The sequence below is a fragment of the Tiliqua scincoides genome, chromosome 1 (assembly GCF_035046505.1).
Source record: "Tiliqua scincoides isolate rTilSci1 chromosome 1, rTilSci1.hap2, whole genome shotgun sequence".
Lineage (NCBI taxonomy): Eukaryota > Metazoa > Chordata > Lepidosauria > Squamata > Scincidae > Tiliqua > Tiliqua scincoides.
This window is the reverse complement of record NC_089821.1, coordinates 5,456,736-5,600,914: the sequence shown is the minus strand read 5'-3', so window position 1 is coordinate 5,600,914 and position 144,179 is coordinate 5,456,736. Positions and strand designations below refer to the sequence as shown.

Below are 144,179 nucleotides of genomic sequence, written 5' to 3'. Positions count from 1 at the left end.
ATTTTTAGAAAGACAATTTAGAATTTCTGTCTCGCACATTGAACTTTCAGATGACGCAAAAGCTCAAGGACCTTTTTTTCTCCCACTGTTTCTCTTCACCCCACCCATCTTAGCAAGGTTTTAATTGGGGCATATGTAAATAAGAAATAGACAAAACAGAGACCTAAAATCATTTAGATCTTTCCACTGCCGCTTTCAGCGGTCACACACTTAGATTTCAACTCCTACACTGAGAGACAAGAAAGCTGAGGAAGCGGTGTGCAAGAGGTCTCTTAAAAAAGAATGGAAAGCATCAGGAAAGTTTAAATATTATCCTCCAAGTTATGGCTATCAGGTGTTAGGGTGTTCAACTTGTCCATCAGCACTTCTCAAGCTCTTTCAGTGACTGGCTTGAATAGTTTCTGATGATGAAAGATGCTGACATGTTTAAGTAAATAAGCTGCTTTATCTGTGACTTATTTACGTAGACGTTTTAGTGGCTGACTGCCTTCTGCTGGGATTTGAAGCTTACTCGAACGCAGCCTTCTTGAGTCATGTTTCAGACCATTTGGACTCACTCACACTCTCAGCTGCTCTTACGATGCTTGAGTCTTTCACACACATCTATGGAAAAAAGACATTGAAATGTAGTGCACATGGCCATGAGTATTTTGTATAATTCCTACTCAACAGTTGAGACACTAACAGCCCAGTCCTATCTAAATCCCCCCAATGCTACAGCCACATCACTAAAGCATGCATTGGAGGGGTGGGGGTGGTCCCAGAAGTCTTCTCTGGGGTAAGGGAAGATTTGTTCCCTTGCCCAGAGCAAGACTGCCCTACCCTACCTGGTCTACTCAGATCTGTACCAGCCACTTTACAGATGTGGACTTGGGAAGGCGGATCGAGGCTGGGAAGTGGGATAGGATAGCAGCGATACTGGCCCTCCCCAGTGGAGTAGGTAGAGGGGGTGCAAGGCACCAGGTTTTGCAGGGAGCCTCACCATGGCGTGCATGCGGCCCCTCCCCCTTCCCTTCAGAGCCATTCTGGGCAGTGGGCACAAAACAGAGGCATATGCCTCCGTTTTTTTGCCCATGGCCCGGAATGACTCTGAAGAGGAGGGGCCGCTTGCATGGCGCGTTCAGGTGCCTGCAAAATTTAGTACATTGCACTGCTTCTAGCTCCAGCTGCATCTCTGTTTGGGTCCAAGGAATCTTAACAACAACAATTAAGAGTACATTTCAAACTTGCAGCCAGAGACGAAAGCACGCCCCAGATTGTCCTTGCCAAGCGTTGGAGCAAGTTAGACGCTTCCTCGGGGTTTTGGCAGCCAAAGCTCTAAATTATGGACGTTCAACAGCCTAGTTTGAAGATGCCTGTTTCTGCCGCTCCCTTTTGGCATCGCCTCAGCTCTGAAGTGGATCATAAAACTGCAGACGAAATCTCTGAACACATTCATAGTTTGTGGACACCTCTATGGAGAACAGAATCCAGACAGGACACGCCAGGGGCAACAAGAGCTGCAAACTGAAAACCTTCAGGGACAAAAGTAGCTGCTTTGGATTGTGTTGACTGTGTGGAAGATACTATCGCCACTTGAGGCAGGTCAAACATAAGGCCTGGAAATTCTTTATCCAGACCACATGATCATTGGTCTCTCCCAGAGTTGCCCTTTCAGCAGCACAGAAAGAGTAGGATGGAAAGAGGAGAGATGGAAGGAGACCTTAAAAGGCAAGGAACGCCAAGGGGGCAATCAGGTTGCAGACCAAGAGGGTGGAGAAAGGGAGACGCTGTCAAGATGCTGGGAGAGCCCAATTATCACAGGGGCCGCCACTTCTGACGAGGTGTCACTTTGCAGGCCACCTCTCAGTTGCCGAGCTGCAAAGTGACGCTAGGGTAAAAGTAGCACTGCTGAAAGGGCAGTCCATGTGATTATTGGCTCTCCCATATTTTGAAAACATAATCAAAATTTTATCTTTGTCATTTGCAGCTAACGAGTTTCTGAGTGAGAACAAATTTCTGGCCGTCATCTGCTTAATGACATCACTTCTGACCCTCAGCAGTGCTGTTTGGCCCACGATCTGAAATATGTGTGACACCCCTGACTTGAGGGATTTAACTCTGACCAGGAAGAAAGTTCAGGCTATTGAAATTGCACCAATCAATCAGTTAAAGTTGCACGACACCCAGAGGCGTAGCGAGGTCATTTGACACCCGGAGCCCATAAATTTTTGTCGCCCCGCACGACATAATTAATTAATTATTTAATTATGCCATTATTTATTATTAATTATATTATTAATTGATTGATTGATTCACATTTTTATACCACCCTTCCTCTAAGCAGCTCAGGGTGGTGCACATGGTTTCTCCCCTTATTTTGTCTTCACAACAACCCTGTGAGGTAGGTGAGACTGATAGTAATAGTCATGACACGAAATGAATAGTAATAATGGCCAGAAAATAAATGCAATGAATATTTCCCCATAAGCAATGGATGAAATTCTACATCAAATGGTATATAACATGATGGTATCATTCCTAAATGCCATGATTACCAGAACTTTGGTCACTAGGGCAGTGGTTCTCACACATTTAGCACTGGGACCCACTTTTTAGAATGAGAAACTGTCAGGACCCACCAGAAGTGATGTCATGATCAGAAGTGACAGCATAAAGCAGGAAATTTTTAACAATCCTAGGCTGCAATCCTACTTACACTTACCCAAGGGTAAATCCCATTTACTATTATTGTTAAAAGAATATACATAGTAGCTTGTTAAAAGTACAGGTCTGAAACATTTCCCCAAATGCAGTCACGTACCATGGTAGCATCAAGTCTAATATAGTAAAAATAAAATATTGAAATGGATGGGAACCCACCTGACATTGGCTCGCAGCCCATCTAGTGGGTCCCGACCCACAGTTTGAGAAACACTGCACTAGGGTGTCACCCCCCCCCTCCAATGTCTCATTGGCCTGGTTTGAATTAAGGCAGTGGTTCTCAAACTTTTAACACTGGGACTCACTTTTTAGAATGACAATTTGTCCAGGAGCCACCAGAAGTGATGTCATGGCTGGAAGTAACATGATCAAGCAAAATAAAATAGTTATAAATAATTAAGTTAAAGAAAAACAGATAATAAGGGGAAGCCAGCCCTGTTTCACCAAGTGAATTTTGTCTGTAGCCTGCCTGCAAGAACACCCCCCCCCCCCAAAAAAAAAAATCTGTGAGATTTTCAGCCCTCCCCAATGTCCACCTTACCAGCTCAAGCCTCTGTTTTATTCTTTGGGGGGGGGGGAGTGCTGGCTTCTGGAGCATTTGTTGAGCTCCACTTTCATCAGATGGGGACCATGCAGCTAGCCTTGCATTCCTCTTTGCCTGACCTGACCAGGAGCCAATGCATGTTTGCTTACTCACGAGTAAACGCTTACTTACTTACATGGCTTACTTTCGCTTTCCATAGGGCTCAATACTCGGAGGGAGGGACTTCCTTCTTGGGTGTTTTTGGGGGCAGCTTTCATTGGATAGGAACCATTCTGATGTCCTTGGATTCCTCCCAGCCTACCCTTTCCAACAGACTATGATACGCTCACCTACTCACGAGTAAACACACGATATGGCTCGGTTTCACTTTCCATAGGGCTCCATGCATTTTTGGGTTTCCGGTTTTGGGGCCATAACTTTTGAAGGAAAGTAGATATTTTACCCTGGTTTTTTTGCATTGCATTCTGCAGGAAATTTCACATCCAACGGTATATAGCATGATGGGGTTACTCATAACCTCTGCGATGCTGGCTCATTTTGTGGTGTCACCCCCCCAAGGCTGGTACCTGGGGCTGACTGCCCCACCCCACCCCTTGCTAGCTACGCCACTGACTACACCTTCTAGGAATGATGAACTACCTGGAGGAAATTTATTCCTAACCAGTCAACAAAAGTATCTCCCTTAAGAACATTTCTGGAAAATCAAAAGAAATGCTGTTGGGGCCTATAGCGCAAGTTGCAACTTACTCAGGAGATAGTACTTAAATATAATTTTTTCTTATTACCATTTATTGCTACTTTTATTTGTTTTGTGCTGCTACATTTTTATACTCACAATTACTGCTGTTGCTTTGTTCTGAGGCCTCTGGATTTGGGAAGTTTAATTGCTCCATTGTTTTATATCATTTTAAATAATAATTGTTTTATAATAATAATGTCTGATTTTATGCAAGCCTCCGTAGGCACCCACAGCAGTGGAAGAAAGGCAGGTGTAAAAAAAAAAATGTATTAAATAAATATATTAAATAAATTATAGCCCAGGTAGGTCCATCAAGATCTCAGCTTGGTCATGATTCCATCATGGTCTAAATTAGGAGCAGAAATTCTTCTGAAAGTGCCCTTGACCACTGCTGGCAACCGCTGGTTCATGCATCGACGTCAACAAGTGACAAACAGCAAATGCGCAAATTGAGAAACAGTTTGCTTGTGAATGCTTTCATCAATATATCTATAGCCTGAGTGCTCAAGTAGAAGCAGACCACAAGCTTCTCACCGTGCTCTCTTAGCACCCTGCCAAATGACTATAGTTAAGGACTCAAAGAATGGCGATCAAACTACAAAACTGTTATTCAAATGGCACAAAGTGGAACTTTAGCTTTTGAGTCTTGGGGTGGGAAGGGGTCCTGGGGCAAGAGGCCTGCAAGGGTCTCCCAAAGACAGATTTTGCTCCTCCCCCCTCCAGTGCCTTGGAATAAGAATATAAGAACATAAGGATCAGGCCCCACTGGATCAGGCCACAGGCCCATCTAGTCCAGCTTCCTGTATCTCACAGCGGCCCACCAAATGCCCAGGGAGCACACCAGATAACAAGAGACCTGCAAGGCTTTCTGGGAATTGTAGTTAAGAACATAAGAACAGCCCCACTGGATCAGGCCATAGGCCCATCTAGTCCAACTTCCTGTATCTCACAGCGGCCCACCAAATGCCCCAGGAAGCGCACCAGATAACAAGAGACCTGCAAGGCCTCCTGGGAATTGTAGTTAAGAACATAAGAACAGCCCCACTGGATCAGGCCACAGGCCCATCTAGTCCAGCTTCCTGTATCTCACAGCGGCCCACCAAATGCCCCAGGAAGCGCACCAGATAACAAGAGACCTGCAAGGCCTCCTGGGAATTGTAGTTAAGAACATAAGAACAGCCCCACTGGATCAGGCCACAGGCCCATCTAGTCCAGCTTCCTGTATCTCACAGCGGCCCACCAAATGCCCCAGGGAGCACACCAGATAACAAGAGACCTGCAAGGCCTCCTGGGAATTGTAGTTAAGAACATAAGAACAGCCCCACTGGATCAGGCCATAGGCCCATCTAGTCCAGCTTCCTGTATCTCACAGCAGCCCACCAAATGCCCCAGGGAGCACACCAGATAACAAGAGACCTGCAAGGCTTCCTGGGAATTGTAGTTAAGAACGTAAGAACAGCCCCACTGGATCAGGCCAGAGGCCCGTCTAGTCCAGCTTCCTGTATCTCACAGTGGCCCACCAAATGCCCCAGGAGCACACCAGATAACAAGAGACCTGCATCCTGGTGCCCTCCCTTGCATCTGGCCTTCTGACACAGCCCATTTCTAAAATCAGGAGGTTGCGCATACACATCATGGCTTGTAACCCGGAATGGATTTTTCCTCCAGAAACTTGTCCAATCCCCTTTTAAAGGCATCCAGGCCAGATGCCGTCACCACATTCTGCAGCAAGGAGTTCCACAGACCGACCACACGCTGAGTAAAGAAATATTTTCTTTTGTCACCGTGGAAGGAAGCGCCTTCATGTTGGGCGGACGGCCCAGGGTGGAGGCTCAGGATTTGGTGGAGTGAAGCTGCACTGGTCCTGCCTCCATCCCGCCCTGCTCCCTCCCCCAGAATGCCTCCTCTCCAACCTCTCCCCGCCCTCCCTCCACTTCTCCCCACCCCAGAACACCTCCTCCCCCAATGCCCCCTCCTACCTCTCTGCTGCCTGGCGGTCCGCGCAACTGTCAAGCAGTGGCACTCCAGTGTTCCACTGGTGCTAGCCAGTGGAGCACTCTCTACCAGCACTGAGGGCTGTGAATGTGCCAGCGGTGAGCCAGCACACACCACGTAGGATTGGGCCCTTAGTCACTGAAAAGGCTGGATGTTCTTTGTCTCTTCCAGCCAGTTTTTAGAGTGGCTGTTTGTTTGGAAACATTCGGGGGAACCAAGGTTCGTTCTGAAAAGCTTCATGACTACAAGTTTAGTTTTATTGAACTTTAAACAGAATCATCATACGATTTTTTTAATGATAAAATATATCCTTGAAAAAAAACTGATGGTATGCCTTGGCACGTTTAGTGCCCTGCCAGTGTGCCAGAGGATTTAAAAGGTTGAAAATGGCTGCCTTAGGTGCACAATGGAGAGAAGGGACATTCCTGCTTCTCCACCACATGAAGACTGTCACTTTTAATCAGGTGTCTGAACCGGGCTGTAAGCATTCTGCCCTCTCCAGTTTTATTTATTTTGTCCACCAGACTCTCAGATCGGAGCCTATGGAAAGCAACGTTGGAGGATGCCTCACCAGATATGGACAACAGATTATCACTGTTCTGTGCTCACCCCTTGGGTTTGCTGGGGAGGGGGGAAAGTTGTTAAATGCATTGCTAGATGTTTTTAATTAATGGTGTTTCCTTGTTATTTTCCCCTGCTTGCTAACTCGCTTGGAAGCCGTTTTGTGAGCTCTGCAAATATCCACTGATCTTTCGAAAGGCAAGTCCATTTCCCAGAATAACCTTGTTTGGTTAAAAACCAATTATAAGATACACCACAAATAATTAAATCACTAATTGGTCCACAATGATTGACATGGTAGTGCTTGACTGCCTAGGTCTGCAGCGTACTGGCTGGTACTCAATAATTACCAGATGGGTTTGTTGTTTTTTTTAAAGAAAGCTTTGATGAGTGACAGAGCAAAGTATTGTTACTTTCTAAAAGCCTCCCTGATATTACTTCAGCAGCATAGTAGTTGGTACAAATGGCTTCTCGCTGTGCTGTTTGGTAGTTTTTGAAAGTACACCGTCACTCGTGAAGAGTTCGCTGTGGCTCCATTCCAGATCAGTGTCACTTCTCCCAGAACATGGAGCCAGCGGGGTAGCTACAGGGGAGATAATGTTTTATGTGGTGCTGGGCCCCTGGATGCAAACTACAGCTGGACCTAGGTATGGCAGTCACCTTCGGGAGAAGGAGCTTCCCCATTGCCTTGGCCATGAGGTTGGCTTGTCCAGACCACTGGCCCATCTGCTGCCATATTACTGGCATTGACTCAGAGTGGCTCTCCAGGATGGCAGGCAGGGTCTTTCCCAGCCCTATCTGAAGATACTACCAGGGGACTTCTGCATACAAAGGACCTGCTGGACCATCAAACAACCTTCCCAGTGCAGTTCTGGATGTCATCTTGGGTTCCAGGGTGTGGTCTGAGGGCAGAGGGTCTTGGTAATGTGTGGAACCTAAGCAGGTCTGGGAAGTGCCTGGATGGGTGTCTGCCTGGGAACCCCACATGTGACACCTTGAGCTTAGTCGTGGAAGAAAAGTGAGATAGACATGTCACGCCAGCAAGTACACATGCCCCCTTTGCAGCACAGCTGCCATCACAAAGCTGCTCTCCTGGGACTTGCTCTTGGTAAAGCACAGGCATTTTGCTCTCAAGGTAGCTCTGATCAGGCAGGTAGTTCCTAGTCTTGTGCACTCCAGTCCCCTTGGCTGACGAGGGCGTGAATGGTGTGCATGAGATCCAATCTGCCCACATAATCTGAATGCGCAGACCAGTAATGTACGGGGGGGGGGGGCAGTGCAGTAAGTATTGCAGGCACCACAAGGTGCCGTGTAAGTGACCCCCTCCCTCTCACTGTCAGAGCCAGGGCAGCGATGGCAACACATAGGATGTCCATTGCTGCCCAGAATGGCTCAGGTGGTAAGTAGGAGGGGCCACTTATACAGCACATTGCAGCACCTGCAGTACTTACTGCACCGCCCCCTGTACCTGCTTCACTGCCTGGACAATGTTGCCCAAGTAAAGGAGCCTGCAAGGGCCAAGATGATGTCTGGAGAACCCACAGCCTCAACTCCTCCCTGATGTCCCCAGATAGCCAAGCTTCCGAGCAACACAGGATGGTGATCCCACTGCAACAGCTCTTACGCTGCTGAAGGTACCTTTAAAAGATCTGAGTGGCCTTCATTTGCCAAATAACAAGTCCAGTTCTTTAAGCCAGTCACCTTTTGGGTTCTGTCTGAACCAGGAGCCATATGATCAAACTGTGTGTTACATCAGGCACATGATTGGGCTGTTTTTTAGCCACACCCCCTGCATAGATTGGGACGGTGTCATGGGGAGAGTGGGGATTTAGCTGCCTTCCTCTATCATAGTTCCAGTTGGATGAGGCCAAGGCACTGCAGCTATTTGCCCTGGTAAAAGACATTCCATTGGCAGTTAGAAGCAGAATGTGATAAACCACTCCCCCTTTATGGCAGTCATAGAATCATAGTGTTGGAAGGGACCTTCAAGGCCACCTAGTCCAGCCTACTGCTGGAAGAAGGAAAATCCTCTCTACAGCATCTCCAAAACGTGTGTTCAGCTTCTGTTTGAAGACCTCCAATGAGGGAGAACCCACCACTTCTCTCAGTAATCAGTTCCAGTGACCAACCAACATCCAGTCCCACGTTCCCCACTCCAGCTGCTTTTAACTGCACATAAAACAAGCATTGTAACCAGAATCGCTTAAAGCTAACAGTCTAGTTGGAACCTCAGAAGCAGGGAGGGTTGATTCTTATAGAACAGTGGTCCCCAAACCACAGGAGCACTGAGCACTGAAAAACCTGTCCCCATCGTGAACATAATAAGAAACCAATAGGATCAGGCCAAAGGTCCATCTAGTCCTGCTTCCTGTATCTCACAGTGGTCCACCAGGTGTCTCAGGAAGCACACAAGACAACAACCTGCATCCTGGTGCCTTCCATTGCATCTGGCATTTTGAGGTAGCCTCCTCCTAGATTCAGGAGGTTGCACATACACATCATGGCTCTGATCTCTCCAGAACCTCGCCTTGGCCTAGATATTTGGCCTCAGTGCCTGCAGGGGTGATGAGCGGCAGAAGTTGCTGCCTGGCAAGGGGCTTGGGAAAGATTGGAGAGGAAGGTATGTGGCTACTCCACAAAACAGGAAGCTCTGTTCACAACAGAGACAGATTTTTCAGTGCACCTGATCTGGCCCACAGGTCATCATGGGCCGTATAACACAGTTATAGAAGACCAATATAGCTCCGATTCCTACATTGCCCTGGGACTTTCACGTAGTTTAAGAACAGCATCGCCTCATCCTCTCTGCCATGTAGATTGCAAAATGAATGACCTGGGACTTTTATGGGAACGTCTGATCACACATTCCTCATTTGTGAGTTATCTTCTCTCTTTACTAGAGACAAATCACATAAGCAAGTTCTCTCTGCAACCAGGCAGGCACATGGATAAGTGAACTCATATGATAGACAATGCCTTTTTTGTCTCAATAGCCAATTTTTGTTTTTGTTTTTTGGTTTTGAATTATTTTGTTTCTTTTTGAAGTATACTGTTTTGTTGTTTGAAGTTTCCTGATACTTGTAGCTGCCTTGAGGCAGTGCTGTCACTATAGGGGTGCGGGGGATGCAGGTCACACTGGGTGACACTCATGGGGGGGTGACACCACTACTGGCCAAAATTTTTAAAATCTTGGTATTTTCAAATATTAACAACATTTTCGATATCATTCAATGATTAATTTCTTGAAGAATGTTGGCAACCTTCAGTCTCGAAAGACTCTGGTATCGCGCTCTGAATGGTGGTTCTGGAACAGCGTCTACTGTGGCTGAAAAGGCCGATTCGGGAGTGACAATCCCTTCCACACTGGGAGCAAGTGCAGTCTGTCCCTGGTCTGTCTCCCTGGCTGTGGGCCTTCCTTCTTTGCCTCTTAGCCTCAGACTGTTGGCCAAGTGTCTCTTCAAACTGGGAAAGGCCATGCTGCACAGCCTGCCTCCAAGCGGGATGCTCAGAGGGCAAGGTTTCCCTCCTGTTGAGGTCCATTCCTAAGGCCTTTAGATCCCTCTTGCACATGTCTTTGTATTGCAGCTGTGGTCTACCTGTAGGATGCTTTCCCTGCACGAGTTCTCCATAGAGGAGATCCTTTGGGATCCGGCCATCATCCATTCTCACAACATGACCGAGCCAACGCAGGCGTCTCTGTTTCAGCAGTACGTACATGATGAAATAAACCGCATTGATATCTCTATTCTAGCAAAACGTTATAGCCATAAAACCAGGGTGATGGTACATCACCATGCCGATCGCTTGGGATGTTGCCACACCCACTGCGTGGGAGGACGTCCATGGGAAGAGGTCCGGGGGGGGTGACACACTGGCCTTCTGTACCAGGTGACACAAGCTCTAGCAACCACACTGCCTTGAGGAGTATGCAAAAAAACCAGAAATCCTAAATAAATAAACGAATGGCTGGGAGGGGGGTATAGCCTGGAGATTTTATTAAAGTCTGAGGTTACATCCTGTAAGATGAGCCTACCTGACCTCCCAAGAGTCTTACTAGTTCGTGATACAACTGCATTGGACTGGGCTTTCAATTACTCTGGAATACTAGCTAGGATCTAATTAACACTACAGGCTTTGTGCGTTTATTTCTCAGCAATCATTTATTCCAGGGAGTATTTGATTACTTTATCACACTTTCACATCCCCTGTTCTATTTCAGGTTCCTTTCCCTCCACCCACCTTTCCCCCTCACCTGTTTATAATAAGCAGGACTCCAACATTGACCATAAAGAAAGCCTGGAAGAAGGGGTGGCAGAGGCTGGTCTAAGGATGGGGTGAGAGGAATGGAAGCTGCATCCCTGCAGTCTCTATATTTTTCAAGGAACCGTTTCCTTTGTTCTGGTTGGGTTTAATGAACCGAACAAATAAGAATCAGGAAGGCACTATTTTAATAAAAAGAAAAAAAGGGGGGGGGGGCTTCTCCACTACAGTCAGCTGCTTGGCAAGTTTGCAGGGCTAGATCTGCTGCCACCAAAGATGGAAATTTAAGGTTCCACCTCTCTCCTTTCCTCATAGAAACATAAGAAGAGCCCCACTGGATCAGGCCAAAGGCCCATCTAGTAGAGCTTCCTGTGTCTCACAGTGGCCCACTGGAGGCCTCAGGAAGCACACAAGACATCAAGACATTAACAATTTTCCTGCTTAATGATGCCACTTCCGGTCATGACATCACTTCCGGTGGGTCCTGACAGATTCTCATTCTGAAAAGTTGGTCCCAGTGCTAAACATGTGAGAACCACTGTTATAGGCAATTCAGGATTCCTTCTGCTCCCTCTTTCTAGATGCAGTAGTTCAGTGGTTCTCACACATTTCGCGCTGGGACCCACTTTTAGAATGAGAATCTGACAGGACCCACCAGAGTGGAAGTGGTCATAACTTCCGGTCATAACCAGAAGTGACATCATCAAGCAGGAAAAATTTTTATAATCCTAGGCTGCAATCCTACCCACACTTACCCAGGAGTCAGAACCATTGACTATCATTGTTAAAAGACTAGACATAGCGGCTTGTTAAAAGTACAGATCTGTAACATTTTCCCAAATGCAGTCACATACATGGTAGCATCAAGTCTAATGTATTAAAACTAAAATAGTGAAATGAATGGGGCTCACCTGAAATTGACTCACAACCCACAGTTTGAGAAACACCACAGTAGGACATGAGAAATTCTCTCTCAAGTATGCATAGACTCACATAAACACACATCCCTCTCTTACAGTTTCTCAGTGGAATAATCTGGTTAGAAAGGTTATCAACGCTTATTTGATGTTTTCAAGAATACATTGCTTAGTAGTTATTTGGAAGGGATGAGCAGGAGAACTGAAACTGCCAACCCCAGAATTCTCATTAGCAACAGAGGCATGTCCAGAAGCCCTTATTGCAGACAGTCTGGAACCATGAGAATTTCAGGATACACCTCGTCTTTTACCAATCCTCTTGGCTGGCCTTTTCCCCTCTCCTTTCAACTTGGTGCAGTTGGGGAAAAAGGGAAGGGTGAAAGAGGCAGACCAGAGAGTTGGCATCATGCTATTATAAGTTGAGCCAAAATTCAGAGGTGGGGTTGGGCTTGGTTCATAATGGTTTGGGGGATAACAAGCTGGGAGAATTTAATTTCCGAAATCAATCCTTTCCAGACTTTGCCATGATGTACTCTGATTATACCAGCAATTTTCAACCACTGTGTTGTGGCACACTGGTGTGCCATGGATGGTTCACAGGTGTGCCATGGGACTTTGAGGAGAATCATTAGGGCAATTGGGGGATTTTTGTCCCCTAACAGCCGCATGGTATGCCTTGTCTGTGCTAAAAAACTGATGGTGTGCCTTGACTATTTTAGCGCCTTGTCAGTGTGCTGTGAGATGAAAAAGGTTGAAAATGGCTGGATTGTACCGACATTAAGCACACTGTATTCTCCTTAGGACAAGGATGCGTCCGCACCTAGGTTTCTTGCATGTCTGGATCTAGCCCCCCCCCCCCCCCCCGAAGCAGGTTCCACTTTGTCTACAGTTTTGTCCAAGATCTTTCCCCGCTCTTCTCTGGCTTCTCTTTCTAACTCAAAATGATCTGGGTCTATAGAGCTCTTCCAAATTGGACAATACAATACCTAGAATCAAGCACTTATTAAGGAAATGCCAAATGGCAACTTGTACGTCTTCATTATGCCACCGTTCTGAATGCACCGCACACAAAAAGCTCTGATGGCTGCAAAGCAAAATCAGCATTTGCAAGGCCGCAGAACTAGGCAGACAGATTTCCCCTTTCGGCACAAAACAGCTGAGGCTTTCTCTGCTGAGCCCATTGTGGGTACTGGAAGCAGCTCTCAACAGAGCCGTGTAAATTCCGAAAACAGCCACGAGGTGGCGAGGTACACAAATACACCACTGCAGGTTTTTTTCCCCTTTCTATTTCAAGAAAAGATAATTCAACAGAATTGTGGAGGAGAGCTTGGACTTGCCAGCAATAACTAGAATCCAGGCATTTTACCCCCCTGGATTCTGATTGATAGTAAGGGTTCAAGACTCTTTAGATATATGGGGGGAGGGAAAATATTTTTTTTTTAACTATGCAGATAGAAAGTAGAGTCTCTGAATCTTAACTTTTAAGCCAGGGGTTCTCACACATTTAGCACTGCGACGCACTGTTTAGAATGAGAATCCATCAGGACCCACTGGAACTGATATTGACCAGAAGTGACATCATCAAGCAGGGAAATTTTTAACAATCCTAGGCTGCAATCCCACCCACACTTACGCAGGAGTAAGTCCCATTTACTTACATTGTTAAAAGCATATACAGAGTACCCTGTTAAAAGTACAAACCTGTAACATTTTCCCCCAGTGTACTCACATACCAGTCTAAGATATGAAAAATAAAATATTGAAATGAATGGGGACCCACTTGAAATTGGCTCGTGACCCACCTAGTGGGTCCCGACCCACAGTTTGAGAAACACTCTTTAAGCAAAATATTAAGCACTCTTTAAGCAGAAAATTTAAGCAGAATATCTCAAGCCAGTGTTTCTCAAACTGTGAGTCGGGACCCTCCAGGAGTCGCAAGCCAATTTCAGGTGGGTCCCCATTCATTTCAATATTTTACTCACATACTGGGTCCCTTTCAGGGAGAAGGGTGGGATACAAATAAAGTTTATTATTATTATAAAAGTATTATTATTATTATTATTATTATTATTATTATTATTATTATTATTATTATTATTGGTATTGGTATTGGCAACCTTCAGTCTCGAAAGACTATGGTATCGCGCTCTGAAAGGTGGTTCTGGCACAGCGTCTAGTGTGGCTGAAAAGGCCAATCCGGGAGTGACAATCCCTTCCACAGCAGGAGCAAGTGCAGTCTGTCCCTGGTCTGTCTCCCTGGCTATGGGCCTTCCTTCTTTGCCTCTTAGCCTCAGACTGTTGGCAAAGTGTCTCTTCAAACTGGGAAAGGCCATGCTGCACAGCCTGCCTCCAAGCAGGCCACTCAGAGGCCAGGGTTTCCCACTTGTTGAGGTCCATCCTAAGGCCTTCAGATCCCTCTTGCAGATGTCCTTGTATCGCAGCTGTGGTCTACCTGTAGGGCGCTTTCCTTGCACGAGTTCTCCATAGAGGAGATCCTTTGGGATCCGGCCATCATCCATTCTCACGACATGACCGAGCCAACGCAGGCGTCTCTGTTTCAGCAGTGAATACATGCTAGGGATTCCAGCACGTTCCAGGACTGTGTTGTTTGGAACTTTGTCCTGCCAGGTGATGCCGAGGATGCGTCGGAGGCAGCGCATGTGGAAAGCGCTCAGTTTCCTCTCCTGTTGTGAGCGAGGAGTCCATGACTCGCTGCAGTACAGAAGTGTACTCAGGACGCAAGCTCTGTAGACCTGGATCTTGGTATGTTCCGTCAGCTTCTTGTTGGACCAGACTCTCTTTGTGAGTCTGGAAAACGTGGTAGCTGCTTTACCGATGCGCTTGTTTAGCTCGGTATCGAGAGAATGAGTGTCGGAGATCGTTGAGCCAAGGTACACAAAGTCATGGACAACCTCCAGTTCATGCTCAGAGATTGTAATGCAGGGAGGTGAGTCCACATCCTGAACCATGACCTGTGTTTTCTTCAGGCTGATTGTCAGTCCAAAATCTTGGCAGGCCTTGCTAAAACGATCCATGAGCTGCTGGAGATCTTTGGCAGAGTGGGTAGTGACAGCTGCATCGTCGGCAAAGAGGAAGTCACGCAGACATTTCAGCTGGACTTTGGATTTTGCTCTCAGTCTGGACTTCCTATTATTATGACTTCCTATTATTATTCTTCATATGACTTCATATTATTATGCTCTCAGTCTGGACTTCCTCAGTCTGGACTTCCTATTATTATGACTTCCTATTATTATTATAATAAAAGTATTATTATTATTATTATTATTATTATTATTATTATTATTATTATTATTTTATGTTTCATATATTTGACTTGGATGTTACTATGGTATGCGGATTCCGAGCCAACAGGTCCACCACTGATATGGTGTTCTCCTTTAGACAACTGCAGGAGAAATGCAGGGAACAGCGACAGCCACTCTTTATAGCCTTCATAGATCTCACAAAGGCTTTCGACCTGGTCAGCAGGGACGGCCTCTTCAAGATTCTCCCCAAGATCGGATGTCCACCCAGGCTCCTCAGCATCATCAGATCTTTCCACAAGGACATGAAGGGCACTGTTGTCTTCGATGGCTCCACATCAGACCCCTTTGACATCCGAAGCAGCGTGAAGCAGGGCTGTGTTCTTGCACCAACCTTGTTTGGGATTTTCTTTGCTGTCCTGCTGAAGCAGGCCTTTGGAACTGCAACAGAAGGCATCTATCTCCGGACCAGATCTGACAGAAAGCTCTTCAACCTCTCCAGACTGAGAGCAAAGTCCAAAGTCCAGCTGAAATGTCTGCGTGACTTCCTCTTTGCCAACGATGCAGCTGTCACTACCCACTCTGCCAAAGATCTCCAGCAGCTCATGGATTGATTTAGCAAGGCCTGCCAAGATTTTGGACTGACGATCAGCCTAAAGAAAACACAGGTCATGGTTCAGGATGTGGACTCACCTCCCTGCATTACAATCTCTGCGCATGAACTGGAAGTTGTCCATGACTTTGTGTACCTTGGCTCAACGATCTCCGACACTCATTCTAAAAAGGGGGTCCCAGTGCCAAAAGTTTAAGAACCACTGTCTCAAGCTATAAATTTAAAATCCTCTGGCTATGGCAATGGGTAGAGGTGGGAGATAACAGTGATAATGAAATGAAAATACACAACACTGCTTTCTGCCCTTCTCACTGTAAAAAAACTTAAAAAATAAAAGTTTTATTTATTATTTAATGTGGGGTGCATGGGCAACAACTGTGGTTCCATCTGCTGACACAATACCACCTATATCACCTACGTAGCACTCTTTTAAAGAGATGATGATTTATAATTGTAATGTAAATTTTCAATAAAGACGCATAACAGCTTTCTGCACTTTGGAAAACACTGAAATCAGTGGGGAAAAATGGAACTGTTTTCTCCCATTTCTAGCAATGGGGCAGTAGCTGAGCACAAAAGCTCTCAGGTTCAATCCTGGCAACATATCCAGGTAGGTCTGGGAAGCCAGCGCCAGTCAACACATACAGCACACTGCTGTGAGGTTCCCTGCAAAACTTAGTGCTTTGTGCCCCCCTTTAGCTACACCACTGCATCTCCTTCCTGTAGGACAGTTGTTCTCAAACCTTTAGTACCAGGACCCACTTTTTAGAATGAGAATCTGTCAGGACCCACCAGAAGTGATGTCATGACTGGAAGTGACATCATCAAGCAGGACAATTTTTAACAATCTTAGGCTCCAATCCTACCCATACTTACCCAGGAGTAAGTCCCATTTGCTGTCATTTTTAAAAGAATATACATAGTAGCTTGTTCTGTTAATAATAATAATAATAATAATAATAATAATAATAATAATAATAATAATAAATACAGGCCTGTAACATTTCCCCAAATGCAGTCACATACCATGGTAGCTTCAAGCCTGATATATTAAAAATAAGTGTCCTGCAAAATATTCAATATAAAAATGTTGAAATGAATGGGGACCCACCTGAAATTGTCTTGCGACCCACCTAGTCGGTTCTGACCCACGGTTTGAGAAACACTGCTGTTGGACAAACAAGACCTCTAGGCATATCAAGTAGCCAAACAGCTTTATTCACAAGCACTGACAATGTGGTGGAGCGTCTCGTCAATGGGAGGGGCATGCAGAAAGGGAGTCTTACCCGTGTGGTGGTCCCCTTTCCAGAACCTACTGGTTGGTGGCTGCCATTTTTATTTCCTAGAAGTCTCCAGGGAATTATCACTGGGAAATTTCTGGGAACTAAAAATCAGGCTTTCATCTCAGCCTCCTTGTAACTGACAACAGCAAAGAGAGTAGAAGTTTTCCCGTGACATGGTTGGCAACCTTCAGTCTCGAAAGACTATGGTATAAGCCTTCAGCACCCGGTATTCCCAGGTGGTCTCCCATCCAAGTTCTAACCAGGCCTGACCCTGCTTAGCTTCCCAGATCAGACAAGATCAGGAGATAGTGTTCAGTATAGGGAGATGGTTGGCAACCTTCAGTCTCGAAAGACTATGGTATAAGCCTACAGCACCCGGTATTCCCAGGCGGTCTCCCATCCAAGTACTAACCAGGCCTGACCCTGCTGAGCTTCCAAGATCAGACAAGATCAGGCATGTGCAGGGTCACAGTTGCTGTCATTCTAGGGTTTTATTTGCAAGGGATTTTTCTTTTACATGGAGAAACGTTGTCACTCCCTACCCACAATCTGGAGTGGCTCATTCCATTCCCATGCCCTGCCCTGACATTCTGCTTCTTCATTCCATGGCATTACCTGCTTTGGTGGGCCTCCCGATGTCCACCGGCTTGCTTGGGAAGGCTGCAGCTCTTTGGTGCTTGCACTGTGGCAAAGTGCTTTATGGCTGCTTTGTGGCAGCCTGTGCGGGCGGAATGAGCATGTATTCTGCTGGCGTTGCAGTGAGATAGGATTGGGCTGTCATTTCCCTGCTCTTTTCCTACAGCGAGTCTGGCAGGCTTCGGGCGCTCTCAAGAATTCCTGTGTGTGCCTGGCAGATTGATTTGCAAACAGTTCAGATTTCACAGCATAACCTTTTTGGACAGCAGCTGGAAGGAGGAAATGGAATTCCTTATTTTGATTAAGAATGACACATTCTCAGAAAGACACCAACAAATGTCTGGTCTAGAGGGTAGAGCCTCCGTTAGCCCGAGATAACATCAGAAGGTCACCAGTTTGAGGCCACCAGCAGCTCCCTGAAGGGCTGAGAATGGTGAGTCCTTGAAGCAGCTGACAAGCCCAGCTGAGTGATTCCACCTGCTCTTGGTGTGAGCAAGAAGCGTCTTGGCTGCCCTCCACGTGAGAGATGGAGCTGCTTGCCAGCCTGCGTGGGAGAACTGGAGGCCAGAAGTGAGACCAAGCCAGGAAGATCCATTCTGAAATGTTGTTGGTTCTTGAAAGAGAGAATCTCCAATCAGGAGGTTGCGCATACACATCATGGCTTGTACCCCATAATGGATTTTTCCTCCAGAAACTTGTCCAATCCCCTAGACACCTTTAAAAGGGGATTGGACAAGTTTCTAGAGGAAAAATCCATTATGGGGTACATGCCATGATGTGTATGCGCAACCTCCTGATTTTAGAAATGGGTTATGCCAGATGCAAGGGAGGGCACCAGGATGAGGTCTCTTGTTATCTGGTGTGCTCCCTGGGGCATTTGGTGAGCCGCTGTGAGATACAGGAAGCTGGACTAGATGGGCCTATGGCCTGATCCAGTGGGGCTGTTCTTATGTTCTTATGATTGTAAAAATCCCCTTGAGGGGTTTAGAAACGCCTGCCTATGTAAACCGCCTTGAATAAAGTCAGAGGAGTGATCCGATTACCAGAAAGGCAGTATATAAATACCTAGCTATTTATTTATTTATATTTGCACAAGAAGTTCTCCCTCTCTTTGGCATTAGCTCAAAAGAGGAGGCTTAAAGGGTGTGTATGCAGAGGCACTTGTACTGTGGAACAAAAATCCAGTGCTATAATAATTCAGTGGCATAGCTTACAGGGCGTGCAAAGTGCTAAGTTTTGCAGGATACTTTGGGCTGCTTGCACGAAGCAGTGAGGCACCTTGCAGAACTTAACACTTTGCACCCCCTCTAGCTACGCCACTGCAATAGTTCAATGAATGTGAAATAAATGTTTTTTTTGGGGACGACGACTATATGTCTAGCTGTGATTCAGTTCTCTTTCTAATTTATATGTGAGAAATAATACACTTCAGATCTATCACTTGCACCTTGCCAACTTAAGAAATTGGTCCCACTTTTCAACACTTTATAACTTCAGCTAGGCTGGTGCTATTTATAATTAAGTGTAGTTGACCACATTTTAAGGACTTACTCAAATATTGTTGAAAGCAAAGATTGTGCCATTTTACCTTCTACCTTTCAAACCCTGGGCTATAACTTCGATGGGGAATGGTCACCTATCTAATTTGGGCCTTCTTGCACATTATGTTGGTCTTGTTCTAAGCGTTTGGGTAATAAAATGATATGTTCCATGCTAGATTATTACAGAGAAGAGGAGTGGAGCATTATTTCTATGTGTTTTCCTGATTTTCTGTCTTCATAGAGCAGCGTTATGGTGAGAACGCAGGGAAATGAAAGGTGAGTTTGCTTTTAAAAACATCTCTTTATGGAAAGGAAGGGTAAGGTCGGTGGTTTCCAAAATCTCACATTATACAAGTTGGCGGTGCCCAGATCTCATGAGATTTTGTGTAATTCAAGATGGCAGTCCCCAAATCTCATGAGATCTGACGAGATCCAAGATGACGGAACTCGGGACAACCAGAAGGCAGGGCCACCAGGGACGTCCTGCTGCATCGTTATGAGTGTGCCATAGTGCACAGTTTGGAAACCATTGGGCAAGAGGGTTGCAGGACCAACCCTAAAGTGAGGAAACCTCAGGTGGCTCATGTGGTGGGGGTGAGGCAGCTTGTGAAAAGACCCCATCACTGCCCAGCCCTCGGTGGCCACCATCTAACTTGATAGCAACATGCAATGAACAGCTCCAGGCTTCCTCAGTACACAGAAGAGGAAAAAGAGGAAGATAAAGGCAGTGAGGTGGAGGAGGACAACCTGTGAGCCATAATACCAGAACCAGGGGACATCCACTAAAATTGAGTGTTGGGCGGGTTAGGACAGACAAAAGAAAATATTTCTTTACTCAGCGCGTGGTCGGTCTGTGGAACTCCTTGCCACAGGATGTGGTGACGGCATCTGGCCTGGACGCCTTTAAAAGGGGATTGGACAAGTTTCTGCAGGAAAAATCAATTACGGGTTAAAAGCCATGATGTGTATGCGCAACCTCCTGATTTTAGAAATGGGCTATGTCAGAATGCCAGATGCAAGGGAGGGCACCAGGATGAGGTCTCTTGTTATCTGGTGTGCTCCTGGGGCATTTGGTGGGCCGCTGTGAGATACAGGAAGCTGGACTAGATGGGCCTATGGCCTGATCCAGTGGGGCTGTTCTTATGTTCTTATGAGCCAGTAATGGACAAGGAGGGGCATTTGATGCCCCACTTTAGGTGCTCAAAGATCTTGGGCTGCTGCCATTAATGGATTGTTAAAAGCAAGGGTGGGGGGGGGGGTAGAGCTCTGCAGCTTGTCAAGTAAAGGAGGTTGAGGATTGGGAAGCAAAGTGGGGCCAGGCACCAGTAGCAAGGTGGTAACGGAACGGGATGTCTCCCATAAGCAGTAAGCATCATGCTAGCAAGCAGAAAGAAAGGATAGCTGGAGAAAAGAGGGGTTTGGGAGTGAGCGTTCGCTATGGAGAAGGCCTGGAGTGAAGGGTGGAAGGGCGCAAAAAGCTAGCAGGTCTACGTATGATAAAAACCTTACATGGGGCCAGAAGGTAGGAAGAACTGTAGGTAACTAGATCTGGATCACTGTAGCCCAAGGATCAAAACAGATAGCAAGAGTGTATGTCTGGTAGCCCAGATTTGAACCAAATGGTTGGCAACCTTCAGTCTCGAAAGACTATGGTATAAGCCTACAGCACCTGGTATTCCCAGGCGGTCTCCCATCCAAGTACTAACCAGGCCTGACCCTGCTTAGCTTCTGAGATCATGGTATAAGCCTACAGCACCCGTTATTCCCAGGCGGTCTCCCATCCAAGTACTAACCAGGCCTGACCCTGCTTAGCTTCCAAGATCAGATGAGATTGGGCATGTGCAGCTGTAGAACTCAAGCTTCATTTTCTAAGCTGTGCTCCCCCTTTATGCCCCCCAAGAAAAATCAGACTTGGAATTCAAATCCATGATGTAAATGTCTTACATGCTGGTACTGTGGCTGCCTCACTTCCACTCCCCTCGCCAGCTCATTCCGCTGCGCTTCCAAGGGTGCAATTCAAAGCAGGCCAGGGGCATGAAATATCATCCCAGTTTTCTAAGTTGGAAGGCAAACGTCTCATTCAAAGCCCAGCCTTTTGAGAGATTATACTAATTTGCAGCCTCTTTTGTGCAGCGTTTTAATCTCTAGGTGTAACTTTCACCAATAAGCAGGTTTGTAAAGTTTTAGAACACAATAAAAGTTAGCGTACTTTTGCCGATTTTATGTATTGCATTATTGGCAGAGAGCGTTTAACTTAATTATAATAATTGTGCAAAATTAGCCATACAAAAGCCACGTTTGTGTTCTTCCCGTGCATGAGTCTCCAATTTTGACGAGGCTTCAAAAAACCAGCTACCCGATGTTTGGCATTATGGGGGGGGGGGGAAGATTCAGTTGGCATTCAATAGATTTTTTTCTCTTTCTTTCTTTCTTACTGTGTTTTTTTTTTTTTTAAGGAAAACAAATACAATAGAAGATAAAGAGTCTATTTGTGCTAGAGCCAAGGAAGAAGTTGGTTCTCATGTGGCTTTATGGCTCCTTTATGTGCCACATCATTTAGAAACGGCAAATAATGGCTTGTTTGTTTTGGAAATATTTGCAGGACAATTGTACACGTAGCGTTTGCTTCACCTGGCTGTCTTCAACTTAAACAGACATTCTGGGTGTGATGGAAAGTCAGGCCCGATCAGTGGCATAGATGGGGGGGTACATTGCCCCGGGCACTTGGAGGAGGTGCCAATCTGCACGCCCTACATCAAATCCGGAGGTGGGCAGGGAGGTGCATCTGGGAAGAGTTCTGAGGTGTGGAGAGGCTACATGCAGTCTCCCTGCAGCTCAGAATGCCTTAGAAGGCCTCCTGGAGGCCTTCCAAGGCAGAGGGAGGCTGTGTGTAGTTTTTCGATATCTCAGACCATCTCTCTGATGCTCCTGGGGTGTGTTCTTGGCATTTAACCCTAGTGGTTGTTAAAAAATTTTGTGCCCCCAGATGCCAGACCCCTTCGCTACACCACTAGGCCAGATAAGTTTTTCAACAAGGATTCCATGGAACACTTGCACATTTCACAAGCGTTCCGCAGCGGTCTGTGAAATTTGTCAACCTCGCATTACAAATCAATGGTAAGGCCACACCTGGAGTATTGCGTCCACTTCTGGTGGCCACACCTCAGAAGGGATATAGTGGAGATGGAAAAGGTGCAAAAGAGAGTAACTAAGATGATTACTGGGCTGGGGCACCTTCCCTATAAGGAAAGGCTACAGTGTTTGGGCCTCTTCAGTCTAGAAAAGAGGCGCCTGAGGGGGGACATGATTGAGACTTACAAAATCATGCAGTGGATGGACAGAGTGGATAGAGAGACGCTCTTTTCCCTCTCACATAACACCAGAACCACGGGAAATTCACGAAAGTTGTTGGGAGAGTTAGGACACTTGTTGGGAGAGTTAAAACAGACAGAAGAAAATATTTCTGTACCCAGCGTTTAATTAGTTTGTGGAACTCTTTGCCACAAGAAGTAGTGATGGCATCTTGCCTCGATGCCTTTAAGAGGGGATTGGACACATTTCTGAAGGAAAAGTTCATTACGGGTTACAATCTCATAGTAGGTATGTGCAAGCTCTTGGTTTGAGAGGCAAGCTGCCTGTGATTGCCAGATGCAGGGGAGGGCACCGGGACGCAGGTTGTGTCTGTTGTCTTGTGTGTTCCCTGAAGCATTTGGTGGGCCACTGTGAGATCCAGGAAGCTGGACTAGATGGGCCTTTGGCTTGATCCAGCAGGGCTCTTCTTATGTTCTTATCCATATTTATTAAGGCTTTCCTGGCCAAAATCCATAATTAAACAAACATTTATTGAGGTAAAATCCAAGGTCTGTTAAAAACAAGTGCTACTTTCACATTTTGCGCACTGTCTGTGGAAGGCATTACTCAGTGGATTTATGTTGGCTTCTGAAGAAGCCCGCCACTTAGAAAAGGGAAAGTAAAAAGGTAGCACTCCTTCTTAATTGACCTGGGCTTTTAACTTGAGCACCATTGATTTAATAATGTTCCATCCACGTTATAATTAAGCTAGCACAAATTTTTGTCTCTGAATTCCATAATTGATAGACGCATTATTTATTAGCTATTTCTTCGATATTTTACTTTGTGCATGGGGGCAGAGACGGATTTGGGGGTTATATTAGGACATGTTGCAGGGGTTTCATCAGTCAGAGAAATGCTGAGAGGCCGGATCCCAAAGGATCTCCTCTATGGAGAACTCGTGCAAGGAAAGTGCCCTACAGGTAGACCACAGCTGCGATACAAGGACATCTGCAAGAGGGATCTGAAGGCCTTGGGAGTGGACCTCAACAAGTGGGAAACCCTGGCCTCTGAGTGGCCCGCTTGGAGGCAGGCTGTGCAGCATGGCCTTTCCCAGTTTGAAGAGACACTTGGCCAACAGTCTGAGGCAAAGAGGCAAAGAAGGAAGGCCCATAGCCAGGGAGACAGACCACGGACAGACTGCACTTGCTGCCGGTGTGGAAGGGATTGTCACTCCTGAATCGGTCTTTTCAGCCACACTAGACGCTGTGCCAGAACCACCATCCAGAGCGCGATACCATAGTCTTCCGAGACTGAAGGTTGCCAACATGTACTTATCTAGATTTGTGTTTTGGAGAAAATGAGGCAGGGGAAGAAGAAGGATTTGTAACAATGAAGTTTAGAGCTGGTCTAAATGGTCCTTCCATCTGAGCTGCCTCATTGTGGGTGCTGGGTCTTTCCCTGGAGTAAGGGAATGAAAATTTCCTGCAGGATGCAGCATTAGCTGCACTGCTGCTGTTGTGTCATTGGGGGGGGCACTCAAGATTACAGCTGAAAACAATCAATTAGGGTGCTTGCCTGATGGAGCTCCCTTCGGCAATGTGCATCTACTACAGATCTTTTCCATACATGCAAATTGTCCACATTTATGAATTCAAAATAGAGAGGTTTAAAACACAGCGCACAATTGCAACTGCTTAAAAAAAAGGAAGAAAAAGAAAGAAGATCATTGCTAAAAATTGCTGTGATTGAATTCCCTGCAGTTTCTCCTTCGAAGCAGAGGCCCAAGTTTGCCATGGAGTTTGCACTCCACGGGGGGCTGCAATCAATCACAGCTCCGTGATGAGCGTACCTGTTTGATGCCTGTGTTTGCAACGATGTGTTTGTCACTTTCACGCTCCGTAGGTGTAAACTTAAAAGATCTCCGAGGTCTACATAAAAAAAGAGTGATGTGAGAAATATTTTTAGCATATCTGTTCTGAATTCGGTAACCTGAGCCTCTTGTTTGTGTTGGTAGATAACGCCCCTCTTTCGATTGATTGCTCAACATTTCTTTTCCATTGCAAACCATTCGCTCTCTATCTAGTCCCATCTCTCAGTCTTGCCAACATTTCCTGGCTATCTCACCTGCAGCAAGCTAGAGACAGTCTCCTCGTATATCTATCCAAGCCCTGTTCCCTCCAGCACTTCTCTAAGCCAATCTCTTCCAGGCATGCAATTTTGGGCACCGTCCCCAATTCTTCCCGCCCATCACCATCCAGTCTGTTGTGAAGTCTAACACAGCTGCATCTGCTTCCTTAACACATCACAAAACATTTGTTGCTTCCACTGTTGCAAACTGCCCGTTGGCAGCCTTGCCCTTCCCCCTCCAGGGCCTGGTGAAGCAATTCTGCTAAGATTCTCTCTCTTCCTAAGTCTCTGCACGAGCTCTCCATTGCTTTTCTCAATGCCCTCACACCCTGCTGGTTTCCCAAGGGCTGTGATACTAACACCTGCATGAGAAAAATGGAAAGAGGGCTTCCTCCCATCACCAGAATTCCAGGGAAGGAGAAAGTCACACATCTCTGCCCACCAGCGCCTTGACAGCTGCACTGCCACGACAATGTCCTTGAGAACTGAGGTCCCCTGCAAACAACTCCCCCATTAATACAGTCACACATTTCTTGATCATACAAAACCTCTAAAGAAATCAATTTTTAGAATTGCATAGTGCCCACTGAGAACATCTCCTTCTTGTTCTGTCTTTGTGTACATGTAATTAATGAAAGCATGCTCTTGAACACTTTTTATTTAGGTATACCTAGGCTTTCAGCCCCCACATATCCAAATTATTCACTTAAGATAGTGTTATTCAAACTGTGCAGCGCGGCTCTTTAGGGAGGCGCCAGGAACTCAAAGGGGAGGTGCGGGATGTCCTCTCGCAGCGATACAGTCACACCCCTGGGCAGAATACGAGCCCGTCTCCTGCCCGTCGTCTGCGCTTTTTTTTTAAAGCAGAAGAAATGGGCGTTACCCAGCTGCGAGAGTGGCTGCTGCCACCCCGCCCTCTTCTCCCCCCACTCCAAGGCTGCCGCCTTCGCTGTATGTTGTTTCCAAAGCTCTTGGACTCCAACCCCCATCTGGCAAGTACCAAGCATGCTCAGCTTGCAGTCCTTAACCCTCACTGATCCTTGGCTGGTTGGTTCCTAGTTCCCAGCCTGGGATCGCTTCTCATCAAAGTGAAATCTCTCTTTTCAACCCCCTCCCTCTTCTACTCCCCCCTTTCGAGCTCCAAACCTTCCCGCTTTCCTCCCCCTCCCCAAATAAAACACTTCCCATTTTACCAGTCACCAGGGGTCTTAAAGTAGCTTCCATGCAGTTGGCAAAGGGGGGGACGGGACACAGAGACAAGCACACACTTTACTTGGCCAGGAGCAGAAAAAGGGTCCTGTTTTTAAAGTGATTTATTAATCTTGTTGTTTGACTGAAGAGGAAAGGCTGTATTTTTAAAGTGATGAATCTTGCTATTTGAAGGGAATACTTATCAGCCATTGATGAAGTGATTGCCAGCCCAATCCTATCCACACTTTCCTGGGAGTAAGCCCCATTGACTCTAATGGGACTTACTTCTGAGTAGACATGCATAGGCTTGAGCTGTGCATCTCCTAGTAGAGGAGACAAATCAGCTTCCTAACCAAACCCTTATCAGCTCTGATATATTTTCATGGTCTATTTTTGTTTTCCCCACCGGCTGCTGGAAAAATTCAATTTCATTAAATTAATAAAGGGTTCAATCCTATCCAAGGAGAATGGGAGAAATGACTAGTTGGATTGGGGTCCACAGGGGTGTGTGTGTGTAATGTTGGTCAGACTGGTTGTTCACAACATTCATTTCATAAAACAATTGGTATGCTTACAAAGTTAAAAAAATGAGTCTTCCTGGACCAGCCAAAATCTACCTACTCCAGCATCCTGTCTCCAACAGTGATCAGCAGCTGATCATTTATAAAGCATGTATATTGCTGTGTATTAATAATATCTTTTTAAGATCTGCATTTAATTAATGATATGATTAATATAGTTAATATATATTTAATATAGTTAATATTTCTGGCCACTTCCTGTTTAATGATGTCACTTCCAGCCCTCAGGAACATGATGGGGAGTCATGGCCAACACCCACGGGGGTCGAGGGAGCCACTGACCGGAAAAGTTTGAGTACCACTGACCTAAGGGATCAGGATGGGGCATACTGGAAGTGAAATATGATCTGTGAAAGATCAGAAAGGTCCAAGATATTTAGGGCCTCAGAGGTCAAAACCAGCACTGTGAATCTCACCCAGACTACATACACATTCACCTACATAAGAACACAAGGAGAGCCCCACTGGATCAGGCAAAACACCCAACCACTCCAGCTTCCTGTATCTCACAGTGGCTCACCAGATATCTCAAGGAGCACACAAGGCAAGACACCTGCAGAGGTGCTTGGCTTATCTCCCTATATTTGATGGTTAGCAGCTCAGTTTGTGAACCAAATCTACTGAAAAATATGGTGTCATCACCTGAACATCACCTGAACATACAGCCATCACCTGAACATTCTAGCTGTAGTATTAACCCATTTCTGCCCAGCCCACAGGTGTACGCATTTGATCCCTGTTGTGCATATGCAATGCTGGACCGAACTGGCTTAAACCTGTGATGGCTGTAAATGCAAGCCATTACTTGAAGTTGCAGTAAATGTCCCTTTGTGAAGCAACTCTTTAGAAAGCTTGAGCAGATCCTGGATCCCTGGTGAAACATGCTCCTTTTGATCTTGTGGAACAGTAGGCTCCCACGTCCTGCATAAAACTGAAGCCATGAAGAGCTATTCCATGTTGAGTACATGACAATCACAGAGCCTTGACGTCACAGTCATGATCTTAGCTTGGAATCAGCCAGAAAAGTATTGAAATCTCCACTCAGCTTGAACATATTTGGTGGCCTTGGATGCGTCATCATTGGCAATATTTACCCAATAAGAAAGTCCAATGGACTTTACATGTTAGTAGTTGCAATCAATATTAGAAATATTTTTGGAAGAAAACTCCATTGATGTCAACAGGACTTACTTCTAAGTAAGTGCAAGAAGGACTGCATTCTAATTCTAAAAGGCAGTTAATCTGTGATCCTGAAATTGTCGTCCCCCCCTTATTCAGATGTTAAATGGCAAGGGGACTACTGCTACCTACACTTACTGCTCAATCCTATTGAACTAACTGCTGCTGAAATGCCATAAAGCAGGGGTGCTCAATAGGTGGATCGCGATCTACCGGTAGATCGCGAGGCAAAATGAGTAGATCGCGGAGCCCTGTCTCTCCAAACTGTTAATATGTCAGTTTCGTCTAGTGACTAGACGAAACTGACATATTTAGCTGACACTAAACTGACACTGAAACTGACACTTTAGCTGCTCTTCAGGCATGCAGCAACAAAACTGACGAAACTGACTAGACTCCAGCAGGGGCTCCATACATTAAAGGGGGTGTCTGTCAGACGCTTCCTTCCCCCCGGTAGATCTCCGGGCCTTGCTGGGTTTCAAAGTAGTTCTCTAGCCAAAAAAGTGTGAGCACCCCTGCCATAAAGCATATTCTGGTAGCACTCTCAGTAGTGCACTGCTTGGATTCCTGCGGGAAGGCTAGTGCCTTCCTATCCATGTCATCGGCTGTCCTGCCACCCGCCAGAGCAGGTAAGTTAATGGGAGGGGGGAGGGGAGGGGCAAAACTGGGTGGGAAGAGGGTGTAATGGGGCTGCTGCTGAAGGGGTGAATCTGACTGTGCTGGCACGGGCTGGATCCTATTCTCCTTTCCTGTAACCCCCCTACCCCCTTCCTGTCCTTGAAATTGTGCTAGAAAAATCACTACTGCAGGTCTCAGAAGACCCTTTGCAGATCTAAATCTCCTTTTGTCTCTGAATCCTCCCAGTCCACCCCCTCCCACTGGATACTGTTTTTGGCACAACTGTACCAGCCTGTGAGTGGGGGGGGGGAGAGCGAAGGATAGGACTGAATTGTTAGATTCACAGCATTGTATTGCTTTGAAAAGGATCAATGATTATTATTTGACCAAAGCTCCTGGTTCAAGCATGGCAAAGTAACTGAACACCAAACAACGTATTCTCAATAGCATTTTATTCAAAACTTACATAAAGGCAACATGTTCAAGCTTCTAAACGTACATGTTATAGCAGAATGTTATCAGAAATAAGCTGCCAATATATACTGCAATTTACATTACTTAGGGCCCAGTCCTATGCACATCTATCCAGAAGTAAGCCCCTGTGAGTTTAACGGGACTTATTCCCAGGCAAATGTGAATAGGATTGTAGCCTAAGGCATTTAGGCATAAAGACACGTTGCGCCATGCCTGGGCATGTGCATTTATATAAACGCACATACAGATGTGGGGAGTCTGGCCTGAAGCTGCACATTGCTGTGCATTGTTTTGTCCTTTTTTTCTTGCATCAGTACCTCCGTACAACAAAATAAAACAAAGCAAAAACAGAAACCCCCAACATTATCCAAAGTGTTAAAAGTTGTTCATAGAACAGCAGTAGTAATACACTCTTCAAGAGTTTGCAAACCATAATGATACGACTGGGACCCACAAAACCAGAGGTGCACCTGGATTTGTCCCCTCTTATGCAGTGGCATAGCTAGTAGGGGTGCAAAGCAAAAAGCTCCCCTTTGGAGCCTTTCCAGGCAGCTAGAGCAAAACGGAGGTTCCGAAGGGGAGGGGAAGGGACCGCTTGCACACTGTGGTGAGGCTCCCTGCAAATCTTATTGCTTTGCACCCCTCTGGCTATGCCACTGGTCCTATACAGTGAGACTCAAGGAAGAGAAACTCTTGCCTGAAAGAAAGAGAGACTCTTGTCTGGAAAGGCACAGTGGAAACAGGTTTGAATGCTCAGAACTACAAGAGGATAATAATCCACCACAACAGGTTGAGTGTTACGGAGAACTTTTTGTTAATATAACACAGTTGCTCACACAAAATAAAAAATGCTTCTGTTGATTTGTCTTGGCAACTCCAATACATCAATGGTGGTAACAGTATAACAGCTTTGTTCCCATCTGACAGAAAATAATGGCAGTTCTGCAAAGCAAATGTTAAACATGACCGTATGTATTTATTAGTTCCACAGTGTTTTGACAGATTACGCGGGCTGCAATTTAAAGGATGCTGACACGCTCACTGAGGGCTTTCATCTCTGCTTCCTCTGGCTTGGGATTTTCACTGTGGTTCGCACTGGAGCTGATAAGGTGCGCTGGGTACTGTAAGCCATTTTCTCCCGCGTACTGTTCCCACCGCGAATCATCACTCTCGTGAGTAATGTACCGCTCTCCTATTTTACATTCAAGCTCTCGTAAATCGAGCCAGATTTGATAATCCTGATGGAGGAGAATAATCCTATTGTTATTCTTTTTTTGAAGATAAACAGTACAGACAATACCATGAAGGCTTATAATAAGACCAAGGGATGCATCAAAACTTACTTTTAAAAACCCCAAACACACTCCTACAGGTAAATGTCTGACATTCATACAAATATGATATAACTAGAAGAGACGTTCTAGAAAAATAAACTAACTGGCTTGGTATCAAACCAGCTCTGCAGTTTATGGGTCTTTTCTTCCATATCTACTATTTATTCAAAAAACACGTTTCTACCTTATTTTCTGATCAAAAGCCTCCACAATGGCTTAAAATCAAAACAATAAATCTCTACAAGCAAAGCAAAGCAAAGCAAAACAAAGCAATATAGAAAGCAAGAAAGCAAGAAAAGATCTGAATCTGCACGGTATCCACTTGGTCAAGATGAATTGAGGGGGATGGGACACTGTTAATTATATCCTGGACATCTTGGCAGCTTTCTGTACCATTAACCACAGCATCCTTCTGGAAAGGCTTTTCAGGTTTGGGAATTAGGGGTACATTTTTTTTGCCTACCCAGAGAAAACCTACTCCACACTCACAAAAAATGACAAAATACCAAGATCTGGCCATTGAAATCACTTAACTATGGACAAAATATACCAAAGTGGTTGTATTGGAATTGCGGAAGATATTACCGAGGAGATAGGGTGTGGTGTCCACAGTGCCCCTTGCTCTGAGTAAATGCAGGATTAAAGCTCAGGTGGTAGCTGGAGGTGTGCTGCACAGCTGCAGCCACTAGAGCATAAGGAGATCCCTCAGGTATATAGGGAGCACCTGAGGCAGAAAGGGTTTGGTGGGTGATAGAAGGAGTGCATGTTGGAGAGGAGACTAACTTGGCTTATTGAATTGGGAATCAGACTGTGGATTGCGACTGGACTTTGGATTTGGACTTTGATTTGGATACCCTGACGGATTGGACTGACCTACCTGGAACCTGACTTTGGACTGTAACTTGGCTTATTGGCAACTCTGATTGATTGGACTGGTTTACAAGGCCCAGTGGATTGGGATTTGGCAAAACAATGGTCCCCACTGTCACTGGGACACTTGGAACAATCTCAAAAAAAATTGCGAATTACGTTAAACTGCAGCTTACTAAAATAACACCATCAGATCGGCAAAAAAGGCACTTTTAGGAATACTGTACATACTGTGTTGATACCTACTTGATAATTAGGCTGAGACTTGTATCAGTTGCTAACCCCCAGTTAACAACTGTGTTTCATGTAGTTTGGAATAATTAATAATGATTGGAGTCCTATGCTTCTGAAGTTGCTAGAGACATCGCCTATAATATGTATGTGTAGATATTTGCTAGACTCTCCATAGGAATGGAGTCCAAAGTCTGCTCTCCCAAACCTTTACAGTCATTCCAGAGTAGCCAGAAGGCTGAACTAGAGAGCAAGATGTGCAGTTAGGGAATTCCAAGCCAGATGGCTGAAACTGGGTTCACATGTGATCTACAGCATGCCAGTTACTAGAGAAAATCATAAAATGTGGCATTTTAATTTGGGGTATGACAATTACCTCATACCAGCTAACAATTTTCTTCTGCAAACCAGGCAAGGGTTCCCCCCCCATGTTTATAAACTTTTTACACCCACCCAAAATTGGTATGTGACCCATTGGTGGGTCCAGACCCACTGATCTACATTTTAATATAAAATGGCATACATGTACAAGTAAATAAACTTGTGGATGCAAGAGAGGGCACCAGGATGCAGGTCTCTTGTTATCTGGTGTGCTCCCTGGAGCATTTGGTGGACTGCTGTGAGATACAGGAAGCTGGACTAGATGGGCCTATGGCCTGATCCAGTGGGGCTGTTCTTATGTTCTTAAACAAAATGTGGAGATTACCATTGAAAAGGAAATAGTTACAAAACCACTTGTTTCAGTGCTTGTGAAATGATTTAGTAAAAATATTTTTATGTGTTTTTTTTAACCCTAGCGCAGGGCCCACTTAGAAGTTGGGTCCAATTGGCAGTGATTGGTAAAATTGGCTTAAAGGTGGCTCTGCTTCTGGGACTTCCACCATGTGAACACTTGTTTTTTTTTTATGGAGAACAGCCCTTTGCCATGCTGAATGTTCAGGAACTGTGCTTAGGATTGGAGTACCAGGGCCTAATCCTATCCAACTTTCCAGCACTGTTGCAACCATTCCAATGGGGTGAGCGCAACAGCCTGCGGTTGGAGAACAATCATGGAGGCCTCTTCAAGGTAAGGGGATGTTTGTTCCCATACCTCAGGGCTGCATTGCAGCTGCACCAGCGCTGGAAAGTCGGATAGGATAGGATTCGGCCCCCAGTTATGTAAAAGGTTGCCTGTCTTTGGCATCCAACTACCAACACACAGAAAGTGAAAGGTGTGAAATTTTCACCATTACCTGTAGCCAAGGGTGGCTTAACGTCTTGTCGACACTGTAGCGCTTCCTCATTTTCACTTGCAGCAAATTATTTATGAGATCAATTGCTGGAGAAAAACATAATTGCAGAAGACGTCACTCTAAGAGACCAGCTGGAACGTCCAAGTGGAAGCAGGGCAGATGCCGTCAGAAACAAAATGGCCTCAAAGAACTCATGACACCCATTGGTTCTGTGACACCCATGACACAAGATACAGCAAAATTTCTTTTTTAAAAAAAATATAGTTTGTAACAAATCATTAAATATAAACACATAATAGAAAGAATAAGGTAATATATAACTGAAGAGAAAACTCTTGAGAAAACTCAATGACATGTGGATGAACGCCTCCTTCCCCCCACACATACACACCCATTTCAATACTATTCTACCATCTGAGATCAACAACATGGTCAGAAGCCATATGTACTGCAGAAAAGAACCAGATATGTGGCAACGGGAATTTTGCTGGGATGGGGCCGCTTGCATGCCGTGGTGAGGCTCCCTGCAAAAATATTTAGTGCTTTTCACCCTCTCTAGCTATGCCACTGTCATGGTGTAGCTACAAGTGGGACAGCATTGCAAGTACTACAGGTGCATCCAACTCACCATTGAAGCCATTCCTTGCAGCAATGATCTGATTGGCTCCGATGGCAAGGGGGAGGGGCTGCTTACACAGGACGCTGTGGCATTTGCAGTACTTACCGCGCTGCCCCACCCGTAGCTACACCACAGCAAGATGAAGAAGAGCCTGCAAGATGAAATGCAGGTTCTGTTACTTGTGTGGTTTTCTGCTATGTATCCATCTTTCGATATTCGATCACTGTATAAAGTAGGATTTTGAGGTTGCCTTGCGTTCCAGTGGAGACAGGCATATAGAACGCAATGCTGTGAACCATATCCACACACGTTGTTGGGTTTTTATCAAGGTATTTCATTCCCCCTCCGCCAACAGTTCACACTTCCCAAACTCTCAGACCCAATTTCAATCCATCAAGTTGCAGGAGTAGTTGACTGGAAATCCGTGAACCGTTCCAAATTGGCAAGCTCTCCATCAGGGGAATGTGAATTCCTCGACAATCTTACACTCCCAAGGAGAACCTATTACCCTTCTGCAGAACCGTCTCTCTGAAAAGCCCATCAGCTTGAAACATATTGAGACCTTGCCTAATTTCCTTGTAAATGTCTCTGTGAATTTTTTGTTGTTCATTTTCTATAACTGTGCTGCTCCCTTCCCTGGTTCCCTGATAATTTCAATATGCAGCAGAGCAGTAGATGGGAAGGGGGAATGCAGCTGGTTTCCCAATAAACTCTAGCATGGACTTATTTATTGCTTGCCTGCCCACCCAGAGCCTTTTTGATCCCTGAGAGCTTGGGAACTGCTGCTTTAATTGGAGATGTTAAGGACTGAACTTTCTGCATGTAAACCATGTGCACTATGAGGCCTCCCCTTCATGCATGCTGCTAGTTTTAGGAAGGTTGTGGCCTGAGTTGTTTCTAGTTTCTAGGCAAAAAATCAAAACTTTAGATATAGGCTGATGGGTTCTGAGCTGTCTGTGACAGATCAGGAGAGAGATCTTGGGGTGGTGGTGGACAGGTCGATGAAAGTGTCGACCCAATGTGCGGCGGCAGTGAAGAAGGCCAATTCTATGCTTGGGATCATTAGGAAAGGTATTGAGAACAAAACGGCTAATATTATAATGCCGTTGTACAAATCGATGGTAAGGCCACACCTGGAGTATCGTGTCCAGTTCTGGTCACCACATCTCAAAAAAGACATAGTGGAAATGGAAAAGGTGCAAAAGAGAGCGGCTAAGATGATTACGGGGCTGGGGCACCTTCCTTATGAGGAAAGGCTACGGCGTTTGGGCCTCTTCAGCCTAGAAAAGAGACGCCTGAGGGGGGACATGATTGAGACATACAAAATTATGCATGGGAAGGATAAAGTGGATAGAAAGATGCTCTTTACACTCTCACATAACATCAGAACCAGGGGACATCCACTAAAATTGAGCGTTGGGAGAGTTAGGACAGACAAAAGAAAATGTTTCTTTACTCAGCGTGTGGTTGGTCTGTGGAACTCCTTGCCACAGGATGTGGTGACGGCATCTGGCCTGGATGCCTTTGAAAGGGGATTGGACAAGTTTCTGGAGGAAAAATCCATTATGGGTTACAAGCCATGATGTGTATGTGCAACCTCCTGATTTAAAAATGGGCTATGTCAGATGCAAGGGAGGGCACCAGGATGCAGGTCTCCCGTTATCTGGTGTGCTCCCTGGGGCATTTGGTGGGCCGCTGTGAGATACAGGAAGCTGGACTAGATGGGCCTATGGCCTGATCCAGTGGGGCTGTTCTTATGTTCTTAACTACAATTCCCAGGAAGCCTTGCAGGTCTCTTGTTATCTGGTGTGCTCCCTGGGGCATTTGGTGGGCCGCTGTGAGATGCAGGAAGCTGGACTAGATGGGCCTATGGTCTGATCCAGTGGGGCTGTTCTTATGTTCTTAACTACAATTCCCAGGAAGCCTTGCAGGTCTCTTGTTATCTGGTGTGCTCCCTGGGGCATTTGGTGGGCCGCTGTGAGATGCAGGAAGCTGGACTAGATGGGCCTATGGTCTGATCCAGTGGGGCTGTTCTTATGTTCTTAACTACAATTCCCAGGAAGCCTTGCAGGTCTCTTGTTATCTGGTGTGCTCCCTGGGGCATTTGGTGGGCCGCTGTGAGATGCAGGAAGCTGGACTAGATGGGCCTATGGTCTGATCCAATGGGACTGTTCTTATGTTCTTAGTTTACTCGGAAAAACATACCCTAACACAATAAAGAAAGGAGACCTATACAAACTCTCCAAGTCCTTGAATTCCACAGAAAAGCATAAGGCACAGCTTGCTAACATTGACACAGCTGCACAAAAATATAATTCACATGCGGAAAGCTAACATTTTTCTGTTGCTCTTGGTTTTTTTTATTTTGTTGCTTGTTTATTTTGTTTTATATTCAAACTCATTTTACAGAAAACAGCTATTCTGTCCAAGAATGCATATAGAGAAAAAAAAAAGAGGGGGAAAAATACCCAACAAGCACCAGGCTGGACACGCGCAAAGAACATGTAATGTCATAGGTTTGTACACATGTAATGGCAGACTTTGGAATAACTCGCCTCGAGTGTCAACCAATTTACTTGCTAGATACATCTGATGGACTAGAACAGCCTTGGAAGAGTATATTGCTTTTTCCGCATAATGAGGGCAAGCTAAAGCCTTGACACCGATATGCAATTCATTCTATTGGCAATCAGACATTCTGTTTTCCACATTATAATATTGCCAGACATTATGGGGGTGAAAGAGAAGGTCTTGCTATGAAAAGCAAGGAGGCAAGCAAATGAATAGATCTCTGTGCTAATATTCAAAAGCTCTCTTTCAAGCAATTATAAATACATTTCATATTTATTTTTCGAACACCGGTATCGCGATTAGCTGCACCGTTAAGCTTTTTTCTCTCTAACGGTCCAGGAACGGAGAAATTGCAGGGTCACAGAAATAAGTACGTTTATGTGCAGACACGCGTATTTACAAATGCTTAGATTTAAATCCGTATTTGTTATGGACATGCTTCTGTGCTCTGTTGTGAGGGTTGGCCAGCAGTGTAACCGGAGGGGGCGGTGGCATGTGTAAGCGGCTCCTCCCATTTGTCATCGGAGCCATTCGGGGCAGTGACGGCAACACACAGGTGCTTGCTGAGTTACTGCATGTTGCCGTCTCTTCCCCTAATGCAGGGCTTTTCAAACTGGGGCATCGCGATGCCCCAGCCTGTGGGCCCTGGCCTCTGCCTCCTTAAGGGGCGGAGTCAGCCAGAAGGCAGGGAGGAGGCAGCGGCGCGATCCCCAGGAGGAGAGCTCAGGGGTTTGCAGGGGCTTGGGTGCACTTACCAGAGCCTCCTGCAGCCTCCCGGGGGCGCCGGGAGCCCTGTGCAACCGTCTGCAGGACTCCCTGATGCTTTAGAAGTGAAAGTGGAGCGATTGCGCTCCACTTCCGTTAAACCGGTACTGGAGAGCGATTGTCCACTTTCACTTTTGCAGCTTTGGGGAGCCTTGCAGACAGTCACACAGGGCTCTCCGCATACCGGGAGGCTGCAGGGGGCTCTGGTAAGTGCACCCAAACCCCTGCAGCACCCTGAGCTCTCCTCCTGGGGATCGCACCGCCGCCTTCCCCCCGCCCCCGCTGCCTCCCCCCGCAAGGACTTGCGGCGGTTTTCAAACTCACAGAGAGTTTGAAAACCGCTGCCCTAACAGCTCTGTCAGTGACCAGGAAGAGCTGCTTACATGGGGGAGTCATGGCATCTGCTGTACTTACCACGCCGCTACCCCTCTGGTTACACTACTGGAGCCAGGGTTGCAAAGTAGGACTCCTTGTACAATCATTGTTGCACTTCAGACAGAAAGCTCTGTTTGTGCTTCAATGGTGTGGGGCAAAAAGTGAGTTAGCATCGCGGCAGCTCAGTCTGCAAGTTAGTTGGGACAAAGATTTTATGCCTGAATCCAACTGGATGCAATAACATGAACAGAATAGTCAGCAGATGTAAAAACAATTTAAAAGTCACTTTTTGTCCAGCTGGGTACACATCGGTAGGCATGCGGTCCAATGCGAAAATGGTTGGCTCAGATGTATGGCCATTTTAGGGCATATTTGGCTGCTATTACTAATATTAAACTATGGGGCTGCAATCCCGTACACACTTACTTGGGAGAAAGTCCCAATACATTCAATGGCACTTGCATCTTAGCATACATGTATAGGATTGCACTGTATAGCACTGACTCAAATTAATCATAAATGTTTCAGATGATGGCCATGATCAATAGATGCGCATGCATTTCTAGGTATTTTTTTGCTTTAAGTTTCCTTAAAACTTTTGTTTCAAGTTTAAGTTGTTTTAAGTTTCCCCTTCCCCTATCCACACTGAATTACCCTTCCCAAGGAAATGTTCGGTAAAAGGGCATCCTGAAAGCAACTTGGGATATAGCCAGAGAACTACTGAAGATGACATACAAGGATTAACCTCTGTGAATCACAGCCATAATTTCTGGGAAAACCGACGGCAAGCTGATGGCAGTATAACTTGAGAAAAGGAGTCTTATTTATTCTGATGTGTGGTGCTCTTTGTCCAGGTGAGCACGTACCTGCCCTAGTTGCCAGAGTTCAGAGCCTCCCCACAGAGTGTCTTTTGGTTCCCAGTACAGATTTGGAGGTGGAGCCAGGAAATTACCAGCCACTGAATGCCACCTGGTTGGCCAAGGCGATGTCCACAGAAGAACCTCTCCTTGGGCTGGTGACTATGGCACTTTCTGGGGTATGGCTTATGCCTCAATAGGCCTGCCCCCTGGCACCACCCCACTTCTGCTGATCTATACTATGAAGTTACCCAAGTTAAGTATATATCAATCCATTTTAATTTGTTGTGAGTATGGGTGTGCTGGAATGAAAAAAACTAATACCTTCATGAGAGATTTCCTTCCAGGGGTTGGGTGGGTACATAAAAGCAGCATTCTGGATTTGATCATGAATGTCCTCATCTTCATTGAACGGAAACGTCCCACTAAGGCTCACATAAATGATGACACCAACAGACCACATGTCCAAGGATCTATTGTAGCCTTTGTTTCTCAGCACTTCAGGAGCAAGGTAGGCTGGGGTACCCACGACAGAGCGCCGGAATGATTTCTCTCCAATGATACGAGCAAAACCAAAATCACAGAGTTTCACCTGTTTGGCACAAAAATCGAGGAGACACACCCTTTACAGATAGATACAAATGTATGCTTGTTTTGTGGTGATGGTTTCAAGAACTTGTAAAGATGCAAACAAACTATTCAGCATTTGGACGTGCAACGAAAGCTTTGCGCTACTGTAACAGCCACAGTGGGTGCTCATAAAAGTAGGGGAAAGGCAGGGCCAATGATAGATTTGCAAATTGATGGGCCAGGGTATCTCAGAGATCGCCTACTTCCGTACAATCCGGCTCATCCTCTTAGGTCATCAGAGAAGGCCTTTTTACAAGTGCCGCCGCCTAAGGAGGTACGTGGGGTGGCGGCAAGAAATAGGGCCTTCTCAGTAGTGGCACCAATGCTATGGAACTCCCTTCCCCTTGACTTAAGAATGGCTCCCTCTCTTGAGACTTTACGGCGAGGCCTGAAGACCTTTTTGTTTAAACAAGCCTTCTGAGTTCATGGCCTTTTTTAACATCTTTTCTATATCTTTCAGTATTTTTACAGGCCTGATTCCTCTATGATTTGCTGCGTTTTGCTCTTTTTATCTGACTTTTTATCTGAGTACTGTTTTTATGGGTATCTGTTAATGTGTTTTAATATGTTTTTATTTGCAGTTAAATTATGTTTTTAATCTGTTTTTAATATGTTGTAAGCCGTCCTGGGTCCCTTCAGGGAGAAGGGCGGGATATAAATAAAGTTTAGTTTATTAATTATTAATTATTAATTATTAATTATTATTATTATTATTATTGAAACACTGATCCAAGTTGACTGTCTTGCCTCTTCTCACCATTTTCTCTATTTCATTTTTTTTAAAGCAGAGTGTGTACGTTTGCGCTCTTCAATGTTTACTTATTTGCTTATTCACTTTTTTAACACACACCACCTGATTCCATTTTGGAAAGTTAAAAAAAATTGGAGAGGGTGGAGGAAGTGATGTCACAGGAAGTGAGTCAATCAGCATTATGATACTCTGTTTAGGAACTCATTTCCTCTGAGCTTGAGTCTTATTGCATGCCTGGCTAGAACATGGTCAATAAGGTTTCAAAGTAGGCTTCAAATTATGGACATCTGTATGCATCCAGAGACTTTGCTGTGGTTAAGGAGATGAATCCCATTCTAATTTAAGACCATAAGAAAAGCCTGGCTAGATCAGGCCAAAAGCCCATCTAGTCCAGCCTCCTGTATCTCACAGTGGCCCACCAAATGCTTCAGGGAGCACACAAGGCAACAGGAGGCCTGCATATTGGTGCCGTCCCTCGCATCTGCCCTCCCTTGCAATTTAATATGGCGATGGGGGTGGGAATGCCTCTACAATGACGTTCTGAAGAAAAATTGGGAGGCTATTGGAAAGAAGAACTGATGTGAATGGTACTTTTCTCTACCTGACTAATCCAGGTGAGAGAGATATGAATATCTCTCTGAATATTTCATCTCTTTCAGATGAATCAGTACCCACAGAAAATCTAATGTGCCATTTGGAAAAAATGGATCTCACATGTGGTTTGGTTTACAGCAGGGTTGCCCAAACCCCGGCCCTGGGGCCACTTGCAGCCCTCGAGGTCTCTCAATGCGGCCCTCAGGGAGCCCCCAGTCTCCAATGAGCCTCTGGCCCTCTGGAGATTTGTTGGAGCCTCCCGATGCAATTGCTCTCAGCATGAGGGCGACTGTTTGACCTCTCGCATGAGCTGTGGGATGAGGGCTCCCTCCACTGCTTGCTGTTTCATGTCTGTGATGCAGCAGCGGCAGCAAAGGAAAGACTGGCCTTGCTTTGTGCAAGGCCTTTTATAGACCTGAGCTATTGCAAGACCTTCATTCGTTCATATAAGTTCATCTTTAATATATTCATTTATGTAAACATATGTAAATTTGTAATATGTAAACATATTAAACATATGAATGGCCTTCATTCATTCATATAAGTTCATCTTTAATATATTCATTTATGTAAACATATGTAAATTTATGTAAACATATGTAAATTACCTTGAGCATATGTAAATTTATTCACATTTGAAATGTAAATTAATTCTTTTTTCCCCCAGCCCCCGACACAGTGTCAGGGCGATGATGTGGCCCTCCTGCCAAAAACTTTGGGCACCCTGGTCTACAGTTTAGACTAGAGGCAAAACCCATGTTTGCACATTAACATCTGTAGACCATGCAGAGTGCAAGTGACTCCTTTAACGCAGCTAGGCGGCACATGCTAATGGGAATAAGCCCATGGAAAGGAATTTGGAGAGACAAGTCAGTGTTAGAGGAGCTCAGCTTCAGATGTACCAAAGGGATACAAGTTCAATGAACTGTTTGAAAATCCATTTTTAACACACATAAAAAGCTACCAAAGCACCCAATGTCACAAACCACTTTTGGCCGTTGTGACTTGCCTTGCAAAATGGCTAAATTTACCTCCTGAGGGCTAAAGTATAACTGAATTATTTCTACTTGCCTGTGGGAAAGGATCAGCCGAGGCCAGCAATACATTTTCTGGCTTGAGATCACAGTGCACAATGTTTTTAAAGTGAAGATGTCTCAAGGCAACAAGGATCTAAAAAGAAAGAAACCAGCTAGTCTGTATCAGAGAGCTTGCGGACTATCTACTTCTACTTTAATGTGTCTCCTGGAAATGAGACAGAACAGCAGCAAGTACAAATAAAGCAATTTAATTCAAGTGATTAGTACACTTGAGGACACCTATCATCTATAGAAGTAAATATCACAGGCAAAGAAACATAACATCTGATACCCCTTAATGGGCTTTCTTACCTGCGTAATTAAGAACTTGGTTATTCGCTCTGGCAACCTTCCCTTCTCACTTGACAAGATCATCTCCAGCATGTCTCCATGGAGCTTCTCCATCACAACAAACACTCTTTCTGGTGTCTCGAACATGCATTCCAGATTTACTACTCCCAAGTGATGTAGATTCTGTTATTAAAAATAAACACTAGCTGAATGAGCCCCATTTGTTTAGATCCAATGACAAGGTTCATGAAACCATTGGGCTATTATGCAGCCATTCATTCTTCAAGACATTTTTCAACAGCACAACTAGCCTGGACAATGCCAGCAATCATTTGTCACGCAACATTAAGCAGCCAAGATGGTCCAAAGTTCCAGAACTAGGACTTGTGTGAGAGGTTGTTGCCAACAACAATTAAGGTTCTATACCGCTCAAAGCAGGCCCTTTTCCTAATTGCTTCATGCAGGGCTGGCCTTAGGAGCTGCAACAAGTGGCTACATTTTTTGCGGGGGCCCCAGGTTTGCTGCAGAATCTTAGAGATGCACGTAGAATTTATTATAGGCTTTATAACTCTATGATAGAATGGAAAGCAATCAAAATGCGTAGATTACCTTTGAAAAGTAAACAGAAAATCACTTGCTTTAGTGGCTGTGAAATGATTTTGTAAAAATATTAATTTTACTTTTTGATTAGAAAAAAAATCCAAAATCCAAAATTACCCCTGCTAATTGGGTAAGAGGCACTTTTTCAAGTAGGTGCTCCTTTTTTTAGCAGGGGGAGAGTAACTGGCCCACCTCACCCCAGCACTGTCTGTTCTGGTGGCTGTCTGCTGGTATTCATTGGCATCTTTTTAGATTGTGAGCCCTTTTGGGACAGGGAGCCATTTAGTTATTTGAATTTTCTCTGTAAACTGCTTTGTGAACTTTTAGTTGAAAAGCGGTATATAAATACTGTTAATAATAATAATGTCCACTGCAATGTGTTGAAGTGTGTGTTTGACAAGAGTAGATTTCCTTAGCGCAGCGCCCCCTTGGGGTGGGACCCAATTGGGTGAGCAATTGGTCCAATTGGGTTAAAGCCAGCTCTGGTGTTATTCCAAGGCTGCTACTCATTCACTGCCCTTGGATCTAAAAATCATACCTTGCGTATTTTAAGAGAAGATTTCGCAGTGTTTAGTGTTCAATGTCAAAACTACAGGTAGCAATTTGTCGGGTGTTTTTGTCAGTGGGGAATGCCCTCTGCAAACAGAAACCCCATCCATGAAGAAAAGGACTGCTTGACTTGTGCAAGGACCCCTTGCATGAGCAGAATACCCCTTATGTTCATTTAGGAAACTTTTAACAGTGGAAATGCTAGTCAGGATGCTACCCTATGAATCCGTTCCTCATTCAGTTCATAGTTTAAAGCAGCTGTTTCCAAAATTACCTGGGCCATGACACCCCTGGATCAGCTGGGTGCCACCATCTTGGATCTTGTGAAATCTTGTGAGATCCAATATGGCACTGATATTCAAACTTCCCAGGAGTAAATCTCCTGCGATAAAGTCTTTGCAGGGGGTGGGTGGGAAGATACTGACATGATCCCCAGGATCGTGCTGCTGCGGGGAAAGAGTGGGCTATTTCTAGACTTATGTGCTGCAAGGGTCTGGGGTGTGGGGAGCCCTGTGGAGGACTCTGCAGGGCTCCCCGTGGCTTGTGAAAGTGAAAGTTGCGATCGCGACAACACCATTAGCTTTCACTTTTTACAAGCCACTAGGAGCCTTGCAGAACGCTCTGCGGGGCTCCCCAAACCCCTGGACCCTGTCAGCATACAAGTTAAGTCTAAAAATAGCCCCCCTTTCCCTGCAGTGGCACAATTCTGAATATTATGTTGCTGCTTTTCCCCTGCCCCCCCATAAAGGGACATGGACAGTGTTACATGGGCTGGTGGGTCATGACCCATCAGTTTGGGGACCACTGCAATATGGTGTATCCAAAACTGGTGAAGTTTTGCAAGATCCAAGATGGTGGCACCCGGAAAAACAGAAAAGAGGAACCAATGGGGACATCCCAAGGCACCCCTGAAAGTGTGCGGTGACGCCCTAAGGCATCAAGGCATACACTTGGGAACCCCTGGTTTAAAGAAAGGAAGCTTCACATTGCCTTACTGCTCTACATGTAGGGAAAGCAAGCGGATATCTACTGATTAGCCATCAAACAGAATAATAATGGTGTTAGTTTTTTCCTAAGTCCATTTCATTTCTCCTACTTCTGATTATTCTGCTTAGCAAGCTACAAATGCTGCACTTTAAAAGTTCTTGCACTTCAAGCAGGTGATAAATTATTTCAGAGACATCACTTGAGAACTTGAGCTTTGGATTCAATGCATAATTAGTCTCCTAGATTTCTACAGTCGAAACCTGTTCTCCGGGAGTTTTATTGCCCTGCTCTAAATTAAATACATACAGGATATAATTGGTAATTAAATAAAAGATACCTGTAAAATTGCAACCTCATTACGAAGTTGGCTTTCTTGCTTAGTTGGAAATCTCAGTTTGTCAATGATTTTAATTGCTACATCTCTTCCTGTTTTGCGATGTTTTCCTGTTTGATGAAAAATATGCCAATTAACGTGATCAGCTCTGAGAAGCATCGCCTTTCTAGAACTCAAGTTTGTTGTTCTATACAAAACCTAACTGTCAAGGTCTTAACTGAGACAAGAACACCATAAGATATTCAAGGTCTTCCCCCCCCCCCTTTGGAATTCGTTACATTTTCAAACACATTTTGAAGCAAAAAGGAACCTGTATCTTTTCAGTTATGGGACAAAAAGCAAAATGGAAAAGAGGAGACCCTTGCTTTAGTTTAACCCAAGGGCCTTCAAAACCTGGCATGCAGGGCCGCTTGCCACACCAGGATTAGCGTTCCGGACACGGTGCAGGTGAAGCGTTACCATTCCGCACTGCCAGCCACCAATTTCCACAGCTGATCTCTGCACAAACTTGCACCAGCCAGCCACTCCCCCCCCCACACACACACAAATCGGGGTGCACAGGCAACAGAAGCCCAGTGCAATTTGTGCCAAGTTCTGCTACAAAAACAGGAGGCTCCGACAACGAATGGTAAGATGTCATTCATGCTGTGCTACACCTGGAAGGCTAATCGGCGAAAAATTGTGAAGAGTTTCACAGGCACACAAGCCCAAACTAAAGCAAGGCACAGGAAAATAAACAAGCCTCACAATGAAGAGAAAACAGAATAAGCCCTGATATTGCAAATGTATTACCCAAATCCATGGAACAGGCAAGTTGCACCTTCCAACCTAACATAAGAACAGCCCCACTGGATCAGGCCAGAGGCCCATCTAGTCCAGCTTCCTGTATCTCACAGCGGCCCACCAAATGCCCCAGGGAGCACACCATATAACAAGAGACCTCATCCTGGTGCCCTTCCTTGCATCTGGCATTCTGACATAGCCCATTTCTAAAATCAGGAGGTTGCGCATACACATCATGGCTTGTACCCCATAATGGATTTTTCCTCCAGAAACTTGTCCAATCCCCTTTTAAAGGCGTCTAGGCTAGATTTCCTCACCACATCCTGTGGCAAGGAGTTCCACAGACCGACCACACGCTGAGTAAAGAAATATTTTCTTTTGTCTGTCCTAACCCGCCCAACACTCAATTTTAGTGGATGTCCCCTGGTTCTGGTATTATGTGAGAGTGTAAAGAGCATCTCCCTATCCACTCTGTCCATCCCCTGCATAATTTTGTATGTCTCAATCATGTCCCCCCACAGGCGTCTCTTTTCTAGGCTGAAGAGGCCCAAACGCCGTAGCCTTTCCTCATAAGGAAGGTGCCTCAGCCCCGTGATCATCTCAGTCGCTCTCTTTTGCACCTTTTCCATTTCCACTATGTCTTTTTTGAGATGCAGCGACCAGAACTGGACACAATACTCCAGGTGTGGCCTTACCATCGATTTGTACAACGGCATTATAATACTAGCCGTTTTGTTCTCAATACCCTTTCTGTCTCTCTGTCTATGTGTGAATTATATATCCCAGTAGGAATGGTTAAGAAATGGACTATGTCTCTGACAACAGATTTTGCCCCAGATGCAGTTTTGTATGTGGACTAGCCCATGAGTGGGTCTGTTGCAAAGAGCCAGGGAAGAGTCCATCCATTAACAAACAGGTGTCAGAAAAGTGCAATCACAGATGAGATCAACGACTGGATAGGGGAGAATCAAAGAGGGGAAATGCATACTTACCTCTGGGTTTACCCCAAAATTAACATGTGATGGAAAAATACAGCAGGGCAAAGGCTTGGTTTACGAAACCCCTGTGCCAAAATGTATTTCCTTAAAACAGGCAATTAGTCTGTCTCCTGTTCTCTCATTCTGCTATAAAACATTCTGCTTTCTGTATGATTGCCAGAGGGAAAAATATCCTTGTCTTATCAAGGCATGCACTGCGAATGCCTAAGAGTTGCTATATCTCTGCCACATTTTCCTATCTATGCTCCATGTGCAAAGTCTTACCTCCATAAACAATGCCAAACTGCCCCGATCCCAGCACCTCATCTGGAAATATTTGGTAGACTGTGCTGATGTCCTGTTGGTACACATATATTACAAGCTCAGTACCAAAAGTATGGAAACTGTCTGGATTGTTTTCAGGAAGCTAAAGCATTGTCAAGTATTAAAGCATAATATAAGCTGATACTTTCAAGAAAGGGCCATTTAGGGACAGAGTGTGTGTTCCTTTCAGACACAACTTCTGACTGTGTTAGTGTTCTCCTTTGGGAGTCTATCCATCCTGGGTTTTGGTTCATTTCAAAATCTCTCTGGTATGCTGTGGTCCTTGGTTTGATGCACACAGAGACATGGAATGTTTCTGCATGTTTCTGATGCACTCAAAGCCAGAGCTGTAACTAGGGTGGAGTCTGAGGGGTGCCTGCCCTAGACACACCAAGTGGGGGGCACATGAGTGCCCAAGGGGCCATCCTAGTTATGGAGGACGCACTGGTGACTTCACACACACACCGTTCCTTCTCCTGGGAGTCTCCACAGAACAAACGGGGTGCGTGAAGCTGCTGTAGCAAGTGCTTCCCTCCTCCAGTGAGAACCTGGAAGTGAGTGCCTAGTCACTTCCAGGTTTTCCCCAGAGAAGGTAGCACTGGCTATTTTGCATACCCTGTTCCTTCTCTTATGGAGGTTCCACAGGAGAAGGAGTGGGGAATGTGAACCAGTTATATGATCACCCCCTCCTCTAAGGAGAACCCAGAAATGACATCCCAACATCTGCTCAAAGCCATCAATGGAACCATAGTTTACATTGCCAAGAGCAATCTCAAACACTCCTCACAGGTTCAGTGGCATTTGAGGACTGTGTGCAGCCTGGACTTGCTCCCTGGACCTAGACAGCTCCATGAACTTGGACGGGAGGCCCAATTCTGTGTGATAAACATTGCAGCTCTTGCAGAAACCTCAAGACTCCAGCATACTCCAAAGACTTCATCAGCTATGCTGGGTCTAGAAATATCTTCAAAAGCCCTAACAAAGGCCTCAACTTACCGAAAGGAATGCCAGAACCAGGTATTCCAAACAGACAGATGACACTGCAACCAAATTTGTTTTATTGAGCCATTTTCTCAAACGGAACCATGTGGTTTCACAAATTACTTAAACTACTTTAGGCCTTCAAAAGAGAAGTGGATTGTATATTGTTCCTAAGACTATTATGTTTTCTGTCTAAAGGAAAAGGAAAAGCACTCTGAAAATTATTCTCCTCAATGGCTAATTGCTTTTCATCCTTCCGTCAAAGAAAACGCACAGTGAGACATCTTCTCAAAGTGTTTCATATCATATCAAATGGATATTTCAAAGCAGGGCTCAAACAGATCTTTGACTTTGCAGGCTGTGCTCCCTGAAATCTCGCACAAACACTCAGAACACTCACCACGTTTTCTTGGACCTCACAATTTGATACTGAAATGCTGATGGATATATCCCCTAGAAAGAAAAAGTGCGGTAATTACAGTTTGTATCTCTACATGCCTACAGGCAAGAACTGCTAAGTAAAAGATATACTAAATTAAGGTGAACTTAGATAATTGCTTTTCTCTACAATTAAGTGATTACACAATTATCTTATGGTGAAATCTATGGGATAGATGGTTTTGTGACCAGATCCAAATATAGAGGTTGGAGATAACTTGGGCCACTTTATTAACTTTTTACACAAAAAACAAGAGGGCACTAACTACCACTGTGTGGGGACCTAAATTGGGGGAAAACGGTGCTCACAGTCTACCTCTCCTGAGATGTTAATGGGTGTATCATCTGGCTCCAGGCTCCATTCAATCATATCCTCACTAACTCCTGAGGGTCGAGGAAGCTGGATGGCTCAGCTGGCAGGAAAGTTCCAATGCTCGCTTTGCCTATTCCAGTCAAGGAGCTTGCCAGCCAGCCTCTTTGAGCCACCATGGGAGCAGTACTGGCTCACCCCTTAACTTTGCTTACTTCAGATGACACTGAAGCCTAAGGACTATCAACTCTCCCCCTCGCAGAACTCCTGCCAAATGACCAATACACCTAACACTGCTTTGCCTCACTTCAGTCCAGGTAGGCAAAAAAAAAACCCTCAACCTTCAGCCAACCTGGTTGAGGGCCAAAAATTCCTACCAGGTCCTATCACAGCGACTAGCTAATCTTGGACAAAAGAGGGTGGGAGGACAGGCAGAAGATGCCAACAGGGACCCAACTGAGCTAGCTGAAACCCTTGTGGCTTGGCTAGCCCCTCGGTTCCCACCCCCAAGGCTCAGGCTGTCCAATGGGGCAACGCACCTGTGTCTGGCTTGGAATGATATCTACTCTTGAATTGATCTGATAACAATTAATCTATATAAAAATCAAGATATCCCGATACTAGGGCAAGCACTAGATTTTTTGGAATTCTCCTGTTCGATAATAACAACGTAAGTGACAACAATATTATCTAGGAATGTAAATTTAAGTGCACAGGTAGAAACATAAAATTTAATTCCACTGCCTGCAACAGACAAGTCTACTCTACATGGTTTTAGCCACATGCATAGTTTAAAACAACTCCTTAACTTACTGTGCAGGCTTGGTCCAGAACCCGTGGATGCTCCTTTAGGGATAACAGGCATGAGGGCATGTTGGATGGCCATTTCCCACATCCTGGCCACATCTGGGCCACAACCACTTGTGAGAACACCGCTATTAACGGGAGGACTTGGCGGGTTTTCAACATTTTCCCCGACATAGTAGACAACATTTGCTGTGGTTATTTCAAAGCAATGGGGATTCGCTTCCTGTGGCAATAGACTGAAGTTTTTTGCAGGTTCCAGGGATAAAATTTCAGACAGGGGAATTTCCTGGGTAGAATGGGAATGACACTGATTAATTTATTTGCCTTTCCATATTCAAGCACTTTAATTGCCTTCTAACTTAATATCTTGTGCTAAATTTCAAAGAACCACTTCTTAAAAGGTCTCAATTAGGGTTCAATCCTATCCATAGGATCAGGCCCTTAGTCCAGTTATCAGAGGAAATACAGTACAGAAGCCAAGGATTTTTCCATAGAAAAACCAAGTGGTTTAAGTGGAATTGGTCACAGTTTCACTAGAGAAGACTTAAGGTTTCTGTTAACACTGCTCTTAAGCAGAGTTGCGAAATGATCATCAGCACAATGCAGTTAAATACAAACAAACAGAATGCACCTTTAGCCATTGTGATCTTCCTCACTACAACATATATAATGTGAAAGCATCTTTACCTTGTAGTATTTGCTTCCAGTATCGTTTTGAAACAAAGTGATACATTTGCTGTCCAGTCTCCAGTAGTGTCGCTTTCTCTGTATTGAGATTACAAAACAAGTGAAATGCTAGTAAAGGATGTCGCCACAATGAGATGAAATTAAATGAGATAATGAAACTTGATGAAGAATGGAATTAATTATAAAGCATAAATATTTCATACAGAATTTCATTATAGCATTGTTTTAAAATTACTAAACAGTAAGGAACGAGCTGGAATCCCCAGCAAGTATGCACTGCTGAGACAGAGAAGCCTGCGTTGGCTTGCTCGTGTCGTGAGAATGAACGATGGCCGGATCCCAAAGGATCTCCTCTATGGAGAACTTGTGCAGGGAAAGCGCCCTGCGGGTAGACCACAGCTGTGATACAAGGACATCTGCAAGAGGGATCTGAAGGCCTTAGGAGTGGACCTCAACAGGTGGGAAACCCTGGCTTCTGAGCAGCCCGCTTGGAGGTAGGCTGTGCAGCATGGCCTTTCCCAGTTTGAAGAGACACTTGGCCAACAGTCTGAGGCAAAGAGGCAAAGAAGGAAGGCCCATAGCCAGGGAGACAGATCAGGGACAGACTGCACTTGCTCCCGGTGTGGAAGGGATTGTCACTCCCGAATCAGCCTTTTCAGCCACACTAGACGCTGTTCCAGAACCACCATTCAGAGCGTGATACCATAGTCCAGGGGTCTCCAAACCCCAGCCCGGAGGCCAGATGTGGCCCACGGCAAGCCTCTACCCAGCCCGCAATCAGCCTCTTGCTCCTTGAGAGTCTCTGGCCCACTCAACTGAACACAACTGGAGCTGTGCTCTGGTTGTGTCTGGAGGGTGTTCTGAGAGCCAGAGAGGTTGAATGAATGAGCCCATTCGTTCATTTATTCACTCATCTAAGTTCCATCTCTTATTTATTCATAAATAATTTATAATTCCATCTCTAATTTATAAATTATAGAGATTAGAGATTTAAATTTTTTTTCCGGTCCTCAACACTTCGCCAGATATTTGATGCGGCCCTCTGGCCAAAAAGTTTGGAGACCCCTGCCATAGTATTTCGAGACTGAAGGTTGCAAAGCATCCATTTATTTCTGAAGGCTGTATTTACTGATGAGTAGGTATAATCAGAGTCGGATTATATTGATATCTGACATGACCTAGCGTTTAGTATTGCTTACCGGAAAGTTACTACTAACAGCAATTAACATTCAACAGTAATTGACTATATTCCAGACTCTATCTGACATGCACCATCCTGAGTCATCATTAAGATTATAGAGACAAGTCTTTCCCAGACAGTAATGTAGGGTATGCCGTCTTGCATTCTTGGAAAATGGGCAATTATGTTCTAACCAGAAAAAAAGGAAAAGTTGTGGGGTGGGAGGGAGAGAGAGAGAGATCTGTATATATAAGTAAACCTTAAAGAGCTCTTTAAGAGATTTTGCGAGATCCAAGACGGTACACTGTGAGTGTGCCATGGTCTAAGGTGTCCTGGTGCACACTTTGGTAACCCTGGACTAGGTGCAATGCATAAGGGAAGAGTGCACCTGGACAGAGTCTAGGTGTGCCTTTCACATTCACACACAATAGCTAATCTACATTTAGAGCAACACAAGACCCTTTCTGACATCGGTTGAATAGTATACAGTCTCTGATCCTCCTAAATTGTGGAAGATCGAGGCTATATTGATTGTGCCCAGCAACTCGGGTATGGTTGCAGTTGGCACACCAGTTGAAGCTGCGCAAATGCTCCCCTGGCTATAGCTGCCACCTGCTCTCCTTTCAGCAAGGGGAGTGCAACCCATTTAGCGTGGGCAGATGACCTGTTGAGGATTCCCCAACTAGGAAGACCTCTCAGTACTTGCAACAGTATCAATAGCCCTCCTCATTCTAGGGATCAACCAAGGACTCAGTAGTATTGTACATAGCAGCAGCAGGAAAGACCCCTAGCGCCATCAGGAATCCATCCAGATTCATATACCTCTGGGGATGGGCTTTCAAAATAGGCCCCCATGTTTTTGGAAGAAAGGAGCATTGATTGAGGTTTCTGTGGAGCATTTTTATGAACCACAGGACCCGTGGCCTTGTAAGTTGCAACACACCTTTGGGAACTCTGCTTTATGCTCCACATCACACAAAACAGAACTAACCTCCAGTTTCAAGAGATATGAAAGAAACCAGCCAAGTTCACCTCTCCTATTTCTATGAGTCCCACACTACACCTCTGATCCCACACAACCTCATAATTCTAAATGTGCTTAAGGAATGCTCTGAGTTCCCTTTTTATCTAACCAAAAAACAACCATCAGCTGTTTTCCAAACACCTCTGATAACAGTGACACATTTTGATTTGGTTTTCTCGGAAATATTTCACATTCCATGGTTTGTCAATAATAAATCTAACTCTTTGGAGATTGGGTTTGGACTCTAATCTAGTAAAGCTAGATAAAGACGGTCAAAGCTAGTAAATCTTGCTGAGTCGTAAGAGGTGTTCATATTGAATTTTTCAACTTCAAAGACAGAAGCAGCAAGTGTACATGAGTAACTTTTTTTTTTCTTTAAAGAAAGCCATTTCTAGTCTTGTGAACAAGGCTACGTAAACAAGCAAATCCACCCAGTATGATATTCAGCAGCTACACACTCCTTCTCTGCAAGGCCTTTGGTGCATATACTGCATTCTCTGACCATCAAGAGTACAAGGGAGTCCCTTGATCAGAATGCTGGTTAGCGAAGTTCAGAGATTTCTTTGCTGGACTTCTTTCTTACCAAAGTGTCTTTGCTCGTGTAATGAACCATCCATCCCTCTTTCATGACTGTGCTACTTCTCCTTTTTGTATGCTTGACCGATTGCACCACTCTCATTAATGGAATATTGTTGCTTGCTGAAGGACTTTTAAAAAAAGAAAAGAAAAATAAAGTACAAGAGTATTTGCATCTTGGATCAAATATGTCCCGGTCATTGGTGTCCCTGAACATTCATGTCTGGGTTTTTGTTTTTTTTTGCATTTTGGTCATTTGCATCCCACCATAACTTGCCACCAAACCTCATGTTAGAGAGGTGACCCGTGATACTTGTGGATTCAGAATCCATGGATTTGATCATTTGTGGGTTCTGAAAAAGGTGCGTCCAACCTGTTTCCTCCAAAGGAAATGTGAGCTGTACTCCGGACACCTCCAGAGGACCTTCTAAAGGCTGGGGATGCCTCCTTGGCCTTCAGAAGGTCTTCTGAGGCCTCCAGAAGGCCAACAACTAAAACATCCAGTTTTTGATCAAAAGTCAGATGTGGTTATTTTTAACCTTCTGGAGGCCTCAGAAGGCCTCCTGGGGGCTGGGGAGGCATCCCTGGCCCTCGGAAGGTCCTCTGGACATGGCTGGAGTACTTGGGTTCAGGGGTCGGAACTCCACAGATTCGATCATTCACAGACTTTGGTAACCATGGAAGAATGGAACCCCTGTGCATACCGAGGGCTGCCCTGTATCTTAAGCCTCTTATCCTAGCCCTAACCCTACCATTAAAAATAAAAAATGTATATCTAATATAAATATGCGTATATTGGGACACAAATGTCCAGGATGCAAAAAGAACAGAAATGTCCAATTTTACTAGACACAGTTGATCAGGGCACAGTTGTCCAGGACTCAATGGTCCCATCACTAAAAAATGAATCAGTAAATTGAAGCAATCAAATATTTTAATGCAATACAAAATACAGCCTTCCTGATGCAAGACAAACCAAGTTGTTACTTGTTTCATTCATATACTACTGAACTATTGTTTGCAATGGGTGTTCTCTGTGGCCCTCACTCTCTCTCTCTCTCTCTTTCAAGAGAAATGGGAAAAGTCATCTCATCAGAGTTATAACGATTTGCCACCAAAAAGCTGTGAGAAGTGAATCAATAAAGTATATCAGGCCTTATAAGTTGATCTCACAGCAGCACAGAAATCTAAAATCGGATGCGTCAACAAACGAGCACATACAATGAGAGCACAACCTAAGAAACACCCTGCCGTGTTGCACCAAATTCCCATCTAACAGAGTATTCAGCTGCCAACAGCTGCTGACCTGATGCATTTGGGAAGCTTCTAAACAGGGGATGATGTAGCATAATTTGTCTGCATTGCAGATTCAATCCGTGGTATATGCAGTTAAATAATCAGGTAGCAAGCATTAAGATCAATCTCAGTTGGAGAGCTGGGAGAGCCTCTATCAGCCAGAGTAGATGGTAGATGTCTAGACAGACCAACGGTCTGCCTCCGAAAAGGTAGCTTTATATGTTTAAATGTAACCATCCTCCCCTGTTGCTTGCCCCCAGGATCTCATGACAAACTGATGAGGTTCAACGTCTGTGTGCTAATAGCTAGAGATGTCTGAAAACATTGCTAGTTACTTTATTCAGAAGTAAGCCCACTGTGTTCAGTAAGACTTAGGCCGTAATCCTATCTTACTTACAAGAAGCAAACACCTCTATTGGCAGTGCTGGCATCAGATTACTGGAGGCCCAGGGGGAAAGGCCATGAACTGAGTCTTCCATTATGCCTCTGCCTCCCCATGAGGACACACTGGGTACCACCACCAGTGGTGTAGCTAAGGGGGGGCAAGGAGGTTACTTTGTCCCAGGTTACTTCAGGGGGTGCCAACCCACATCCCTCGAGAGTGGACCCAAGGTGGAAAAAGTGGTCTTCTGAGGCCCAGGGACAATTTCTGGGACAGGATGTGTGTGTGTGTGTGTGTGTGTGTGTGTGTGTGTGTGTGTGTGTGTGTGTGTGTGTGTGTTTAAAAATTGTGTACCCCCTGATGCCCCTAAGGTAGTACCTGACCCTGATTATACCCTGGTCATTGAAAGACCTATAATCCATGAATTTGTTACAAACTGTGGCATTAACTTAGCACCAAAGAAATGCTATGATGATGTGCAAGTCTCTGATCTGGGCTGTTTACCTATATGACCTGTATGAGAATGTTATGATATTCTTTAAAGAAACCCTGTAAGTTTTAAGTTAAAGTTTTTGTGTCTCTTGAAACATATGCTAAGTTTCAAAAGAGTGGAATTTTTAGAGATGCACCAACCTTTCTCTGGATGGCGCTGACAGTCAAGGCACACAGGCCAAGAGGCTGCACACGAGGCGCAAGCTCACCTGATCATTCTGTTACTCTCATCGTGGTCAAGATCGGCGTCCTGCATTTCTCCATTGTCACTCTGGTTCAGGATGGCCATCTCAGCATCCTGGGCCATAGACTCTTCCATTTCATCTAAGAGGCTGCTGTTTCTCTCGCTGTCGTTGTCATCGCTTCCCTCTTCCATGACCACATCAGACTCGGCACCAGGGCTAAGCAAATCTGGAGGTTTCGAAAACCACATTAATATGAATGGCTCCAACCGAGATCCTGGGAGGTGTGCGTCAGAAAACGGGTTATGCGTACTTACATCACAAGCCTAGTGAATATAGGGCTGCAACGTTACAGCCCGATTCTATGCTGGCTAGCACAACAGAATGTGCACACATGTGCTTGCAAACATGCTAAAGCACACTGCAGATGCAGGGAGGCCAGTGCCGCCAGCAGAGAGGCCTTTGTGAACCACTTGTGAAACACCAGGCAGTGGGGAAGTAGGGAGAGGATGGAATGGGGCCAGGGAGGAGGTGTAAGTGGGTGGGGGGGAGGGTGGCTTGGGGGCAGTTGAGGTAGTGGGACGGGAATGGCAGTAGAGGCTGCCACTGGATCCTACCCTCCTCCCAGGCCTCAAAGCTCTATATGGCTCTCCTCAGTTCTGTAAGAGCTAAATAGCTGGCACAGATCCAAGTAGACCCATAGGGGCTGCTTGGCCCTGACACAGGGTAAGGGAACCAACATTCCCTTACCCCGAGAAGACCTCCAGCTGCCTCCTTGGCCCCACAGGATACAGTGGTAGCCATTTGAGTGCCAGTGTACTATGGGGTGGTAGCCTCCATAGAATTGGGTTGCCCATCTCCATTTCAGATAAGAATATAAGAAGAGCCCCACTGGATCAGGCCAAAAGCCCATCTAAGTCCAGCTTCCTGTGTCTCACAGTGGCCCACCAAACGCCTCAGGGAGCACACAACAGGAGACCTGCATCCTGGTACCCTCCCTTGCATCTGGCATTCTGAGGCATCCTAGGATGGAGATGAGGGATTAACAGCCCAATCCTATCCACACTTTCCTGGGAGTAAGCCCCATTGACTCAAATGGGACTTACTTCTGAGTAGACATGCATAGGATTGGGCTGTAAAGCTAGTGGCTTCAGAGAGGAACAAGATTTCTCGTAGCTAGGAAAGAGAGATTAGTATTGGCAACCTTCAGTCTCAAAGGAATATGGTATCGCGCTCTGAAAGGTGGTTCTGGCACAGCGTCTAGTGTGGCTGAAAAGGCCAATCCGGGAGTGACAATCCCTTCCACACCGGGAGCAAGTGCAGTCTGTCCCTGGTCTGTCTCCCTGGCTATGGGCCTTCCTTCTTTGCCTCTTAGCCTCAGACTGTTGGCAAAGTGTCTCTTCAAACTGGGAAAGGCACAGCCTGCCTCCAAGCGGGCCGCTCAGAGGCCAGGGTTTCCCACTTGTTGAGGTCCATCCCTAAGGCCTTCAGATCCCTCTTGCAGATGTCCTTGTATCGCAGCTGTGGTCTACCTGTAGGGCGCTTTCCTTGCACGAGTTCTCCATAGAGGAGATCCTTTGGGATCCGGCCATCATTCTTTCAACATATTCAGAATATGTCAGCATATTCAGGAAGAGTTCGTAGAAGTGTTCATCTTCTGATGGGTCAGTGTTGTTGACAAGAACAGACCTTTCAGCAGTCAAGTGTTGTGTTGGAGAACCAAAAGGTTCTCCATATATTCTGGAGGTCTTCTCGGGGTAAGGGAATGTTGCCCCTTACCCTGTGTCAGGGCCAAACAGCCCCTATGGGTCTACTTGGATCTGTGCCAGCTATTTAGCTCTTACAGAACTGAGGAGAGCCATATAGAGCTTTGACGCCTGGGAGGAGGATAGGCCTCCTCCAGAAAGACAAGAATATATGAGAAATGGGGGCAGAGAGATGGAGGAGGCAAAGCTATGGATTGTTTTGAGAACATACATAAAACTTAAAAAAAAATATCCAAAGAATTAAGGTGTCATAGAGGAAAAAGTTTAAAAGGAAGCACTGAATTAATGGCAGCATATAATACTTGTGAGAGAACTCTGAAAGACTTTCTCCACAACCGTCTTGCAAACATAATTTTAATTCCACATTTGGAGTGGATCTAAAACCACATGACAGTTGAGTGTGTCACTGTATTTTCTTTCACAGCAATAACATCATTTTGGGGTAGGAAGGGCCAATTTTGTTAAAGTCTTATTTCAATCAGCTGATGCAAGCTCTGGGCCAAGAGGAAATTACTGAGCCTTTCCCCTAATGATCCTTACTTGTAATCTCATTTCCCTCCTTTGGAAGGAACTTGTCAGAAGCATTTCAAGGATCCTTAAATGGCTGTTGAGGTGAAAGAACACACACACACACACACACACACACACACACACGTGTGGTTTCCTGAGAGGGATTTCCCCCAAAGCAGGGATCTATCTGGCAGTCACAAAGACCACTAATGGGAAAGAAAAGTGGTTTTGCGTGCAACACAGACCCAACTGAACTGTGTGAGACGGCTTTCACAGAAAGGCCTGTTTGCACAATGACAGTGACGGGTCTGGGAAATATTCACAAAATTGAACAGTGCCATCTATGAAGTGATTGCCAGCCCAATCCTATCCACACTTTCCTGGGAGTAAGCCCCATTGACTCTAATAGGACTTATTTCTGAGTAGGCATGCGTAGGCTTGAGCTCTGCATCTCCTAGTAGAGGAGACAAATCAGCTTCCTAACCAAACCCTTATCAGCTCTGATATATTTTCAAGGTCTATTTTTGTTTTCCCCACCAGCTGCTAAAAAAATTCAATTTCATTAAATTAATAAAGGGTTCAATCCTATCCAAGGAGAATGGGAGAAATGACTAGTTGGATTGGGGTCCACAGCGGTGTGTGTGTGTGTGATGTTGGTCAGACTTGGTTGTTCACAAAGTTCATTTGATAAAACAATTCTGTTGGTATGCTTACGAAGTTAAAAAAAAATGAGTCTTCCTGGACCAGACAAAATCTACCTACTCCAGCATCCTGTCTCCTGCAGTGATCAGCAGCTGATCATTTATGGAGCATGTATATTGCTGTGTATTAATAATATCTTTTTAAGATCTGCATTTAATTAATATGATGAATATAATTAATATTAATATAGTTAATATATATTTAATATTATATTATAATAAATATATTATTATAATATTATATTTAATATAGTTAATATTTCTGGCCACTTCTTGTTTAATGATGTCACTTCCATCCCTCAGGAACATGATGGGGAGTCATGGCCAACAGCCACGGGGGTCAAAGGAGCCACTGGCCGGAAAAGTTTGAGTACCACTGGGCTAAAGTGATTTTTTAAAAATCAAAACATAGTATTGCTAATTCATAATTAGGGATGTTGCCAAAATTCAGGTTTCCTAAATTACCTAGCTCAGTGTTTCTCAAACTGTGGGTCAGGCCATTCACCTGGTGGGTCATGAGCCAATTTCTGGTGGGCCCCGCAAAGCCTCCAATGAAAACATGGGCGATGGAAAGAAGGGAAAGATGGGAAAGATCAGAAAACTAATAGCCTCAAGCCCTGAGGTTATTCAAAAATCAGAGAGCTGCTAACTGCCCTGCAAAGAGTTCAGCTTTTGGGATTTGCAAGAAGCTGTGCCTGCTGCAGTTTGCAAGTCTGTGTAAATATAAGGACAAAAATGTTTGAGCGTCTTTTTCCAATGACAGGAAGTGGGGCAGGTGAAGGCTGGGTCACGTTACTAAGGGCCTGATCCTATGCAATGTGCACTGGCCCAGCACCAGTATGCACTGTTGCAAACATGCTGTAAGGCACTGCGACAGTCTTGGCTGGTCCAGTCCCAGAGCAGGCTCAGTGCAAGCTTGTGTGGAGTCAGCACCAGTCAGTGAATAGGGGGCCACCTCCTGGAGCTCTGGGTGAGGGCCATGTGGCGCACAGGTGAGTGGGGACATGGGGGAGGGCAGGGGGGTGGCATGGCGGGCGGAGCATGGCAGGACGGGAGGGGGTGGGCTCCGCTGGAGAGATCCGCTGAGCTCCACTGATCCATAGCCCCGCATCAGGTCTCCCAGCCCAACAGGGGGCTGCTTTATTCTGCCCCTTCCCCCGGAATGATGTCAGGAGCTGCTGGCAGCTGTGTGGCATCCACAGCATGCCACAGCAGACATTTTGGCGCCACTGCAGTCCTGGGCACTGGGAAGCTCATGATTGGGCTGTAAGCCCCTCAAGCCTTGAGGCTATTCATTAGGGCTGCTACATTACGATAAATGGGTCATGTTTTTGGCAAATAAATAAATAGATAAATAAATATTTCTTGATCACCTTTTTTTAAAAGCTAGGTGGGACCCTATAGGGTGTCATTTTAAAAAAGTGGTCCCAGTGGGACTAAAGTTAAAAAATTAAAAAAAATTTAGTGCCAGAACTAAAATGTTAGAGAACCACTGACCTTCTAGCTGCTCATCATGCTTCCTTGAAACAAAAGACAAGTGTTCTGGTAACCCTAGTCTGGTGTGGATTTGAATCCAAGCCAGAGAAGAACTTGGATCTCAGTCTCTCTCCCTGCTTGCCTTTCCCACACACACTTGACTTTCTTGCTGCCAGATGACAGGAACACTGGGGTGTGTTTATTTAAAATAAATGCTCTGCTGTTCCAGACTTCGATGCACATTTGTTTTCCATCTTTTATTACTTAGGAGGGTAGAATGATGTTGCTTCCTTAGTCACATAATAAAGTATCGGCAGCTCATGCTCAATTAATATTTCAGTGTTCAAGTCAAGGGTTATCGGAGAAGGCAATGTGTATACCATTACATGGTTTCCTCTTACCTTCCATATAACCTGCGAATTTTTGTTTCTTTTCAAAGGCCCTTCTCAGCCACTACTAAGTGTTTGCTCTTTCTGCACAAGGCGTTCAGAAGCAAGACTGTTGCAGCCTTCGAGGAAACTCACCTCCATTAATGGCCACTTCCCCAAGGCAATTATTGGGCACTCTTGGAGCACAGCGTTTATGACAGTTGAACTTGCAATCTAGTTGAAGAGAAGATACAGAAATTTTTTCCCCAATGACATATTACAGCATGACATTGACAAGTATGATTAACTGTTGGCCTCTGGGTATAACTACACCTGGGGCCAACTCAGGTGTTAGCTCAGTTCAGACGCCCACACACCAAATCATGGGCTGGCAGACATTAAATAAGCCTAGAAGGAGCCTCTGGTTTCCACACTCCCTTCTTGCAAACAGTTCCTTCCTTCCCTTCTGTTACATCCCAATCTGCAAACTGTGATTTATTCTTGCTTAGAAATCAGGCCTATCAACCATATTTCATCCCAGTTTGCAAAGTAAACACAGGCTTTGCTAGTTCTGAAATAATAGCAAACTATGGTTTGCCTGAACCAGAAAGTGACTCGCAACATGCAGATATATATACATCTGAGACTCATTTTAGGGTCATTCATCTGGCCAGTAGCACAGCTACATGGGGTAAAGAACTAAGTTTTGCGGGTGCTTGAACGCTGTATGCAAGGGTCCCCTGCCCTCCCCTTTAGAGCCATTTCCAGCTGCGAGAGCAAAAGGAGATGAACTCCTCTGTTTTGCTCTCACCGCCGAGAATGGCTTCGAAGGGAAGGGGAGGGGCCCTTTGCACAGAACATTAAAGCACCTGCAAAACTTAGTGCTTTGCACCCCTCTAGCTACACTACCACACATGGCAGCAACCCATGGTTTATCATTACATTTGAATCATGTCAGTACGCAGTACACCTCATCACATCGACTTTTAGACAAAATTAAAATTCTAAAAGAAGGATTTTGTGATCTGAATAAATTAATGCAAACTTTCTCTGCATAACTTTCCTTATTTTACATAATATATTCTGCAATATTTACTATTTTCCATGGTTTAAGTGCCATCCTACACATGCTAATTCAGAAGCAAATTCCACTGCGGTCAATGGGATTTGCTGTCTGGTAGAATTATAGCATTGCCTCGTTCTAGTTTTGCAAGTCAGTCATAAGAACATAAGAAGACCTCCTCTGGATCAGGCCAAAGGGGGCCCATCTAGTCCAGCTTCCTGTGTCTCACAGTGGTCCACCACATTCCTCAGGAAGTGCACAGGACAACAAGGACCAGCATTCTGGTGTCCTTCCTTGCACCTGGCATTCTGAGGTAGCCAACGTGCTACCCAACGTTGTATTTCTTTACCCAACGTGCCATTAGTCTGTGGAACTCCTTGCCACAGGATGCAGTGATGGCATCTGGCCTAGTCATGGACAGTGCAAATAGCTATGCTCCATAGTTTTCTACCCCTTCACTGGAAATCTTATCTAGACACCCCACTGAGTTTCAGAAGCTTCAAAGAGGCAAACAAAACACTTTTTTAAAAAATCAGATTGAAAATAAATGGATTATTAAGTTCTTACATGCACAGAATGGAGCTCACTTAGGCACCGCTTACCTTTACATTGTAAACCCTGTCTAAAAAGTCCCTTGAGTAGCTTCTTACAATACTGACAAACGGTTGGCCGTGTATAGGAATGGATCACAAAACTATGAGGCACTTTAACCTTGGAAAGCAAAATCTTGTCAAGCTGAATGGGCCGCCCAATATAGGACTGCGAATTAGACCTCTTCTCTCTCCCAGTAAATGGCTCTGGAGGTGATTTCTGCTAAAATAAATAAACATGGAGATAGGATACAGTCATCTGAGTGAACACTATCTTTCATTGGCTAGTCTGTACCCTCCCACGGCAACTTTTGTATTGAAAATTCACCCCCCCCCCCCAAAAAAAAAACACTCTTACAATTTGGCAAATCTCTGCACCTGGTTATTACTAGACATTCTTTTCAGTCTAGAAAAAAGGTGTCTCAGAGGAGACATGATTGAGGCATACAAAATTATGCAGGGGATGGACAGAGTGGAGAGAGAGATGCTCTTTTCCATCTCACACAAAACCAGAACCAGGGGACACCCACTCAAATTGAGTGTCGGGAGAGTTAGGACAAACAAAAGAGAATATTCCTTTTCCCAGCGTGCCATTAGTCTGTGGAACTCCTTGCCACAGGATGCAGTGATGGCATCTGGCCTAGATGCCTTTGAAAGGGGAATTGGACAAACATCTGGAGGAAATCAAAATGCTATGTTCAAAATGTTTTTCCAGCACTATGGGGTTTCAGACCAATATTTTCTGAATGATGTCAGCCACCTTGGGAGCCTCTTTGGAGTTACAAAGGTGGGCTATACATATCCGTATGGCTGGACAGGCAGGCAGACAGGCACATACCTATTTATGTAAACTTGACTGATTAATCAAGTATTTACAACTTATTCAATCAATCTAAAATTTCTTTAATTGGATGATAGTCATCAAATTGTGTCTTGTTTTAGATACTACTTCTACAAATATTTATATTCTGCTTTTGAACAAGAGCGATTTATGTAGTAAAATGGTAAATATCATAGTAAAATAATCATGGAAATATGCAGGAAAGAGAATCTAAAGTTTTCTGCAGTAAATTCAATAAATTAAGATGGTATTGTGCATGGAAATGCCTGCAAAAACTAAAATTTGATAGTCTTGGTAAAATTTGATAGTTTCGCACTGGGCTCAAACTTCTTCATTCAATGTGCTGGTGGTTAGTTAAACAGAGATGCGAATTATTTTTTTTCCTGGTAGCCAGCCAGATTCCTGACTCTGAAAGCTTGGATACTTACCAGGAAACAATTGCTTAACTAGATTACACTATGGAAATTACAGAAGCCAGCAATCATTCAGGCACTAAAGCAAACCAGCACAATGATTTCTCAACAAGTATATCACTCTTAACTGGACAAATTACTGCATTTCATGCACCTCTCACAAGTGCTAAGAAGGTTGCACATGTCTGCAGTGCTGCCAAGCTGTTTGCAGTAACCAACGCCAGCAAAATCATTATTAGATGGTCCATGCACTTTTGGGACTGAAAACAACAATGCACCACTCTTTCCAATACAGTTCAATAGCTATTTTTAATGTGAAATGCTTCAGCGTTGTCTGAAGAATCAGAGTTTCCAATATTGACTTCCAATGTTAAAACTTTAATGTACAGCAAGTGCGCCCATCAAGCTTAACTGAAGCTATAAGAAATGTCTGAGTAAGGCAGTGGCATAGCTAGAGGGAGTACAAAGCACTAAATTTTGCAGGGAGTCTCACCACAGTGGGCAAGTGGCCCCTTCCTCTCCTGTTTGGGAAATCTTGCTCCCCCCATCCGGAATGGTTCTGAAGAGGAGGGGCTGGGGCCACTTGCATGCTATGGTGAGGCTCCCTGCAAAACGTAGTGCTTTGCACCCCTTCAAGTTATGCCACTGGAGTAAAGGTAAATGTTTACACTTGACATTGACAGTATCTCGCATCCATGCTGAATAATTAATAATAAAGGAAAGAAATTACAGAGAGGTATCTTAAAAGTTCATGGCATTGCCATATGTGCTCTGTCGGCACAGGTAGCACCTCCCAGACAGAAGTGCCTTCTCCTGGCACAGGTTTTCATAGGACCTACAAAACTGGGACGTGGAAGCTAGGAAGTAGAATTCTGTGCCTTCTGTAAACCGTTCTTGTACAAATGCACTGACTTGTTTAGTCTAGTGGTGGTGCTGGGGGATGCCTGTTCGACACCCCGGCCCTTGAGATGCGGGGTGCCACAGGGCTCAATTCTGTCCCCCATGCTATTTAACATCTATATGAAACCGCTGGGAGAGGTCATCCGGGGCTTTGGAGTGGGGTGTCATCAATATGCCGATGACACCCAGCTCTATCTCTCCTTTTCTCCAGACTCCAGGGTGGCGGTTGAGGGCCTGGAGCGCTGTCTGGAGGCAGTGAGGATCTTGATGGGGGCTAACAAGCTGAAATTAAATCCGGATAAGACAGAGGCTCTCCTGGTTTGGAAATCCTCGATGCAGGTGCTGGACTATCGGCTTGCGCTGAATGGGGTTGCACTCCCTCTGAAGGAGCAGGTCCGCAGCTTGGGGGTCCACCTGGACTCGCAGCTGCTCCTGGATTCCCAGGTGGTGGCTGTGGCTAGGGGAGCCTTCGCTCAGCTTCGGCTGGTGCGCCAGCTGCGGCTGTACTTGGATCATGCAGACCTGGCCACGGTGATCCTTGCATCGGTGACATCGAGATTAGATTACTGTAACACACTTTATGTGGGGCTGCCCTTGAAGACGGTTCGGAAACTGCAACTAGTGCAGAATGTGGCGGCCCGTGTGGTCACTGGAGGTAGGCGGTTTGACTCTGTCAGTCTGCTTCTCCAGTGGCTGCATTGGCTGCCCATTCGTTTCCGGGCCCAATTCAAGGTGCTGGTATTGACCTTTAAAGCCCTATACTGCTCTGGGCCAGGGTATCTTAGAGATCGCCTACTCCCGTACAATCCGGCTCATCCTCTTAGGTCATCAGAGAAGGCCTTTTTACAAGTGCCACCGCCTAGGGAGGTACGTGGGGCGGCTGCAAGAAATAGGGCCTTCTCAGTAGTGGCACCAACGCTATGGAAATCCCTTCCCCTTGACTTAAGAATGGCTCCCTCTCTTGAGACCTTTCAGCGAGGCCTGAAGACCCTTCTGTTTAAACAAGCCTTCTGAGTTCTCGGCCTTTTTAACATCTTTTTAACATCTTTTAATATTTCTTACAGGCCTGATTCTTTTATGACTTGCTGCTGCTCTATGCTCTTTTTTACCTATTTTTTATTCTGACTGCTGTTTTTTATGATGTTTTTTATGATGTGTTAATATATTTTTATTTGTTTTTAAATTATGTTTTTAATCTGTTGTAAGCCGCCTTGAGTCCATTCGGGGAGAAAGGCGGGGTAAAAATAAAGTTATTATTATTATTATTATTATTGCCTGATTGGCAGCAACATACCAGTCTCTCCATCAAAGTCCCAATTATACAGCCGAAGATCTCTTTAACCAGAGATGCAAGGATCGTTATGACCTTACATATACAAAGAAGTGATCTACCACTGTACTACAAGTGCTCCAACCCACTGGGATGGGACCATGGGTTCAGAGGGTTTTGTTGTTGTTAAGAGACAAGCACCTAATTCTACACATGCAAACCTTTAACATTTGAAATAGCACATGCATAAAATAGCCCCCCCCCCATATCCATAAGTATCCACAGTTCAGTTATCCATGGATCAAAAATGTGTTGTTTTTTTTAATTCCAGAAATATTTCTTTGCCCAGCAGGTAATTAGCCTGTGGAACCCCTTGCCACAGAAAGTGGTGATGGCATCTGGCCGAGATGCCTTTAAAAGGGGATTGGACGAGTTTTTGGAGGAAAAGTCCATCACTGGTTACAAGCCATGATGTGCATGTGCAACCTCCTGATTTGAGAAATGGGCTATGTCAGATGCAAGGGAGGGCACCAGGATGAGGTCTCTTGTTATCAGGTGTGCTCCCTGGGGCATTTGGTGGGCTGCTGTGAGATACAGGAAGCTGGGCTAGATGGGCCTATGGCCTGATCCAGTGGGGCTGTTCTTATGTTCTTAACTACAATTCCCAGGAAGCCTTGCAGGTCTCTTGTTATCTGGTGTGCTCCCTGGGGCATTTGGTGGGCCGCTGTGAGATACAGGAAGCTGGGCTAGATGGGCCTATGGCCTGATCCAGTGGGGCTGTTCTTATGTTCTTAACTACAATTCCCAGGAAGCCTTGCAGGTCTTCTTGTTACCTGGTGTGCTCCCTGGGGCATTTGGTGGGCTGCTGTGAGATACAGGAAGCTGGACTAGATGGGCCTATGGCCTGATCCAGCGTGGCTGTTCTTATGTTCTTAACTACAATTCCCAGGAGGCCTTGCAGGTCTCTTGTTATCTGGTGTGCTCCCTGGGGCATTTGGTGGGCGGCTGTGAGATACAGGAAGCTGGACTAGATGGGCCTATGGCCTGATCCAGTGGGGCTCTTCTTATGTTCTTAACTACAATTCCCAGAAAGCCTTGCAGGTCCCTTGTTGTCTTGTGTGCTCCCTGGGGCATTTGGTGGGCGGCTGTGAGATACAGGAAGCTGGACTAGATGGGCCTTTGGCCTGAGCCAATGGGGCTGTTCTTATGTTCTTAACTACAATTCCCAGGAAGCCTTGCAGGTCCCTTGTTGTCTTGTGTGCTCCCTGGGGCATTTGGTGGGCGGCTGTGAGATACAGGAAGCTGGACTAGATGGGCCTTTGGCCTGAGCCAATGGGGCTGTTCTTATGTTCTTAACTACAATTCCCAGAAAGCCTTGCAGGTCCCTTGTTGTCTTGTGTGCTCCCTGGGGCATTTGGTGGGCGGCTGTGAGATACAGGAAGCTGGACTAGATGGGCCTTTGGCCTGAGCCAATGGGGCTGTTCTTATGTTCTTAACTACAATTCCCAGGAAGCCTTGCAGGTCCCTTGTTGTCTTGTGTGCTCCCTGGGGCATTTGGTGGGTGGCTGTGAGATACAGGAAGCTAGACTAGATGGGTCCATGGCCTGATCCAGCGGGGTTCTTCTTATGTTCTTAACTACAATTCCCAGAAAGCCTTGCAGGTCCCTTGTTGTCTTGTGTGCTCCCTGGGGCATTTGGTGGGCGGCTATGAGATACAGGAAGCTGGACTAGATGGGTCCATGGCCTGATCCAGCGGGGCTGTTCTTATGTTCTTACAGAAAGTTCTTCCTTCCTTCCTTCCTTCCTCCTCAAAAGTAGATTGCAGCCCCTCAGCCAATGGCTCCCTCTAGTCCAGAGAAGCTTTGGCAGCTGTAAACACGGAAGCAGACAACCAGCCCATCACTCAGGCAGGACGCCACTTAAAGGGTCTTAAAGCCCGCCATCTACAAATACAGTAGTGTATATAGGGTTTGCTACTATCTGCTGTTTTGGCCGCCTGCAGTAGGTCTTGGATTGTATCCCCCACGGGGGGGGGGGGAGTACTATATTTTGTTTTAAAGTATGCTTACCAGGGTACATAGATGAAGTTTTGTTTCCCACATCCCACTATGGATAAGCTGAAGTGATACATGAATTCTGACTATCAACACACTGTTATCCACAATCCATTTGCCTTATGAACCCAGGATACGGTTGCTTCTGCCACATATACTGCTCTTTTTTGCCAAAAGTGACTAACGGATTGCTGCTTGAGCAACATAGGCCCTAAACATTCTAGACCTAGGGCTGAAGCTCTCCTTTTTAAGGTAGTATACATTTCTAGCCAGTGGCATAGCTAGAGGGGGTGCAAAGCACTAAGTTTTGCAGACAGCCTCACCACGGTGTGCAAGTGGCCCCGTCCTCCCCTTCGGAGCCATCCTGGGCTGCAAGAGCACAATGGATGTGTTGTCTCCATTTTGCTCTTGCAGCCCAGAATGACTCCAAAGGAGGGGGAGGGCTGCTTGCATGCTGCGGTAAGGCTCCCTGAAAAACTTAGTGCTTTGAACCCCCCTCTAGCTAAGCCACTGTTTCTTGTTCTTTTCTCTGTACCTCTTCTTTCCAGAAGATTTTGCTTCCCTTCTTTCCAGGGCAGACATTTCCTGTTGGTTTTTCTGCTGCAAGAATATTGTGTTTTTTAAAATAAATAAATAAATAAATAAATAAACAAACAAACAAATAAATAAATAAATAAATAAGGCAGGAGGTCTGGTCTAGAGGGTAGAGCCTCCGTCTGCCTGAAGATAACATCCACGAGGTCGCCAGTTCGAGGCCACCGGCACCGTGCGACCTTGAAGCAGCTGACAAGCTGAAGCCGAGCTATTCCATCTGCTCTGAGCGTGGGAGGATGGAGGCCAGAATGTGAAGCCAGATCAGAATGAAACACCTGAATGTAGTGGTTCTTGAAAGAAAGAACCTTCTCTCAATTGTAAAAATCCCTATTTAATAAGGGATTTAGATATGCCTGCCTATGTAAACCGCCTTGAATAAAGTCTTAAATAAAGAGCAAGAAAGGCGGTATATAAATACCTGTTGTTATTGTTATTGTTGTTGTTGTTGTTGTTGTTGTAAATAAATCATGGCTATTTCTGAGCTCTCCTCTAAGAAGGCGGAAAACAGAATGCATTGTGTATTGGCTGTGCCAAAAAAGATATCAATACTGCATAGATATCTGTGTCACAGATATCATTCTAAGCACTTATTTGCTGACATAGCAAGTGTCAGAATAGGAAGCATACTAAACCAATGGTGTTCACCCCAGCTGAACCACTGCACAATTATGGCCTTGTGCTGAATTTCTGAAGTAATGCCATTTGCTACAAGGAAAATTATGAGTCTCAATTTGAAGACGAAAACACATTTTCAGATCAAAGGGTAGGTCCAGTTCTTCAGATTTTTTTTTTTTAAAGGAACGCAAGACGTCTCTTAGAAATTAGAAAGGCTGAATCTCCAATATCTTTAGGCAAGATGCTGCAATAAAGAGCCACATAAATTACCTACCTCAAAGCTAGGGCTTCCAGGAATCTAGGTGAAGACAAGCACCGGCGGGAGACGCAAACGGAACAAGAAAAGAAAACATAAGGTCATATTACTTGGGGAAGCAAGTTAAGTACTTGCTTTAAGTCTCAATAATTGCATACAAAATTACTCAGTGCCATTAATGGGCACATACTTCTGTTATACAAATTGACATTCTTCTGTAAGAAATACTCATCACTGCAGTTAATATGTTTGGTTACGGGGAGTCGGATTCGAGAGAATTCCCTGTCTTGGACCTTCTGCTACAAAATGAATTTTGCAACCTAAAGACATCAATAAGGTCGAAAGGAGCATTGATTTTTTTAAAAAAAGAGGAAATGATTCATATTCGGAACAGGGATGTTAATATTTAATTATTTTGTATTGCCTTGATGGGATTTCAAGAAAAGCATTTATAATTGGAGCTCAATATTTACAGGGTATCTGTTCCTGCAGGTACCAAAACCTGTGGATATGCAAATCTGTGGGTTGGTTCTAATAGGACCTCTGGACACGTCAGGAGATGTTCTGCAGTCATATCCAGAGGTGTTCTGAGGCCCAGAGAGGATGGCCTCTCCGAACCTCAGAAAGCCTTTTGAACATGGACAGAGAACATCTCCAGTTGCGTGCAGGAGATCAGGGGAGGCCCTCCACTGAGGGTCTGAAACCCACAGTGAGTCAAATCCACAGTTTCGGAACCTGTGGGTAAAGAGGGTAGACCAGTATTTCCCTTCAAGCTATGGTCCTCTTCATCTTCATATTAATTCTTTGGAATAACATCATTACTATTCCTTCTTTCGTCTAACTGGAGAAAGATAGTGACATACCAAATCAACACATTGTAGCTATGTAGGAGATTTGGACCCAGGTCTGCGCTCAAGCCTCTACTCACTAATAGGCTTTCAGAAAGCATTGTGCAGTAGGATTCTGGCAACAACTCTATGATAAACTGTTTATTGAAGCTTAAGCCCTCTCTCTAGCCACCAGGTTGCTACAGCAGTTGGTATATCTGTAGCTAAGTAGTAAGTTACTATTTGCACAGCAATTAAAACCACAGAAGCTACTTCGAAGAGGTTTTTTCCCCCCTTGTATTCTTCAGATTTATTGCTAGGACAGTGGGGTATTCATAATTCTTCCTGAGGCTTTTTAGTGCTGACATATTACAAACAGACTCAGTTTAATGGACATTACAGCCCATATCTGGAATGCAACTCAAAAAAACAAAATGGCTTAAAAAGTTACATTTGGTAAAACACAAGCATTAAAAATATGCATGGGAGATAAATGCTCCTGCAAGAGCATTTTGGGATCTTGAAGCAATTGCTTTTCCAAACGCCTGAAAGTTTAACAGAAATGTTTATATTTGAATTTCTTAAAAAGCACACACCTGTCATTGTTATTAATGTAACATCTCAAGCTATATGTGTTTGACGTCTTACGTGATACATGTGGCTAACACTAAGGGCGCAATCTTAACCAACTTTCCAGCACTGGCATAGCTGTGCCAGTGGGGCATGTGCTGCATCCCGCAGTAGGGGGGACAGTTATGGAGCCCTCCTCAAGGTATGGCAATATTTGTTCCTTTACCTCAAAGTTGCATTGCCCCTATGTCAATGCAGGAAAATGGGTTAGGATTGCGCCCTAAGTAAGGTAAAGTTAGGGGGTAACTCTTGTTCACTGTGGCAACCAGTTTATTACAGCATAAACACATTTTCATACTTAAATTTTAAAACGGGTTAAAATTTTAAATAAAATTAAATAAAATTAAAATTAAAATTTTAATACTTAAAACGGGTAGATGGGACTCGTCAGCCTAGGAAGGCAGCTCATCTAAGAGAAGGAAACTCTGACCTCAAACCTCCACTGCCTTGTGGCTACATCCAGTTCTGGAAAAGGCTTCAGGAGTCAACCTCGAGGCAAAATCAGGAGCCGGAGTCCCTTAGGCAGTTCATGGCTGAACACAGTCACGTTCTGGCAACTCCTGCGACGCCGCTGGAACCAACCGTATTGGCTTCTGCCTTTCCATTGGACCATTCCAGCGACGTGGAGAGGGGGGATTTGCTGCATGGGTAACAGCCTATCCTCCATACCTTCTTTACCCAGGCTTCGCGCACTGGAGAGGACACTCCAACTTCGCCGTACGGCGTCGGCACAACACGGGAAGCAGCAGTTTACCGGTTATAAGTCTTTGCTCGATTGGCGTAGAGCATGACGCCAGGGGCTGCTTCCGACGGTGGGAGAGATCATTGCATCTCATTGGGCAGCTACCGCCCGCCTTAAGCTGGGCAGTCCCCAGCCAGTAAGGTGTTGCCTCGCCACGGTCCGTTAACCTCATGGGGTGCATGGGGTTTAGGGTGAAAACCGACAAGCGGATCGACAACTCTGCACCATGCAACAGAAAACAGAAAACTACTGCCCTAAAGCTGGGCACCTGGAACGTTAGGACAATGACACCTGGCTTCTCTGATGACCTGCAAGAAATAGACGACGCACGCAAAACAGCTGTCATTGACATGTTGCTGAGCAGACTGCAGATGGACATCGTCGCCCTTCAAGAGACTAGGCTGCCAGATTCCGGATCTGTCAAGGAGAGAAATTTCTCATTTTTCTGGCAGGGAAAACCACCAAACGAAACCAGGGAACATGGCGTTGGCTTTGCGGTCAGAAATACCCTGCTGAAATCCATCATCCCACCTACTGTGGGAAGTGAAAGAATTTTGTCCCTGCAGCTCCAGTCATCAGCAGGACCTATCACTCTCATCAGTGCTTATGCACCGACTCTGTCGTCTCCAGCAGAAGCCAAAGACAAATTCTATGATGACCTGGCCACCACTGTCAAGAAAATCCCTGTAAAAGAGCCATTGTTCATCCTCGGCGATTTCAATGCTAGAGTTGGTGCTGATAACAGTTCATGGCCCACTTGCTTAGGTCAGTTTGGCACTGGGAGGATGAACGAAAATGGCCAACGCCTGCTAGAGTTTTGCTGTCATCACGGTCTCTGTGTCAGCAACACGTTCTTCAACACAAAGCCCCAACATAGAGTCTCTTGGAGACATCCAAGATCAAAGCACTGGCACCAGCTCGACCTGATCCTCACCAGACGCTCCAGCCTTCCAGCATCAAGATCACACGCAGTTATCATGGTGCTGCCTGCGACACTGACCACTCCCTGGTGTGCAGCAGAGTGAAACTGCAAACAAAGCGACTGTATCACACGAAAAAGGAAGGAAGACCTCGCATTGATACCAGCAAGACGCCGGGATCAGAGAAAAGTGGAGGAATTTGCACAAGCGCTTGAGGAATCTCTTCCAGGCCCGGCCGACGCAAACGCATCCAACAGATGGGAACATTTCAAGAATACCGTTTACAACACCGCCTTGTCCATATTCGGCAAGAAGACCAACAAGGCGGCAGACTGGTTTGAAGCCCACTCTGAGGAGTTGACACCAGTCATTGAGGAAAAGAGGAGAGCTCAAGCAGCATACAAGGCCTGTCCCAGTGAGCGCAACCTGCAGGTCCTCCGAACTGCTCGCAGCAAAGTCCAACAGACTGCCAGGAGATGTGCTAACGACTACTGGCTCCAGCTCTGTTCCAAGATACAGATAGCAGCTGACACGGGCAACATCAAGGGGATGTATGATGGTATCAAGCAGGCCCTAGGTCCAACACAGAAGAAAATTGCCCCTCTGAAGTCTGCCACAGGCGAGGTCATCCAGGATCGGGTGCAGCAGATGGAACGCTGGGTGCAGCACTACTCTGAGCTATATTCCAGAGAAAATGTAGTCACCGAAGAAGCACTGAACAACATTGAGTGCCTGCCTGTGCTGGAAGAGCTTGACAGTGAACCAACCCTAGAAGAACTTCACGTGGCCCTGGACTCCCTTGCCTTTGGCAAGGCACCTGGAAAAGACAGCATCCCTGCTGAAGTCCTAAAATGCTGCAAAGAGATCATCGTCACTGAGCTGCATGAAATCCTCTGTCTCTGCTGGAGAGAAGGTGGAGTACCTCAAGACATGAGGGATGCAAACATCATCACGCTGTACAAGAACAAAGGTGACAGGGGTGACTGCAACAACTACCGCGGCATCTCTCTCCTTAGCGTTGTAGGAAAGCTGTTTGCCCGAGTTGTACTAAAGAGGCTCCAGGTACTTGCAGAGAGCGTCTATCCAGAATCGCAGTGTGGATTCCGAGCCAACAGGTCCACCACTGATATGGTATTCTCCCTTAGACAACTGCAGGAGAAATGCAGAGAACAACGACAGCCACTCTTTATAGCCTTCATAGATCTCACAAAGGCTTTCGACCTGGTCAGCAGAGATGGCCTCTTCAAGATTCTCCCCAAGATTGGATGTCCACCCAGGCTCCTCAGCATCATCAGATCTTTCCACAAGGACATGAAGGGCACTGTTGTCTTCGATGGCTCCACATCAGACCCTTTTGACATCCGAAGCAGAGTGAAGCAGGGCTGTGTTCTTGCACCAACCTTGTTTGGGATTTTCTTCACTGTCCTGCTGAAGCAGGCCTTTGGAACTGCAACAGAAGGCATCTATCTCCGGACCAGATCAGACGGAAAGCTCTTCAACCTCTCCAGACTGAGAGCAAAATCCAAAGTCCAGCTGAAATGTCTGCGTGACTTCCTCTTTGCCGACGATGCAGCTGTCACTACCCACTCTGCCAAAGATCTCCAGCAGCTCATGGATCGTTTTAGCAAGGCCTGCCAAGATTTTGGACTGACAATCAGCCTGAAGAAAACACAGGTCATGGTTCAGGATGTGGACTCACCTCCCTGCATTACAATCTCTGAGCATGAACTGGAGGTTGTCCATGACTTTGTGTACCTTGGCTCAACGATCTCCGACACTCATTCTCTCGATACCGAGCTAAACAAGCGCATCGGTAAAGCAGCTACCACGTTTTCCAGACTCACAAAGAGAGTCTGGTCCAACAAGAAGCTGACGGAACATACCAAGATCCAGGTCTACAGAGCTTGCGTCCTGAGTACACTTCTGTACTGCAGCGAGTCATGGACTCTTCGCTCACAACAGGAGAGGAAACTGAGCGCTTTCCACATGCGCTGCCTCCGACGCATCCTTGGCATCACCTGGCAGGACAAAGTTCCAAACAACACAGTCCTGGAACGTGCTGGAATCCCTAGCATGTATTCACTGCTGAAACAGAGACGCCTGCGTTGGCTTGGTCATGTCGTGAGAATGGATGATGGCCGGATCCCAAAGGATCTCCTCTATGGAGAACTCGTGCAAGGAAAGCGCCCTACAGGCAGACCACAGCTGCGATACAAGGACATCTGCAAGAGGGATCTGAAGGCCTTAAGGGATGGACCTCAACAAGTGGGAAACCCTGGCCTCTGAGCGGCCCGCTTGGAGGCAGGCTGTGCAGCATGGCCTTTCCCAGTTTGAAGAGACACTTGGCCAACAGTCTGAGGCTAAGAGGCAAAGAAGGAAGGCCCATAGCCAGGGAGACAGACCAGGGACAGACTGCACTTGCTCCCGGTGTGGAAGGGATTGTCACTCCCGGATTGGCCTTTTCAGCCACACTAGACGCTGTGCCAGAACCACCTTTCAGAGCGCGATACCATAGTCTTTCGAGACTGAAGGTTGCCAATACAATACAATAATACTTAAATTTTACTGAATGGGGGGGGGGGGGAAGCAGGGAGATGTACCTACATATCTTCAAGTGCTTTTATTCAACCCAAAGCATCATACGTATTTTATGTGCGCACAGAACAGGCTTTGCTATTCATTTCAGCGAAGACAGTGGCTCTTTCCTATATCTGGAGCTCTATATACCATGATCTAAACACAAGATTATGGCCCAAATCCTAACCCACTTTCCAGCACTGACATAGCTGTGTCAATGGGACATGTGCTGCATCCTGCAGTTGGGGAACACTCACGGAGGCCTCCTCAAAGTAAGGGGATGTTTGTTCCCTTACCTCGGAGCTGCATTGCCCTTACCACAGTGCTGGAAAATTGGTCAGGATTGCACCCTATGCTATATAATTAAGTGAATGGGTTAGAACCACTTGCATGCATGACAGCTCCATGCGCAACCTGGAGTTCCCCTAGACGTAACAAATTGTAGGTTAGGATGTATGTCTGGCTCTGAAGGGGAGGAGAAACAGCGCCTTGCACTCTGTGGTGAGGCTCCCAGCAAAACTTAGTGTTTTGCACCCCCTCTGGCTATGCCACTGTTCACCACCACCAAAGTTGCTTGTGTAAAGCATTTATAATTGGAAATAAGTACAGTATAGATGGGCCTACCATGTAAAAACCTGTTTGATGACATACTACTCCATGAGCACCAGAAAGATTTGAATGTATATGTGGTTGAAAGTTAAGAATAACAGGGAAGTTACATGTGCAAAGATACCCTCAGACCAGACAAGAGAATCAAGTGCCCGGATATGTTCATGAACATTTTTATGCATACTATTTTTAGAATACTATTAGAATAATATTGATAATCTAATAATATTAGGAACTTTGTACCAGGAGAGCTTCATCTGGAGCAGTCGGTGAAAGTTCGGCAGATACTGTCCTGATATTACTGAGCCCCGTTAAGGACACATTGGAAAGTCGCCTCTTTCGGACACAACTGCAGTTGTTCGGAATTTTAAATGCACATCTCTTGTGATAATTTAGGCCACACCCTGAATGGGAAAAAAAAAAACACATTGTTACAAACTATGTCAGTATAAAATAAATAATATTCACAATCGGAGCTAGCGATTGGCAAAGATACAATCCTGAATGGACCTTCTTTCTTGAAATTCTGCTTTTGAAAAAGGAAATTGCAGAGAGTTGAAGAATATTTCATAGAATCATAGAGTTGGAAGAGGCCTAATAGGTCATCTAGTTCAACCCCACTGCATAGAATCATAGAGTTGGAAGAGGCCTAATAGGTCATCTAGTCCAACCCACTGCATAGAATCATAGAGTTGGAAGAGGCCTAATAGGTCATCTAGTCCAACCCACTGCATTTCCTGCTCTAAGCTTAGAGCAGCTCCAACAGGTGCTTGTCTAGCCTCTGCTTGAATATCTCCAGTGAGGGAGAATCCATCTCCTCTCTCGGCAATCTGTTCCACTCCACCACCTCTCTTGGCGATCTGTTCCATTTAATGGTGAATTACAAAACAAACACACTAAGACAGGATAGGTTTGCTTTGTAATGGTGCAATCCTATTCATTTATTCCTTGGTAGCCACAGAATATCCATTCCAGGATTCCCACAGATACCAAATTCTATGGATAATTATATCCACAGGTTGCCCTCGGAGGACCTCCTGAATATGACCAGAAGTGGCTTCCAGTTGCATTGAGAGGCCTTCTGAGGCCTTCCAGTCATGGGTTTGGCATCCATGGATACTGAAATGCACCAATGGTAAGGAGGTAAGGAGGTAAGGAGGTAAGGAGGTAAACCACAGGTAAGGAGATCCTACTGCTGAAACACCTATCGGAGCAGGAAGGTATATGGTGTATGTCCTTGGATGCTTGCCACTGTAGCCCAGGTAGGTCCAGGTAATGGATGAGCCACAACTGCTGGTGCAAACTGCACCATCAAACCATCAAACCTCCAATGCTAACGCAACTTTTTGGCATCCTTCAGTCTCGGAAGACTATGGTATCGTGCTCTGAATAGTGGTTCTGGAACAGAGTGCCCTCTCCAGTGCGCAAAGCCTGGGTAAAGTAGATATGGAGGATAGACCGTTACCATGCAGCAAATCCCCCCTCTCCATGATGCTGAAATGGTCCAATGGAAAGGCAGAAGCCAATACGGTTGGTTCCAGCGGCGTCACAGGAGTTGCCAGAACGTGACTGTGTTCAGCCATGAACTGCCTCAGGGACTCGAGGCACTCGAGTTTTTGCCTCGAGGTTGACTCCTGAAGCCTCTTCCACAACTGGATGTAGCCACAAGGCAGTGGAGGTTGGGATCAGAGTCTTCCTTCTCTGAGATGAGCTGCCTTCCCAGGCTGACGTGTCCCATCTACCCGGTGGCTCTTTAGTCGCCTCTTACAAGTACAGCCAAACCGAGGGCCTATTCTTATCCCCAGCCCCCAGTAGTAATACAACTACTGCTAGATAAACCCCCCGGTAGTGTGAGAATATGGGAGGGACATGGGAGGGATGAAGAAGAATCAGTGTACACCATATTGTAAACCCCCTCCAGACAATGGACACAGCCCAAATGTTGGTACAATGCTGCTCCAGCATCAGATTTGGTACAGGAATGCTAAAAGCCATTGGGGACAAACAACAGGGATGATCAATGCCACGCACACCTTCTACCATGTTCCTCACACCTTCACCCCACCAGCCCAACAAAGGGAGCAAGGGCAATACAAGCTCCACAGTGGTCAGCAACAGAGGGGAGGGAATCCCATGCTGTAATACATTGAGGCTGCACATCTGGCTAGTGTCCCTGTAACCTCTATCCCCCCCTCAAATACTGACCCTGCAGTGTTGTCAAATGGATCTTTTATAAACCGTGTTGCCTAACGGTCCATTCCTTTTGCAACAGTCAATAACATTTAATGTCTGCTCTCACTTGGTGAACGCCAGGGTCTCCAACCAAACACTGCTGGCCAAACTCTCATCAGGAATCCTTTCATTTTTCAGGACTGAATCATGGCCACAGGGGATGGGACGGTTATTTCTGCAGAGCTTCACTGCAACACCCAGCAGGGGAGGGGAAGCTCTCTGGCACTGTGCTCCTTGCTCTCTTCAGGCGGTTGTCCAACAGGGGAAGAGGACACAGGACCCTTCACAAAGCCAGTCTCGCAGATCAGCAAGGAAGCCCACAGCATACCCAGCAGCCATGATAAGTGAGCTCCCAGTTCCTGATGCATCTCTTTGTTTCATCTCAGAATTTCTTAGTGCCTCTATTGCATTTGAGGGACAGAGGCAGATCTTTCACTCACCCTCACACTTCAGGCCTTGGCGCACAAGGCCCCACAGCATTTCTCCACAATGGTCACAAAAGGCCGGGGCTCTGTATGAATGAACAAAGAGCGCGTGGGGTCGAATCTGGAAGTCTTCAAATGTCGCAGAAGCTGGAGGAACAAAACATGTGCCAACGTTTTAAGAAGAAACAGTTCTTATGAGCAATTCTTCACACAAATCGGTTTCTTTTGTTTAAACACCCAGAGCAGAGCCCGTGGGTCGGATCCTGCCTGCTACCCAAAGTCACCTGGGCTTGCACGGAGCTTGGCTTGGGAGGTGAAGCCTTCCACCCAATTTTCCATGTGCAAGACAGGGAATGCCAGAGCCCGGGCAGGTGGCTCGTCCATTCCCTGTTGGGTGTGTGACAAATTGGGCAGGGGGCTTCCTCTCCCAAGCCAAGCTTCATGCAGCCACTTCTGGGAGTTTGGCAACTCAGAAGTTCGGCGATGACACCACCACCAAACGCCCAGCTCCTTTGCCTGAAAAGGTTGCTGACCCCCTGATTTAAAGCAAGTTGCTGAATAGTGTAATAAATCTATCAATGTCACCCTTACTATTTGCTTTGTCATGGTGTGTTGCTTGTTTAAACAATAAGATGCCTAAGCCATTTGGCACGAGAGTACAAGTCTTAAAACTTCTGCTTGAATCAAATACAAAACAAAGGTTTGCTATTATAAGAGAACAGTAAAACCTGGAGTTCTAAGCACACGCGGAATGTAAACTATATCGCTCCAACCAAACAGATACTTGCAAGCATATCTCAGGGGACTCTGGTGTCAAAAGCACAGAAAAACAGCATGACCCTCGTTTTGCAGGGCTAAACGCACAGTATTTTCAAAGCATACTGACCAAAGGAAATGAACATAAGAACATAAGAACAGCCCCACTGGATCAGGCCATCAGCCCATCTAGTCCAGCTTCCTGTATCTCACAGCGGCCCACCAAATGCCCCAGGGAGCACACCAGATACAAGAGACCTGCATCCTGGTGCCCTCCCTTGCATCTGACATAGCCCATTTCTAAAATCAGGAGGTTGCGCATACACATCATGGCTTGTAACCCGTAATGGATTTTTCCTCCAGAAACTTGTCCAATCCCCTTTTGAAGGCGTCCAGGCCAGGCACCATCACCACATCCTGTGGCAAGGAGTTCCACAGACCAACCACACACTGAGTAAAGAAATATTTTCTTTTGTCTGTTCTCCAGCATCGGTTTCACAACACTAAACAATGCCGTTTCATCTTTTGATCAACCTGGGCAGAAAGAATTCCTAGCAACATTCCCTGTAAGAATCACCAACGCTGTGCGGGGCCTGAACTTCTAGGGTAGCAAAGCTAAAAGCTGCGCCTAATTTGGTTGCAAGGTGCATGGCCACATGGCCACTGCAATTCCTAGGCTTGCCATTGAAAAGGCGTGTCTTTCATTTATCTTCTTCTTCTATGTAGTGTTTTGAAAAACATCATAGACCCGTCTTCACACATCTGAGCTTCTACTAAGACAAAGTTCACAAACACAACTGAGTGTGGTGCAGATGTAATGCAATCTGATCTCCTATTCGTGTCCGGAGCTCCGCTGCTCGGTAGTCGCATGGACCGCAGAGTAGTGGAGAGGTCAGTGGGGGTGTGGGGGAAGGCAGGGAGGAGGAGCTCCAGAGAGGGGGAGACAGAGGGAGTGTGGGGAGAGGGTGGGGAGGAGGCATTCCGGGGGGAGGGAGCGGGATGGGAGGGAGGGAAGCAGGAGCGGTGGAGTTTCGCTTAGGATTGGACCCTTAAGTCTCTCCTTTGTGGGAGGTGAAGGGTTAATGTTTTCATCCTGTTCCTCTACCTTTGTGGGTGATTTTCCTGGGCTATCTAGTCCTCCTTGCTCACCTTCCTTGAGCCCTCAAGACTTTTGCCCACCGGCTCTGCCCTCATCACCAGCACCCAAATGGGCTTTGAAAGCACAGCATGCACAGAACCCATGCCTTTGACCTTCTCCAGTAAAGCCTAAATCAAACTTTTCAGTGGCTGTAGCAACAGGACAGCTGGTCTGGGCATTCTTGCGCCACTTCGATAGTTTCCAAGTCGCTTCCACTGTCAGCTGCTCCTGGGACCAGGAACTCAGCAGCAGTGCACCCCAAACCCACGGGGCAGACCCAATCAACCTGCTTAGAAGGACAGGGAATGCTCTGAAGGTTGACGTACTGCTGTCCACTAAGGTCCATGTGCCTGCAGTCTGCCACACCAAGTATAGTATAGTGACTCATGGGAAGGAAGACTGTGGGCTATGCTTTGAGTAGCATCCCAGCTGCACCCACCTATGGTATCCATTTGGACAAGCTTCTGCTGTGTGCTTTCCAGTCGCGTTCAGGTATTTTCCATTAGCCTGCTTGTACTTTTCTACTCACCCTTTTCCCTCTTCTCTGCTTAATTCCTTTTTCTTCTGGACTTTTAATAAACTGGTTACGCAGTTTGCCTGCCTAGTTCACGCTCATGGGCAATTCAGTGGGTTGCCACATCTCTTTGCCCTGCAGTTTCTACTGTAGATTTGATTTTGAATACGTAGCCCCTGGGGTTCAAGCGCCCTCTTGGAAGAGTAGTTGCCCCCCTTTTCCTGGTACCTGTAGGCAGGAAAATAAAATCTACCACGGTTTTCCCCCACTGCTGGTAAAATAAAGAGAACATGGGAAGCAGGAAGTGGTGTATATACACTAACCACTAGGCACTGTCTAGTTAGCCTTGCCTTCTCCCAATCCCCTCTCCCTGACATATATGCCCACATGTATTAGGCAACACTTTGTTGGGACAACAGAAGCTTTTTTTAAAGATATAAATGGTGCGCAGGATAGCATGGTCAGGTTAGAAACCACAGCAAGGGTTAACTGTGCAAGCCCCCCCCCCCGTCCCCAACCACATGGTTTTGGGCCATTTCATGCACCCCCTCCCCCAGCACCAATTCTAAGAACAACCCAAAAACCCAAATTGAAAGCACGCCTTTGCAGTTTCGGGCAATTTTACTCTTAATTTCATTTCTCCAGCAGTCTTAAACCACATCCTTTTGCATCCCATGGGTCGTTGAATGTTTTTCAGTAATGACTTCAACACCAAGAACTTTACGGACCGCTGCCTTATGCTGCGAGTCAAACGGCAATTAAATAATTGGCATCTCTCCTGATAAAACGGTAATTTATCCAGCTAGGCTCTCTGTAGATTAATTAAGGGGGTCATTACTGCCTACACTCCTTCACATTAAAAAAATAGAACTTGTGAGCATTTATGGAATAGGTGAAAAAAACAAAACAAAAAAACCACAGCTAACAAATATTAAATCAGACATAACCTGGTGCTTGAAAATCACAGTTACCTTTACCATATTATTAATTTATTTATCTGGCAAACGATACCCTGGTTTTCTCCCCCTAAAAAAAAGCCTTCCAGGTGCTACACATCAGTTCAAAGATACAAAAAATGTAATAAAATCTTTCAAAGCATATCGCAGCAAATAACAAAAAGACCACACAACAACCCAAAGCAATAAGCCAAAAACCAAATGATCAACTGAGGGCTGAAAAACCAACGGCGATAACAGGGAAGAACAAAACAGTGGTGTAGCTAGACGGGGTGCAAAGCACTAAGTTTTGCAGGGAGCCTCAACACAGTGTGCAAGCGACGAGGACTCTTCAGAGCCATTCTAGATGGGCCTATGGCCTGATCCAGTGGGGCTGTTCTTATGTTCTTATGGGAGCAAAACACAGGCAAATGCCTTCATTTTACTCCCCCCTCCCAGAATGGCTCCAAAGGGGAGGGAGAGGGGCCGCTTGCATGCCGCGCTGAGGCTCCCTGCAAAACTTAGTGCTTTGCACCTCCTCTAGCTACGCCACTGAAACAAAGCACATGGTCAAAGAAACGTAGACCACACACACTTCAGCAGACTACAGTCCGGAGACAGACGTAGAACACCTTGATTTGAATCAGAAGAAAATTTCTATTTGAAAATTCAAAAAGAATATCTATGACATTTGAACATGGTTTCCCATGGGCCAGATCTAACCACAGTTTTAACTTTAATGTATCATCTTTAAATATCTTCCACTGAAATTTGGAGAACAAAGTGCTCTTCCTTTCCTCTGCCATTCACTATGTTTTATTGCGGCCCCCCCATTAACGATCACATAATTTACACTTACTTTGTACATGATAACTATAACATCTGTTTGAAAAATAGCATGCCTCTTGCGCACATAAAATACGTGCACATCTGTAGCTTGGACGTCAACTACCACCAGTATTTTCATTGATTCATTTGCCTAACGCAGTGGTTCTCAAACTGGTGGGTCACAACCCTCTGTTGGCAACCTTCAGTCTCGAAAGACTCTGGTATCGCGCTCTGAAAGGTGGTTCTGGCACAGCGTCTAGTGTGGCTGAAAAGGCCGATTTGGGAGTGACAATCCCTTCCACACTGGGAGCAAGTGCAGTCTGTCCCTGGTCTGTCTCCCTGGCTATGGGCCTTCCTTCTTTGCCTCTTTGCCTCAGACTGTTGGCCAAGTGTCTCTTCAAACTGGGAAAGGCCATGCTGCACAGCCTGCCTCCAAGCGGGCCGCTCAGAGGCCAGGGTTTCCCACTTGTTGAGGTTCACTCCTAAGGCCTTCAGATCCCTCTTGCAGATGTCCTTGTATCGCAGCTGTGGTCTACCTGTAGGGCGCTTTCCTTGCACGAGTTCTCCATAGAACTCCATAGAACTCCATAGAACTGAGGTGGGTCACAACCCACCAGCCCAAGAACTTCAGCCCCTTTCTCCTTAAGGCTTGGGGCTAGGGGTAAGGCAGTGGCATGATCCTCAGGATCATGCCACAGCCAGAGACTGAGGGGCTTTTTCTTCAACTTACCCCTGCTTGTGGTGGCCTCCTGCGGGTGCAGGGAGTCCCACAGACCCTCTTGGAGGGCTCCCCACATCTCAGAATGTTCAAAAATGTGATCGCAACCTATTTCTGGGTTGTGATCATGAAACTGGAAGTGGGTTGTGACTGTATTTTTTTAGCATTCCAAGTTGTGGGGAGCCCTGTAAAGGGCTCCACGAGACTCCTCACACCACCAGGAGGCCAGCGCAAGGGGGGGGTACGTTGAAGAAAAAGCCCCTCAGTCCCCCGGCAGCAACATAATCCTCACAATTGTGCCACTGCCTTCCACACCACCACCGCAAAGACTACACGAGAGTTTGAGAGTCACTGGTCTAATGAAAAACAGGCTTCCTCTGTGCTTTTTCTGTGTGGTGAATTAACTAATCCTATGCATTTTCTTATTTCTTACAGAAATAGCCATAGCAAGACATCCAAGAAACGGACTATAGGCATTAAGGCTTTGATCCTGTACATGCTTTCATGAGGGTAAGTTCCACTGGATATGAGCAGAAATGCATAGGATTGAGTTGCCAGTTTAGGATTGCATAGGATTGAAATGCCAGGATTGAGTTGCCCTTCTCCTTTACATAAGAACATAAGAACAGCCCCACTGGATCAGGCCATAGGCCCATCTAGTCCAGCTTCCTGTATCTCACAGCGGCCCACCAAATGCCCCAGGGAGCACACCAGATCACAAGAGACCTCATCCTGGTGCCCTCCCTTGCATCTGGCCTTCTGACATAGCCCATTTCTAAAATCAGGAAATGGGCTATGTCACCGTTGCGCATACACATCATGGCTTGTACCCCATAATGGATTTTTCCTCCAGAAACTTGTCCAATCCCCTTTTAAAGGCGTCCAGGCTAGACGCCATCACCACATCCTGTGGCAAGGAGTTCCACAGACCGACCACACGCACGCTGAGTAAAGAAATATTTCCTTTTGTCTGTTCTAACTCTCCCAACATTCAATTTTAGTGGATGTCCCCTGGTTCTGGTGTTATATGAGAGTGTAAAGAGCATCTCTCTATCCACTCTGTCCATCCCCTGCATAATTTTGTATGTCTCAATCATGTCCCCCCTCAGACGTCTCTTCTCTAGGCTGAAGAGGCCCAAACGCCGTAGCGTTTCTCTAATCTGTCTGCCTTGGATTAAAATCCAGTGCAAACCTGCTAAGCGGAATGAACCCACCATGTTTATTCTTGTAATTTTTGCGGCTTGGTCAATTTATAGTCCATTGTTCTGGTCTGTTCCAAAGGGCACGTAAACAGCAAGTCTTACTGATTCATTTGTTCCTAGAAATTGTGTAGTTTAGGTCCTCTTAAGCCTCTTAGAACATTCTTTACATCGTATTTTATAAGAGTAGGTTGGAATCTGGTATCTATATTAAGAATGTACTCACTGACTATGCAAGCACTAGCCTATAAAGACGCATCAGCTCTCTCCAGCGTTCAAGGCAGGAGAAAACAAAGGAAGTGGGATGGTTTCCTTTCAAAATAGATCAGACTCAGTTTATAGTCACTGAAAAAAAGTGAGGTGGCACTTCACCTCACTTCAAGCACTGGCTCCTGCAAAAACAAGCAGCATATATTTGGAGCAACTAAGGGCAAAACTTAGAATTGGCCCTTTTGTTAGAATTATACATTGTTAGAGTTGGTAGAGATCTTGAAGATCTTCGAGTTCAGGGGTTCCCAAAGTATGTGTCACTAGGGCCTTAGGGCCTCACGGTGCACCCACAGGGGTAGGATATCTCTGGTGGCCCCTCCTACCTGTAAGTCCTAGGTGCTGTCATCTTGGATTCAGAAAATCTTATGAGATTTGGGTGCCACCATTTTATGAAATCCAAGATGGTGAGGCCATGGGGGTGTTGTAACCCCCAGTAAATTTGGGAATTACTGATCTAGTCCAACCCCTTGCCAGCATAGGCAACTGCATCTCTAACACATGGCCGGCCAGTCTCCACTCACAAACCTCCAATGAGGAAGAGCATGAGGCAGGCTGTTCCATTGCCAGACAGCTCTTCTACATTAGGAAATCCTTCCTCAGGTCTAGCTGAAATGTGCTTTCCTGTTGTTTCAACCCACTGGTTTTAGCCCTGCTCTCAGAAACCCCAGAAAGTAAATTCTTCCCTTACATTTGCCTCCATTGGAATGAAATCAAACCTGCCAAGATCACTCTGAATCCTGATTTGGCCTTCCAAGAGTGTTCACTGTCCCTCCCAATTTTGTGTCATCTGCAAATTGGATAAGCAACCCCTCTGTCCTCTCATCCAGATCATTTACAAAAATGTTGAAAAGTACAGGGCTAAGGGAGAGCGCTATGGCACTCCCCTCAATGACCCCCTCCAGGTTAATGTTAGTGCAGTCCCCCTGGCCCTCAGAACACCTTCTAAGGAGGGGAAATGGGTGGCAGGGGAGTGGGTTGCACACAGAACCCCACCAGGTGGCGTCCTGGGAATATGCCCCCTGACCCCACCCCCTGTACTGCAGTGCTGACCAGCCCCTATTTATTCTGACCTTCCCGAGATCATCTTTGCAGTTCTGGGTACAATCACATGCTGTTTCTGTCTTAATGGTGCCTTCTTCAACTTCTTGTACATGTTCCTTTTGCTTCTCAGTTTTTTTTTTCTTTTTTAAATGTGCATCCACACTGATGTTCTTAGATGTATCTCCTCTTCTTATGGGAAATGTCTGCGATTATGCCCTTAGTATCTTGCTTTTCAGACAAGCAAGATCCCACCCCTCTTGGGCCATTTAACGGTTCACGTCACAGGATAGGACTGATGGCAGTCTTATAGCATACCCAGGGAGGGGCAGTGGGATAAGTACAGCACAATACGTCATGTAAGTGGCCCCTCCCACTTGCCATCTGAGCCATTCTGTGGCCTGCGTTTTGCCATGTATGCCCAGAATGGCTCTGACAAGTGGGAGGGGCCGCTTACACAGTGCATTGCACTGCTCTTGCCACACTCCCCCCCTCTGGCTAAAGTACTGACTGATGGTGCAATCCTCTAAGTCAGGAGTTCCCAAACTGCGGGTCGGAAGCCACCAGTGGGTCACAAGTCAACTTTGGGTGGGTCACAAAAATGCCTGGATATTTTTTTCCCCCGATCAGGTGGCAAACCTGCTTGTTCACACAAAGCCAAGCCCAGTCTGCCATTTGCAGTTGGTGAGTGCTTACTCAGTGAGAACAAAGTGCCTATCCCTGGTCATGACCAGGTAAATGATGTCACTTTGTCCTTAATGACATCACTGCTGGTTCTACGTGGGTCTCAAAAGACTATCATTTTAAAAAGTGAGTCTCGGCATTAAAAAAAATTCAGGATCCACTGCCCTAAGGTATCGCAGCACACTCAAGGGGGCACCATGGAATGCTCTCAGCGACCCCTCCTACCTATCTCCCTGGGTATCGCAACCTTTGGTCTTACAAAATCGCACAAGATTTGTGCACCACCATCTTGGATCATGATATTTTGCAAGATTCAAGATGGCAGTGTCTAGCTGAGGAGGATGCAGGGATGTCAAGAACCAAGGAAGTTTGGGAACCACTGCATTATACCACTATCTCAGTGGTCTTCAACTTTTTTATGCTATAATCCAAATCAATCAATCAGACTGGAGTTTCAACTCCAATCCCATCACCTTCCTGGGATCCAATCCACCCACTCCTGGCCCCACCCAACCTGTTTTCCCTTACCTCTTGTGCCTTCACAACAACCCTGTGAGGTCTCAGCCTGAGCACAGCCTGCCTTAGGAGCTGCAGGGCAAGACGCTGAGAAGAGGCTGTGCAGGATTATATCAAGAACTCAGTTTTGATAAGGCAGTCCCATTACTGAATTGGACCCAAGTCCTCTCTAGCACCGGCTTTGAAATGTTGCCGCGAACCCCCAAATAAGGGTTCACAACCCTTTCGGAGTCACGACCCTCAGGTTGAAGAACACTCCACTATCTGGAAGCAGTTTTTCCCCTCAAAGACAAGGAGAAAAAAAAATATTGCTTCTTTTCTTTAAACAATTGCAACAATACTTCCTCTGGAATAATTAAATTTAAATCCTCATTCTGCTGGTCTTTAAGATCATCTAGATAGTGCTCTTCTTTTATTCCCAATCATAAGTAATTCAAAATTAGTTTTGGACCATAAGAACGTAAGTGAACTCTGCTGGATCAGGCCTAAGACATCTAGTCCAGTTTCCTGTATCTCATCCTTCTAAACAAAGCAAAGTATTCTGTGCTAGGAAACAAAATGAAATCAGCTAATTACCTACTAGTCTGTCTTTGAACTGACTCACCAAAGCTTGACACAAGTGTGACTCATAAAAGTTTGGCACAAGTAAGGAATCAGCATTCAAAACGGTTTGCAGTTTCATTTAACTGCCGGACTGGGCATATATCAGGTATATAAAGAAAGGTCAAATCTTCCCCCATTTGAGTCAAGATCTGAATTTTGGTGCTCAATTTCACAATTTTTTCCCTTAATACTCCATACCTAGGAATATGCACCAGAATTGTTCTTTTTAAAAGAAACCGGCAACAGCTGAGCTTTACTGTCAGACATCAAGAAATTGCATCGTAAGGAAAACCATATTGTAATAAAACTGGCAAAAATTAGGGGAGTCTGCAAAGCATCTACACTATGATTTGTACGCAGGCTGCAAATTGCATATCATACCAGCTCCATTCATCTAACCAGTGGATAAAGAGCACTCTTGCTACACTGAAAGGCCATTGAATATTACCTCCTGCTTTCATGCCCTTATAATATAAATTGGGCTTGCTCACTAGATGGCTACACCTAATGCGATTCTAAATTTCTACTACCATCAAGACAGGTATTAGGCAATGTTCCTTCATGTGATCTTGTGTGGCAGTCAACCATAGAAAGGAACTGAAATAAAACTCAATTACATTCGTTATCGCTGGACCCCCCCCCCCCCCCAAAAAAAGTCTCTCTTGAAATTCTATGTGAAAGCTCAATAACCTTTGACAGGAATCTCTTCTAAAGAAAAAAAAAAAGATTTGTTAAAAATTCCTCATTTCTCTTCTGATTATACTAAGTCAATATTGCAATGAGTTTCCAAGTACCCTTCAAGGTCAAAATTTGGACAATCTTCTTCCTGTGGTTGTACCATTCCTGGTATAAGATTTAATATTTTTTGGGTTAAATCACACTATAATCGTTTTCATTCTTTTGATGAGATTATGCTGTGAGTTTAGCTGGCAGGGATGGTGTCAACTTGAACATTTTTTTTTTTTCAGAAGTTTTAATATATTCCTGTCTAATGTAAAAACTTGCAGAAACTCCCCCAGCTTTCTACTTTTTTTTCATTACATAAGAACCCTGTAATTTTACATGCCAGAGAAGACAGATCACCTCAAACTGAGCATCTATTCAAATTTATAGAGCGTTATTTTAGATGCGCTTGTTCTTTTTCTGAACAAAAAAAGATTCAGAGTCGGAGAAAACAAATTACTTCCAATCCTACTTCACCAAAATGACTAAACACCAGTAGGGTAGCTAGAGGGGGTACAAAGCACTAAGTTTTTCAGCGAGCCTCACCGTGGCGTGCAAGCAGCCACTCTCCCTCGGAGTCATTCCGGGCCGCTAGAGCAGAACAGAGGCATATGTCTGGCCTAAAATGGCTCTGAATGGGAGGGGGAGGGACCACTTGCATCCCACGGTGAGGCTCCCTGAAAAACTTAGTGCTTTGCACCCCCTCTAGCTACGCTACTGCTAAATATCATCTTATATCTTTTTTTCCACCACACCCGATCGATACCCTTATATATCAAATTCATATCCTTTATATCAAATTCAAGATATAAAATTTGTATACATACAGTGGGCTCTTGGTATCCATGGGGGATGTGTTCTAGGACCTCTCGCAGATACTGAATTTCACAGATAATGAGATCCATGGAGGGGGTTCAGTGCAACAATCACCTACCTGGGTGCTGCGTACAGCCTCCCGGACTCCTGAGAAGGCCTCCCAAATGCAACCGGAAGGCGCTTCCAGTTCACGCCGGTGACTTCCGGTTGCGTCTCAGAGGTATTCTGAAGCACAGGGAGGTTCCCAGCCTCCCCATGCCTCAGAACACCTCTGGACGAGACCAGGAGTACTGGCCTGAACTGGAAGCATCTTCCAGGGGCATCTTGGAGGCTTTCAAGCTGCAGACTTGGCAACCATGGGTTTGAGTATCCACAGATGCTGAGCCTGCATGTAAGGATGGCCCACTGTAATCAATATTGGGAACAGAAGAGGGGGGAGGGTAACATCTACCCTAAAAATGAATAATAATTTTCCTTGCGACATTTGGTCTTACTGATTAGCTGGAATTTTTCTAGTTTTGAATACATATTTGGCTGCATTCTAAGATTTCAAAGGGGGCAGCTCTATTGTCAGAGGTTGCTTCCTCCAATTTTATCTCAAGATCCTTCTCTGATGGAACAACCCGTTGAGTAACCACAACGTTCCTTCTGCTCGTAGCAGCAGCTGCCAGTGATAGAGGTGCATTTTAAGACTACCACCAATTAACTATTTATATAATGCCAACAGGATCAGTTCACACAAGCAAAAAAGCCAAATCCGTACCATGACGAGTTTACGGTTTAAGCGTTAAATGCTGAACCTGGTCAGCAAAGCACAAACCACAGTTTGTCCATTCAGATGAAATGGCAACTGTGGTTTGGCTGAAGGAGAAATGAAGAATCACGGCGTAGAGGGGGTTCCGAGCTGGAGAAAGCAAGAGGCTCTGGAGTTCTCATTCGTGCAATGCCACATCTTGGTCTTCTTTGCATCACACCTGAACGTGCTCAATGACAAGGGGAAGAGAGGAACAGTATAGGCAAATGGACTGCACATATTTATTCTGGCTTGGTTTCAGTACTCAATAGTATACTGCAAATATAACCACATCGAGGACAACTGGGGAAAGGCGTATCAGTTTAACTCTTGGCTTGTGCAAATATTTGCTCTGATCTAGTGAGTGAAATCTATGAATAGAAACGGAGAATTCTCTTCTGCCACAAGCACAAAAGGGTGCTGCGGAAAAGTGGTGGGAACCGTACCTGGTAGTCAAGTGAGGCGGTCCTCTGACAGCAGTAATTGTGTGCAGGGGTGTAGCTAGAGGGGGTGCAAAGCACTAAATTTTGCAGGGAGCCTCACCGTGGTGTGCAAGTGACCCCTCCCTCCTCCTCCCCTTCAGAACCATTTCGGGCGGGGGGGGGGAAGGCAAAATAGAGGCAGATGCATGACCAAACACGCATTTTTCTTCTTTGTGACAGTCAAGAGACACCCTGCCATTGCTCTGAATTCCTCCAATTCTGTGCTCTGAGCAACCTCTTATAGTCAAGTTCTTGTGACCTGCTAGGGTTAGGTTCCTGCAAAACCTAGCAGATACCAAATTAGCGGATACTGAATCAGTAAGCCTAAGGGAAAAATGGGATTACGTTCCAGGGGAGCCTCTTTACCATACACTCTGTAAACTTTATGAACCTGAACCTTTACTTGAAATCTATGGGACTTGGTAATAGTGAGGGTTCATCAATATCTCGAACATCAGAGCTTCCTCCTCTATACTGGCTATTCCTCAACTCATTGAACATTGCTGGCCCAACAATGAGGCCTCAGAGTTTAGCAACTGTTACCCTGCACATGACTGGTCTTGTCTGATCTTCGAAGCTAAGCAGGGTCAGGCCTGGTTAGTACTTGGATGGGAGACTGCCTGGGAATACTGGGTGCTGTAGGCTTAGACCAGGGGTGCTCAATAGGTGGATCGCGATCTACTGGTAGATCGCAAGGCAAAATGAGTAGATCGCGGAGTGCCGACCCCCCCCTTCAGGTGCCTCAGGGAGGAAACGGCGGGAGTAAGGCCCACTGTACTCAATGGGGCTTACTCCCAGGTAAGTGTGGCTAGGATTGCAGCCTCACAGCCTAATCCTAGGCATGTCTAGTCAGGAGTAAGTCCTGTTATACTCAGTGGGGCTCAAGGTACACCAACATACATTGTACACATAAATGTTATATGTTATGATGGCGCGAACATTGTAAAAAAAACTCTGGTAGATCTCCGGGCCTTGCTGGGTTTCAAAGTAGCTCTCGGGCCAAAAAAATGTGAGCACCCCTGGCTTAGACCATAGTCTTTCGAGACTGAAGGTTGCCAACCAGAGTTTAGCAGTAGGGAGGGGGTTGCTTCACCCATCCTCATCCTCCACCTGTCTCTTGGCTACTTCCCTTGACTTGCCCCAGCCCCAGAGAAGCTCTTGGGTAGCCTTCCAGAGACCTCACATCATTGTCCTCTCATTGTTGCCAGGGTTGTGAAGGTTCAGCTGGAGTTCTAAAGATAGTGCCCAAAATGGTGGGGCAATTCTCTACGGGCCAATACCAATGTGGTGCTTCACCACGAACTATGACGGAGTGGTCCTGTCTCTACCCCTGCACCGCACGTCCTATCTCTACAGGACCAGAAACACAGCATTCCATCACTGCAGTGCTTTTTTCAACTCTAGGCAGCTGTTTTTTGTAATGCCAAACAAGAAGGATTTTATGTGCCTCTGTTTCAAAGTAACCATGAGCCAAACAGAAAATTCTATATATTGATGCAATATGGTGCCAGAAATGGGGATAGTTTTCTGTCAGCAGAACAACCCATTTCCTTTTTTTTCAAACAAATGTTCTTTTGTTTGACTACAGTGAGGCTTGGATTTGATGTTTCTTAGACATGTGACTCCGGCTTCTTATTAGCAAATGTCTGGCAATTGGCCTTCTCTATGATGCAAGTTTATGGGCATGTTATCTTAAAACACTGCAGCTAAGTCTGGATGACTGACAACTGCAATTTCATTTCTATAGGTCCGATAAGTAGAATTCCTACCGGTCAAATTCAAATAAATAGAATGTTCCACTTCAGTTATATTTAGATTCCATAAACCAGTGGTTCTCAAACTTTTTTTTTTCACTTTGTAGAATGACAATCGGTTGGGACCCCCCAAAAATGATGCCATTAAACCTGGAAGTGATGTCATGGCTGGAAGTGACATCATCAAGCAGGAAAATTTTTAACACTTCCCATACAACCAAATCAAATCAAATGAATCAATTAAGTGGGTTTACAATGAGTTTAAAAATTTATTTTTAATAAAGAAGAACCCTCCTCACCCTCCCAAGCAGCTGCTGATCTGTTTAAAACACACATTGAAATGAATGGAGACCCATCCGAAATTGGTCCACGACCCGCCAAGTGGGTCCCGACCCAAAGTTTGAGAAACACTGTGACATAAACTATAATCAAGAAAGCACTGTTTTTACATGTTGATTATCCTTTATTTTTTTAAGTAGAATTCTAAAACCTGAAATCTTCTAGATTTATTTTAAGTTATCATCTCCAGCTGTTTTCTACCTGAAAACAAACAAAAAATGTCTATAATTTTACATGCTTTATCCACATATGCAACACTTCGTATTTTTGAGGTAGCCTCTCTGAATGCCAAATACAAAGGAATGGCAAGAGGATGCAGGTATGTTGTTGTCTTGTGTTTGCCCGTAGGCAGCTGGTGGGCCACGATGAAATATAGGAAGCTGGACTAGACGGGGACTCAGCCTGATCCTGAAGGCCTCGTCTTGTGTTCTTATTCACAGATAAAATGACTACATGACCTTATCACTCTAAGAGCCCTGTCCTCTCCTTCTCTCTCCTGCTGGTGCAGCTGCGCCAAAAACAGGTATACTGTATCCAATAGAGGGGAGAATCAGAAAACTTAAGCAGGGTAGGGAATTTAAATCCCCTTAATGCCACGTAAGCCTCCAGACCTGCAGAGGGCAATTTCACTAGCACAAGTCCAAGGAGAGAAAGGGGGACGGGGAGGCAGTGAAAATGAAGGGTAGGATCCAGCATGCTCCATCGCTGTCAGATCCACTCCTCTTCCACAGGTTGTCATGCCCCCTCCATGCCCAGTTTAGCCCCCAACCATTCAACACTTCTCCTGCCACTTCCCACACTGGCTTACCTGCTTCTGTGGGTGGCTGGACTCTGACATTCTTGCCAGCATCCAGTGCTTTCCCAGCAGTGGCCAGCAATAGAATACATTTTCCACTGCTAGCCAGAGCCCATAGGACTGGCCTGAACTTACCTGCTTATTTCTTTTTTGACACAAGGAACAGTTCTTTTTTATTCTAATATATTTAAATACATATACAGCACGATCTGGATAAACTGATTGTAATTATGGAACATGAAAAGCACTGAAAGAAACATCTCCTTGCAAAATTGATAGGGATAAACCAGACCCAACGTCCACACAGGGCTACTATCTACACATATGTTTGTGGACACCGTAGAAGCATCTGGCTGGCCACTGCGGGGAATAGGATTCTTGACAAGATGGATCCTTTGCTTGATCAAACGCATATCTAAACAAATCTGACAAGTCGGTGGTAGGGTGAAGAGCAGGGCATCACTAGAAGAGAGCGGGGGGGCGGCCACACCAAGTGATGCTCATGGGAGGGTGACAAAATTTTTAAAATCTTGGTACTGTCAAAGAATACCATCATGTTATATATCATTCAGTGTGCATTTTCATGCAGAATGCAATGAAACAAACCACGTTGAAGTATTTCTATTCTGTCAAAAGTTATAGCCAAAAAAAACCAGTGGGGCAGGGCAAAGGTGCATCACCGCAGACATCACTCAGGGCATTGAGCCGCACACTGCATTGGAGGAGGTCCATCATGGGGTTGACACACTGGCCTCCCGTACCGGGTGACGTAAACCCTAGTGACAGCACTGGTGAAGATACAGGTCTGGTAGTCAAAACAGTTTCTGAACCACTTTGCGGTCAGCCCTCACAGGATTTAAAGAGCATTGCAATATGGATTTTACCTGATAGGACAACTTCAACGAGGTCACCTTCTTGGATATCAGTGGCTGATTTCACCAGCTGCAGAATATTTTCAGTTGTTGGGTCATGACGAAACAGCAGGATTTTATCATACATTCCATAGAAACCACATTCAGGAAACTGAAAACGAATAACATTATCTTAGTGAGGTACAATACAGAGATATTTTTTTCTTGTGTGCATCTTGTGCAAAGATAAAATAGGACAACAAATAATAGTTGGGGTACTAACGAAGTAAACTGCAGATTGTGAAAACATCACCTCCTTTTGCAGGGTTGCAGTTATCAGTTATAATTCAATTTTAGAAGTGGAGACATCATGAAAAATCCATATTCCAAAATGGCACCCATGCAAAAATGGCTACCTTTTAATTTTTTAAAATCATACTTATGCATGTCCATATCAAATATGAGCATTCATGTGGCATGATTTCAGTGCTTTTTGAGGTTGATAAATCCATTTGTGAACATTTAAAAGAATTCTGAGTCAAAAAGAATCAAATTATTTATATACGCATAATTCTGTGAATATAATCTTCATATTTTTACACCGTAAAATATGTGAATAAGTGACATGATATATAGTTTCAACTTATTAAAATAAGGGAAAACTAAAAAAATGTGTACAAGTAAATATGGTTGGCAACCTTCAGTCTCGAAAGACTATGGTATGAGCCTACAGCACCCGGTATTCCCAGGCGGTCTCCCATCCAAGTACTAACCAGGCCTGACCCTGCTTAGCTTCTGAGATCAGACAAGATCAGGAATGTGCAACTGGGAGGGGGACACAAGTAAATAATTTTACTTACAAAGCATTCTTCTACAGTTGAAGGCATTAAAAGTGCGCATAAGAACATAAGAACAGCCCCACTGGATCAGGCCATAGGCCCATCTAGTCCAGCTTCGTGTATCTCACAGCAGCCCACCAAATGCCCCAGGGAGCACACCACATAACAAGAAACCTCATCCTGGTGCCCTCCCTTGCATCTGGCATTCTGACACAACCCATTTCTAAAATCAGGAGGTTGCGCATACACATCATGGCTTGTACCCCATAATGGATTTTTCCTCCAGAAACTTGTCCAATCCCCTTTTAAAGGCATCTAGGCTAGACGCCAGCACCACATCCTGTGGCAAGGAGTTCCACAGACCGACCACACGCTGAGTAAAGAAATATTTTCTTTTGTCTGTCCTAACCCGCCCAACACTCAATTTTAGTGGATGTCCCCAGTTTTGGTATTATGTGAGAGTGTAAAGAGCATCTCCCTATCCACTCTGTCCATCCCCTGTATAATTTTGTGTGTCTCAATCATGACCCCCCTCAGGCGTCTCTTTTCTAGCCTTTCCTCATAAGGAAGGTGCCCCAGCCCCGTAATCATCTTAGTCGCTCTCTTTTGCACCTTTTGCATAAAATCAATTTATTACATTAAGATATAATGTGCAATAATATCCTTGATTTTTTTTTTTAATATAGTAGACCTCCAATTGTCCAACACTCTTGATAGTCTGACATCATAATTGCCTGGGAGTGCTTCCAACTTGGGAGCAGATTCCTGATCTGACTGGCCCTGGCACAAGTGCAGTCACACCTGGCTTAGTGATAACATCAACAAAACTCTGGAAGCCACTCAGAGATAACTCAAGCCGTTTGGCAGTCATGTAAGTCACAACCCTATCGCTATGGGTTGTGGCAGGCTGACCAGGTACAATGGAGGATATAGTGCCTATACCTTTAATCATTGTATAGAAGAGGGAATTTGACAGGTGCAGCTCAACATGGAAGGGTTCAAAAAGCTGCACCTGTCAAAACTCCGTCTTCTAGACCAGGGGTGCCCAAACCCCGGCCCTGGGGCCACTTGCGGCCCTTGAAGCCTCTCAATGCAGCCCTCAGAGAGCCCCCAGTCTCCAATGAGCCTCTGGCCCTCCGGAGATTTGTTGAAGCCCACACTGGCCCAACGCAACTGCTCTCAGCGTGAGGGCAACTGTTTGACCTCTTGTGTAAGCTGTGGAATGAGGGCTCCCTCCACTGCTTGCTGTTTCATGTCTGTAATGCAGTAGTGGCAGCAAAGGAAAGGCCAGACTTGCTTTGTGCAAGGCCTTTTATAGGCCTTGAGATATTGCAAGACCTTCATGCATTCATAGAAGTTCATCTTTAATATATTCATTTATGTAAACTTATGTAAATTTATTCAAATTTCAAATGTAAACTAATTCTTTTTCCCCCCGGCCCCCGACACAGTGTCAGAGAGATGATGTGGCCCTCCTGCCAAAAACTTTGGACACCCTTGTTCTAGACCAGGGGTGCTCACACTTTTTTTTGGCTCAAGAGCTACTTTGAAACCCAGCAAGGCCCGGAGATCTACCAGAGTTTTTTTTTACAATGTTTGCGCCATCATAACATATAACATTTATGTGTACAATGTATGTTGGTGTACCTTGAGCCCCACTGAGTATAACAGGACTTACTCCTGAGTAGACATGCCTAGGATTAGGCTGTGAGGCTGCAATCCTAGCCACGCTTACCTGGGAGTAAGCCCCATTGAGTACAATGGGCCTTACTCCCGGCGTTTCCTCCCAGAGGCACCTGAAGGGGGGGTCGGCACTCTGCGATCTACTCATTTTGCCTCGCGATCTACCAGTAGATCGCGATCCACCTATTGAGCACCCCTGTTCTAGACAGTGGTTAAATGTATAGGCACTCTGTCCTCCACGGTATCTGGTCACCCTGGGTGATGGGGACACTAGATCCAGGGATCAGTTGTTAGCACCTTGCAAAAGTCCAACATATCTGATCACTGGGTACCATATAGGCCCCGAAATATTGTATTTTACTGCACATACATTTGTAGCCATTGAAACAACAGAGTAGCAAGATCTTGCAAAATTTGGAATGATTCATGTGGACCTGACACACCAAACCTTGTGAGAAGAGATAGGGCCAAGGTAAGACTGAAAAGTGGGGCAAGGGAGGAGGTAGATTTAAGGAAGGTGACATCTACAGAGGAGAAGGAGAAGGGAGAAAGTGAAGAACACTAATCGAGCAACCTCATTCTTGATCTCCCATCCAAGCAACTGACCCTACTTAGCTTTTCAGACCAGGCAACAGCTCAACCTCCAGTTCCTGCCTTTGGAAGCTTTGATTCTTCCAAAATCTCTTCAGAAATTGTCTTTGAACTTGTCATCTACAGTCCCACAGACCTACTCACCACAGCCTGCCGTTCTTTGACCACTGAGCACTGCTGAAACTCTTCAGATAATTTTTCAGATAAATCTTAAGCCCAGTGGCTCAAAGAACAGCTTCTCTATCACGTCGAACAGTAATAAAATGTTAATATTTACAACACTTTAGCAAGGTGCCTAGAGTTACTTGCTCTGGAGTAAACAAACGTGAGTCAGTAAGCCTCATCCTGTCTTCAGAATCATAGGCAAAGGAGAGTTTGAATGATTTATAACTAATCAAGGAGAAAAGGAAGACAAACAAAAATGATTAGTAAGGGAAAGAACTTTATCTCACTTCTTAATGCGATCATTGCTTCAGGATTTATATACATTTTTTTTATACCCCAGTCTGTCCAGCTCCAGCTCGCTTCTCATTCTGCCTACTATAATAGCTGCCAAGATTCAAAATTACTCCAACAAGTACTTAGGGAAAGTCGTTTCCCTAAAATAAACATCACTGCTAACATAACGTCAGTTTTTCCCAAACACTTCAGGTAAACAAATTTATTCTCTATTTGGAAGTTCCCCAAATAAAACACAGAGCAATCGAGTCAAAGATAAGGCCGATCAATAGGTGTTTCTGGAGTGGGGTGGCAACTCCAAACCAGGATTTTAGTTGTGCATGTATGGGTATCTATGGCTGCAATCCTAACCACACTTTCCTGAGTAAGCCCCATTGAACAAAATAGGACTTACATCTGAGTAGACCTGGTTAGGCTTGTGCCCTATGTTTTCAAAGACAGGTCGACAGCTAATGGTTCCCAGGATCCCTCCCCCCTTCTCCAACTAAAGACTGGGACTGTACTAAACTTCCTCCAATATGTTCTATGCACTTATCCAGGGGTGCCCAAACCCCGGCCCTGGGGCCACTTCCGGCCCTCGAGGACTTCCAATACGGCCCTCAGGAAGCCCCAAGTCTCCAATGAGCCTCTGGCCCTCCGGAGATTTGTTGAAGCCCGCACTGGCCCAATGCAACTGCTCTCAGCATGAGGGCAACTGTTTGACCTCTTGTGTAAGCTGTGGAATGAGGGCTCCCTCCACTGCTTGCTGTTTCATGTCTGTAATGCAGTAGTGGCAGCAAAGGAAAGGCCAGCCTTGCTTTGTGCAAGGCCTTTTATAGGCCTTGAGATATTGCAAGACCTTCATTCATTCATATAAGGTCATCTTTAATATAGTCATTTATGTAAACTTACGTAAATTTATTCCAATTTTAAATGCAAATTAATTCTTTTTCCCCCCGGCCCCCGACACAGTGTCAGAGAGACGATTTGGCCCTCCTGCCAAAAACTTTGGACACCCCTGCACTAATCCAATCCCTGAAAATTCCTAAAATTCTCAGTTTTCATTTTTACAAAGCAATTTCTTTTTTGCATTCATCACTGAAGAGTTAAATTTTTTAAAGATGAAGGCACTTGCTTCCAGGACCAGTGAGAACAGATATTTATTGTTGAAATTTTGTATAGAATCCTTCTTCCAAGGAGCTCCATGTGGTGTACATGACTCCTCCCTCCTTCTAGGCTCGCAACAACCCCATGGGGTGCATGGGCAATGACTGTGGCTGCATCGGCTGACAATATACCACCTACCAAGTACACTGTTAAAGTGATTATATTTTATAATTATAATTTATAAAAATGCAGCCTTGGAATAAAAACACGTAACACCATTTTTCCTCCTTGGAGAAAAAAAAAATCTGCAAAAAAAAATTAAAACATTAATGAACACGACTACCTATGAAACAGGCTGGGCTCTGCAATTTATCTTTGCATTCCTCCGTTTTAAGCACTGACATTGCTGCTTTTTGATGATGCAACCATTGCTTGTCTCTGCTACTTAGGTGGAGAACAGGCAGCTGTCGTCCTGGCACAACTCTTTCCTGGTCCTTATTCAGTTCATCATGTCACAGCTAAGAGTATATATATTGGCAACCTTCAGTCTCGAAAGACTATGGTATCGCGCTCTGAAAGGTAGTTCTGGCACAGCGTCTAGTGTGGCTGAAAAGGCCAATCCGGGAGTGACAATCCCTTCCACACCGGGAGCAAGTGCAGTCTGTCCCTGGTCTGTCTCCCTGGATGTAAGCCTTCCTTCTTTGCCTCTTAGACTGTTGGCCAAGTGTCTCTTCAAACTGGGAAAGGCCATGCTGCACAGCCTGCCTCCAAGCGGGCCGCTCAGAGGCCAGGGTTTCCCACTTGTTGAGGTCCACTCCTAAGGCCTTCAGATCCCTCTTGCAGATGTCCTTGTATCGCAGCTGTGGTCTACCTGTAGGGCGCTTTCCTTGCACAAGTTCTCCATAGAGGAGATCCTTTGGGATCTGGCCATTATCCATTCTCACGACATGACCGAGCCAATGCAGGCGTCTCTGTTTCAGCAGTGCATACATGCTAGGGATTCCAGCTCGTTCCAGGACTGTGTTGTTAGGAACTTTGTCCTGCCAGGTGATGCCGAGAATGCGTCGGAGGCAGCGCATGTGGAAAGAGACTGAGCTACAAATTAGGTCTGCCTTAGTTTGAGTCTTCTCTCTGCCATCAACTCACTAGATCAGTGGCGAAGCTACAGGGGTGCAAAGCACTAAGTTGTGGAGGGAACCTCACCGCAGCAGCCCATCTCCTTTGGCGCAAAACAGAGGCAAATGCAGGATGGAGTGCGTGGGCAGTAAAGGCAAATGCAGCCATTTTGCTCCCACCGACCAGAATGGCTCTGAAGGGGAGGGCCGCTTGCACACTGTGGTGAGGCTCCCTGCAAAACTTAGTGCTCTGCACCCCCCTCTAGCTATGTCACGTCACCTTGGGCATGCCAGCTCTCCCTCTTGGCTCCCCCGCTGGGCTAGTAGTACTTGCTTATATTACAGGGTTTTTGTAAAGGTGCAATCGGCATGACACCAGGAAAGCACTTTGCACACTCAGAAAGGGCAATTAAAATGTTTATTATTATTATTATACTTCATTGCAGACTATGCTGGGCTGGTTTTATTCTGAAATTCAGGATCTAGCTTAAGATCCTGGGAAGCAGAGTTGTGATGGTTGTTATGGTTTGTTACAGTTGTGGCTGTGGTTGTTGTTTAACATCATCATCATTACACGAGACACCTGCGTTGGCTCGGTCATGTCATGAGAATGGATGATGGCCGGATCCCAAAGGATCTCCTCTATGGAGAACTCGTGCAAGGAAAGCACCCTACAGGTAGACCACAGCTGCGATATGAGGACATCTGCAAGAGGGATCTGAAGGCCTTAGGAGTGGACCTCAACAGGTGGGAAACCCTGGCCTCTGAGCGGCCCACTCGGAGGCAGGCTGTGCAGCATGGCCTTTCCCAGTTTGAAGAGACACTTGGCCAACAGTCTGAGGCTAAGAGGCAAAGAAGGAAGGCCCATAGCCAGGGAGACAGACCAGGGACAGACTGCACTTGCTCCCAGTGTGGAAGGGAATACCATAGTCTTTTGAGACTGAAGGTTGCCAAGAACATTACACAGGCCTACCCATATTTTGTTGTTGTAAAAATTAGACCTATTCTTGGGTATATTTGGGGTGCTGAATCAAAAAATGGCATTGGTTTTGCCCGATTGGCTCTAGTTTTTAAAGTACATCATACCTCCTTATATGCTGATTTAGGCAACTTTCTCTGGAGGAAGCTGATGCCATGGCTTCTTTATGAGTGAATCAGCATATATGGTGGCTATGACATAACCCCAAAACTAGAGCCAATTAGGCAAAACCGATGCCATTTTTTGATCCAGCACCCAAAAATATCCTAAATTTGTTCATCCTGGACAATTAAAAAAATGTTTCATCTGTTCGTAGGCCTGTATTATTTATCATTGTCAATATCATTATTATTATCATTATTATTATTATTATTTTGATCAGCTCGCAATATGGAGGGTTGAGATGAAACAATGTGAGGTTGTAAGATGGTGAGGTCTTCTGACTCAACTAACTTGTTGAAGTGTTCTTTAGGGTAAACAGGCCCTGAGTAAATCCAAAGAGATTTTTCTTTTTCTTTTTAAAACTTGCATTTCTTTTACAATAACTTTCTAGGCAAACAATATAACAGTTGGTTCCCGGGGCGGGCAAAGTTGGCAGGGCAACTGAAGTCACAACAATCCCACAGAGAAGGAAGCCAGAACCAGCCAAGTCTGTGGGCAAGCTGAAGCTAAAATATCCTGCCATGTGCCTCAAACCAAAGGAGACCAATCTGGATGCAGAAACAGATTTCGGCAACAAAATCACCCACACTGGGTGTTATGCAAACACAAGATGCAGAGAAGGAAACCTATGGCAAGCAGAACCGCACATGGGCCTGTGCATGTAGCTGTATCCAGTGTCCAGTACAGAAGGTTCCTCTGCCTCTCTGCAAGTTCAATGCCAATAGCATGCACAAACCATCTTCTCCAGTGAACTAGATTTGTTGGTGAACTTGGTGAACTAGGCTTGGTGAACTAGATTTGTTGCCTGCCCACACTACAGATGGCACTGTTGATTTAAGAGGACCATCTACCCAGTATCTTGTTGCCAGCAGCGACCAGTCAGACCTCTCCAAGTAGCCACAAGCCAAGCACAAGGGCAACAGTCTCCTCACAACATTTGATTCCAAACAACTGAATGAAACACCATCTCTGAACATGGAGGTCCCATTTAACCATCATGGCCAATGCATGGAGACCCATTTGTCTAATCTCTCTTTAAAGCAGGGGTGTCCAGCTCATTTCATATGGTGGGCCCAAGAGCATTGATAGTGTCTTCCGGGGGCTGGAAGTGACATCATTAAGCAGGACGTAATGTCACTACGCAGATGATGGCCAGAAAGAAGCTCTTGAAACTCATTAGCTGCAAATGATCGAAGAGAAAATGCGCAAATCCTGATCATAGTTTCCGAGTTATGAGAGCCTAATTATCACACAGGATGTCCTTTTAGCAGAACTAATTCTGCTGCAGCACCTCTTTACAGCTCAGCAGATGCTCTGTGAATTAACACCTCAGCAGAAGCGGCACGGTTTCAAGGGCAGCCCATGTGATAACTGGGTTCTCCCAGCACCCCCGGTTGTGGCTCCCTGTTGGAGTGCACCTTGCCACATAGCATCCCTTATCTTTGGAGACTTCCATCCCTCTCTCTCTCCCACAGAGTCTGGAGAAGCGGCACTGCTGAAAGGGCAACACTGAGAGCCCCTTCAGAGATATTCCAGGTGGAGGGAGCAAAACAGAGGCCTTCGTTTTGCTCCCCCACCTGGAATGGCTCCAAAGGGGAGGAGGAGGATCTATTTACATGCAGCAATGAGGCTCCCTGCAAAACTTAGTGCTTTGCACCCCCTATAGCTATGCCACTGTGCCCATGTGCCAAAGGTATGTTCATATTATGAAACTGTTCCCGTGCATTGTTTATCACAGAAAGTCTATCAATTGCCAATGATGCCTATAGCGTTTAGCATAACTTATTTTTATTTATTTAGCAAAAGTTTCAGGGTGATGAAGGGCAGGCCAGAGAAGTCACTGTGACAGCGGAGTTTCAATCATTGTTCGGTTGCCACAACAACCCAACCAGAAGCTTTTTAACAGGGTAAACATTTATTTATTGGGCAGAACAGACAAATCCATGACAGTTTAAGACTTAATAAGAAAATGATGGGCAAACATTCCCCTCCCCCCCATCATAACCATCAAAGGTCTTTAAATAAGATTTTCAATTTTTGAATAAGATTTTCAGCTGACAGAGTCCACTAGTGCTCTTCAATATGTCATAAAAATAAAATTCTGAACAAGATATCATTCATCACAGGTTCTCACACTGTGGTTCAGAGGTACTCACACTCCAGGTCGCAACCCAATTTATGGTGCACCACAGGGCTGGCATGACCTAGAAGCTACAAGGCATTCTGGGCCATGTCATGCCCCAGAATGCTTTATGACTTCTAGGTAGCGCCAGTGCGCCACCCACTTAGCTAGCCACGATGTGCCCCAGATTGCCTTGTGGTCTTGCATTCTGGGCACGACCCGGAAGCCGCAAGGCATTCTGGGGCGTGATGTGACTGCCATGGCGGACAAAATGGGTTACAGCAGTAAAAAATTTGAGAACCGCTGGCTCTCATGTCATCAGGGTTGCTTTTAAATGCAGCATCAAGTAACAGAACAGAACAAATTGACTGGGATTGGCACAAACCCATCTATAAGGATGTCCTACTCTCACTTGCATCAGGAATCTCATAGGGCATCATGAATCTGGGTACATTATAAAATGAAACCTCTCTCCAGACAATTTTGCAAGGGAGAACAATGCATTGGGGGAAAGAGCAAAAGATGTGCACTCGTGCCCCTAGATTTATGTGGGAGGGGCCAGTTTGGACATGTCATCCAAACCGAGCCACCATCTCTTCCACTGCAGTAATTTGTTTGATGGGCACATTAGCACACTCCATGGTATTTCAAAACAGCTGATAAGTAAGAGCGAGTTTTAACCAGTGGCGCAGCTAGAGGGGGTTGCCTCTGTTTTGCTCTTGTGGCCCGGAATGGCTCAGAAGGGGAGTCCTCTCTAGCTACGCCACTGGTTGTAAATTTTTTCCCATTCCAGATCTCGAAATTTGGTTTTATCTGGTACCTTCAGGATTCCGTTCAGGACAACCAACAGCCCATTCTAAGCATGTTGGGGAGGCGCATAGACACACACATTTCTCCTTCATCTAGTGCACCATCCTACTGCCTCTACTCCACGCAATTAAGCAACAGCAGGATTATGTGCTGAATGGAGGGGAAGGGGGTAGAAGATGTGCACATTCACATTACTCCTTCACGTGTCTGAGAGTATTGTTCAAAGTAGACCAGAACAAGGAGGAAAAATATAACATCAAGCTTAGGTGACTGCTTGCCTGCCTTGTTACACTAGGGGAGGGGTAAGCAGGTTGACTGAAAGAGAAACCTTAGACTCATTCTGTGAGGATATTTAAGTATATAATCAATGTCTGCTTTATTTGCTAATTGGAACAGGAAAGTAGCATTAAGTATCACCAAGGGTGTAACAGCCTTCTAAATTTTTCTGGGTAAAAAGACAACATTTTGGAAGCGTGAAAGACTAGAGTGATCGGATTCATGCAGACAGAAGCAAAAAGGAAGCTATCAAAGCAGAAAAAGAATCAGAGGGGTTCAGCAAGTGAACCCACCTTTGGGTTCAAATCTAACCCGTCCTATGAACTTTTTTTATAAAGTGCCAGAATGTCGGACACTCCTTAATCATTCACATTGACATCCAACAGGATGAAAGGGAGAAATGACTGGGGAGAAGAATGGCTGGTAGATAGTTCAGAATGGAGACTACAGAGGGTCTTCTTTATCTGTGGATTCAAAACCCATGGATATGACCCACCGGGGGTTCGGAACCCATGGCTGGAGACCCACAAAGGACTTCCCGGCCGTGATCAGAAGTTGCATCCGGGAGGTCTTCAGAGTCACAGACAGACAGCGCATGGCCTCCCCACAATTCAGTATTCTGGCAGGCATTCTGAGGTGCAAGGACAACATGGACGCAATCTCCCAGCACCTCAGAAAAGAGGTAGGATCACAGATTTCAATAGCCAGTTTGCGGCATCCACAGGGGTTCCGGGAACCGAACCTCTGCAGATGCCGAAGACCAAACTGTATTATTTCTATCATACCATTAATATGTACTGTTCTACCCCATCCACTCGCAGTGAAAAGACAGGTCCCTGGCCCCAAAACAGTTACAATTCAGATGTTGCTATAAAGGAGACAGGGCAGGAGGTCTGGTCTAGAGGGTTGAGCCTCCATTTGCCTGAAGGTAACACCCAAAGGTCGCCAGTTCGAGGCCACCGGCACCGTGCAACCTTGAAGCAGCTGACAAGCTGAGCCAAGTTATTCCATATGCTCTGAGCGTGGGAGGACGGAGGCCAGAATGTGCAACCAGATCAGAAAGAAACATCTGAATGTTGTGGTTTCTTGAAAGATAGAAACCTTCTTTCAAATTGTAAAAATCCCTACAGGGATTTAAACTGCCTGCCTATTTAAACCGCCTTGAATAAAGTCTAAGGAGAAATCTGAGGACCAAGAAAGGCGGTATAGAAATACCTGTATTATTATTATTAATTATTATTATTATTAAAGTAAAATAATATGGAAGAACAGGTTCACACATGCCCACCTACACACACAAACATGCAGACTGGTTCCATTTCCAATGTAGTTTTGGGTCTGAAATATGGAGATGAACATGTTAATTGATCAAACTTTTAAAATCCAGCTAATTTATACTTATATTTATATTCTTCCCCCACCTCCATTATTTTTTTTTTCTTTTTTAAAAAAATATAAAATATTGAGATATCTGTATGAGTCACTCAGAGAATTTGCAATGGATGAGGAGATGAGTAAATAAAGACCAGGAATGGGGTACACTAATGAGAAAATAATGTGTATATATTACTTACGGAAAGTAATTTCAAAGGTCTCTTAATAATTGGAGCCTGAGCTTTGAAACAACTTGCTCACATAACAAAGCAATTAATAATATAATATAATATAATATACAGTATTTATATACCGCCTTTCTTGGTCTTTATTCAAGACTTTATTCAAGGCGGTTTACACAGGCAGGCTTATTAAATCCACGCAGGGATTTTTACAAATTGAAAGAAGGTTCTCTCTTTCAAGAACCACCACATTCAAGCTGTTACGCTCCGATCTGGTTTAACATTCTGGCCTCCATCCTCCCACGCTCCGAGCAGATGGAACAGCTCAGCTGCAGCTTGCCAGCTGCTTCAAGGTCGCACGGTGCCGGTGGCCTCGAACTGGCGACCTTGTGGATGTTAATCTTCAGGCAAATGGAGGCTCTACCCTCTAGACCAGACCTCCTGCCCGAGGTTACAGACAGTCATGATTAATGAGGTAACCAGTATTGTTACATAAATCACGTTATTCTACATTATAACCTGACGGATCATTCCTTAGCAAAATGTACCAATAAACACAAATAGCAACACAACAGCATCAAGTAAATACACAAACACCAACAAAAAGAATTAAAATGCATATTTTTTAAAAATGCTCGTTCCATTACAATTGAAATAAAAGTTTAGTTAGAGCTTCCAGGCAATCTTTAAAGCCATTTCTGCCCAGCGTTGCATATATGCAACAGGGATCAAATGTGTACACCTGTGGACTGGGCAAAAAAAAAAAATTTACAGATGTTGCCCATAGTGTACTTTCCTGGCAATGGTGGGAAACCAGATAAACCTGAATTTTATTTTGAAAATATAGTGGGTGTGTCCCCCCAACTGCTTTAAAGTGCCCCCCCCACAGTGCTTGTGCTTTTGTTATTTCAAAAATCCTCACAAGAACCTGATAGGCAAGTCACCTGCTTTGGGAGTTTAATGAGGATTAAAATACGAATTTTAGAATAACTGAAACCATCTCCCAAGGACAGCCTCTGTCAAGAACACAATCCTGCACCTCTCTGTTCTTTCAAATGTTTACAAATTTAAAAATCCACTACTCAGTGGATTACTCGGGGGAATCATTTTTCCCCGTCCTTTTCTGTAATCGTGTACCTTAAAGAACTAAATATTCAGCACTGAAAGAGGTTCAGGGGTACACTTCTGCTTTTTTCAGATGCCATTTCATCTTGGATTCTCTTGAACAGCAGTTCTCAATCTCTCCTGTAGCGTTTCAGTCGCTCTAAGTTAGTGATTTTCAACCTTTTTCGTCACGTGGCACACCGACAAGGTGCTTAAACTGTCAAGGCAGACCATCCGTTTTTTAACAGTTGACAAGGCACACCATGCTGTTGGTGGGGGGCTCACATCCCCCACAACCCTCAATGGTCCTACTTATAAATGAGCCTCCGCCAAATTTCCACAGCACACCTGCAGCAGCAACCTCCAGGGTTTGTGGAGAGCCCCACAGAGCCACTGCAGGGCTCCCCGCACCACATAATGTCTAAAAATAGCAATCATGACCCATTTCTGGTTTTTTCCAGAGGTGAGTAAAAGGCCTTTGTCCCCGGAGGCAGCATGATCCTGAGTATAGTGTCACCCCTATTCCCCACCCTTCTTTTTAAGGGGCAGAGACAGGGCTTCCCAGGCTGGTGGGTCGTGACCCATCACAGTTTGAGAACCCCTGCTCTTGAAGAAACACCAGACCATGAAAGTCAAGGCAGATATTAGTCTTCAAGGCATTCTGCCACTATGTCTAAATGTAGTTATGCTGTAATGCAGGGTTTCCAAAGCATGTGTCATGATGCCTGAGGACAGGCATCTCTAATCTACAGCCTGGGGGCCACATCCAGTCCCCCACAAGATTTTATCCAGCCCACAGCAACTTAGTTTTGTCAGAACATTTGCTAACGTTTGATGTTTTTACCCATCATATATCATTTCTCCCTTGAAGCACAGCACTGTTCCTTTGTAATTGTCACATTTCTCCTTTGTTCTGAATTATATCATGTAATCAATTATATTTTGGTTACAAAAAAGATCCAAGTAAACCTTATTCATCCATTTAAATTTCGTTCATTCATTTATAAAGCTGAATATTTTCAACCCACGAAAATGTGCAAAATATACGATGCGACTCTCGTACACAAATGTTTTGAGACCCCTGCCTTAGGCTGTTACAGCGCACTCACAGGGGCACTGCGGGATATCCCCAGTGGCCCCTACTACCCGTTCCCCAGGGTGCTGCTATCTTTGATCTCACAAGATTTTGTAAGCTCCAAGATGGTGGCACCCAGCTGAGATGGGAAGAAGAGGCCGTGGGAGGGCTGTGAAGCTGGCAAGTTTGGGAACCACTGCTGTAATGGTTTAACTCATTGCTGGTCAAACCTTGCCAAAGGACCGGATTTGGGGTTCGGCTGAATTCTTTCCTCCCGTGACCGACACTCACAGTTCTGGAGCATCACAGCACTTCTTGTTCCCTGTTTGGGGCGACGCAACGCTCTGGCCGGTCGCGACTTCACGGAAATCCAGGCACAGTGCCTGCCGGGACACTGCACCATAGACACAACTGACCAGAGTGCTGCATTATCCCGATCTGGGGACAAGAAGATATGTGACGTTTCAGAACTGTGAGGAAAAATCCATTACGGGTTACAAGCCATGATGTGTATGTGCAACCTCCTGATTTTAGAAATGGGTTATATCAGAATGCCAGATGCAAGGGAGGGCACCAGGATGCAGGTCTCTTGTTATCTGGTGTGCTCCCTGGGGCATTTGGTGGGCCGCTGTGAGATACAGGAAGCTGGACTAGATGGGCCTGTGGCCTGATCCAGTGGGGCTTTTCTTATGTTCTTAACTACAATTCCCAGGAGGCCTTGCAGGTCTCTTGTTATCTGGTGTGCTCCCTGGGGCATTTGGTGGGCCGCTGTGAGATACAGGAAGCTGGACTAGATGGGTCTATGGCCTGATCCAGTGGGGCTGTTCCTATGTTCTTAACTACAATTCCCAGGAAGCCTTGCAGGTCTCTTGTTATCTGGTGTGCTCCCTGGGGCATTTGGTGGGCCGCTGTGAGATACAGGAAGCTGGACTAGATGGGCCTATGGCCTGACCCAGTGGGGCTGTTCTTATGTTCTTAACTACAATTCCCAGGAAGCCTTGCAGGTCTCTTGTTATGTGAGTGCCGGTCGCACTCTTATGTGATTGGCGGTCGCACTGGGAGGAATGCATTCCCGGTGTGCAGCGGTAACAGCTTTGAGTGCTGCTGATTTAACTTCCTATTAGCAAATGTAAAATACGTAGTTTAATATTAAAGATCAAACTACATTTTATGTGCATCACTGGAGTTGACATGACCAGTTTCCTTTGCTGGAGTTGACATGACCAGTTTCCTTTGCTAAACAGTAGTCATGAAGATAAGGCAATCTGGATAGGGTCTGCAAACTCCAAAATTTAACAACAATAACTTATCTCAGCCATTGACACCTGGTATCTCCACCCATCAGGCTATCTTTGCTTCAACTGTTGCTACATTTTGTGATGTAGGCCGGGGTGGGCAAACATTTTGGCAGGAGGGTCATATCATCTCTCTGACACTGTGTCAGGGGCCGGGGGGGGGGGGGAAACAACAGAATTAATCTGCATTTCAAATTTGAATAGATTTACATAAATGAATATATCAGAGACAGAACTTATACAAATGAATAAATTTTACTGAACTTATTTATAACACACATGAGAACTATAATACAAGTCATACTGTATTATATATAGAACTATAATATAATCTCATGTATAGAACCACATGAGAACAATGAATAGCTTGCCACAGTGAGACCAAGCCAGAAACACATGAAGACGTAAGCAGTCGCAGGCTCCAACAGTCTCCAATGGGCCAGAGGCTCACTGGAGACTGGGGACTCCCAGCAGGCAGGACTGGGGGTCCCAGAAGGCTGCAAATGGCCCCTTGGTCGGGGTTTGCCCACTCCTGATAAAGGCTACAATCCTATCCACACTTACCTGGGAGTAAGCCCCACTGACTATAATGAGACTGACTTCTGAGTAGACAGGCATAGGATTGGGCTTGTAGACAGTTACTGTATATGACTTTTCCCCTAATTTGCACCATTTATATTCATTCTTATGATAAAACTCTTTAATTTACATGTTTTTTGAGATGCAAGCTGCTTTCCAAAAATGTAATCCCATGCAAAATGAAAGGTGCCTGTAATCTGATTTGGAAAAGCGGGGGGACAAATAGTTGTTGGTTTTTTACATCAGATTATATTCAAAAGCCATTTGGACAACAGCCCTGTAGTAAATATTTTGGAACAAACCCTCAAGCCTACACATCTGTATTCAATTAAAACAATTATTCCCAGTAAATGATCTAAAACAAAAAGCACAGTGTCTGTATAAAGCATCTTTCTTCAGTTTCACATTGCTTTCAGAAAGACACATTCATGCACATTCTTCTCTGCCCTCCAAAATTTCCTTGGCACTTTCAACCACTTAATCTCTTCCCCATTTCCTTCCCCAAAAATGCTGAGTCGTGTCACAGAATAAGATTGTTGACATATTATGCACAATTTCGTGGTGGGCGAGAACAGAGCTGCCCCCAGTCACTCATCATCAACAGAGAGGGTTTTGACAGTCAAATTCTAATGAGTCTTTTGTGGCCATAAAGGAGAAAAAAAATGCTGTGAAATTTATACCATAGTCTTTCTAGACTGAAGGTTGCCAACTGCATGATGAAGACCTCTTGAAGTTGAATAAATTTGGAAAGTGGATTTGAACTATGTCAGAATGGGCTATTTCAAAATGCCAGATGCAAGGGAGGGCACCAGGATGCAGGTCTCTTGTTATCTGTTGTGCTCCCTGGGGCATTTGGTGGGCCGCTGTGAGACACAGGAAGCTGGACTAGATGGGCCTGTGGCCTGATCCAGTGGGGCTGTTCCTATGTTCCTAAGAAGAGCCCTGCTGGATCAGGCCAAAGGTCCATCTAGTCCAGCTTCCTATATCTCACAGTGGCCCACCAAATGCCCCAGGGAGAACACAAGACAACAGACCACACAAGACAACAGACATAATCTGTGATATGAAACTGTGTGTGTAGGGAAAGGCTATCACTCCAAAGAAGCATTCACCCAGAAGTGATATTTGCACTTTTGTGAGTAGCTAGCTAGACTCATAAGAACATAAGAAGAGCCCAACTGGATCAGGCCACTGGATCAGGCCCATCTAGTCCAGCTTCCTGTATCTCACAGTGGCCCACCAAATGCCCCAGGGAGCACACAAGACACAAGAGACCTGCATCCTGGTGCCCTCCCAATTTGCAAGATTTTTTTTACCAGTGTTTTCGCAGTCTTGAAATGCGTTTTTAATAGAAAATGCTGTTGTACAGCTCTTGTACACAACTGTACATGCCGCCTTTCTTCTCCTTAACAGGCAAGCAATATGTAACCACTTATGTTACCTTGGCATTCTTTTCAAGCCAATGTACTTTCAAAAGCATGTGTGGTTTGTTAATCATTATGCCCGCCGTGAGCTTCAGAAATGCTTCTGGGCTTGGGGCTGGAGTTAATTTATTCCCAGTTCATGTGAACATTCCAGACTGAGACGTGGCATTCTCTCACACCTGTAAGTACATATTTTGGAATGCAGGTATTAAATAAATAACCTTTAAGGAATGATTTGCCTTCTACAAAAGAAGAGATCTTGTATGGGGGAAGAAACAGGACGTCTCTCCATTCACAAGCATCTCAGCAAGCAAAATGAACCTCCTACCTTGATTACTGTTTCCCTTTCCACTCTTTACAGGCCTTGATTCATGCAGACTCTAAGCATATTAAAAAGAAGAGAGTTGCAATCTCCTCTCCTCACCTATGTAGGTCATCAGCTGAGACTGCCATTGTGATAATCCACCCCCAGCACACCTATATACGTTAAGCATACACGACTAGGAGTGGACCTCAACAAGTGGGAAACCCTGGACTCTGAGCAGCCCACTTGGAGGCAGGCTGTGCAGCATGGCCTTTCCCAGTTTGAAGAGACACTTGGCCAACAGTCTGAGGCAAAGAAGGAAGGCCCATAGCCAGGGAGACAGACCAGGGGCAGACTGCACTTGCTCCCAGTGTGGAAGGGATTGTCACTCCCAAATTGGCCTTTTCAGCCACACTAGATGCTGTTCCAGAATCACCATTCAGAGAGTGATACCAGAGTCTTTCGAGACTGAAGGTTACCTACTAAACACGACTAAACAACTGTAAAGGGTCTTTCTCAACTCACTAGGAGGAATTTAAAGGGAATAATTAAATACGTGCAAAGCAGAGCCAGCTTTAAGTCAATTTGATCAATTGCCCCCAACTGGACCCCACACCTAAAGAATCAATTGCTTCCAATTGGACCCCACACCTAGATTAGTGCTCTAGGGTAATCTAGTCTTGTCAGATACACACAACAACACATTGCAGTTGACATTTTGGATTGCTTTCCAGTCTACCATAGAGATACAAGGTCTGCAATACATTTTATTTCTATCTCTGATTCTACAGACTTTGGCTGCAGACCTGGCACCCTGCAAAAAGTGTTTCCAATTGGCTCCTGTGGCCAGCTGGGGCGCCAAGAATTGTTAACCGTTTCATCTGAACAGATAATTAAAATCAAATTTAAATGTTTCAGCTTTTCTAGAAGAAAAAGCAAGCAAGGATTGTTGGGTAAAGATTAACCTAATCATCTTACTCATACTAGTAATCATAACTACTTTGGCTGGCTTACAGCCCAATCCTATGCCGGGGCTGTGCTGACAGGTGTTGCAAAACTGCCGTAAGGCACTTTGCTGCCGGCGGCGAGCACGTGGCACTGGTGGAGAGGCCAGTTGGTGCTGGGCCTCCACACCGGCAGGACCCAGATGATGGATGCCCAGTGTAAGTATCCCCTCCGAGTGGTGGGGAAGCTTTTTGGGGCAGAAGGAGGGCAAGGGGGAGGCAGGGAGGGGGCAGAACTGGGTGGAGTGAGGGCCAGCAGATGGATTGGCTCTGGGAAGGGGGTAGGGATGGTATCAGAAGCTCTTTAGGTGGCACAGAACCAAGGAGACCCATTGGGGCTACCAGGGCTCTACACGGGGTAAGGGAACCAATGTTCCCTTACCCTGGGGAGACCTCTGGTAGCTTCCCTGGTGCCACAGGTTACAGCAGTGGCCATTTCAGCACGGCTCTACCATATGACACCTCCAGTCCATTGGACTGGTTTCTTCATTATTCTATCCAAATAAACAAGTCTTGCAGCTTTATGTTAGAACAAGGTGTTATTCCAGTGCAGGGCCTAGGAGAGGGGAGTAAAGGGGGTAATTTGTACCCAGGTCCAGGATCAATAAGAGGGCCCAGGAGCCAAAAGGAGGGGGCCAGAAATTTCCTGGGATTTCCCTATCAATTCAGACTTGATGACCACATGGGATGATAAGACACTACCACGAGCATGTGGCTGTAGCTACTGGGAAGCCATATATGCTGGGTCGAGGAATGCATACATGACACTCCTTAACACAGTCTCAAATCTGGGAGGAAACTGACCTGCTACAGTAGCTTTTCGGCTTGTGGATCTGCTTACCATGAAGGTGTGTACAGGAGCTCAGGGACACAGCTGCAGGACTACAGCTGCTACAGAAGCAAGTTTTGATATGCACAGGACACTTTCCATTCTAGTGCGAGCCTAAATATGATGATGCTAATTTTCTGCATGATTTTCTATGTTTAGAGAGACTTAGGAGTGTGTTTGGTTTTCCATATTACTGTATCTTTTCCGATCATCTCCACCCTCCCCCCAACCTGTTTTGCCCCCCAACCCCATTCTGCTCGCCCATCACCACTCTCCCTAGCTCTGTTTCAACCCTCCCCCTTTGTAAAAGGGCCCAAAGAAACTTTGTACCCCCCTGATAAAATTCCTCTCAGAGGTCCTATTCCAAGGTAACATAATACTTCCATCTACAGTCATTTTTAGGGATTATTAAATATATATATATATATATATATATATTGTTAGAACAATAGAAAAATATTCTTTACAGGATCTGCCATTTTTACTGGAGACAAATAAAAAGATAAGCTTTGATAATTAATCTTATCATTTATCAATTAACTTTTTTAAACTCTGAAATACACGATGGCAAGTTCTAGATTTAAAAAGTTATCAGTGGGATTAGAAAAGTTAAATAAAAAGAGAGTTAATAAATTATCCCATTATTGATGAAACGTTTGCAAACTACATTTATCATCAAAACAGGAAACTACACACACTCTTCACAGTATTAAAAAAAAACAAAAAACACCACAATGTTCTGGAAAGAATGAGAGAAGTTCCTTCTGGATAAAAGAAAACATGCAGAAATATATAAACCTAACAGAAGAATATGCAGTAATCTTATTTTTCCTTCGTTGCTGGAGCATTATAATTTCCACCACCAAGTAGGTGTTACATTTGAACAGGACAACCACTAATAAAAGACCAACAATTCTGAACTCCAAATGCAGCCTTCGGTTTGCAGACACTGCCTTGAAAAATCTCCAGCCCATCAAGCAATCTTGAAAATCTCCAAAGACATTTGCATGGACTTAAAGGGGAGGGGGATCACTTTAAAAAGAATTACCTAACACTTCTACAAAGCTGCCACTCTTTTTTCTGATCCAAATTTGCCATCTTTTGTGATTTGACACCTCACCTCAAATATCTAAGGAAAGCGGAAAACCACGGCTTGAAATGTAATTTTTCCTTAATCTATTTCTCCCTATGGGGAGAAATAAACATTATATTAAAAGACATTTTCCCCACCAAATGTTCTGTAGGAAGTTTCTCCTTTTTCTAAAGGCCTGGTGCAAAATACTTGTTTATTGACTTATGTAAGTCCTTAGAAAGGTCTAGGACTAAACTAGCAATTTCGGAAGCAAGACTAAAATACCTTGCTTTATTTAGAGCGGTTCAGGCTACTGCATGTCACAGTTGGCAAGACAAAAGCTCTCATTCCAGCTAACTCCAGCTGTGCACAGAAAACTGAACCAAGCTGCAGCAATTCCATGGTGAACGGTGATGGGGTGTCCCTCCCGCTCATGGTGTCTCCACAGCTCAAATCTGATCTGCACTGGGCAGGAAAGGACACGTGCAAGTGCGCTGTTACCACCACTGGGGAAGGATGGCTCAAATCCAAAGGGCTGCATGAAAGAAAAGTGAAATATTAGATATATACACTGAATTATCTGTGTACTCTCTTTACATATGGCAGTGCTTCCCAATCTTCTGGGTCCCGCAACATCCTGGAGTACTGCAAGGGCCTTCTCAGTAGTGGCACCAACATTATGGAATTCCCCTCCCCTTGACTTGAAAATGGCTCCCTCTCTCGAGACTTTTCGGCGAGGCCTGAAGACCCTGCTGTTTAAACAAGCCTTCTGACTTCATGGCCTTTTTAACATCTTTTATACATCTTTTAGTGTTTTTTACAGGCCTGATTCCTCTATGAACTGCTGTTTTATGCTCTTTTTTATTCTGACTTTTATCTGACTACTGTTTTTATGGTTTCTGTTAATGTGTTTTTAATATGTTTTTATCTGTTTGTTAAATTATGTTTTAATCTGTTTTTAATATGTTGTAAGCCGCCCTGGGTCCCTTTAGGGAGAAGGGCGGGATAGAAATAAAGTTTATTATTATTATTATTATTATTATTATTATCAAATGCAGCATGCAGCTCCCGGAAATGACTGGAGATGACATCATTGCCAGTTACTTCTGAGTTCACAGACCATGCAGGGCTGCAAATGGAGGTAAGAGCAGTTGTGTCGCTACAGGGGTGCGGGCTGCACCGGGTGACACGCGTGGGGGGGGGGGTGACACCACTACTGGTCAAAACTTTTAAAATCTTGGTATTGTCCAATAATACCAACATGGTATATATCAATCAATGCGTAATTTCATGCAGAAGGCAGTGAAACAAACCACATTGAGGTATCTGTATTCTAGCAAAAGTTGTAGCTAAAATAAGCCAGCAGGGCGGGTGATGGTGAATCAGTATACCTGCTGCACAGGGCATTGCATGGGAGGAGGTCCAACATGGGGGTGGCACACTGGCCTCCTGGTGCAGGTGACACAAACCCTAGTGACGCCACTGGGTAAGAGGCTCAGGGTGGGTGGAAGGGCCTTTCTAGGGTGCAAAAATGGTGCACAGGCACTCGGCCTGCCCAGCTGAGCCTCCTACCACTGCTTGTAGAGTCCCACAGATGTCCGCAGCGCCCCAGGGCATCACAATGCACAGTTTGGAAACCCCTGATGTCTGGGAGGAACATCTGGCCCCAATTTATGTATCAAAAAATATATTACATGGGGTCCAGAGAATGACCCTGTTCTCCATATCTGACCGTTATTACCCATCTTTTGTCAACTGGATTTACATGCAACCAAAAAAGAATTTGCACAACAGAATTTCCATACAAAGTGAAAAATAAAACTTAATACATGTCTCTGTCTAGGCCAGCAAAAGTTCTGGAAGTCACTAACTTGGTGCAGGCAACACTAAACTATCGTTCGGAATGAAAAGCTTTAGATTTTTCCACGAAAGCTGAGTTAGGACAGACAGAAGAAACTATTTCTTTACCCAGCGTGTAATTAGTTTGTGGAACTCTTTGCCACAAGAAGTAGTGATGGCATCTTGCCTGGGTGCCTTTAAGAGGGGATTGGACAAATTTCTGGAGGAGTTCATTAGGGGTTACAAGTCATAGCGGGTCTGTGCAAGCTCTTGGTTTTAGAGGCAGGCTGCCTCTGATTGCCAGATGCAGGGCGGTGCACCAGGACACAGGTTGTGTCTGTTGTCTTGTGTGCTCCCTGGGGCATTTGGTGGGCCACTGTGAGATACAGGAAGCTGGACTAGATGGGCCTTTGGCCTGATCCAGCGGGGCTCTTCTCATGTTCTTAGGTTAGCGCAGTCCTGTCTTTCACGCGCTACAACCTCACTGCCTTCCTGGTTTGCTGCCATGGTTTGCTGTTGCAAGTGAACTGGTAAACCATAGCTTGCATTTGATGGCATGTTTGCAAATTGACAGAAGGTTGGAAGTTGACATGTATCCCTCGGCCCCCTTTCTCAGACATGCACCTTTCCCTTCCCTTTTCAGAATCAAAAGAATGAAAATTCAGAATTTTTTCACTGTACCATGGATGGAAGACAGGGACTCCTCAATTTCCATGGGTTCAGTTCCAAAAAAAATACCCCTCAGAAACAGAAATCTATGGAAGTGTGAATCCACAGGGGATCAAGGTATGGGGCCGGAATGACCTCCCTGAAATTTGCACCGGGCCCTCCATAGGCCTCCTGAGGCTCCTTCAGAAGGCTTCAGTGACACAACTGGAAGCAACTTCTGGTTCGTGTCCATGACTTCCAGTCGCATCTGGGAGATGTTCTGAGGTGTTGGGAGGCCAGAAGTCACAGACAGGAAGCCAACTGTGTCCAGGGGGCCCTGTGAGGCATGAGCTTAGCATCTGTGGTGACTCATATCCACAAATGCCAAGCCCATGCATAAGGTGGGCCCTCTGTATTAGGCTTGTAAGAACCATAACTTTCCTTTCATTCAGAAACAACTTTAGTTTGTGTGTATGTACAGATGTGCGCCGCTTAACAATGGACCGTATAACAACGAATCGTATATATGTTGACCAAAGCATAACAAACAGGTTCTTAATGAGGCAATCAAGTCTCCCATAACCTGCAGAAGAGTGTCTGTTTACACACCAAAGACACTAGATTGGGTGGAATGTTCACTTAACAACCTAATCGCATAACAATGGGGATAGGGATTATGACTTGCTGCTGCTCTATGCTCTTTTTACCTATTTTTTTTACTCTGACTGCTGTTTTTAGTATGTGTTAATATGTTTTTATTTGTTTTTTAAATTGTTTTTAATATGTTGTAAGCCGCCTTGAGTCCCTTCGGGGAGAAAGGCGGGGTAGAAATAAAGTTATTATTATTATTATTATTATTATTATTATTATTATTATTATTATGAGAACATATCCCCACAGGATGTGCCACAGGATGTGGTACTGGCGTCTAGCCTAGACGCCTTTAAAAGGGGATTGGACAAGTTTCTGGAGGAAAAATCCATTATGGGGTACAAGCCATGAAGTGCATGTACAACCTCCTGATTTTAGAAATGGGGTATGTCAGAATGCCAGATGCAAGGGAGGGCACCAGGATGAGGTCTCTTGTTATCTGGTGTGCTCCCTGGGGCATTTGGTGGGCCGCTGTGAGATACAGGAAGCTGGACTAGATGGGCCTATGGCCTGATCCAGTGGGGCTGTTCTTATGTTCTTATATCTCCGCCGTTAAATGGCGCACACCTGTATAGGATATATGCATTGTCTATTTGGAAATTAGAAAAACAAAAACAACTTCAAAGGAACTAATTGACTAAACAAACACCACCATTTATTTTAAAGTTTTCAAACGCATACTTTGAAATCTCTCTCTCTCTCTCTCTTTTTTTTTATTTGCACACAGTACACTAAAAGTCCAGTGGGTTTGTAATGTTTGCATCAAATTCAGTAAATATCATACATAAAACTGGAGGGGGTGTAACCCTGGATAATCATTAATCTGACTAAAGCAGTAATTCATTACTAATCTGTTAATCAGAATAATCCTCTTATTCAAAGACAGTATAAACAGGCATTTGGAGCACATGCAAGTCCCCCTCACCGGCACATGAATAAAGTTTCTATCAATTGTCTCTTTTTACTCAGTTTCTAAGGGGAAGAAAAATAAAACAGAATAAGAAAAAAATCCTATGCGTGTTTACCCAGAAGTTCAATGTTATTAAAGGGAGCTTACTGACAGGTAAGAGTGCACAGAACTGCACTGTAAATCACGGGATAATCAAATGCAAAGATTTATTAAGCAAGTCATTCTTTTTCTCAACAGATCCAATTAATCAACATTTTAAGGTGCCATGAGGATCTTGTCTGTTGGAGCAAAAGCAACAAATACAGTGGCCCCTCAGTATCCACGAGGATCCGTTCCAGGTATCCTTGATACCAAATTCCGCAGATAGTGAAATCCAGGGCAGTGGCATAGCTAGCGGGGATAGAAAGCACTATGTTTTGCAGGGAGTCTCACTGCATTGTGCAAGCGGCCCTTCCCCCTTGGTGTCAAGCATATGCCTCCGTTTTGCTCCCACCCCACCCCCCCGGGCTGCAAAGGGGAGGGAAAGGGGCCACTCGCATGGTGCGATGAGGCTCTCTGCAAAACCCAGTGCTTTGCATCCCCTCTAGCTATGCCACTGTCCCAGGGACTTCTGAAAAGCACTTCCAGTTCTTGGGAAATGACTCATTTCCCCTGCTCGGGAAGTAAGAAAAACCAAGTTGGCATGGGCTAGAGATTCAGGAAAAGACAGAAAGAGGATTTGATCAGGGAGAAACAGCGATGGAAGCCAAGAAGAGCGGACAGCCAGCAGCTGCAGACGTACTTAAGAGTATATGTGATGAATGTCCTGTTTCTCCCTATTTTTCCCTTTCCCCCCCCCCCCGACACTTCTAAGCTTCCAGAAGCTTCTGTGCAGGTTCAGTAGCTTAAATGCCGCTGGGATCTCCTCCTCCTGAAGCCATCTCTGCCATTTGTCTAGCAAGCGGGGAGTGGTAAATTTACTCTCACCCCTTCATAAGATAATGCTAACAGCCTACCTACCAAATGGTTTGATACACTCTCTAGTATGCTGCCCACTGGCATTCATTTTTGGAGAGACCTGAAAGTGAGGCAAGAGGACCATCCTTAAAATGATTCACACCTTGCACCCCTGCCCCACTCCAGCACGGTTTCTCCTGAGTAGGACTTCTCCCTAGTAAGCTTCAGTTTAGGTAAGAGAATAAGAAAGGATTAGCCAAGATACAGAATATGGTGGTTGGCAACTTTCAGTCTCGAAAGACTATGGTATAAGCCTACAGCACCCGGTATTCCCAAGCGGTCTCCCATCCAAGTACTAACCAGGCCTGACTCTGCTTAGCTTCCGAGATCATGGTATAAGCCTACAGCACCCGGTATTCCCAGGCGGTCTCCCATCCAAGTACTAACCAGGTCTGACCCTGCTTAGCTTCCAAGATCAGATGAGATCAGGCATGTGCAGGGTAACAGTTGCTGCAGGATTATTGCAAGAAACAAGAAACCCTCTAGAGCAGTGGTTCTCACACTTTTAGCACTGGGACCCACTTTTTAGAATGTGAATCTGTCAGGACCCACCAGAAGTGATGTCATGACCGGAAGTGACATCATCAAGCAGGAAAACTGTTAACAATCCTAGGCTGTAATCCTACCAACGCTTACCCAGGAGTAAGCTCCATTCACTATCATTGTTAAAAGCATATCTGAGTGCCTGTTACAAGTACAGTTCTGTGACATTTCCCCAAATGCAGTCACAGGCAATGGTAGCATCAAGTATAACATTAAAAATAAAATATTGAAATGAATGGGGATTTACCTGAAATTGGCCGGCGACCCACCTAATGAGTCCCGACCCACAGTTTGAGAAACTCTGCTCTAGTTCTCAAACTGCGGTCGTGACCAAAAGTTTGGTGGTTTGCGGGGGCCAGTGCGACCCAGAATGTCTTACGACTTCCAGGAAGCGCTGGCATGTGACCTACTTGGTCGACCATGTTCCCCCCAAAATGCCTCGTGGCACCGCATTCTGGGGCACAATCCAAAACCGCAAGGCATTCTGGGGTGCATCGCAGCCGCCAGGGTGGGTTGTGGTGGTAAAAAGTTTGAGAACTGCTGCTCTAGAGTGTGATCCTGCCCTCTCCCTTGTCTCTTTCTCAGCCTTTGCTGGGCAGACATGCCAAAGGTGTGCTTTACCTTCTTTCTACCATATCTCAAGCTTACAATAGGTTTCTTCCTCCCATGCTGGGAGAACCAAGGGGCTCTAAGAGTAAGGAAGCAGGGTTTCCCTGGTTGCTTGTCACTGCTACCCCTGTTCTATCCCTGGCGGAAAGCTCCTTCCTACCTCCAGATCAGTTTTACTCTTCAAATAGGTTTTAAACAACTAATCTCAGAGGTGTCTGAATACTGCAGCATGATACTCTAACTCAGTGATTTTCAACCTTTTCCGTCTCACGGCACACTGACAAGGTACTAAAATTGTCAAGGCTCACCATCAGTTTTTGACAATTGACAAGGCACACCGGGCTGTTGACTGAGAGCTCACATCCCCATTGGCCGTATTAACAAATGACCCTCCCCCAAATGGCACACCTGCAGACTACTCGTGGCACACCAGTGTGCCATGGCACAGTGGTTGAAAATGGCTGCTCTAACTAGACGTAGAACCATGTTTCCCATCCGTTTTGATGGTATCAAGCCAGCATGTTCTTTGCCTGCCCTTTCTTCTTGTCCCACTGGCAAGTTATTTCAAGATACGAGAGAGCCCAATTATCACGGGGACAGCCCTTTCAAGCAGTGACACCTCACCACAGCTCAGCACCTGAGAGCAGCTGAAGGTGGTGCTGGGAGACCCCAAGGGCCGAATAAAGAGCTTCCGAGGGGGGTACATCCAGCCTGTAGCACGCACATTTGTCACCCCTACTCTAAACCTACTCTAAACCCCTACTCTAAACCTCTAAACTCCTCGGCATCACCTGGCAGGACAAAGTTCCAAACAACACAGTCCTGGAACGAGCTGGAATCCCTAGCATGCATGCACTGCTGAAACAGAGACGCCTGCGTTGGCTCGGTCATGTCCTGAGAATGGATGATGGCCGGATCCCAAAGGATCTCCTCTATGGAGAACTCGTGCAAGGAAAGCGCCCTACAGGTAGACCACAGCTGCGATACAAGGACATCTGCAAGAGGGATCTGAAGGCCTCAACAAGGGATGGACCTCAACAAGTGGGAAACCCTGGCCTCTGAGCGGCCCGCTTGGAGGCAGGCTGTGCAGCATGGCCTCTCCCAGTTTGAAGAGACACTTGGCCAACAGTCTGAGGCAAAGAGGCAAAGAAGGAAGGCCCATAGCCAGGGAGACAGACCAGGGACAGACTGCACTTGCTCCCGGTGTGGAAGGGATTGTCACTCCCGAATCGGCCTTTTCAGCCACACTAGACACTGTTCCAGAACCACCTTTCAGAGCGCGATACCAGAGTCTTCCGAGACTGAAGGTTGCCAACACCACTCTAAACCACTGAAACTTTAGTTGCTGCAAACTTCCTGGAGTTTTTTTGTTGTTTTTTTAGAACATGAACTTGGAAAGGTGACTGGAATTTTGCAATAAATAAACTTAACAGAGATCCAGTACTCAGCAGAGAAAAATTAGGTCCCAGAACAGCATGTGTAGTATTGGCATATAATTTTGATCAAATGCTCATTATTTGCCTTAAAACAATTCAGTACCTTTTAATTAAAAACAAAATATGAAACATTCATTTGAACAATTATGTCACAACAGAATGACAATTACAGCCCTTAGGGAGAGGTAGCAATCGCTGAAGATGATTTGATTCGAAACCAGGAGCCTTCCAAGAAACTAAATTTCCCTCTTTTGTTTTTTTTACTGATTTGATCTGAAATGGTTTGCCATGTGATTTCCAAAGTCCTTTCCCTGCTGCTACAAATTCCAAAGCTTCCAGATAAAAGCTGCAGATGAAACAAAATACTACACTATAATAATGGATATTAATCTCCAAGAGATCAGGCTAATATACTCTCCAGCTAACAGGTGCACCAATGCAACTGTCAATGGCCAGCATCCAAGGAACAGCGAAACTAGTTCCATAAACCAGGGAGGACTTTTGCCTTTTCATCAACACCACAGCCAAAACTACATAGCAACTTGCTTTGGAAACCAGTGGATTTCTAAGTCCTGTGGCAATATGGTGGGGGAGTCAGTAGCTCCAAGGAAAAAAATCCACATCTCTGCAGGGATAGCACAACTGCTCTCATGGACCTATGTACGGTGGACCTGCGTTAGCTGTGGGTCTGACATCCACAGATTTCACTATCCACAGATGTGGGGGTCCTCTTTTAAAAATGCTTTACAAAGTAAAAATCAGTAGCCTTCCCTACCTTTGCATCATAAAAAATCAAGCTGTTTTTGGAGGGCAGTTTTTGGAGCTCCTGTAAGCTCAGGAGCTCAACACTTCTGGGTTGCATTTTAGGGCAAGCAAGAGACAAGGGACATGGGAGAGGTGGCATGACCCAGAAGCAGCTTACAGGAGTGCAGAGGACTGCCCTGTAAACCGCACAATTTTACGGCACAAAGGCAAGGAAGGCTACTTCCTTACTGATTTTTACTGTTTAAACATTTATAAAAGTGGATTCCAGTATCTGCAGATATTGGTATCTGCGGGGACCGAACCCCCACAGATGCTGAAGGACTACTATAGTTTTGGGGGCTCTGGCCGTTCTCATGTCAAATTACCCCTTTCGTGTGACAAGGCAGAAATTCTTAACATCTTAACACTGCAGAATTTACCTTAAGAAGAGGTAAGATCACCCAAACAGATCTTTTCCAGGGAAGTGGGAAAGCTGAGTTAGTGGTACTGATGCCAGCTTGCAGGGAGCCATGGGGCAAATCTCCTTGGGGCACCCCTCCCCACATGGTACACTGGGCACTGCCATCAATACTGAGGACCCTGGGTTTGAACCAATCAGGTGGATCCTTGGTCAGGACCCAACCTTGGACCCCACTCCAGCAGACAAGAGATTATGCAAGATGAACCTTTCATCTTCACTAGTCAAGTGTCTCAATCAGGGGTGAGATCTCTGGCTCCCGAGTCACACGTTATAGCAAAGCAGAGAAACAAGGCGTAAGCAAGACTTTGTGCTTTGACTTTCTATATTTCAGTGGAAAAGCAGCTTCACAGTTTACTCACCAATGTGGCTTTCTGTGAATACAGTGATTTCCCACTGCCACCCCTGCTTGGGAAAGACAAACAGCCTTATTTATTTAATATTTCTATCCCTTTTTTTTCCCCTTAACACACAGAGCAATTACAACTGCATTTTAAAAATTACAAGAACTTAAAAAAAGCAAACAGCAGCATTAAAACTGCAATTCTTATTAGGCTCTAGGTACATATCTTTTGACCAAGGTTAACAAACATCAAGAGAGCACAAGTCTACACATGGTTAAAAAAAACACTATTCCTTATTTTCTTTTTCTCTCCTGTGCTCCTCCCTTTGAAAAACCACAGGAAGGGTGGAATTTTCCAAAGGTGACCGCAGCTTTTACCAAAGCTCTATCTGGACCCAAAACATATAGTACAAACATCGTGACCCCCTGCCATCAAAGTTAAGTCTGTTTGAACAAACAAAAGAACAAAGAATGCTGGCCCCAGGGTGTCCTCACCAACAGGGGATGCAGTTTTGCCCCCTCCTCAGTTCAGAAAGATGTAGCAACAAAACCTCTTGACAGGCTCTAGACATCCGCCATCTCCCTTAGTTAAATCCTACTGCCTCCCATCTTGCCCAAGAAGACGGTCAACTGGAAAAACCAATCAGGAGCTTGGGAGATGGGAAGGTTACCAGAAAGGATCTATACAGTGGTTCAGGAGTCACCCACTTCTCAAATGTATTACAGTATATAGTAGCAACCAAAGGATGCAACCTTACTTGCGCTTATTTGAGGGTACAGGGGGCCCCCATAATCGTGGATCCCCTATCCGTGGTTTCACTTAACATAAGAACATAAGAACAGCCCCACTGGATCAGGCCATAGGCCCATCTAGTCCAGCTTCCTGTATCTCACAGCGGCCCACCAAATGCCCCAGGGAGCACACCAGATAACAAGAGACCTCATCCTGGTGCTCTCCCCTACATCTGGCATTCTGACTTAACCCATTCCTAACCACAGATGCAGAGGGTTCCCCAGTCCTCATAATGCCTTTTAAAGGCATAAAAACATTTCCAGTTTTATGGGGGGGGGGGGAGAAACAGAAGTGATGTTTTTGCCCTAAATGGCCATTCTGAGCCCTAAGGGGTCGGTGGGCAGGTGCGCATGGCCTCTGCAGGGCTCAGAAGAGCCTCTGGAGGTGAGGGGAGCACAGTTCCCCTTGATTCTGGAGGGTAGGGGTGTCCTTGGTATCTGCGGATTCAGATATCTGTGGTGGGTTCCAGAACAGAACCCCAACAGATACCAGGGCATGCCTGTATGTCTAATTGAATGTAGAAGAACTCACCATCTCAGCAAGCAGGTTGCAAACCTGCATAGGATTAAGCCGTTTAGCCTGTAAGACCTCAGAGGAAATATTCTACCATGTCTGTATTTGTTCTTGTTTGTTATCTGCACAGCATTCAACATATCTTATTCTATATGTTGTTTTATACAAATAAAATGAGTTCTGTACACTGTTCTGTCCGGTATCTAGTCCACTGAAACACATCTGAAACAGGAGAAACAGAAGCAGCAACTGTGCATTGGGATAAGAGGATTTCACTGCCATCATTAAGACTGCAATTCAACATTTATATTACAATAAATTGATTTATAAAATCCAGACTGCAATCCAGCGCGTAATTAAGTTTAACCTGCTCAAGTACCAAGAATTTGAACATGCTTAATTGTGTGGATGGATTTGTCCTCAATATGTTTAACACTGTTTATTTATGAAAGTTTGGTGTTTTCCCTGTATGCATTGTAGAGGTACTTAAATTACAAGTCACAGGATGAGATTAGCAATATATGAAGGTCCTGAGACTGTTAGGCACTTCAGCTGAAGGCAGAGGGTAATTGATGGATCTCTCTCTACTCACTCCAACCTTTCTGTAAGCTGAAATATAGAAAGCTCTGAATGGAAGCAGAAAACTGTAATTTCTGATCAGTGTTTACAATTTAGTGTTTCAAAACCTTGTCCTGCTTTCCTTTCTTTTCATTCTAGCACTTCGTTACAAAAACATCTCCAACATGAAGCTCCACCAGTCAACACGGAGCTCTGAAAAGGAAGCATTCCTTTTGAAGGTTGGCATATAATTTTGCAGCAGGTTCCACCTCTACTAATAGAAATCATTGTTCCTAATGAAAGCTGAGAGCAAATTCTCCACATCCTTAATGAACCTATAACGTAAGGGTACCTCATACCTATGTTCAGTGACATAGCTAGAGCGGGTAAAAAAAGCACTAAGTTTTGCAGGGACCTTCACCATGGCATGCAAGCATAAGAACATAAGAACAGCCCCACTGGATCAGGCCATAGGCCCATCTAGTCCAGCTTCCTGTATCTCACAGCAGCCCCACCAAATGCTCCAGGGAGCACACAAGATAACAAGAGACCTCATCCTGGTGCCCTCCCTTGCATCTGGCATTCTGACATAGCCCATTTCTAAAATCAGGAGGTTGCACATACACATCATGGCTTGTACCCCATAATGGATTTTTCCTCCAGAAACTTGTCCAATCCCCTTTTAAAGGTGTCCAGGCCAGACGCCATCACCACATCCTGTGGCAAGGAGTTCCACAGACCAACCACACACTGGGTAAAGAAATATTTTCTTTTGTCTGTCCTAACCCTCCCAACACTCAATTTGAGTGGATGTCCCCTGGTTCTGGTGTTATGTGAGAGTGTAAAGAGCATCTCTCTATTCACTCTATCCTTCCCGTGCATAATTTTGTATGTCTCAATCATGTCCCCCCTCAGGCGCCTCTTTTCTAGGCTGAAGAGGCCCAAACGCCGAAGCCTTTCCTCATAGGGAAGGTGCCCCAGCCCAGCAATCATCTTAGTCGCTCTCTTTTGCACCTTTTCCATTTCCACTATATCCTTTTTGAGATGTGGTGACCAGAACTGGACACAATACTCCAGGTGTGGCCTTACCATCAATTTGTACAACGGCATTACAATATTACCCGTTTTGTTCTCAATACCTTTTCTAATGATCCCAAGCATAGAATTGGCCTTCTTCACTGCCGCCGCACATTGGGTCGACACTTTCATCGACCTGTCCACCACCACCCCAAGATCTCTCTCCTGATGTCACAGACAGCTCATAACCCATCAGCCTATATGTGAAGCTTTGATTTTTTGCCCCAATGTGCATGACTTTACACTTACATTGAAACGCATCTGCTATTTTGCTGCCCGTTCTGCCAGTTTGGAGCCCCTCCCCCCTCCTTCGGTGTCATTCCGGGCAGTGGGAGAAAAAAGAAGGCGCTATTCCTGGCTCCAGCGCCAGGATGCAGGTCTCTTGTTATCTGGTGTGCTCCCTGGGGCATTTGGTGGGCCGCTGTGAGATACAGGAAGCTGGACTAGATGGGCCTATGGCCTGATCCAGTGGGGCTGTTCTTATGTTCTTAACTACAATTCCCAGGAAGCCTTGCAGGTCTCTTGTTATCTGGTGTGCTCCTTGGGGCATTTGGTGGGCCGCTGTGAGATACAGGAAGCTGGACTAGATGGGCCTATGGCCTGATCCAGTGGGGCTGTTCTTATGTTCTTAACTACAATTCCCAGGAAGCCTTGCAGGTCTCTTGTTATCTGGTGTGCTCCCTGGGGCATTTGGTGGGCCGCTGTGAGATACAGGAAGCTGGAATAGATGGGCCTATGGCCTGAGCCAGTGGGGCTGTTCTTATGTTCTTAACTACAATTCCCAGGAAGCCTTGCAGGTCTCTTGTTATCTGGTGTGCTCCCTGGGGCATTTGGTGGGCCGCTGTGAGATACAGGAAGCTGGACTAGATGGGCCTATGGCCTGATCCAGTGGGGCTGTTCTTATGTTCTTAACTACAATTCCCAGGAAGCCTTGCAGGTCTCTTGTTATCTGGTGTGCTCCCTGGGGCATTTGGTGGGCCGCTGTGAGATACAGGAAGCTGGAATAGATGGGCCTATGGCCTGAGCCAGTGGGGCTGTTCTTATGTTCTTAACTACAATTCCCAGGAAGCCTTGCAGGTCTCTTGTTATCTGGTGTGCTCCCTGGGGCATTTGGTGGGCCGCTGTGAGATACAGGAAGCTGGACTAGATGGGCCTATGGCCTGATCCAGTGGGGCTGTTCTTATGTTCTTAACTACAATTCCCAGGAAGCCTTGCAGGTCTCTTGTTAAGTGGTGTGCTCCTTGGGGCATTTGGTGGGCCGCTGTGAGATACAGGAAGCTGGACTAGATGGGCCTATGGCCTGAGCCAGTGGGGCTGTTCTTATGTTCTTAACTACAATTCCCAGGAGGCCTTGCAGGTCTCTTGTTATCTGGTGTGCTCCCTGGGGCATTTGGTGGGCCGCTGTGAGATACAGGAAGCTGGACTAGATGGGCCTATGGCCTGATCCAGCGGGGCTGTTCTTATGTTTTCCTAAGGGAAGAGGGAAGGGCCACATGCACACCACATGGAGGCTCCCTGCAAAACTTAGTGCTTTGCACCCCCTCCAGCTTCAACACTGCATGTCTTATTAGACTATATATGATTTCACTAAAAAAGTGACACTGAGCTTCAACTCTCTAGTCTTAATTGGAATCGAAGAGCTGGAAAATACGTACTTTGCATATGATGTAAGGAGAATTATAATCACATGAGAGCAAATAAAGGATGATGATTTCTCGTAACAGAAGCATGTAATGGAATACCTTAATAGTGAATACTCCAAATAATGATGTACGTCTGTTAAAAAGCAATTACAACATCCCCTAGGAATGTGTTACATATTCATTATATGCAATTATCCAGTGTAAATATGTATTGTATTGACAGAGTGCAATGAACTCCTGGCCTAGCCTTGTAATTGCATACCAAAAACATAAAATCCTTTCCTTAAAAAAAAAATGGTCCTCTAAACAAAACAGCAACACTTAGCAGGCAGTTTTGCAATTTCGCTTTGAAGATAACAAAGAGAACTTGGTTATTGCTGAATCTCACACCTTCCCCTTAATTAAAAATATCACCCCCTCCTCCTGAACTGTCATTCCTACTAGCCCAAAAATTCCAGTGGCCATCTTGAATAGTCAGTCAGTCCTTCAGGTTAAAACCTCCCAGGGCTGAATACAAAATTAACTACGACTTCCACATTTGAAATGTCTCAAGAAGGAGACATTCTGGGCTGGTTCAGACATAACAGAAAATCAGTGTTTCCCACAATGTGAACATGGCATCACCCCCAGGGCCACATGCCTGCCCCTCCTTGTACTTTCTTGACTCTTGACATCATCTTGGTTTCTTTCATTCATGCCTCTGAAGCTTGCGCAAAGCCCCAAACTGTGGTTTAACTTTGGCTTCCAAACTGGGATGTGAAGTCAAATTCAAACCTGCTTCATATCCTGTGTTTGGAAGCCAGGCACTGGGGTTTCACGGCAGCCAGAAGGAGGGGAATGTCAACCAGGAAACCAGCGCCGATGAGTGCTGGGCTTCTGTGCCAGTCGGTAGAGACCCAGGGGCGTAAGCTTAGAGGGGGTGCAAAGCACTAAGTTTTGCAGGGAGCCTCCCTGCAGCATGAAAACCATTCTGGGTGGTGGGGGCAAAACAGAGGCTTACAACTGGTTCCGAGGGGGAGGGGTTGCTTGCATACTGCATTGAGGCTTCTTGCAAAACTTAGTGCTTTGCACCCTCTCTATCTATGCCACTGCCAAGGAACCAAGTGTCACCAAGCGGCATGGGGGCATTCCAGGGTGAGGGAAGGGCAGGGAGGAGGGTTGTTCAGCAGAGGCTTCCAATGGATCCTATCCCCCTGTCCTGGGCCTGAAAGCCCTATGCAGGGCCACTCAGTTCTGTGCCAGCAACTGCGCCGCACTGCTCAGGGGGCTGCAGGGAGTCTCCTGCAGACTCCTGGGGGTGCGGGGAGCCCTGCATGACCCTCTGCAGGACTCCCCAAGGCTTCCAAAGTGAAAGTGGGGCAATCGCGCCCTGCCTCCGCTAGGCTGGAGGTGGAGCGCGATCCGCTCCACTTTCACTACTGACAGGGCTGCAGGGACTGGGGTGCACTCACCAGTCCCTGAAGCAGCCGTCCCTGGGTGCGCAGGCCTCTGCAGGGCTCCCCAGGTCAGCAGTAGTGAAAGTGGAGCAATCGCGCTCCACTTCCGTTTTGCCGACGCAGACTTTCGCTGCCGTTGACTTGGGAAGCCCTGCAGAGGCTCGCGCAAGGCTCCCCGCACCCAGGGACGGCTGCTGCAGGGACTGGTGAGTGCATCCCAGTCCCTGCAGCCCCCCTGAGCGGCGCAATCCTGGGGATTGCATCACTGCCTTCCCCCCACCATCGCTGCCTCCCCCCCACTCCCCCACAAGGACTTACTGCAAGTTTCAAACTCCGGGAGAGTTTGAAAACCGCAGCCTCACCTCAAGGAAACTTCTGGCTGCTTCCGTTTGGGCACCCATTTACAAAAACGTAAATACACATGGGATAAGTATTGGATCTAGTATGATAATGCAAGAAGTGACTGTCAGTTGTCATTTGCTAGAACGGAAGGTTAATGCTTTTGAAAAATACAGGGGAAGTTTCAGCAAAGGGCTTTCATATGACCTTTTTGTATGACATGTGTACTGTACACATGAGCTACTACCAACTGGTACAGTGATGTACACTATGCTGAGCTTAAGATATTGGTCCCATAAACTCCCAACCTTGCCACTCGGAAGCAGAAGCCTGCCTGCATCACAGCGACATTTTTAGTCAACCAAAATAGTTCTTTAAAATCTCAATATATAATTACCTTCCTTTTGCAGGGAAGTGGTTAAGTTCGGCTTGACCTTGTGTTCAACCCATCTCCCCCATCCATACATTCTCCCCCACTGTCACAGAGAGTAAATAAACCCAATGAACTACTAAAACAAATGGTGTGGTATGCCCATAAGGAAATCTTTGGGGCTACTCAGGATTCATCATGGAGATGCAGCAATTCCTGCTAACGTCCTCGAACCAGAGAGGTTATACCACCAACATACTTGCGCACAAATATGTAAACGCAAAGGCGACATTAAAGAAACAAATGCCAGGAAAGAAAGTGTTATGTTTGTCTAAATGGTCCAATTTACAAAGGGAGGAAGTCAAAGGAAAGTGTAAACTCTTCCCACCTCTAAAACTGGTTCACATTCTTGGCAAAAAAAAAGCCACATACCTCCGAGAGAGAAAGAATTTTGCAAGAAGGATTTGCTAGTCCTTGAATTTCAATCTTAGCCATCAGACCCTGAAACCTTCTGCAAGTAAAGCATGTGATCTGGCACAATGCCATCCTTCCTAAACATACATCCATGGAAGTTAGGAAGAGGAAAATTTCATTTCTGGAAAGAAAATCTTGTTTCACTTTAAAATTAATTTAAACTCCGAAGCAAATAATAAATGGAACTGAGTGTACAAAAGATTTTCATCTTCAACCAGTAATTATGTTAATAATAATTTAAATAAGGAGCACATTGATGGTGCTGTCACACTTCTAAAATAGCTACATTTTTTAGAATCGGGAAATAAGCCAATAAGCAGATTTTAAACTTTAAAAAGATGACAACTCAACAAGCCAAGAATTTTATTTTAAATTTGCATAATATTAAGCTATACTTACAATTGTGAAAATTTCAAATTAAGAAAATTAGACTTCTCTACAAATACAAGAAAGAGGCACCATGTATGCAAGGAAAATGATAACAAAGACAACCCCTCCCCCCCCACACACACCATTTTGTAGTTGCCAAGGACGTTTGAATGAATTTAGGATATTTTTGGGGTGCTAAATCCAAGAATGGAATCTGTTTTGCCTGATTGGCTCTAGATTAGAGCTTATGGCATAGCCACCTTATATGCTGATTCAAGCAACAACCCAAGTATACCCAGAAATATGTCTAACTTTTAAGACCGCAAAATGCATGTAGGCCTATGTAAACAAAATGGTGTATAGAAAGCACCCTGTTAAGGGTTTACCGAATTTGTGAATGGTGTGTAAGAGGAACTAGGGGCAACAAATTTCACAGGACTGAAAAAACGTAGGGATGCACAGATCCTGCTAGCATGCAGCAACACATGGTTAGATCACTGGGAACCTATAGGAAAGACAACAGCAACTTATAGGAAGAAGAGACTGGATGGGAACGGAGAAAGAACAGCAAGGGCTGCAATCCTCTCAGTGTTGTACTGAAGCCTGAATTGAATGTTTAATCTCAGATTATTACGATGGTTAAACAGGTTTGTTAATGAATTGTACAAGATCATGTTTCACTGAAACTACACTATGGACATAGGTTTGGTTAGGTTTGGTTAGGTTCCACAGATCGGTACATAAAGTTGACACATGTGCAGGTTGAAACAGCCATTTTTTCCCACCCAGCACTGGTTATGGTTGGCAACCTTCAGTCTCGAAAGACTATGGTAGAAGCCTACAGCACCCGGTATTCCCAGGCGGTCTCCCATCCAAGTACTAACCAGGCCTGACCCTGCTTAGCTTCCGAGATCAGACGAGATCGGGAGATAGTGTTCAGTATAGGGAGATGGTTGGCAACCTTCAGTCTCGAAAGACTATGGTATAAGCTACAGCACCTGGTATTCCCAAGCGGTCTCCCATCCAAGTACTAACCAGGCCTGACCCTGCTTAGCTTCTGAGATCAGACGAGATCAGGCATGTGCAGGGTAACAGTTGCCTGTAGGAACACATCACCACAGGATGTGACGCACCGGCGCAAAAGCACCGACACAGCCATCTGTAACTATCACACCTGTACTTTGGGGAGCCACTGTACTGAAGCTCCAAATGAAAGAGGAATTATGTAGGATTCGTGCCAACATTCATGTGAGTGCCCTGCAACAGAAAAGTTACATACATCAACCCCGTGTAAATTTCAATCCTGAAATCATCCCGGAAATCAGCACCAGAAGAACATTATCTCCAGGAAAAACCAGGGTGCCACCAAAACAGGCTTACAAACTCATGTGTGTAACTCATCAGTACTAAGCTATGCTCTTAGCAAGTGTTAAATAAAAACAAACACCGAAGGAAAGTCATCAACACTGACGATGAACCTACAGCAGTGTTTCCTGAACTGTGGGTTACAGCTCACTCCCGGGTCATAACCCTATGCTCCCTGCGGCACCGCAAAACCTTACCTGCAGTCTCCAGAGGCCACTTCCAGGTCTTGCTGGGTCTCCATGGGTCATGTCATTGGCCTCCATGGGTCTCAGAATGCCTTAAGGAAGGGGCCAGAAACAATTTCCTGTTTGTGTCAGCAACTTTTGGTTTATTTCCAAGTTGCTTTTGCAGGCATTCTGGGGCGCACGGAGGCCAATAGAGTGGATCATGGACCCGGCATAAGAACATAAGAAGAGCCCCACTGGATTAGGCCAAAGGCCCATCTAGTCTCACAGTGGCCCACCAAATGCCCCAGGGAACACAGAAGATGACACAACCTGCCCTCCCCTGCATCTGGCATCCAGAGGCAGCCTACCTCTAAAATCAAGAGCTTGCACATACCTACCATGACTTGTATCCCGTGATGAACTTTTAAGAACATAAGAACATAAGAACAGCCCCACTGGATCAGGCTATAGGCCCATCTAGTCCAGCTTCCTGTATCTCACAGCGGCCCACCAAATGCCCCAGGGGGCACACCAGATAACAAGAGACCTCATCCTGGTGCACTCCCTTGCATCTGGCATTCTGACATAACCCATTTCTAAAATCAGGAGGTTGCACATGCACATCATGGCTTATAACCCATGATGGATTTTTCCTCCAGAAACTTGTCCAATCCCCTTTTAAAGGCGTATAGGCTAGACGCCATCACCACATCCTGTGGCAAGGAGTTCCACAGACTGACCACACGCTGAGTAAAGAAATATTTTCTTTTGTCTGTCCTAACCCGCCCAACACTCAATTTTAGTGGATGTCGCCTGGTTCTGGTATTATGTGACAGTGTAAAGAGCATCTCCCTATCCATTCTGTCCATCCCCTGCATAATTTTGTATGTCTCAATCATGTCCCCCCTCAGGCGTCTCTTTTCTAGGCTGAAGAGTCCCAAACGCCATAGCCTTTCCTCATAAGGAATGTGCCCCAGCCCCGTAATCATCTTAGTCACTCCCTTTTGCACCTTTTCCATTTCCACTATGTCTTTTTTGAGATGCGGCGACCAGAACTGGACACAATACTCCAGGTGTGGCCTTACCATCGATTTGTACAACGGCATTATAATATTAGCCGTTTTGTTCTCAATACCCTTCCTAATGATCCCAAGCATAGAATTGGCCTTCTTCACTGCCGCTGCACATTGGGTCGACACTTTCATCAACCTGTCCACCACCACCCCAAGATCTCTCTCCTGATCTGTCACAGACAGCTCAGAACCCATCAACCTATATCTAAAGTTTTGATTTTTTGCCCCAATGTGCATGACTTTACACTTACTGACATTGAAGCGCATCTGCCATTTTGCTGCCCATTCTGCCAGTCTGGAGAGATATTTCTGGAGCTCCTCACAATCACTTCTGGTCTTCACCACTCGGAAAAGTTTGGTGTCGTCTGCAAACTTAGCCACCTCACTGCTCAACCCTGTCTCCAGATCATTTATGAAGAGGTTGAAAAGCACCAGTCCCAGGACAGATCCTTGGGGCACACTGCTTTTCACCTCTCTCCATTGTGAAAATTGCCCATTGACACCCACTCTCTGCTTCCTGGCCTCCAACCAGTTCTCAATCCATGAGAGGACCTGTCCTCTAATTCCCTGACTGTGGAGTTTTTTCAGTAGCCTTTGGTGAGGGACCGTGTCAAACGCCTTCTGAAAGTCCAGATAGATAATGTTCACGGGTTCTCCCACATCCACATGCCTGTTGACCTTTTCAAAGAATTCTATAAGGTTCGTGAGGCAAGACTTACCCTTGCAGAAGCCATGCTGACTCTCCCTCAGCAAGGCCTGTTTGTCTATGTGTTTTGAGATCCTATCTTTGATGAGGCATTCCACCATCTTACCCGGTATGGATGTTAGGCTGATCCGCCTATAGTTTCCCGGGTCCCCCCTCTTTCCCTTTTTAAAGATAGGCGTGACATTTGCTAACCTCCAATCTTCTGGCGCCGTGGCCGTTTTGAGGGACAAGTTGCATACCTTAGTCAAGAGATCTGCAACTTCATTCTTCAATTCCTTAATAACTCTTGGGTGGATGCCATCAGGGCCCGGTGACTTATTGATCTTTAATTTATCAATGAGGTCTGAAACATCTTCTCTTTTAACCTCTATCTGACATAACTCCTCGGTTAGGAGGGGCTGTTCGGGCAGCGGTATCTGCCCGAGGTCCTCTGCCATGAAGACAGATGCAAAGAACTCATTTAATTTCTCTGCCATCTCTAAGTCTCCTTTTATCTCCCCTTTCCCTCCCTCACCATCCAGAGAGCCAACCGCTTCTCTGGCGGGTTTCCTGCTTCTAACATATTTGAAGAAGCTTTTATTATTCCCCTTAATGTTGCTGGCCATGCGTTCCTCATAGTCTCGCTTGGCCTCCCCTATCACCTTCTTACATTTCTTTTGCCACAGTTTATGTTCCTTTTTATTCTCCTCATTAGGGCAAGACTTCCATTTACGGAAGGAAGCTTCCTTGCCCTCCACAGCCTCTCTAACTTGGCTGGTTAGCCATACGGACACCCTCCTGGATTTAGTGGAACCCTTAGATTTAGTGGAAGTGGATTTAGTGGAAGTCCCCCATGATTACAACCCTGTTCCTCCTTGTCACCTCCCTGATCTGTTTCCTCATTTCAAGGTCCCCATTCGATTTCTGGTCTGGAGGACGATAGCACGCCCCCAGTATTACATTGCTGCACAAGCCTGGTAATTTAACCCACAGAGATTCTACGGTGGAGTCGGACCCACCTTCAATCTCTACTTTGCTGGATTCTATCCCTCCCTTAACATAAAGGGCCACCCCACCTCCAACACGCCCCTGCCTGTCCCTCCTATAGAGTTTATAGCCCGGGATTGTGGTATCCCACTGATTCTCCGCATTCCACCAGGTTTCCGTTATGCCCACTATGTCAATGTTTTCCCTTGTCACCAGACATTCCAGTTCTCCCACCTTTGCTCGTAGACTTTGGGCATTCGCATAAAAGCATTTGTACACGGAATGCCCCAGGATGGGCTGCTTATTCGCTCCTTTGTCCCCGCATCCTCTCATTGTGCCAAACCGTCTATCACATCCCATCACGCTACCTTTCCCAATTTCTTCTCCTACTCTGCCTTTGTCTTGTTGTTCTCTAACCTCGCCATCCTCATCCCATAGGGATGAGGAGTCCCGAACCGGATGCCCCTCGGCTCCTGTCGGCCTTCCCCCAGGGATCAGTTTAAAAGCTGCTCTGCCACCTTTTTAAAGTTAAGCGCAAGCAGGCTGGTTCCATTCTGGTTCAAGTGGAGCCCGTCCCTCTTGTATAGGCCCCGCTTGTCCCAAAACGTTCCCCAGTGCCTAATGAATCTAAACCCCTCCTCCCTACACCACCGTCTCATCCACGCATTGAGACCCCTGATCTCCGCCTGCCTAGCTGGCCCTGCGCGTGGAACAGGTATTTCCTCCAGAAATTTGTCCAATCCCCTCTTAAAGGCATCCAGGCAAGATGCCAACACTACTTCCTGTGGCAACGGGTTCCACAGACTAATTACATGCTGGGTAAAGAAACACTCAGATTTAGTGGACGTCCCCAGAAGTAGTGGATGTAACCCAGAAGTGGTCTCCAGAGGTTTCCAGGAAGACTTTGGGGCACGGCAGGGGCTATCAGGCCACAATCCACTGCAGAAGACAAGGTGTCTCACGGTGCTAGAATGTTTGGGAACCGCTGACCTACAGTATACCTGCAAGCCCAGCAGACCCGTATCAAGAAATATTTTGTGAAGATGCCAATTGAGTATTCAGAAATTATTCACATGATTAAAAAAAAAATTACCTCTGACACCCTGCTACTAACATACATGTGAAGGTTTCATTGTACAGCTTATTCCCCACCATAAGCTTCAGGCAGTTACCTGTGCCTTTTCTCTACAGGAAATCACACGTATCAGTTCCTGCGCTCCTCTTGCTGCTTCTGCATAACGTATTTTACAGCGTAATCCTTCCAAGAAAATGTCATCCTTAGGAAAGCAAGGTCCGTGTCGCCTTCAATTTCAAGCGCAATGATGCCAGCCATAAAAATGCCTCGGGTCAGGTTTTAAACTGTTTACTGTATCTGTCAAAACCATTCCTTAGTTTCGTATTAAAGAATCTGTGTAACCAAGTGGTCTGGCTGCAGGCAAGTGCAATTCTTTTTTTAAGTGGACAGAGCATTTTGAAAAATGGAAATGCCTCTTTGTATGAAAGCAGCCTTTGGTAAGAGAGGAACTGCTAAACAGGAAAGAAGTCCATTTGGCTACTGATGTCAGTTTAATGCCAATCATCAGGAACATTTCAAAGGGAAAGACAGGACATAAATAATGTAAATAAATAAAATTTATAAAATTATAAATAATTATTTATAAAATAAATAATTTAAATAAACAAAATAAGAAAAAAAATCAGAACACCTTGAGGTGGTGGCCCCACTTCCATAAACAAGCTTACTCTCCCTCCGTTGGCAGAGAAACAAGGGTAGCATCCAAAGAAAGTTCATCCTCACTAATTTGTCTTGTAATTGGCGGGGCATAAAATAGCACGGTAGGCCCACCTTATCCGTGGGTTCGGCACCCATGGATATGACCAACACAGGTGCCGACTCCACATTGGAGGGCCTCAAGGACCTTCCAAACGTGAATGGAAGACACTTCCGGCCACCTCCAGGAGGTCCTCGAGGCCCTCCTTGCCGATTCCATTATCTGCAGAAATCGGTATCAGCGGTGGGGTCCAGGAATGGATCCCCCATGGATACCAAGGGCCAACTGTACAAATTTAACTTCTCTTACTGTTTTTGAAGATGTGGTACAGTGGCTAAGGCTGAAATCCTATACACATTTACCTGGGACTAAGTCACATTGAACTCAGTGGGAATTACTTCTAAGTAGGCATGCAGAGGATCGCACTATATGCAAAACATAATTTCTCCAGTTCAAAACTGGCATCTGCCTTGAACTAACCCAATGGTCTTGGACAAACCACAGCTGGAAAACTATGACCTTTTGGCAAATCTACACGCCAGTTATCTCTCTATAACCTCAGTCAAACAGTTCCACAATGGTATGTGTCTGCTGGGCCAATGATCAAAAATACAGCATAAGGACAACATTTCACTGTACATCAACAACAAAAGTATCCAGCATTGTTAAGGCTGCAATCCTATGTGCTCTCAGCTTGGAGTACACTCCACTGAGTGCAGCAGGATTTGAGTAGGCATGCATAGGATTGCATTGCTAGAGTATCAGGATTGAGATTAGATGTCATTGCAGTCTCCATGGTTGGTTGGCAACCTTCAGTCTCGAAAGACTATGGTATAAGCCTACAGCACCCGGTATTCCCAGGCGGTCTCCCATCCAAGTACTAACCAGGCCTGACTCTGCTTAGCTTCCGAGATCATGGTATAAGCCTACAGCGCCCGGTATTCCCAGGCGGTCTCCCATCCAAGTACTAACCAGGCCTGACCCTGCTTAGCTTCCAAGATCATACAAGATCGGGCATGTGCAGGGTAACAGCTGCAGTCTCCAAGTTCCTCCTGATGTAAACGGAGGTAGCCGTGAGCAAGGAAATTCACATGTTCCCCCCCCCATCCACTCTCTTGCTGGCCGTCTTGAATCATGTTGTTGTTTTATGCTTATATGTTGTTTCATGCAACTCCACCCACAAGACAGAACCCTGCTGTTTGTCTTCCCAGATAAAAGGAGGTGACTCTAGAGCCCTTGGTCTTACTAAGGATTGCTGACTCTCATGCCTCTGACTAATCTCTTCAAGTAACTGGAGGCTCAATAAAACATATAATATAATATAATATACAGTATTTATATACCGCCTTTCTTGGTCTTTATTCAAGACTTTATTCAAGGCGGTTTACACAGGCAGGCTTATTAAATCCACGCAGGGATTTTTACAAATTGAAAGAAGGTTCTCTCTTTCAAGAACCACCACATTCAAGCTGTTACACTCTGATCTGGTTTAACATTCTGGCCTCCATCCTCCCACGCTCCGAGCAGATGGAACAGCTCAGCTGCAGCTTGCCAGCTGCTTCAAGGTCGCACGGTGCCGGTGGCCTCGAACATAATACACCAATATAATACACCAATGAAAGCAAAATGCAGTTATTTCCATTTGACTCAACTGAAAATCCATATATTTGGCAGATCAACCTCAGTTCTCTTGGCCAAATTGAGACTTTAGACCACTGCCTGCAAGAACTACTTGTTTTGGGAGTCATAGTAAAAATCAACAGAAACCACAAAATCACTGATCTTGGGGGGTTTTTTTATTGAAGGAATATTAATGAAATAACAGTGTTTCAGGCAGTTTGTCTATATAATTTCAACATATGCTTTAGACTAAAACCCTGTAAGGAGTCCCAGTTTTCAAAAAGGCTTATATGTACATAACTGAGGGCAGGATTACAGCCTTAATTAGCTAATTCAGACTATCCAGATTTGCAAGTGCTAGTAGTTTTTTGTTTTGTTTTGCTTTTGTGTCTTAATCCTGCGCATGTCATTCACTATACAAATCTTAAAATAGCAATTATTCTGCGTTATCGGCCTGGTCTATAAATGCAGTAGTTAAAGCACATTGTCTGAGCATCTGGAAACCAGAAAATCTCAAAGTCCTCGTCCCTCCAAACGTATCATTAGACAATAAGAGTAATCTCAAAGTTCCTTAAAGTCATCGTGGTTTGTTTGCATAGAATCAGATGGGGACACTTGGTGATCATCACGAACAACACTTCCTAGATATAAAAGAATGTGTTGCTTTAAATCAGGGCCGGGCAAACCCTGGCCCAAGAGCCACTTCCTGCATTTGGCCACACCCGTCCCTCCCATGACTGGCGCACCTCGATCCGGAGCACCACATCACTGAATGTCCCCCGGTCAGGGCAACACAATGCTCTGGCAGTCTGCATCTATGGTGCAATGCTCCAGTGGATCTTGTGCCCGGATTTCTGGGCAGATGCAATTGCCCAGAGAGTCGCATTGTTCTGATTGAGGGACAATGAGACGTGGCACTCCAGAACTCAAAGTGCCAGCCACACCGGGTACAGATTTCCGGTGCGCAGCGATCGGCACTTTGAGCACTGCTGGTTTAAATTAAGACCATATTTCTTGTTTTATAGGTTAAATCTATAACATGTGTCATAAGAACATAAGAAGAGCCCCACTGGGTCAGGCCAAAGGCCCATCTAGTCCAGTCTCCTGTATCTTACAGTAGTCTACCACATGCCTCAGGGAGTACACAAGATAACAGGAGACCTGCATTCTGGTGCCTTCCATTGCATCTGGCATTCTGAGATAGCCTACTTCTAAAATCAGAAGGTTGTCATATATGAATGCCTGATTTTTTCATTTCACCGCAGCAGAAGTCAACTATTTCAATATTAATTCTCACTACATAATAATAATAATACTAATAATAATAACTTTATTTTTACCCCGCCTATCTCCCCGAAGGGACTCAAGGCGGCTTACAACAGATTAAAACATAATTTAAAAACAAATAAAAACATATTAACACATCATAAAAAACAGGAGTCAGAATAAAAAACAGGTAAAAAGAGCATAGAGCAGCAGCAAGTCATAAAAGAATCAGGCCTGTAAAAAATAATAAAAGATGTTAAAAAGATGTTAAAAAGGCTTGTTTGAAAGATGTTAAAAGAACTGTTAAAAAGATGTTAAAAAGAACTCAGAAGGCTTGTTTAAACAGCAGGGTCTTCAGGCCTCGCCGAAAGGTCTCAAGAGAGGGAGCCATTCTTAAGTCAAGGGGAAGGGAGTTCCATAGCATTGGTGCCACTACTGAGAAGGCCCTATTTCTTGCCGCCGCCCCACGAACCTCCTTGGGTGGCGGCACTTGTAAAAAGGCCTTCTCTGATGACCTAAGAGGACGAGCCGGATTGTACGGGAGTAGGCGATCTCTAAGATACCCTGGCCCAGAGCAGTATAGGGCTTTAAAGGTCAATACCAGCACCTTGAATTGGTATACATCTTGCAATAGTACACTGAAATGCAAATGGCAAAGTCTATGCTCCATCACACTGGCCATGAAGTTGTGAGGAATCCAGAAATGGGAATGTTAACATGGTTGTAGTTAAGGGTGTGTTTGGGGGGGGGGGGATTTGGAGAGGGGTTAAAAAGTGTAGAATACAGTGATGTGTCTACAAAGGAAAGCATGCATCAATGTATGCACACACACCACTTCTCTAACAGCAGTCCATGACGGCTTGAATCCAAGATGGTGGTACCCAAATTTTGGGAGATTTTGTGCGATCCAAGATGGCAACACCATAAGAACATAATAACATAAGAACAGCCCCACCGGATCAGGCTATAGGCACATCTAGTCCAGCTTCCTGTATCTCACAGCAGCCCACCAAATGCCCCAGGGAGCACACAAGATAACAAGAGACCTGCATCTGGTGCCCTCCCTTGCATTGGCATTCTGACATAGCCCATTTCTAAAATCAGGAGGTTGCACATACGCATCATGGCTTGTAACCCATAATGGATTTTTCCTCCAGAAACTTGTCCAATCCCCTTTTAAAGGCATCCAGGTCAGACACCATCACCACATCCTGCGGCAAGGAGTTCCACAGACTGACCACATGCTGAGTAAAGAAATATTTTCTTTTGTCTGTCCTAACATTCCCAACACTCAATTTTAGTAGATGTCCCCTGGTTCTGGTGTTATGTGAGAGTGTAAAGAGCATCTCTCTATCCACTTTATCCTTCCCGTGCATAATTTTGTATGTCTCAATCATGTGCCCCCTCAAGCGTCTCTTTTCTAGGCAGAAGAGGCCCAAACGCCGAAGCCTTTCCTCATAAGGAAGGTGCCCCAGCCCAGCAATCATCTTAGTTGCTCTCTTTTCCACCTTTTCCATTTCCACTGTGCCCTTTTTGAGATGTGGCGACCAGAACTAGACACAATACTCCAGGTGTGGCCTTACCATCGATTTGTACAACAGTATTATAATATTAGCCGTTTTGTTCTCAATACCTTTTCTAATGATCCCAAGCACAGAATTGGCCTTCTTTACTGCCGCCGCACATTGGGTCAACACTTTCATCGACTTGTCCACCACCACCACCCCAAGATCTCTCTCCTGATCTGTCACAGACAGCTCAGAACCCATCAGCCTGTATGTGAAGTTTTGATTTTTTGCCCCAATGTGCATGACTTTACACTTACTGACATTGTAGCGCATCTGCCATTTTGCTGCCCATTCTGCCAGTCTGGAGAGATCCTTCTGGAGCTCCTCACAGTCACTTCTGGTCTTCACCACTCGGAAAAGTTTGGTGTCGTCTGCAAACTTAGCCACCTCACTGCTCAACCCTGTCTCCAGGTCATTTATGAAGAGGTTGAAGAGCACCAGTCCCAGGACAGATCCTTGGGGCACACCACTTTTCACCTCTCTCTATTGTGAAAGTTGCCCATTGACGCCCACTCTCTGTTACCTGGTCTTCAACCAGGTCTCAATCCAGGAGAGGACCTGTCCTCTAATTCCCTGACTGTGGAGTTTTTCCCAATTCTCCCAAGATTTCATGAGATATAGGATGGTGGCACCTGGAAGAACAAGTAGGTGGGGCTACTGGGGACATCCCATGGTGCCCCTGTGAGAGCACCGCAATGGCCTCAGCTGTCGCGATGCACACTTTGGGAACCTCTGCACTTTGAATAATTTGTGCAGCTACCATTCATAAGAGAGGAAATTCAAAAACAGAAGGAGAGACAAAGTTCTCATAGTATACCAACAGCCTCCCAATTGAGATTGTGATCATTTGCCCATCCTCAACACTTAAAAAAAAAACAGTGCCGCTGTATCAGCACAAACGTGCCTTCCTGCTTTGATATTGCGTTTTAATTTTGTGGTGAGCCACTTTGAGCACCTCCTGGTGGGAAGGGAAAAGGTGATATAAATATTGTCACATAAATAAATATTTGAAAATTCCCATTCCTGTATTAAAACAGCAGTGCATCTTCCCATTCGTGCAGCCATATGTTCAACACACCTATTTATATCCTTAGATACCAAATTGAAAACTCATATACTCCAACTGGAGTTCTAAAGACCCCTACACATGCTGATTAATGGTGTTCTGGAGGAGTTTTCTGATCTTTAGATGACCTTTTTCTATTATTTATTTTTCTCCACTGTCTTTCCTCCAACTCCTCTTGATTTGTCTATTATTTACAGTTGAGGAACCTCCTTATTACAAGAAATCCTGTTACAGAAGTATACGAGAGCATGAACAGCCATCTTTTTGGTCGGTCTGTGGAACTCCTTGCCACAGGATGTGGTGATGGCATCTGGCCTAGATGCCTTTAAAAGAGGATTGGACAGAAATGGACAGAAATGGACAGAAAGGATTGGACAAATTTCTCTTGTTATCTGGTGTGCTCCCTGGGGCATTTGGTGGAGATACAGGAAGCTGGACTAGATGGGCCTACGGCCTGATCCAACGGGGCAGTTCTTATGTTCTTATGTTTTTAAAAAGGGGTAAGAAACCAATGCTCATCATATTATATTATATCCATGAAATGACAAGTTTAAAACGCAAGCAATGGTCAAAAGGTACAGAATAGGGTAGCATCCAAATATATGGCAAAAAAAGAGAATTGAGCAAAGGCAGTGGCATAGCTAGAGGGGGTGCAAAGCACAAAGTTTAGCAGGCACATGAACATGCCATGCAAGTGGCCACTCCCCCCCTTCGGAGCCAGTCTGGGTGGTAGGAGCAAAACTGAAGCAAACACTTGGCTCCAAAGGAGAGGGGCTGTTTGCATGGTACATTCCGCCACCTGCAAAACTTTGTGCCTCACACGCTCTCTAGCTACACCACTGAGCAAGGGTCCTATCCATCAGCACAAGCAGAACTCTCCTTCCATGAACCAAGGGGATTCTGTGAGCACAGTGGTCTGCTTGGATCAAACACACCGTCTCCAAGAAGCACTAGATAAATCCATGGAAGTTGGGCCCAAGTCCAGAGAATCCATCATCATTGCCAAGGGATCCCTTGCAATTAGAAAAAACAGGAGGTGACTGGCAACCATTAAATACACTGCTGAGCTAAAACATTTTTATCCTTGTTCCCTGAACTGGCTTGTGTAGACTTGTTGTCTTTTTACCATCCTTCCATCCTCTTCCTTTTCAGTGTTTCTTAAACTGTGGGTTGGGACCCACTAGATGGGTCACAAGCTAATTTCAGGCAGGTCCCCAGTCATTTCAGAATTTTTATTAGACTTGATTCTACCATGGTATGTGCCTGCATTTGGGAAATACTGTATTATACCGTATTTTTCGCTCCATAAGACGCACCAATTTTTTAGAGGAGGAAAACAGGAAAAAAAATATTCTGAACCAAATAGTGTAATAAAATATTTAATAAACTATAACAGAATAACATTTGAACCATCCCCCCTTCTTAGGGTGAATGGGATCATAAACTGGCATGAAGATCCCTCCCTTTATTAGGGCGAATGGGATCATAAACTGGCATGAAGATCCCTCCCTTTATTAGGGCGAATGGGATCATAAACTGGCATGAAGATCCCTCCCTTTATTAGGGCGAATGGGATCATAAACTGGCATGAAGATCCCTCCCTTTATTAGGGCGAATGGGATCATAAACTGGCATGAAGATCCCTCCCTTTATTAGGGCGAATGGGATCATAAACTGGCATGAAGATCCCCCCTTCATTAAGGTCCCCAACGTGCACTCTTTTTGCAGTATTTGCTCCATAAGACGCACACACTTCCCCCCCCCCACTTTTTTTTGGGGGGGAAGTGCGTCTTATGGAGCGAAAAATACGGTACATCTGTACTTTTAACAGGCTACTATGAATATGCTTTTAACAATAATAGTAAATGGGACTTACTCCTGGGTAAGTGTGGATAGGATTGCAGCCAAGAATTGTTTAAAAATTTTCCTGCTTGACGATGTCGCGTCCACTCATGACATCACTTCCAGTGGGTCCTGACAGATTCTCATTGTAAAAAATGGGCCCCAACGCTAAAAGTTTGAGAACGACTGGTTAAGATTATTCTGATCTAATTGGGAGGAGGAGGACACACTCAGTTTTTGGAAAAAAATAAAACAAATATATAGTGAGAAGCATGCCCTTTCTTTTTCTTAAAATGTTTTTATTGACAATTTGATTACAGAAAGGTTAATGTCATTTGATTTGCTTCTTGATACTCATTAATTTGCATATTAATGCTTCCAGTAGAAAATAAAGTTATGTTAATTTTCACAAGACTTCAAGCAATTCCTTAATCATGTAGATATTTGTACATTTAAAATGAGATGAACACTAAAGTATTGTCTCAGTACTAGTACATTAGAATCTGGATACATCTCTCAGCAAGGATTTAGCAGGCATCCAAGCGTCTAGACCAGGGGCGTCAAACTCATTTCGTACATCAGGTCAAATAGCATTCATGGTGCTTCCTGAAGGTGGAAGTGATGCAATTCAGCAGAATGTGACATCAATAAGTTGATGATGATGAGAAATAAGCACTTTTTTCCTCAGGAAGAGACATTAAGAGGGAGATTCCTGTTAACGTCTGATGATGTTTTTTTCTTTTTGTCAGAGCATTTGCTAATGTTTGACGTTTTTATTCTATATAATTTCTCATTTTAAGCAGGGCCTTGTTTCTTGGTAATTGTCACATTTCTCTTTTGTTCTGAATCATATTGTGTTGATTACAAAAAAGACCCAAGTAAAAAAAAAATTCATTCATTTAAATTTTATTCATTCATTCATAAAACCAATTTTTTCGGCCTGCAAAAATGTACAAAATATACAATGTAGCTATGATGCGGCCCTCATAGTGAAAAGTTTAGAGACCCCTGCTCTAGCGTAGAAAAGAGGCACCTCAGGGGGGACATGATTGAGACATACAAAATTATGCAGGGGATGGACAGAGTGGAAAGAGAGATGCTCTTTACACTCTCACATAATACCAGAACCAGGGGACATCCACTAAAATTGAGTTAGAACAGACAAAGAAAATATTTCTTTACTCAGCGTGTGGTTGGTCTGTGGAACTCCTTGCCACAGGATGTGGTGATGGCGTCTGGCCTGGGCACCTTTAAAAGGGGATTGGACAAGTTTCTGGAGGAAAAATCCATTACAGGTTACAAGCCATGATGTGTACGTGCAACCTCCTGATTTTAGAAATGGGTTATGTCAGAATGCCAGATGCAAGGGAGGGCACCAGAATGAGGTCTCTTGTTATTAGGTGTGCTCCCTGGGGCATTTGGTGGGCTGCTGTGAGATACAGGAAGCTGGACTAGATGGGCCTATGGCCTGATCCAGTGGGGCTGTTCTTATGTGCAGGCTACCAGCCTACCTTTCACATTCCTATCTTACTATTCCATAAAAGGAAGACTCATACTTGCTTGGCGACAAGGTAAAGAAGCTAAGCTAGGGTAATGGGTGTGAGGAACAGATGACCACAGAAAAACAGATCCATGGGTCCCAGATCCACAGATAAGGGAAACGCTTGTATATCATTCTCTCCCACATCATCTGTTGTTGCAGCTGCCTTTCTCTATAGTCCACCTCTCTACTCCTCCCAAGTTATTCTCAATTCACACAAGTAACATTCAAATTTCCATTCCACGTTCCATTTCTAAACCATATCAGATGTGACAGTGACATACATTTGCTTTCCATTTAAACTCCATTACAACCCACTAAAACTTGTGCAGAGTA

The 144,179-nt window shown here is 45.3% G+C and overlaps 1 protein-coding gene and 4 pseudogenes across 2 annotated transcripts; all 5 read right to left on the bottom strand.

Moving 5' to 3' along the window:
• Window positions 1-29,009: 29,009 nt before the first annotated feature.
• Window positions 29,010-91,922, bottom strand: PRKD1 (protein kinase D1). 2 transcript variants are annotated; one of them, XM_066614441.1, is made up of 18 exons: window positions 91,793-91,922; window positions 76,022-76,153; window positions 73,593-73,753; window positions 67,063-67,086; window positions 60,114-60,324; window positions 58,605-58,682; window positions 53,655-53,856; window positions 51,283-51,406; window positions 48,496-48,573; window positions 47,815-48,094; window positions 46,654-46,706; window positions 45,234-45,306; window positions 43,192-43,298; window positions 40,740-40,901; window positions 40,423-40,521; window positions 37,701-37,968; window positions 32,190-32,275; window positions 29,010-29,760 (listed from the first exon to the last, which is right to left on the bottom strand). In XM_066614441.1, the coding sequence occupies exons 1-18, from the start codon at window positions 91,905-91,907 to the stop codon at window positions 29,542-29,544; spliced, it is 2,472 nt and encodes an 823-aa protein (XP_066470538.1). In that variant the 5' UTR covers window positions 91,908-91,922; the 3' UTR covers window positions 29,010-29,541. The 2 variants fall into 2 exon arrangements, with proteins under 2 accessions (XP_066470538.1, XP_066470547.1); XM_066614450.1 differs by lacking the exon at window positions 67,063-67,086.
• A 25,583-nt stretch (window positions 91,923-117,505) lies between these two features.
• LOC136637742 (5S ribosomal RNA) lies at window positions 117,506-117,625 on the bottom strand (annotated as a pseudogene).
• Window positions 117,626-129,727: 12,102 nt separating this feature from the next.
• On the bottom strand, window positions 129,728-129,850 carry LOC136638250 (5S ribosomal RNA; annotated as a pseudogene).
• A 28-nt stretch (window positions 129,851-129,878) lies between these two features.
• On the bottom strand, window positions 129,879-129,999 carry LOC136637279 (5S ribosomal RNA; annotated as a pseudogene).
• A 5,865-nt stretch (window positions 130,000-135,864) lies between these two features.
• Window positions 135,865-135,981, bottom strand: LOC136638342 (5S ribosomal RNA; annotated as a pseudogene).
• Between the last annotated feature and the right edge of the window lie 8,198 nt (window positions 135,982-144,179).

What these genes read in the sequence shown, in the direction of transcription:
- PRKD1 (XM_066614441.1), bottom strand. Translation starts at nt 91,907, where the DNA reads ATGTATGATAAAATCCTGCTGTTTCGTCATGACCCAACAACTGAAAAT. An exon ending in GGAAGTGGCCATTAATGGAG is followed by an intron (nt 53,857 to 58,604) that starts GTGAGTTTCCTC and finishes CGAAACCTCCAG; the next exon opens with ATTTGCTTAGCCCTGGTGCC. An exon ending in TAAGCCACCCTTGGCTACAG is followed by an intron (nt 29,761 to 32,189) that starts GTAATGGTGAAA and finishes CTCCTCCATCAG; the next exon opens with GATTATCAAATCTGGCTCGA.